Here is a 144,179-nt window from a genome sequence, read left to right as displayed (position 1 = left end):
AAAACATGGGGTCGCCTCGTGCACACGCCTCAGTCTCATTGTCCTCTGATAGACCACTTACCAAAGGCGCTAATGTTTTTCAGCCAGGGGCTGCCTCGACATCATTCAGCTTTTTCCCGGGTTCTGAGAGCCTATGGGAGCCGTAGGAAGTGTCACGTTACAGCAAAGATCCTAAGTTTTCAATAAAAAGAGTCAAGAAGCCCAAGGAATGGTCAGAGAGGGCACTTCCTGTACAGAATCTTCTCAGGTTTTTACCTGCCATATGAGTTCTGTTATACTCACAGACACCATTCAAACAGTTTTAGAAACTTTAGGGTGTTTTCTATCCAAAGCCAATAATTATATGCATATTCTAGTTTCTGGGCAGTAGTAATAACCAGATTAAATCGGGTACGTTTTTTACCCGGCCGTGTAAATACTGCCCTCTAGCCCTAACAGGTTAAAATCAATTTTTATGCTATTTTTCTCGTAAAATAGCGCTAATATTCCAACCGGGCGACATTATATTCATTCATAGACTGAAAGAAAAACATGGAGTCGTCTCGTGCACGCGCACTCCATTGTCATTGTTCCCTGCCTGACCACTCACAAAAACTCCTGCTTTTTTTCGCCCAGAGACTGCAGAGACGTCATTCCGCTTTCTGGCGCCTTCTGAGAGCCAATGGAAGCCTTAGAAAATGTCACGTTACAGCAGAGATGCTGTATTTTTGATAGAGATGCCCTAGAAGGAGAACAAATTGTCAGACAGGGCGCTTCCTGTATGGAATCTTCTCAGGTTTTGGCCTGCCATATGGGTTCTGTTATACTCACAGACACCATTCAAACAGTTTTAGAAACTTTAGAATGTTTTCTATCCAAATCTACTAATTATATGCATATTCTAGTTTCTGGGCAGCAGTAGTAACCAGATTAAATCGGTACGTTTTTTATCTGGCCGTAAAAATACTGCCCCCTATCCCAAACAGGTTAACACTTTTTTGGTTACTTAATGAATCCATGTGTTATTTGATGTCTTCACTATTGTTTGTCGATTAAGAAAATATTACTCAGTACCTTGTTGAAGCACCGTTGGCAGCGATTACAGCCTTGAGTCTCATTTGGTATGATGCTACAAGCTTGGCACACCAATATTTGGGGAGTTTCTCCCATTCTTCTCTGTCGATCCTCTCAAGCTCTGTCAGGTTAGATGGGGAGTGTTGCTGCACAGCTATTTTCAGGTCTCTCCAGAGATGTTCAATTGGGTTCAAGTCCGGGCAACTCAGGGATATTCAGAGACTTGTCCCGAAGCCACTACTGCATGTCTTGGCTGTGTGCTTATGGTCATTGTCCTGTTGGAAGGTGAACCTTCGCCCCAGTCTGAGGTCCTGACCGCTCTGGAGCAGATTTTAATCAAGGATCTCCTTGTACTTTGCTCCGTTCATCTTTCCCTCATTCCTGACTAGTCTCCCATCCCCACAGGATGATGCTGCCACCACCATGCTTCACCGTAGGGATGGTGACAGGTTTCCTCCAGACGTGACGCTTGGCATTCAGGCCAAAGAGTTCAATCTTGGTTTCATCAGACCAGAGAATCTTGTTTACTGAGGAGTGGCTTCCGTCTGGCCAATTTACCATAAAGGCCTGATTGGTGGTGTGCTGCAGAGATAGTTGTCCTTCTCCCATCTCCACAGAGGAACTCTGGAGCTCTGTCAGAGTGACCAGCAGGTTCTTGGTTATCTCCCTGACTATGTACCTTCTCCCCCGATTGTTCACTTTGGCCAGGTGGCCAGCTCTAGGAAGAGTCTTGGTTGTTCCAAACTTCTTCGATTTAAGAATGGAGGCCACAGTGTTCTTGGGGACCTTCAATGCTGCAGACATTTTTTGGTACCCTTCCCCCAATTTCTTAAAACCTGTTTTCGCTTTGTCATTATGGGGTATTGTGTGTAGATTGATGAGGAATTTGGCTGTAATGTAACAAAATATGGAAAAGGGGAAGGTGTCTGAATACCTTCCGAATGCACTGTTTGTATGTATGTATGTACAGTTGAAGTTGGAAGTTTACATACACCTTAGCCAAATACATTTAAACTCAGCATTTCACAATTCCTGACAGTTAATCCTAATAAGAATCCCCCGTCTTAGGTCAGTTAGGATCACCACTTTATTTTAAGAATGTGAAATGTCAGAATAATAGTAGAGTGATTTATTTCAGCTTTTATTTCTTTCATCTTATTCCCAGTGGGTCAGAAGTTTACATACACTCAATTAGTATTTGGTAGCATTGCCTTTAAATTGTTTAACTTGGGTAAAATGTTTCGGGTAGCCTTCCACAACCTTCCCACAATAAGTTGGGTGAATTTTGGCCAATTCCTCCTGACAGAGCTGGTGCAACTGAGCCAGGTTTGTAGGCCTCCTTGCTCGCACACGCTTTTTCAGTTCTGCCCACATATTTTCTATAGGATTAAGGTCAGGGCTTTGTGATGGCCACTCCAATACCTTGACTTTGTTGTCCTTAAGCCATTTTGCCACAACTTTGGAAGTATGCTTGGGGTCATTGTCCATTTGGAAGACCCATTTGCGACGAAGCTTTAACTTCCTGACTGATGTCTTGAGATGTTGCTTCAATATATCCACATAATTGTCCTCCCTCGTGATGCAATCTATTTTGTGAAGTGCACCAGTCCCTCCTGCAGCAAAGCACCCCCACAACATGATGCTGCCACCCCCGTGCTTCATGGTTGGGATGGTGTTTTTTAGCTTGCAAGCCTCCCCCTTTTCCCTCCAAAAATAACGTTGGTCATTATGGCCAAAGTTCTATTTTTGTTTCATTAGACCAGAGGACATTTCTCCAAAAAGTACAATCTTTGTCCTCATGTGCGGTTGCAAACCGTAGTCTGGCTTTTTTATGGCGGTTTTGGAGCAGTGGCTTCTTCCTTGCTTTCAGGTTATGCCGATATATCACTTGTTTTACTGTGGATATAGATACTTTTGTACCTGTTGCCTTCAGCATCTTCACAAGGTCCTTTGCTGTTGTTCTGGGATTGATTTGCAGTTTTCGCACCAAAGTACGTTCATCTCTAGGAGACAGAAAGTGTCTCCTTCCTGATCGGTATGATGGCTGCGTGGTGCCATGATGTTTATACTTGTGTACTATTGTTTGTACAGATGTACGTGGTACCTACAGGCGTTTGGAAATTGCTCCCAAGGATGAACTAGACTTGTTAAGGTCTACAATTGTTTTATTTTTTGGGCTGATTTCTTTTGATTTTCCCATTTTGTCAAGCAACGAGGCACTGAGTTTGAAGGTAGGCTTTGAAATATATCCACAGGTACACCTCCAATTGACTCAAATGATGTCAATTAGCCTATCAGAAGCTTCTAAAGCCATGACATAATTCTCTGGAATTTTCCAAGCTGTTTAAAAGCACAGTCAACTTATTGTACGTAAACTTCTGACCCACTGGAATTGTGATACAGTGAATTATAAGTGAAATAATCTGTCTGTAAACAATTGTTGAAAAAATGTCTTCTGTCATGAACAAAGTACATGTCCTACCCAACTTGCCAAAACTATAGTTTGTTAACATGAAATTTGTGGAGTGGTTGAAAAACGAGATTTCATGACTCCAACCTAAGTGTATGTAAACTTCCAAATTCGACTGTATGTATTGTGGCGTACAGCAGGTCAGCCACCAGAGGGAGACTTGTCGAGGCCTGGTAACAGATGGAGTATACATCACGAGGCGATGGCTTCATCTGCTGGATGTGCCAGGTCTCGACGGGCTCTCCGGACAGGACTAATTGGGACTGATTGGGAGCTGTTGATTGCTCAAGGGCGGATTGCTCACCAGCTGTGCAAGTCCCATAAAGCTGCCAGAAGGGCAGCACACAAGGGAGGACTGGGGGAAGTGAGGTGACTTCCATGTAGTTGGAGACAGTTACTCGAGCTAAGACAAGGAAGTTGAGTTTGTGTGCCCGACAGGATACAGCAAGACCCAGAAGACGGTATCCCGGAGAGGGTCTCATGGGAGAGACCTATCCTTTTCTTTTTGATTTAGTATTTAATAAACACCCTTGAAACCGAGCTAATCATACTCTGTCCGTGTCTGATCTGTGTAAACGTCTTGACCAAACCCCCTGGTCTGTCACTGTATGTATGTGAATGTGTAGTAGAACAGATATGATTGTTTGTCGGGTAGAATAGGGAATTGTGTTAGATTAGATAAGTACATCTCAATTTACATTACCAGGAATAAACAAATAAAAAACTTGGACATAACACTGCATGTTTCGTGAATAAGCATTTACAACATTTATAATTTATAAAGCGTTTTCAGGAGACTTCATAAACAAATCCTGTATAGCTTCAAATCATGTTATTTTTTTATAAATGTTGCAATACAGATATAGAAGTGCTATTAACATATCAAAATATTATGGGATGCATTTTCTCCATTGTTTCCATTTCATTTGGAGGCTCATTCTTTGATGATATCAATTCATTGTAGCCTTACAGCATTCCCAAATCAGCCGCACAGTTGCTAGCTAATTTGTCCTATTTAGCTAGCTTGCTGTTGCTAGCTATTTTGTCCTGGGATATAAACGTTGAGTTGTTTTTTACCTGAAATGCACAAGGTCCTCTACTCCGACAATTAATCCACACGTAAAATGGTGAACCGAATCGTTTCTAGTCATCTCTCCTCCTTCCAGGCTTTTTCTTCTTTGAACTTTATATGGCAATTGGCATTTCCACGACAACCGACCGAACTCAGTTCATCTTTCAATCACTCACATGGGTATAACCAATAAAGAGATGGCACGTGGGTATCTGCTTCTATAAACCAATGAGGAGATGGAAGAGGCAGGACTTGCACAGCATTCAGCATCACAAATAGAACTGACTTCTATTTTAGCGCTTGGCAACGCAGACGCTCTTTGGCGTGTGCGGGCAGTGTGGGTGCAATAATTGCTGACCACACAGCGTGGGCTGTGTGGTCAGCATGTTACAGCAACATTTCAAAACAATTTAACCTTTCAACATTTAGTCTATGAGACATGTGGAGCTGTGTACAAATAGCAATTCATAATTTTAACACCAGATGGCGATGTTGCTCTATTTCTGGGCAATAACATGTCAAGAATACTGAAACCAGCCTATTGTATGTATCAATCCCAGTATTTAAAATACATTTAAAAAGAATACTGTAACCAGCTGTTAACTTTATCCCAATACACATTGCTGTCAATCACCCATGTTTCAAGAAACTCCACTGCATGGCTGAATGTCCTGTTATACCCTATGTAAGTTGTCCATATTAGGACAGAGTCACTGTATTGGTGACCTCTGAACCACAAGCAGCAATAAACCACTTGCACAAACCTCTGGATCTTTGCTGGTGTTGTAATAATTTTCAGCTCTAAATAAAAAGTGTCCTCCATCACGATTCCTACTCACTGAGTTTGCTGGCAAACACGTGCAGCGCTCAACAGGTAGTGGACTACGCTTTTACTTCTCCCACCTGCCTTGTGCTACAAGTTATTTAGGCTTTACCACGGAAACACATATACACTGCTTTAATAAGCTGCGAGCCTCTTAAGTTTAATGCTGCATATTTCACCTTTTAATTGCATTCCGCATTTGAAGAAAGAAGCAGGGTTTGATACTGTAGCTGCATTATGCATATAGTTCCACAGAGCTGCTTGCACTCAAGCTGTGACCCTCAGTCTAAAACATCTTATCAATACAATCCAACTCATACTACAAAGATATCCCTTTCTGAAAAATATTTGTTAGATTCTTTTTAAAAGTCACATTATTATCCCCTTTTGAATTGTTGTGATATCATTGATTGAAGCATGCACACATATTGTACTGCAATTGTACTGTCTTCAATTGGTGAATTGGCCTGCAGCAGTGGAGGCTCCTCAGAGGACCATCCCCCTCAGTGAATTTCAAAAAATCTTTAATTGTAAAACATTTAAAAAGTTCTCCTTTTTAGATAAAACTATACTAAATATAATCACATGTCACCAAATAATTGATTAAAACTCATTATTTTGTGAAGGTCTACAGACAGCTAGCTTCCGTCCTCTTCTGGGTACACTGACTTCAATACAAAGCCTAGGATGCCAAATAATTGATTAAAACACATTGTTTTGCGAAGGTCTACAGACAGCTAGCTTCCGTACTCCTCTGGGTACATTGACTTCAATACAAAACCTAGGAGGCTTATGGTTCTCACCCATTTACATAGACTTACAGAGTAATTATGACAACTTCCACGTATCAGAGCTCATGCAGCATGAACTGACATGTTGTCCACCCAATCAAAGGATCAGATAATTCATCTACAGTAGAACTGCAGTGTGTACAATGTGGTGAGTAGTTGACTCAGAGAGAGAAAAAGACAATAGTTGAACAGTTCTGAACAAATTAATTTATTCTGAAATGAAGGAGAAGCAACAGAGAAATAGACAGTTCGTCATTTTGTTCACTTTCAGTTTCAATTACTTAGCTAGCAAATGAAGCTAGCTAGCTTAGCCTACATAAACACTCTGCTCAAACAGAAGGATGCTATGTTAGTGCATGATTGTAGTGGGTTTACTAACGCGTTCGTTTTATTAGCTAATCTGACTATGACGTTACTTTAACTAATATGATGACAACGATGTAGGCTGCGTGTAGCGGTTTGGCTTGGAAAGGTTTTTTCGCCTGGTCACATACAGCTGATTTGTTGTGCATTGAAGTCCACAAGCGAAGGGAAGAGGTGAGAGGAGGAGAGTGCATAGATGCAAGAAGGAATATAATGTGGCTGCTATGAAAGTGAACCATGTTTACGCGTGACCAGGAGAGTATTCATACCGCCGGTTCTGTTGAAAAACATTTCTTAAACAGAAGTAAACGGAACAAAACGAGGATAAACATACACTACCGGTCAAAAGTTTTAGAACACCTACTCATGTATTAACCAAAAAAATGTTAAACAAATAAAAATATATACTGCTCAAAAAAATAAAGGGAACACTTATACAACACAATGTAACTCCAAGTCAATCACACTTCTGTGAAATCAAACTGTCCACTTAGGAAGCAACACTGATTGACAATAAATTTCACATGCTGTTGTGCAAATGGAATAGACAACAGGTGGAAATTATAGGCAATAAGCAAGACACCCCCAATAAAGGAGTGGTTCTGCAGGTGGAGACCACTGACCACTTCTCAGTTCCTATGCTTCCTGGCTGATGTTTTGGTCACTTTTGAATGCTGGCGGTGCTTTCACTCTAGTGGTAGCATGAGACGGAGTCTACAACCCACACAAGTGGCTCAGGTAGTGCAGCTCATCCAGGATGGCACATCAATGCGAGCTGTGGCAAGAAGGTTTGCTGTGTCTGTCAGCGTAGTGTCCAGAGCATGGAGGCGCTACCAGGAGACAGGCCAGTACATCAGGAGACGTGGAGGAGGCCGTAGGAGGGCAACAACCCAGCAGCAGGACCACTACCTCCGCCTTTGTGCAAGGAGGAGCAGGAGAAGCACTGCCAGAGCCCTGCAAAATGACCTCCAGCAGGCCACAAATGTGCATGTGTCTGCTCAAATGGTCAGAAACAGACTCCATGAGGGTGGTATGAGGGCCCGACGTCCACAGGTGGGGGTTGTGTTTACAGCCCAACACCGTGCAGGATGTTTGGCATTTGCCAGAGAACACCAAGATTGGCAAATTCGCCACTGGCGCCCTGTGCTCTTCACAGATGAAAGCAGGTTCACACTGAGCACGTGGCAGACGTGACAGAGTCTGGAGATGCCGTGGAGAACGTTCTGCTGCCTGCAACATCCTCCAGCATGACCGGTTTGGCGGTGGGTCAGTCATGGTGTGGGTCTGGCATTTCTTTGGGGGGGCCGCACAGCCCTCCATGTGCTCACCACAGGTAGCCTGACTGCCATTAGGTACCGAGATGAGATCCTCAGACCCCTTGTGAGACCATATGCTGGTGCGGTTGGCCCTGGGTTCCTCCTAATGCAAGACAATGCTAGACCTCATGTGGCTGGAGTGTGTCAGCAGTTCCTGCAAGAGGAAGGCATTGATGCTATGGACTGGCCCGCCCATTCCCCAGACCTGAATCCAATTGAGTACATCTGGGACATCATGTCTCGCTCCATCCACCAACGCCACGTTGCACCACAGACTGTCCAGGAGTTGGCGGATGCTTTAGTCCAGGTCTGGGAGGAGATCCCTCAGGAGACCATCCGCCACCTCATCAGGAGCATGCCCAGGCATTGTAGGGAGGTCATACAGGCACATGGAGGCCACACACACTACTGAGCCTCATTTTGACTTGTTTTAAGGACATTACATCAAAGTTGGATCAGCCTGTAGTGTGGTTTTCCACTTACATTTTGAGTGTGACTCCAAATCCAGACCTCCATGGGTTGATAAATTGGATTTCCATTGATTATTTTTGTGTGATTTTGTTGTCAGCACATTCAACTATGTAAAGAAAAAAGTATTTCATAAGATTATTTCTTTCATTCAGATCTAGGATGTGTTATTTAAGTGTTCCCTTTATTTTTTGAGCAGTATATATAAGAATATTGGTAGTAGTAATAATTTGTCATACAATGAATACCTTGTCATTTGTCATAGAGTAAATAATTTGTCTGGATTTCCTGAATCAGAAATGCCCTAAACTAAACTGTTGTTCTGGTCTGACCTCTCTCAATGTTATGGAGAAGGTGACCACAAAGGGTGTCTAGATACATGGAAGGGATAATTTGACCAAGAACAGTGTGAACCTGTTCTTGGTTAAATTATCCCTTCCATGCATCTAGATGAATATACTGTATGTCAATGTAAATGTAAATGTACATTCTGCCAGTATTGGTGTGTGCTACGTTGAGGGTCTTAAATTAAAGTCATAGAACCAATGTGAGGCACTAAGGACTGTCATTCTAAATTTGGGTTGGATAATTTATGAACAGTGCTAAAAGATTTGGAAAGACGAGGCTTCCTAAAATATGAGGAGAGCCACTAGATTGTAGCTTGGGCTAACCTTGCCCCAGTCTCATTCATATCAAGGTTGGTGTGAAACTGTTGTAACATGTGTTCTCTCTCTTACCTATTAAAGTCAATATGCATCTAGACCAAATTCGGGAGATCTCAAAAGTCTGAAGATAATTGGAAATGCTAAAAGAATTGCGTAAATTGGCTCTGCAAAACGGAGAGGTTCTTGATTATCTTTTGGCAGGTCAAGGGGGCACTTGTGCAATCATTGGCGATGAATGTTGTACTCTTGTCCCAGATCACTCTTCTAATATAACTGGTCTCGCCAAATACATTACCAATGTTGCTAAGAATAATTCCCCACAACCAGAGTGGACTCCTGCAACTTGGTTGGAATCCCTGTTTGGAAGTTGGGGATCTCAAATTGCCACATGGGCTGCAGCATGTCTTTTTTTCTTAGTTTGTCTAAACTGTGTTATTTAACATGCTGTGTATTGTTGATAAATGTATTATAGTAGTACCATACTAATTTGATTGTATAACCCAGAATGAAGGTTTGAAAAGATGAAGTGTCTGGTTTTATATGTTGATTTCCCTTACTTTTGGAGAAATATGACATAGAAGCTAAAATCGAAATGCTTACATTAAAATGTAATGATTATTATGACACATTATGATAAGAGGATGGAATGTGATGGACATTTTTATGTTCGTACTTTTCTAAATAACCAATTTCTGTGTTCACGCAAGTGACTGACTGAACTCCTGTGAGAAATTCTCACTGTAGTATCTTCAATTTGGCAGTAGGCCCAGACCCTTGTTTTGCGAACGATATCTCAGTTTCAAGGTCTCAGCTTGGAAAGAAGAAGCCTTGTGAGGTATTGGTCTGCCACATGCATGAACCAGTATTAGTCGGTCACATGAATGAAGCAAACGTTAATTAATTATGAATGATGAATAAGCTAAATCATGCAAATATGACTTGACTGCAGTATATAAGAGTACAAACGGGACTGCCCCTGGAGAGCCCCTTGACAGACATTCACTATGGCGCATCAAGTTTTTTGGAACTTTTCCAGCGCCCTTATAATAAACAATGATTCATTTAAGATTGACTTTGAGAGTCCCGGTGTAAGAATTTCCGTGACGCAACTTAAGAAAATGCATTGTTCAGTAGCACTGGTCCAAGAGACACATTTGGCAGAGAATGATTCAAGGTGGGAAAAAAAGAGGGGTTGCTATCTTGTTTAAAAGATCAGTGTGCTTGCCAAGGATAAAGTGTTGAAGGATGATCAGGGTACATATGTGATGGTAGTGGGGTCAGTAGGTGGCACAGACATTAATATTCTGAACCTGTATGCACCAAATGAAGACAACCCAGAGTTCTTTACAGATATTGCAACTGTAATAGCAGACAATGCGAAAGGGATGGTTATTGTTGGCTGGGACTTTAAATGCATACAGAATTACAAGCTTGACCGACTTCCTGCATATTCAAAAAAATCGAATTAGGGCTTATTGATACTTGCCATTTTAAGAATCCCAGAATGAAGGACTTAGGTTTTTCCAAAGTTCATAACAGCTACTCCAGAATAGACTTATTTTGTATATCCAAGCAGTATTTACATAAAGTAGAGAAATATAGCATTTAACCTATAACTATATCGGACCACAGTCCAATGTGTCTCAAGATAAATCTAGGAATGGAGAAGGACTTTCAATATTGGAGGCTTAATGTCTCCATGTTGACAGACCATATTGTAAAGCAAGAGGTACAAGATTACTATAAGTGATAATGATGACGTATCATCATCTATTTCATGGGAAGGGGCAAAGGCAGTATTAAGAGGGAAGATAATGGCTTTGTGTGCCAAATTAAGAAACAGCGTATTGAAAAACAGCAGGGTTTGGGGATAGTTTAAAGAGAACATAAAAAAACAAGGGATGATGATATATTGCATAAGTTGAATGAATGTAGACACAAATGAGATGAGTTGTTGATTTACAAAGTAGAAGGGGCAGTTAGATTTACTAATCAAAGATATTATGAGGTGGGTAATAGAGCCAGCCGGTTGTTAGCCTTTCAGCTACGAAAATCCCAGGCTAGCAGAGTAGTCCCTAAGATAATTCATCCCTTCTCTAAAGCAGAACCAAGAGACATTGCAGAGGCATTTGGAGCATATTATAAAGACCTTTACGATTCATCAGAACAAGACCATAAACAAGAACAAATTAGAACCCTTTTGTCTAACTTAAATCTCACTAAATGATCAGAGGAAGAGGGGGACGGAATGACACGGACAGTTACAGAAAGCGAGATTGAGGAAGCTATTAAGGGATTGAAAATAGGGACATTGACAGATGGATACCGAAGTGAATTTTATAAGACCCAGTTCTGTGCAGAGTAAATACTGTGATTGTGAATAATCAAAGGGAGAGCAACCCAAAACGTGGCAATCATTACAGTAATCCATATGAAAGGTAAAGGTCTTTCCCAGTGAAGCTCATTTTGGCCTTTTAGTTTTCTCCCCACGGACCTGAAATTGTTATCCACAATAATTACTGAGAGAATTCAGAAACATATAGGTAAACTGATTAACCCAGATCAGACAGGTTTTATACCTGGCAGACACATTTCTAACAATATTAGGAGAGTATTAAACATTCAATCACTGGCGAAGGGTAGACAACAAACATTAATACATCTCAGCTTAAATGGATTTGGTGCATTATGGTTGATTGGTCATACCTAAAACAAACACTATTGAGTATGGGATTCAGCCCATTGAAAGGTTACAGCTCATAATTCTTCATCCTGAAAAGAGGAACTAGCATAAGTTTCTCTAAATATTGAGCCACTGTCAGAAATGATGATGAACCCACAAATTGAAGGTATAGTGGATGAAGGTGTGACACACAAGATATCACTCTTTGCATATGATATTTTGCTGTATTTAAAAAATCCCTTATCCTCAATCCCTAAACTCTTACATGGTTTGAGGTGCTTTGAAGAACTGTCTGGGTATAAAGTCAGAAGCTATGATGATTTCAGGAAATTTGCCCTCTCAGTTGAATAAAGACGTGTCCTTTCATTGGTCTAGACAAGGGTTTAGATATTTGGGTATTATTTTAACACCCTGCGCATCACAGCTTTACTCAGGAAACTATGCTAAACTGATCTCACAGATTAAGACATACTTATTGCGATGGGAAGATCTGCCACTTTCTTTAATTGGTAGGGTGGAAACGGTAAGAATGAATATGTTGCCCAGATTGCTCATTCCATTTCATGCATTACCCATTCTAGTCCCTGTGTCTACCTTCAAGCTGTTTCATAAGCTTATTTCCAAATACATATGGAAAAACAAGAGTCCTTTTTTTTTACTCAAAGACAAATGTGGCCTGGGCTTACCCAAATAAAAATATATATTTTGGGCCACTCAATTAAAAGCTTTGGTGGCCTGGATTAATATCTTATATTCTGAGAACAGTCATGGCAACCATGTTCTGTGTATGTTTGGTGGGACTTTGATGGAATATTCTCCTAACCCTCAGAAACCTGGACATGGGACAGTTCCAATGAAATGTGTCTAGAACATTAAAGGGCAATTCCACCACTTTCAACCTCATATTCATTATCTCCAGCACCATACCGGTGTCTACATAATATGAAAACTGCACATTTCTATGATCTGTGGTTAAAAAGAAAAGGATGTAAAAAAACGCTTCTCTGTGACATCACAGGGTAAGATTGAAAGTAAGAAAAACTGTGGTTTTCAAAACTTGCAACAAGTTTCTAGCCAGAGGAGGTTATTTTCTTGCTCCCCACGTCACTGCGAATTTCATAGTGTTTGAAAATCACTGTTTTGATGATATTATCGTGTAGAACTTGTTAACTTTATATTTCTTTCTACAAAATGTAGAAATGCTCCATTTTCACATATGTAGACGCTAGTATTGTGCTAGATAATTAAAATTAGGTTGATAAGTGGTGAAATTGCTCTTTAATATAGGATATTCTGAGAACATGGCATCACATTTAATCTGTAATGCCAAAACATGCTAAATAGGTTCTCAGGAATTTCTGCTAGCACACATAGAATGTTCCCCTAACTAACAGAAACCTGGATACAAACACCAGGAGAACATTACAGGTAACATTACAAAAATGTAGAATTGTTTGCTGGGTTTATTGATGGTGCTAAAAAAAACTAACACCACAGTGGAACAAAATAGAACAATTTCACTGTAAACGTCTCCTGTAACCCACTGTGAAGACATTTCCGGTTTATATAGGCCCTACAATTCAATGTCTTCTACAACAATGAACTGACATGAATTCATTAATGAATGTTTTAAATAAAAATATATATGATAAAATGTCCAAATCAAATAAATAAGAGTTTGGAGTGCTGCAACATAACCCTAATAATTTCTTAGAAAATGATTAATGACGTAGAAATTCAAGTATTGCTGAACATACTCAGAATAACTACTCACCCTGAATCGCCAATTGACCCCTAGTACCTCCTCCCTAGGGTACGTTGAAGCAATATGGCGAAAACACCACACAGTCTATAGGAAGGCAATTAAAGTTATTACCATATTGCTTAAACCTATCTCATTTTATTATATCTACCAGAGGGGCTAAGGGGTAGGGGTTTATTGTAGTTTATTTTTTTATTTAACCTTTATTTATCCAGGAAGTCCCATTGAGGTCAGAATACATATTTTATGAGGGAGACATGGGCAGTTCAATACTTCATACTTCATACTTAATCGGCCTTCTTCTCTGCCGGATTCTTCGCTTTCGTCTCAGTCTTCTTGTCTTCCCCAGGACCTTTGAGCTGCTTTGGCTCCACCCTCTCCCCAGTGATTGGTTCCTCGTCCTCTGTGTCGCTCATCGCCTCTGTGTTTCTCATTGAGCGCCAGGCCATGCATAGGCCGTAACAGATGGCACTTCCGCCGCCGCCGAAAACAACGACGAGGAAGGCGCCCAAAAGGGGCGCATTGGTAAATATATTCTGAGGAAGAGGAGAGAGAGAGAGAGGTGTAGATTGGTGGTGTTGATCTTGTGGTCAGGGCACAGAGGTAAGGCAAAGCCGCACTTTGCTATACAAAAAAAAATATCCATTATACAACAGCACTGATAAAATGTAATTACAGTTGAAGTCGGAAGTTTACATACACCTTAACCAAATACATTTCAACTCAGTTTTTCACAATTCCTGACATTTAATCCCAGTAAAAATTCCCTGTCTTAGGTCAGTTAGTTAGGATCACCACTTTATTTTAAGAATGTGAAATGTCAGAATAATAGTAGAGAGAATGATTTATTTCAGCTTCCCAGTGGGTCAGAAGTTTACATACACTCAATTAGTATTTGGTAGCATTGCCTTTAAATTGTTTAATTTTGGACAGTCCCTCCTGCAGCAAAGCACCCCCACAACATGGTGCTGCCACCCCCGTGCTTCACGGTTGGGATGGTGTTCTTCGACTTGCAAGCCTTCCCCTTTCTCCTCCAAACATAACGATGGTCATTATGGCCAAACAGTTCTATTTTTGTTTCATCAGACCAGAGGACATTTCTCCAAAAAGTACGATCTTTGTCCCCATGTGCAGTGGCAAACCGTAGTCTGGCTTTTTATGGCGGTTTTGGAGCAGAGGCTTCTTCCTTGATGAGCGGCCTTTCAGGTTATGTTGATATAGGACTCGTTTTACTGTTGATATAGACACTTTCGTACCTGTTTCCTCCAGCATCTTCACAAGGTCCTTTGCTGTTGTTCTGGGATTGATTTGCACTTTTCGCACCAAAGTAAGTTAATCTCTAGGAGACAGAACGCATTTCCTTCCTGAGCGGTATGACAGCTGCGTGGTCCCATGGCATTTATACTTGCATACTATTGTTTGTACAGATGAACGTGGTACCTTCAGGCGTTTGGAAATTACTCCCAAGGATGAACCAGACTTGTGGAGGTCTACAATTTTATTTCTGAGGTCTTGGCTGATTTCTTTAGATTTCCCCATGATGTCAAGCAAAGAGGCACTGAGTTTGAAAGTAGGCCTTGAAATACATCCACAGGTACACCTCCAATTGACTCAAATTATGTCAATCAGAAGCTTCTAAAGCCATGACATCAGTTTCTGTAATTTTCCAAGCTGTTTAAAGGCACAGTCAACTTAGTGTATATAAACTTCTGACCCACTGGAATTGTGATACAGTGAATTATAAGTGAAATAATCTGTCTGTAAACTATTGTTGGAAAAATGACTTGTGTCATGCACAAAGTAGATGTCCTAACTGACTTGCCAAAACTATAGTTTGTTAACCTCTTACATCTAGACGTTCCGCTAGCGGAACACCTGCTCCAATATCCAATGATGGGCGTGGCGCGAAATACAAACTCCTCTAAAATCCGAAAACTTCAATTTTTCAAACATATGACTATTTTACAGCATTTTAAAGACACGACTCTCGTTAATCTAACCACACTGTCCGATTTCAAAAAGGCTTTACAACGAAAGCAAAACATTAGATTATGTCAGCAGAGTACCCAGCCAGAAATAATCAGACACCCATTTTTCAAGCTAGCATATAATGTCACATAAACCCAAACCACAGCTAAATGCAGCACTAACCTTTGATGACCTTCATCAGATGACAACCCTAGGACATTATGTTATACAATACGTGCATGTTATGTTCAATCAAGTTCATATTTATATCAAAAACCAGCTTTTTTACATTAGCATGTGACGTTCAGAACTAGCATACCCCCGCAAACATCCGGTGAATTTACTAAATTACTCACGATAAACGTTCACAAAAAAACATAACAATTATTTTAAGAATTATAGATACAGAACTCCTCTATGCACTCGATATGTCCGATTTTAAAATAGCTTTTCGGTGAAAGCACATTTTGCAATATTCTCAGTAGATAGCCCAGCCATCACGGCTAGCCATTTAGACACCGACCAAGTTTAGCCCTGACCAAACTCTGATTTACTATTACAAAAGTTTGATTACCTTTGTTGTCTTCGTCATAATGCACTCCCAGGACTGCTACTTCAATAACAAATGTTGGTTTGGTTCAAAATAATCCATCGTTATATCCAAACAGCGGCGTTTTGTTCGTGCGTTCTAGACACTATCCGAAGTGTAAATAAGGGTCACGAGCATGGCGCAATTCGTGACAAAAGATTTCTAAATATTCCATTACCGTACTTCGAAGCATGTCAACCGCTGTTTAAAATCCATTTTTATGCCATTTTTCTCGTAAAAAAAGCGATAATATTCCGACCGGGAATCTGCGTTTAGGTAAACAGACAAAAGAAAACAAAGCATTTGGTCGACGCGGGCACGCGCCTGAGTCTCACAGTACTGTAACCAGCCACTACCCAAACGCGCTACTTTTTTTCAACCAGAGCCTGCAAAGCCACGATTCAGCTTTTTGCCGCCTTCTGAGAGCCTATGGAAGCCGTAGGAAGTGTCACGTTATAGCAGAGATCCCCAGTCTTCAATAAACAGAGGCAAGAAGAACGACACCTTGTCAGACAGGCCACTTCCTGCATGAAATCTTCTCAGGTTTTGGCCTGCCAAATGAGTTCTGTTATACTCACAGACACCATTCAAACAGTTTTAGAAACTTTGGAGTGTTTTCTATCCAAAGCTAATTATATGCATATTCTAGTTTCTGGGCAGGAGTAATAATCAGATTAAATCGGGTACGTTTTTTATCCGGCTGTGAAAATACTGCCCCCTAGCCATAACAGGTTAACAAGACATTTGTGGAGTGGTTGAAAAATGAGTTTTAATGACTCCAACCTAAGTGTATGTAAACTTCCGACTTCAACTGTATGTCAAAGTGAAAATGAAAGCCTCGTGCCAACATGTTCTGTGACTTACTGTAACAGTCGTTTTGGTGTTGAACGCAATCCTTATAAAGCATTGATAGTATCCATTCCCTCCCTGGGACTGATTGAAACAAGATTATTAATGTTGGATATTTTCAAGAAAGACATGGCATATACAAATGTTATTGGGTAATATACAATGTTTTGCTGGACACTACACATTGCATCAAATGTATCATAGTTGAACATGGTTCTCTGTATTTTACATTTTTTGTAAAAAAGTGTTTGTTTGAGCTTCAATGAAATTGACAGGGTTTGCACTTTGGAACTATTCTAATGTTTCTATTGTGCTGGGCAAGCTTAATCAAGCACAGGTAAATTATTTCAAAGATTTCAAATACAATTTAATCCCAGGTCAGATTTAGGCTTAGTTAGACTGACTTTAATCCGGCCCTTCGACACTCCATCGATGAACTTCACCAGCTGTTCCTTTGTCTCCACTTTGTTGGGCGGTAGGAAATATCCATCGTTGGACACGTTGAGCACGATAATAGAGGGCATGGCCAGTTCTCTGTCAACACATACACATAGGGTTTAGGGTTAGTTGTCAACACGCTGTGTCAGTGGCGATTTCAGTGAAGCCACTACACAACACAACAATAAACAATACATTAAATGCACTATAACAGTGACAAACGGTGCCCACAAATAGCTAGGGCCTACATAAAGCTGTCCCAACAACAGAGCTTTCTTTTTAGCACCATAGAGTGAATCGTTACCACCGCTACACATGGCTATCAGCGGAGCCTTGTCTGGCAGCAAAACAGTTTATCCAGACTTTTAAAAAACATAGCTGATATGGCTGTCTTGCTTAAATAAATACGGTCTCTACTGACTCCTTGTGGATTCGTGTAACTCGACAAGAACTGTGTTCTCCCTCAATAATAATGAATGCCGACATGAGTTTTGAACCATACACCAACATTATTACATTTATGTTCAGTAAATTCATCATGTCTGTTATTTTATCATTAACACAAGTAGCTCTAACTAAAAGCAAGTGCAAACAACTATTCATTCAGCCCCATGGAAATGGACACTAACAGAAATTCAGATAGATGTTAGTTCAGATCAAATAAAACAACTATTCATTCAGCCCCATGGAAATGGACACTAACAGAAATTCAGATAGATGTTAGTTCAGATAAAATCAGTAAGATGTTGAGGCATTAACTTCTCTTCTTTTAAGTCACCACAGAGAGAGAGAGAGTTGAGGGACAGTGTCTGACAGACCAATCAACCTGTACATGTACTCTACTGTATGCTTATTGTTATTGTTGAATGTATGGTTATTTTGACCCTTGGTTATTTTTGTTAATGTTGTCCCGTTGACAATTTTGATTCTCATTTTATTTATTTTTTTATATTGTAAATATCCAAAATAAGCTTTGGCAATATGTACATTGTTACTTCATGCCAATAAAGCTAATTGAATTGAGAGAGAGTGCGAGAGACATGGACTCAGCGGTTAGCCTACCATTTGAAGTATTTTATTATGTGGTCTAAAAGGGAAGGAAAATACAATTATGAGGATCCACTTTTATTGACAATATACTGACGCACAGACAGTGCATTGCACAAACAAAACAACCCTCACAATATGAACTGGAATTACATAGGTCCATTCCTTCACTTTTTGTGAACAAAACATTTTGAATGGGAAGAGACTCACTGGCAAACATGGTTACAGACCTAACAACATTATATAGTATCCCCTCCTCATGGAGAAAACCACATGAACTATTATAATACACAAAGTAAGCAAAACAATGAAATGCATCATTCTAACATTGCCTAAAATGATGAATAAGATACTAATGAGACCTATTTAAGCAACATAACAATGGAGATGTACAAACTATGGCATAATGGAATGATGAGAGGATAAGAATCAAGCCGTAATTTCGATTAAGACATGAGCAAGCTGAGACGGACGGTAGCCTACACTAAATTTGGAAAGTATTCAGACCCCTTGACTTTTTACACATTTTGTTACGTTACAGCCTTATTGTAAAAGGGATTAAATAAATACAAATTCTCATCAATCTACACACAGAACTCAATAATGACAAAGCAAAAACTGTTTTTTGGACATTTTTGCAAAAGTATTGAAAATCAAAAACAGAAATACGTTATTTACATAAGTATTCAGATCCATTGCTATTATACTTGAAATTGAGCTCAGATGCATCTTGTGTCCATTGATCATCCTTTAGATGTTTCTAGAACTTGATTGGAGTACACCTGTGGTAAATTAAATTGATTGGACATGATTTGGAAAGGCACACACCTGTCTATATAAGGCCCCACATTTGACAATGCATGTCAGAGCAAAAACCAAGCCATGAGGTGGAAGGAATTGTCTGTAGAGCGCCGAGACAGGATTGTGTTGAAGCACAGATCTGGGGAAGGGTACCAAAAAATATCTGCCCCAATTGAAGGTCCCCAAGAACACAGTGGCCTCCATCATTCTTAAATGAAATAAGTTTGGAACCACCAAGACTCTTCCTAGAGCTGGCAGCCCAGCCAAACTGAGCAATCGGGGGAGAAGAGCCTTGGTCTGGTCAGGGAGGTGAGCTCCAGACTTCCTCTGTGGAGATGCGAGAACCTTCCAGAAGGACAACCATCTCTGCAGCATTCAAAATAATCAGGCCTTTATGGTAGAATGGCCAGACGGAAGCCACTCCTCAGTAAAAGGCGCATGACAGCCCGCTTGGAGTTCTCCAAAAGGCACCTAAAGACTCTCAGACCAGGAGAAACAAGATTCTCTGGTCTGACGAAATCAAGATTGAACTCTTTGGCCTGAATGCCAAGCATCATGTCTGGAGGAAACCTGGCACCATCCCTACGGTGAAGCATGGTGGTGGCAGCATCATGCTGTGTGGATGTTTTTTAGCAGCAGGGACTGGTAGACTAATCACGATCGAGAGAAAGATGAACAGAGCAAAGTGCAGAGAGATCCTTGATGACAGCCTTTCCAGAACGCTCAGGACCTCAGACTGGGGCGAAGGTTCACCTTCCAACAGGACAACGACCGTAAGCACACAGCCAAGACAAAGCAGGAGTGGTTTTGGGACAAGTCTCTGAACGTCCTTGAGCGGCCCAGCCAGAGCCCGGACTTGAACACCATCAAACATCTCTGGAGAGACCTGAAAATAGCTGTGCAGCGACACTCCCCATCTAACCTGAAAGAGCTTGAGAGGATCTACAGAGAAGAATGGGAGAAACTCCCCAAATACAGGTGTGCCAAGCATTTAGCATCATATTCAATAAGACTCGAGGCTATAATCGCTGCCAAAGGTGCTTCAACAAAGTACTGAGTAAAGGGTCTGAATGCTTATGTAAAGGTGATATTTCAGTTTCTTATTTTTAATACATTAGCAACAAAAATACTAAAAACCTGTTATTGCTTTGTCATTATGGAGTATTGTGTGTATATTGATCATGGAAAAAAAATGACTTAATCAATTTTAGAATAAGGCTGGCAGCGAAACCGTCCAGCCTCAATTACTGCCTGGAACCTAACAAAGTGGGAAAAGTAAAGGGGTCTGAATACTTTCCGAATGCACTGCTATATCTTTATTTGTTTAGCCACACAATTTAATGCATGCTATAATTTTGGCAAGCACGTACCTATTCTCCTCCGTTTGTTGGTTGCGAAGGTTGATTGCTCATCTATATGTGGTGTCTAGCCACAATGTTTGGTTTCCCCAGCAGTCCTAGTTTAACAACGTTATCTAGATGTGATGCACAATTCTCATATTTTGAGTCCCTTTCAGACAGATGTTTTAAATCTTTAAACCCAGACATGGACCACCCACCCTCTCCACCAAATAGCAGGCAAGGGAAGCAAAATAGTGATTGCTTTGCGATGTTCACAGTTAGTCACTGCTTCCTTCCAAATCACTCATTGTTGAATTTGCGATTTCCGACTTGTGTAATATTTATGCCCAAAGGCCAATGAGCACTGAGAAGTTCTCTCTAATTTATTTTTATATGACAAGGAAAATAATTTTCCAGTAGATTATTGACGTGATTTATGATTCTAACTGCTTATCTAGCTATCAAGGATTTTAAAAGTATGATATTGACATTATCAGTCCAATCAAAGCTAACGTGATTTGACATAATTGTGTCTGTGGCCAATGATCTTTAACCTTCTTGGATGGGCATTTCTACTGTAAATCTATGGCTCTACCCCACCTGTCCTGAACGATGGGTCGCCACTGTGCTGTGTACGGAAGGCACTACTAGGCAGGCCTAGTCAATTGTGGATTTGTGCAAAAACTCTGGCTACTTCTGAATTTTAAATAAGGGCAGAAAAGAGAAATGACCACTCACTCCATGATGAGGCCATTGATGTACTCGTTTCCATCCATGTGACCAAACTGGAATTCTCTGAGAAGACATCAGGACCATATTCATTATGATACATCGTAGAAAAACTTATTGCAAAATAAAACGAAAACAGTAATTTCTTATTGGACAAGTTCAGATAGTACCTCCCCGTTTCGCTCTGTTTCAGACAAACTCACTTGCTATAGAGGTCCTTGTATTCAGTGGCCACTCTTTCCACCATGGTCTTGTAACTGGGTAGGGAGGAATATTTGATTAATAAGAATAGGCTGTTAATGTTTTGAGGGCAATATTTATCACATGAACAAAAGTTGATTTGTAAGAGTGATCTTGGCCTAATGGAAACTTGAGATCTACATGTGTAACTTGAATTGTAGCACATATGAGGTAAATGTGTAATTCAGGTGAACTACCCCTTACATTATATTGGGATAAGAGATATTCATACCGGATGCTCTCCTCAGTAGGGTTTCTCTCATCCACTATAGCCAGAGCCACCAGTTTGCCTATGGTGAGGAACACACATAAAACACCAAATATTTCCTATGGTGAGGAACACAAATAAAACACCAAAACAATTCTAAACACAGAAAAAAACACACATTTAACTTCACTTCATAACCATCATTCACATAGGATTTTATTCCTACCTGATTCATTAAAGCCACACTGTAAGAATTAATAGCAATGTAATGCACTAGTTCATACACTCACAGAATATTGGACACTGTTGCTTGCCCCCTTGTGGTAGACAAGTAGACACACAAAGACATCTATTCTCTTGAATACTTCTAATTCAAAGTTTTTTTTTTTACTGGTAAAGCACATCCTCTACCGTGTGTGTGTGTGTGTGTGTGTGTGTGTGTGTGTGTGTGTGTGTGTGTGTGTGTGTGTGTGTGTGTGTGTGTGCCTGCGTGCGTGTATCTGTGTGTGCATGAGAGAGTGTAACATACTTGTATCTCCCATTTCATACAAAGTGTAGCTGTCAATCTGGAGGTAATTAAGGAATCGTTCACTATTGATCCAGGATGCGAGGTCCCCATCATGTTGTTCTAAGAGACAAGAGAAATAATATATAATATACAAGTTTCTAGTCGAAGAATACTAATGTTAACGAGAGGCTGCTGAGAGTGATTAAACAACACAAAAATGCACTTGAAGACTTTCCCGATTGATCAACAACAGCCTAAGTAGGCTACAGTATAATGAACAACTTTTAGCAAATGATGATCCCCAAAAAATTGTAGCTGACTATGTTCTAGGGCTGCGGTGCGATTCTCTACCCTTCTCCCAAAGTGTGTAATCACACACTGCCCTTCATGGATTTATAAGGAATGGACAGAGGAAAGGAATATGGTGGAAACTCCCTCCGGACATGGTTGCACCAATCCAATGCTTTTAACTGTGTGAAGGGGAGTGAATGAGTGGACACCTCTTGGTGAAGGGAAAATAATTGGACTTCAACCATAGCCGTGGTTGATGATGTGATGAGTAGCTAAGCATAGCATACGATTCGGTAACAGTATCACTGCAGCCTAAGTTAATTTAATTCATGGCTGTTTGCAAAAAAGCCTGCTGTAAACAGCGCTCACATTTCTTTGTACTGCATAATTACAGGTGTGTCAGAGAGAGAAAACAAGTGTTGTAAATAAATTAGGTTGTTTTCACATATAGGCCTCTTTAAAATAACCAATCTCAGTCCTCTTTAATGTGAACTTTGGGGTAAAAAAAAAAGCTATATACGTAACTCTTTGTACTCACACTGCCCTTGCCTTTGAATGAGGACTTAACTCTTTTGCCAGTTCACTTCACCTATTTTGTGGTTCGAGTCTTTTTTGCATTCACAATGCTATGTTTAGAATGGAACTAAGATCTTTTTCCAACATTTACTCAATGCATTCTGGGTTTTTACAAAGTGCCAGATAAGCCATTCCATCATCAGATCATGTTATCGGACAGCTAGATATACCGACTTACATTTTGGGAGCTAATAGATTGCATTTAGTTAAAAGATGAGACATAATAATTATAATCAGAAGATATTAACATGTAAATATTATTGGTAACAGAGTAAATAGCATAAGAATACTGCGGATTAAATAATGCTGTAATTCAAAATTCTACACCCAATGCAGGGTACTGCTCCTTTAAGACCTAGCATTGATTTTGTGATTAGAGCTATCTAGAATCCTTGGGACATCCCTACCCTAAATCCTAACCTTAACCATAACCCTTACCTAACCTTAACCCTTACCTTAACCATTTTAAATGTCAACGTCAATAGGGTAACGTTAGGGTTGGGACGTCCCAGGGAGACCGGATAGCAATGACCTCACAAAATATTGTTGTCTTCTCACACCATTCAAACCCGACAATCAAATACACTGCTGATGAAGCGCTCTTAGCCTATTGCAAACAAATAATCTGAACATCGTGTCAGTACAAAACTCCACACATATTTTGGAATTTCTGTGTATCCTTGACAATCGCTAAACAATATCCAAAAACAGCACACCGGAACACAGAATTCAAGCGACCATCTCTTGAGATGGTTCGCTTCGGGGGCTCATGTGAGTGGTCAGAGTTCCTTTGGAGAGTTCAGACTGAACAAAAAATGAAGCGAACCGCACTGAGTTTAGAAAAATTTGCTGAAAGAGACAAAGTGTGAAAATACCCTTAATAATCACAAGATTGGGCCTAATAAAACTGAGCACAAAAATAAACGGTTTCAGGACCATTGACAGCTATGCAGCGCTCACGTCAATCCAGCACCGGCGGGGCCGCGCCCTGTGTTGATTGCTAGTGGGCTACTAAGCCTACGTGTTTGACATGGGCTGGAGCAGGCCTGAGCCGAGGCAGAGATAGTGCCATGTTCCTTATTTGATATTGCTCCCATTCCCTTTTTGCCAAGTTTAGAATTGTAAACTAATAGCAAATAGAAGACTATTGAGAGCACTGCTCCAGATCATTTGATATCAACCACAAGGGAAGAGGGATAAAGAGAGAGAGGGAGAGAAACTGTGAATCCTAAACCGCCCCCTAGCCCCTACTAACTCAATCGGAGGGCCCACCGTTGCCACGTGATGCTGACGAAATGCGAGGGTGACTTCCAGAGTGGCGATGGGATCAATAAACCCATCAACTTCGGTACACTTCTGACTTGAATGATGCAATTCATATTCAACTTATAAAAATAAAAACGACCATAGATTTACAAACAAACAAATCCCCCCCCGTCATTTTACAAGATATAAACCTCAGTAACAGTTAAACATTTAATTTGGGAGGTATTTCATCTGTAACATGTGTCAAGTCTCAAAATAAGACATAAACAAATGCTTTTGGTATATAATTAGGCATGCCTCTCCATTCTTTTGTATGAAATCGCATAAACTCCAAACATTTCGCATTGCGTGTCAGGATTGCACTTGCTCTGAAGCCTGCAGCCTTGCTGGCTCGGTCGAAGTGGCTGAGGGTCTAATTAGCCCTTACACTTTTAACTCACTCAGCTTTGGGACCCTTGTGCAAATGGTGGTACACTGTACTGACTATGGTACAGCAGAGACTCCAAACCCCATAAATCATGAGCGCACTGCATACAAAACAAAGCTGAGAGCTCTCCATGCAGAATCCGCCGGTGCCACCCAACTAAATCCAGCAAAGTGGACTCTTTTATCACCAGAACCTCCCAACAAAGCACACAATCCTTGGAAATAATTGCACAACAAACAGAACATAACAACTGCGATTAAATGTGTTTCAGACATAATTATGCACCATAGTGGTATTTTTTCATTTTCTCACCGGAATAGACAACCAATGATGTCATTGGTTGATTGAGCCTGCTGTCTGATATAAAAATGAATTGAGTCATGTTTTGTAGCAATTATTGTGGGCTTTGTGTTTTGTCAATTGCACGATCACGCTAGCATCGAGTAGATATGGTTGTCCTTGTTCAATAGAACGATTGGACTTTTCTCAACAATGTTCCTATTTGCCACGACATTGCAGGTTATCTAGGTCGAACTCATTTTCACTGGCTTTGTAACAGCTAATTCCTGACAGGAGCCTTACTTCCTTGTACCAATTTTGTTCCCACCCTCAAAGGCAGGCTTTTCAAAACAGGTGCTGTACTCGTTTCTACAGGTTCATGGGAGCTATGTTACTCTGCACTCTATCTGAGATTGCTAAATAATTACAATGGCTGCTTCTGATAATTCCTCTTTCCAAGAGCTGGTCGCTGAAAACGTTTTTGATGTTCTTTTACATAGGGACATACAGCCCTATTAATTTGAGCCAGAATACACTGAAGATGAGATGAGACAGTGAGAACAAGAATTGCCAGACCAGCAAGTAGTGATAAGGTGACACGACCAGACTCTGACTGGTGGTGCCTATGCGAATGCCGACAGAAGATATCTGTGCCGCAACGAATTTGATCATGGACAATCGAAGTTTCGACGCACATGTGGATAGAGGGGTGCTGGAGACGTTTTTATGAACCTCCAAGATCAACTAGTGGCAGCAGTCTAGACCATCTGGACCAGGAGGGCAACTGACAAATGAGTAAGGTGTTTTGCTCTCGGTAGCTAGCTAGCAATTTATGCTCTCTTTTTACACAAGGCAGTGTTGTTCAGTACAGTATAATTTTATAATCGATTCGGCCATAACGGGCTTGCTGGTACTACTACAAGCCAAGCTAGCCAGCTTTGTTTGCTATACCCAACATGTACTGTAGCCTAATGATATAGCTAGCTAAATAACGTTAGCTAGCCTCAGTGCATCTCATTAGGAGCAAAACTGGATAAATATTTTTGTTGATGATGACAAATAGAAAAGGAATTACTTTGGCTTTATGATGCATATTAACTATGCCTGTGCGTGGTAGCTAGCTATCTAGCTAACGAATAGTACCAGTCAAAAATCTGGACACACCTACTCATTCAAGGGTTTTTCTTTATTTTTACTATTTTCTACATTGTAGAATATGAAATAACGCATATGGAATCATAGAGTAACCAAAAAAGTGTTAAACAAATAGCCACCCTTTGCCTTGACCACAGCTTTGCACACTCTTGGCATTCTCTCAACCAGCTTCACCAGGAATGCTTTTCCAACAGTCCTGAAGGAGTTCCCACATATGCTGAGCACTTGTTGGCTGCTTTTCCTTCACTCTGCGGTCCAACTCATCCCAAACCATCTCAAATAGGTTGAGGTCAGGTAATTGTGGAGGCCAGGTCATCTGATGCAGCACTCCATCACTCTCCTTCTTGGTCAAATAGCCCTTACACAGCATGGAGATGTGTTGGGTCATTGTCCTGTTGAAAAACAAATGATAGGTCCACTAAGCCCAAACCAGATGGGATGGCATATTGCTGCAGAATGCTGTGGTAGCCATGCTGGTTAAGTGTGTCTTGAATTCTAAATAAATCACTGACAGTGTCACCTGCAAAGCACCCTCACACCTCCTTCTCCATGTTTCACGGTGAGAACTAGACATGCAGAGATCATCCATTCACCTACTCTGCGTCTCACAAAGACACAGCGGTTGGAAGCAAAAATCTCAAATTTGGACTCATCAGACCAAAGGACAGATTTCCACCGGTCTAATGTCAATTGCTCATGTTTCTTGGCCCAAGCAAGTCTCTTCTACTTAATGGTGTCCTTTAGTAGTGGTTTCTTTGCAGAAATTGGACCATGAAGGCCTGATTCATGCAGTCTCCTCTGAACAGTTGATGTTGAGATGTGTGTTACTTGAATTCTGTGAAGCATTTATTTGGGCTGCAATTTCTGAGGCTGGTAACTCTAATATACTTATCCTCTGCAGCAGAGGTAACTCTGGGTCTTCCTTTCCTGTTGCGGTCCTCATGAGAGCCAGGCATAGCGCTTGATGGTTTTTGCAACTGCACTTGAAATGTTCCGGATTGACTGACCTTGATGTCTTAAAGTAATGATGGACTGTTGTTTCTCTTTGCTTATTTGAGCTGTTCTTGCCATAATATGGATTTGGTCTTTTAACAAATAGCGCTATCTTCTGTATACCACCCCTACCTTGTCACAACACAACTGATTGGCTAAAACACATTAAGAAGGAAAGAAATTCCACAAATTAACTTTTAACAAGGCACACCAGTTAATTGAAATGTTATTCCAGGCAACTACCTCATGAAGCTGGTTGAGAGAATGCCGAGAGTGTACAAAGCTTTCATCAAGGCAAAGGGTGGCTACTTTGAAGAATGTGAAATATAAAATATATTTTGATATGTTAAACACCTTTTTGTTTACTACATGATTCCATATGTGTTATTTATAGTTTTGATGTCTTCACTATTATTCTACAATGCAGAAAATAGTAAAAATAAAGAAAGCCTAGTGGATAGAGCGTTGGTCCAGTAACTGAAAGGTTGCTTGATAGAATCCCCGAGCTGACAATTTAAAAATCTGTTGTTCTGCCCCTGAACAAGGCAGGTAACCCACTGTTCTTAGGCCGTCATTGTAAATAATAATTTGTTCTTTAACTGACTTGCCAAGTTAAATAAAGGTTAAAAAATGATTTATTTTTAAATGAGTAGGAGTGTCCAAACTTTTGACTGGTACTGTGTGTTTGTGAGATGTGTAATATTCTGCATTGTGCTTCTACTGTAGGAATACAGACAGTACCCAACAATTTCCCATGAAAGTCTAATAGGCTTTTTATCATTCTCTTACAGACAATACCGCATGGTGGCCTATAGATTATTTTGGGAGTTTGTTCTACGTGGGGAGAAGCTAAGCAGAGGACACCGAATCCCTTTGCCTGCGTTTGTTGTTGGGGCCATTCGAGCAATCTATCCCTCACACGATGGACAGTATGTTGGATACAAAGAAGTCAATGACTCAAGAGATGTGAAAGATCCCATAACAACAATCTCAACTTGTATCAAAGTGACTCCGAACACCTCACTGCACCCACCATATGTAAGTATTCCCTTTGTAGAACTGTAGTATTTATTATAGGTGTTAGTAGTATATTGTTCTGCTACTGTATTGGAAAGGCACACACCCGTCTATATAAGGTTCCACAGTTGACAGTGCATGTCAGATCCAAAACCAAGCCATGAGGTCGAAAGTATTGTCCATAGAGCTCCGAGACAGGATTGTGTTGAGGCACAGATCTGAGGAAGGGTACCAAAAATGTCTGCAGCATTGAAGGTCCCCAAGAAAACATTGTCCTCCATCATTCCTAAATGGAAGAAGTTTGGAACCACCAAGACTCTTCCTCTTCCTTGGTCAAGATGGTGACCAAGAACCCGATGGTCACTCTGACAGAGCTCTAGAGTTACTCTGTCGAGATAGGAGAACCTTCAAGAAGGAAAACCATCTCTGCAGCACTCCACCGATCAGGCCTTTATGGTAGAGTGGCCAGATGGAAGCCACTCCTCAGTAAAATGCACATGATAGCCCACTTGGAGTTTGCCAAAAGACACCTAAACGAATCTCAGACCATGAGAAACAAGATTGTCTGGTCTGATGAAACCAAGATTGAACTTTGGCCTGAATTCCAACCGTCACATCTGGAGCAAACCTGGCACCATGCCTACAGTGAAGCATAGTGGTGGCAGCAGCATCATGCTGTGGGAATGTTTTTCAGCGTCAGGGACTGGTAGTCTAGTCAGGATCGATGGAAAGATGAACGGAGCAAAGGACAGGGAGATCGTTGATGAAAACCAGCTCCAGAGTGCTCAGGATCTTAGACTGGGGCGAAGGTTCACCTTCCAACAGGACAACGACCCTAAGCACACAGCCAAGACAAAGCTGGAGTGGCTTCGGGACAAGTCTCAATGTCCTTGAGTGGCCCAGCCAGAGCCCGGACTTGAACCCGATTGAACATCTCTGGAGAGACCTGAAAATAGCTGTGCAGCAACCTTCCCCATCCAACCTGATGGAGAGGATCTGCAGAGAAGAATGGGAGAAACTCCCCAAATACAGGTGTGCCAAGCTTGTAGCGTCATACCCAAGAAGACTCGAGGCTGTAATCACTGCCAAAGGTGCTTCAACAAAGTACTGAGTAAAGGGTCTGAATACTTAAAGTGGCAAGAAAAACTATGTGAACCCTTTGGAAATACCTGGATTTCTACATAAATTGGTCATAAAATTTGATCTGTAAATGTGATATTTAAGTGTTTTTATTTGGAATTAATTTGCAAAAAATTCTAAACTTGTTTTTGTGTTGTCATGATGAGGTATTGTGTGTAGATTGATGAGAGAAAAAATCATTTCAATACATTTTAGAAGAAGGCTGTAATGTAACAAATTGTGGAAAATGTCAAGGGGTCTGAATACCTTCCGAATGCACTGTATATCCCTAGCCCTTCCTACTCAATCTTCTCTCCACTTCTGACTGCACAAGATCCACTACTTCAAAGAACTCGCGTCACCACCCGAGTTCTCCTGCTTCAGGTGCCAGCACTTCGGTCTCCATTGTGTGGCAATAGGAGGCATCAGTTTGGGCTACTGTGTTGGCAGGTTTTTGTTTTGATTGGCTCATTACAGGATTGAAGAAAGCAGAAAGTATTTTCTGAGACATGTAGATTTTGATTGTGCTTGATCTTGTAAATGCTAACTGCTTCCCTACAGGAAGGAATTAACCACAAACATTCAACCTTGCAGTCATGCATTCTTTATATCAATAATGCAATGGAAAAAATAGTTTAATCAATTTTTCTTGCAACAACACAAATTCTTCTGCAGGGGGTGCTGCCGTTTTGCCATTTTACCACCGGGGGTGCTGCCGCACACCTACTTCCAGCGGCTATGAATGCAACACTGGTCTCTTACCTTCATAAAGGAAGTAAGTGCCATCCTTGAACACTGCCACAGCCGGGTATTCCTTGAGAGTAACTGCCTGAGAATGACCAGAAAAGAGAGAGAGTACCTCAGTAAAAAAATATGATTGGAGCTCAATGTCAAGGCCCCTGGAGGCAGCGGTTCAATCCCCCATACCACCGATCACTTTCTGTGCTGTAACCTCCTGATATCTCCCTAATCTCCTCCTAAACCTGCCAATAAAATATCAAAATACCCTAGTATATTTTTTTATAGATATACACTACCGTTCAAAAGTTTGGGGTCACTTAGAAATTGTCTTGTTTTTGATAGAAAAGCTCATTTTTTGTCCATTAAAATAACATCAAATTGATCAGAAATACAGTGTAGATGTAAATGACTATTGTAGCTGGAAACTGCATATTTTTATGGAATATCTACACAGGTGTACAGAGGCCCATTATCAGCATCCACCACTCCTGTGTTCCAATGGCACGTTGTGTTAGCTAATCCAAGTTTATCATTTTAAAAGGCTAATTGATCATTAGAAAACCTTTTGCAATTATGTTAGCAGAGCTGAAAACTGTTGTCCTGATTAAAGAAGCAATAAAACTGGCCTTCTTTAGACTAGTTGAGTATCTGGAGCATCAGCATTTGTGGGTTCAATTACAGGCTCAAAATGGCCAGAAACAAAGACCTTCTGAAACTCGTCAGTCTATTCTTGTTCTGAGAAATTAAGGCTATTCCATGCGAGAAATTGCCAAGAAACTGAAGATCTCGTACAATGTTGTGTACTACTCCCTTCACGCAAACTGGCTCTAACCAGAGTAGAAAGAGGAGTGGGAGGCCCCGGTGCACAACTGAGCAAGAGGACAAGTATATTAGAGTGTCTAGTTTGAGAAACAAGACGCCTCGCAAGTCCTCAAGGCCAGCATCCCGGAGTTGCCTCTTCACTGTTGACGTTGAGACTGGTGTTTTGCGGGTACTATTTAATGAAGCTGCCAGTTGAGGACTTGTGAGGAGTCTGTTTATCAAACTAGACACTCGAATGTACTTGTCCTCTTGCTCAGTTGTGCACCGGGGCCTCCCACTCCTCTTTCTATTCTGGTTAGGGCCAGTTTGTGCTGTTCTGTGAAGGGAGTAGTACACAACATTGTACGAGTTTCAGAAGAAAGTTCTTTGTTTCTGGCCATTTTGAGCCTGTAATCGAAACCACAAATGCTGATGCTCCAGATACTCAACTAGTCTAAAGAAGGCCAGTTTTATTGTTTCTTTAATAAGCACAACAGTTTTCAGCTGTGCTAACATAATTGCAAAAGGGTTTTCTAATTATCAATTAGCTAATCCAAGTTCATCATTTTAAAAGGCGACACACAACGTGCCATTGGAACACAGGAGTGATGATTGCTGACAATGGGCCTCTGTACGCCTATGTAGATATTCCATAAAAAAATCTGCCGTTTCCAGCTATAATAGTAATTTACAACATTAACAATGTCTACACTGTATTCCTGATCATTTTGATGTTATTTTAATGGACAAAAAATGTGTTTTTCTATCAAAAACAAGGACATTTCTAAGTGACCCCAAGCTTTTGAACGGTATACCGAATTTCTAAAACGTACCTTGGGTAAAATGTTCCTTGCAGCAGAGAAGAAGTAAGTATGCACAATCAGTTCCTTGGCCACAGATATGTACTTCTCCTTGGGGGACAAAAGAGAAAAGGAGGAAACATCAGACACAGGCTATGGCACAGATACCGCAATAATCATTTGTTTATTGTGTCCCATGTGCATGTGTGCGTTCGTGCGTGTGCCTGTGTCTGTGTGCAATGCGCGGGTGTACTCATACCTTCAAGTCGGACGGTCCACCAACGTAGACAAAGAGAACGTCATGTCTACTCATAACATTCTGAAATAACTGCTGACTTGGCAGTGCTCTCACCACAGGTCTAAAACAAAGGAGGCATGGGGAGAGAGATGGAGAGAGCGTATAAGGGACTGATGGAGGGAGTGAGAGACAGATGGGCAGAGATGGAGAGAGTAAATCTTAAAGTAACTGTCCAATGAAAATCTTATTTTAAAGCTCATAATCTGTCAATTTATACCAAAATCATGTTTACACACTTTTTGCCAGATTTACAAACGATCAAGGGTAAGACCCCACTGTAAAAAGTGGGTCGGCGCTGTTGTTCATCTGAAGTGCTTTTACTGATTGGTATACGCTCTGGTTAGTTTAACCTATTCTATTAAATTTGTCTGAAATCAAACAATGAATTTGAAAGATCAATATTTTTTTTAATTGAATGAAAGTTTCTAAATTGCTTTCAACACCTCATGCACATTCGCATTGCATAGCAGTGAGGGCAGTGTAGCGGAGGCAGCCTATGAGGAGGTATTTGGGCCGTGGCTTTCATTTTTTTTTTTAAGCCACCCATCAAGTGAATTGGTTCTGTTGTATTCACCATGCAGAGTTTTGCTTGTACACTAACAGCCCGCCGTCTAATAATACTTGCATAAGGGCATGTGATACTTTGAATAAGTGTCTAAATGCTAATCCTGGATGTTGTGTATCGCATTCAACCAATCAGGTTGCAGCAGTCTGTTTTTTCACCCTTAATTAACCTAACGCAGCGCTGTATCACATTAGTGGAAACCAACACTGTTCTCAGGGGGGGTATGACGGTTTTGACTACCAGAAGTGACTTTTCGTAGCAGGTTAGGAGAATTTACACAGCAGGTTAGGAGAATTAACGTGGTTCAGATTAGGAAAAGGGTAAGGATTAGCTAAAATGCAAAAATGGTCTCCGACGCGACTCGAACATATCTAGCTACAACCAGATCTGCCCTTAGAACAGTCTTGGTTTCCACTAATACACTGCTGCTAATGTGGCAGGCATAAAATAAATGCAACCCCTGGTCTGATAGTTTTAACCTGATTGGCTGAACGTGATACATAACATCCGAGATGAGCGTTTAGCTACTCTAGCATGGTGGTGGAAAATTGTGTTTCATAAGTAAAGTATGTATACCTTCCCAGTTTTTTTTCCGCCTTCTCGTCAATAAATAAAGTTAAGGAGAATATTGAAGCCTATGCAGCCTGAATGGAGGATATTTTAGGTACAAACCGATCCACGAGGGATACTGATGTTTTGCTGGCTGCATACAATGCGTTTGGCCGGTAAGATTAAACAACTCAATATCGCCATCTGACGGCCTTTGGGCTAGTGAAAGTGTAAACAAAGACAATTTCATGGTGAAGCTACCTTTTGTTATTCTAATATTTATTTCACCCTCAAAATAATAAGGGCAACATTTGGACATGCTTAGTAAATCTGGCCCTTACTGTTCATGCATACTCTGTTAAAGCCCCAATCCTTGATTTGCAAAACAATAAAGCAGCCCGCCACTTGGTTTGCCATAAAGTTGAGGGATGGGGCTGGAGAAATGTACCCAAATATCACAAAGTGGGCCTTTAGACGTAAAATACCAGCTTTTTACAGACAATGAGCAACAACTAAACTGCCATCCTCAGTCTTACCCAGATACTCTGTCTGCAAACCCCATTATGCCATCCTTGGTTCTAGGACCTCTGTAGTTGTATTTCAAGTCATCCTTCAACCTATCCAACAGAGAATGGTAAGTTAGAATAACAAGAGCTGGGTTATGTGTTCAGTAGGGCACATCTCAGTTCCAAGTACCAACAATGAAAATAAAGCTAAAACGTTCACAACTCACAATTTTATAGCGGGATAGCCTCCAACTCGAAACTCTTTTGCAAAATCTGAAACATAAATGTAAATAAGTAAGTAAATAATATCAATAAATATTTCTGCTGTCAATTTCAGCACTGCTGAAGGAGTGAATGCAATCATGTTGATATCATCTACTATAATATCACATACACCCCGCTGTATGAATTTGGACAGTGAAGCTAAAATGTTTTATTTGTTTCTATACTCCAGCATTTTGGATTTGAGATTAAATGTTTTATATGATGCGACAGTACAGAATGTCACCTTTTATTTGAGGGTATTTTCATACATACAGTGCCTTCAGAAAGTATTCATACCCCTTAACTTATTCCACATTTTGTTGTGTTACAGCCTGAATTCAAAATGGATAAAACTGTTTTTTTTCTCTCTCACCCATCTACACACAATACCCAATAATGACAAAGTGAACACATATTTTTAGAAATTTTTGCAAATGTATTGAAATAAAATAAAGATATATCTAATTTACATAAGTAGTCAATATTTTTTAGAAGCACCTTTGGCAGCGATTACAGATGTAAGTCTTTCTGGGTAAGCATCTTAGAGCGTTCCACACCTGGATTGTGCAACATTTGCCCATTGTTCTTTTCAGAATTCTTCAAGCTCTGTCAAATTGGTTGTTGATAATTGTTAGACAACCATTTTCAGGTTTTGCCATAGATTTTAAAGTAAATTTAAGTCACAGCTGTAACTTGATTACTTGGCCATTTTGCCTGTGCTTAGCTCCATTCCGTTTCATTTCTATCCTGGAAAAACTCCCCAGTCCTTAACAATTACAAGCATACCCATAACATGATGCAGCCACCACTATGTCACGACTTCCGCCGAAGTCGGTCCCTCTCCTTGTTCGGGCGGTGTTCGGCGGTCGACGTCATCAACCTTCTAGCCATCGCTGATCCATTTTCCATTGGTTTTGTCTTGTCTTACATCACACCTGGTTCCAATCTCATCAATTACATGTTGTGTATTTAACCCTCTGTTTCCCCTCATGTCCTTGTCAGTAATTGTTTGTTTGTATGTGATATGCAAGTTATGTTCTAGTGCGCGACGGGTTTTGTACCCAGTTTAATTATTTTGTATATTTTGGTTTTCTGAGTTTTGTGAGCACTTATTAAACGACTCTGTTTATACCAAGTTCGTTCTCCTGCGCCTGACTTCCCTGCCACCAGCACGCACCCATTACACACTATGTTTGAAAATATGGAGAGTGGTACTCAGTAATGTGTTGCATTGGATTTGCCCTAAACAGAACACATTATATTCAGGACAAAAATGTAATTGCTTTGCCACATTTTTTGCAGTATTACTTTAGTGCTTTTATTCTGTATTGTAGTTGATCCATCCTCAGTTTTCTCCTATCACAGCCAATAAACTCTGTAACTGTTTTAAAGTCACCACTGGCCTCATGATGAAATCCCTGAGCGGTTTCTCCGGCAAATGAGTTAGGAAGGACGTCTGTATCTTTGTAGTGATTGGGTGTATTGCAACACCATCCAAAGTGTAATTAATAACTTCACCATGCTCAAATGGATATTCAACATATGCTTTTTATTTTTTTACAATCAACCAATAGGTGCCCATCTTTGCGAGGCATTGGAAAACCTCCTTGGTATTTGTGGTTGAATCTGTGTTTGAAATTCACTGCTCGACTAAGGGACTTTACAAATGTATGTATGAGGTATTAGAAAATAATATTAAACACCATTATTGCACACAGAGTTAGTCCATGCAATGTATTATGTGACTTGTTAAGCAAAGTTTTACTCCTGAATGTATTTAAGCTTGTCATAACAAAGGGGTTGAATACCTATTGACTCAAGACATTTCAGATTTTCATTTTTTATTGATTTGTAAAATGACAAACATTTACATTATGGTGTATTGTGTGTAGGGCAATGACTGAAAAAAAATGATCTCAATTTAATTCATTTTAAATTCAGGCTCGAACACAACAAAATGTGGAAAATATGTGAATACTTTCTGAAGGAACTGTATCTGTTTTACTGTTTAGAAATTAAAACTTGATGTATCTAGTCCCCCCCATTTGAATGTGTTATAAGTATTTGGACAAATTCACTTATTTTATTTATTTCACCTTTATTTAACCAGGTAGGCTAGTTGAGAACAAGTTCTCATTTACAACGGAGACCTGGCCAAGATAAAGCAAAGCAGTTCGACACAAACAACAACACAGAGTTACACATGGAATAAACAAACATACAGTCAATAACACAATAGAAAAAGTTTATATACAGTGTGTGCAAATGAGGTAAGGCAATAAATAGGCCATAGTGGCAAACTAATTACAATATAGCAATTAAACACTGGAGTGATAGATATGCAGAAGATGAATGTGCAAGTAGAGATTCTGGGGTGCAAAGGAGCAAAAAAATTAATTAATAAATAACAGTATGGGGATGAGGTAGTTGGATGGGCTATTTACAGCTGGGCTATGTACAGGTGCAGTGATCTGTGACCTGCTCTGACAGCTGGTGCTTAAAGTTAGTGAGGGAGATATGAGTCTCCAGCTTCAATGATTCTTGCAATTTGTTCCAGTCATTGGCAGCAGAGAACTGGAAGGAAAGGCGGCCAAAGGAGGAAATGACTTTGGGGGTGACCAGTGAAATATACCTGCTGGAGTGCGTGCTACAGGTGGGTGCTGCTATGGTGACCAGTGAGCTGAGATAAGGCGGAGCTTTACCTAGCAAAGACTTATAGATGACCTGGAGCCAGTGGGTTTGGCGACGAATATGAAGCGAGGGTCAGCTAACGAGAGCATACAGGTCGCAGTGGTGGGTAGTATATGGGTCTTTGGTGACAAAATGGATGGCACTGTGATAGACTGCATCCAATTTGCTGAGTAGAGTGTTGGAGGCTATTTTGTAAATGACATCGCCGAAGTCAAGTATCGGTAGGATGGTCAGTTTTACGAGGGTATGTTTGGCAGCATGAGTGAAGGATGCTTTGTTGTGAAATAGGAAGACGATTCTAGATTTAACTTTGGATTGGGGATGTTTGATGTGAGTCTGGAAGGAGAGTTTACAGTCTAACCAGACACCTAGGTATTTGAAGTTGTCCACATATTCTAAGTCAGAACCGTCCAGAGTAGTGATGCTGGACGGGCAGGCAGGTGCAGGCAGCGATCGGTTGAAGAGCATGCATTTAGTTTTACTTGTATTTAAGAGTAGTTGGAGGCCACGGAAGGAGAGTTGTATGGCACTGAAGCTTGTCTGGAGGGTTGTTAACACAGTGTCCAAAGAAGGGCCAGAAGTATACAGAATGGTGTCGTCTGCGTAGAGGTGGATCAGAGACTCACCAGCAGCAAGAGCGACATCATTGATGTATACAGAGAAAAGAGTCAGCCCAAGAATTGAACCCTGTGGCACCCCCATAGAGACTACCAGAGGCCCGGACAACAGGCCATCCGATTTGACACACTGAACTCTATCAGAGAAGTAGTTGGTGAACCAGGCGAGGCAATCATTTGAGAAACCAAGGCTATTGAGTCTGCCGATGAGGATGTGGTGATTGACAGAGTCGAAAGCCTTGGCCAGGTCAATGAATACGGCAGCACAGTATTGTTTCTTATCGATGGCGGTTACGATATCGTTTAGGACCTTGAGCGTGGCTGAGGTGCACCCATGACCAGCTCTGAAACCAGACTGCATAGCGGAGAAGGTGCGGTGGGATTTGAAATGGTCGGTAATCTGTTTGTTGACTTGGCTTTCAAAGACCTTAGAAAGGCAGGGTAGGATAGATATAGGTCTGTAGCAGTTTGGGTCAAGAGTGTCCCCTCCTTTTGAAGAGGGGGATGACAGCAGCTGCTTTCCAATCTTTTGGAATCTCAGATGACACGAAAGAGAGGTTGAACAGGCTAGTAATAAGGGTTGCAATAATTTCGGCAGATAATTTTTAGAAAGAAAGGGTCCAGATTGTCTAGCCCGGCTGATTTGTAGGGGTCCAGATTTTGCAGCTCTTTCAGAACATCAGCTGTCTGGATTTGGGAGAAGGAGAAATGGGGAACGTTTGGGCAAGTAGCTGTGGAGGGTGCAGTGCTGTTGACCGCGGTAGGGGTAGCCAGGTGGAAAGCATTTCAAGCCGTAGAAAAATGCTTATTGAAATTCTCAATTATAGTGGATTTATCAGAGGTTAGAGTTTCCTATCCTCAGTGCAGTGGGCAGCTGGGAGGACGTGTTCTTATTCTCCATGGACTTTACAGTGTCCCAGAACTTTTTTGAGTTTGTGTAGCAGGAAGCAAATTTCAGCTTGAAAAAGGTAGCCTTTTCTAACTGCCTGTGTATATTGGTTTTTATCTTCCCTGAAAAGTTGCATATCACGGGGGCTGTTCGATGCTAATGCAGAACGCCACAGGATGTTTTTGTGTTGGTTAAGGGCAGTCAGGTCTGGAGAGAACCAAGGGCTATATCTGTTCCTGGTTCTAAATTTTTTGAATGGGGCATGCTTATTTAAGATGGTGAGGAAGGCATTTAAAAAAAATAACCAGGCATCTTCTACTGACGGGATGAGGTCAATATCTTTCCAGGATACCCGGGCCAGGTCGACTAGAAAGGCTTGCTCACTGAAATGTTTCAGGGAGCGTTTGATAGTGATGAGTGGAGGTCGTTTGACTGCTGACCCATTACGGATGCAGGCAATGAGGCAGTGATCGCTGAGATCTTGGTTGAAAACAGCAGAGGTGTATTTAGAGGGCAAGTTGGTTAGGATGATATCTATGAGGGTGCCCGTGTTTACGGCTTTGGGGTGGTACCTGGTAGGTTCATTGATAATTTGTGTGAGATTGAAGGCATCAAGCTTAGATTGTAGGATGGCTGGGGTGTTAAGCATGTCCCAGTTTAGGTCACCTAGCAGCACGAGCTCTGAAGATAGATGGGGGGCAATCAGTTCACATATGGTGTCCAGAGCCCTGCTGGGGGCAGAGGGTGGTCTATAGCAGGCGGCAACGGTGAGAGACTTGTTTTTAGAGAGATGGATTTTTAAAAGTAGAAGTTCAAATTGTTTGGGTACAGACCTGGATAGTAGGACAGAACTCTGCAGGCTATCTCTGCAGTAGATTGCAACACCGCCCCCTTTGGCCGTTCTATCTTGTCTGAAAATGTTGTAGTTTGGGATGAAGATTTCAGAGTTTTTTGTGGACTTCCTAAACCAGGATTCAGACACGGCTAGGACATCCGGGTTGGCAGAGTGTGCTAAAGCAGTGAATAAAACAAACTTAGGGAGGAGGCTTCTAATGTTAACATGCATGAAACCAAGGCTATTACGGTTACAAAAGTCATCAAAAGAGAGCGCCTGGGGAATTGGAATGGAGCTAGGCACTGCAGGGCCTGGATTCACCTCTACATCACCAGAGGAACAGAGGAGGAGTAGGTTAAGGGTACGGCTAAAAGCTATGAGAATTGGTCGTTTATGACGTCCGGAATAGAGAGCTAAAGGAGCAGGTTTCTGGGGGCGATAAAATAGCTTCAAGGTATAATGTACAGACAAAGGTACGGTAGGATGTGAATACATTGGAGGTACACCTAGGCATTGAGTGATGATGAGAGAGATATTGTCTCTAGAAACATCATTGAAACCAGAAGATGTCATAGCATGTGTGGGTGGTGGAACTGAAAGGTTGGATAAGGTATAATGAGCAGGGCTAGAGGCTCTACATTGAAATAAGCCAATAAACACTAACCAGAACAGCAATGGACAAGGCATATTGACATTAAGGAGAGGCATGCTTAGCCGAGTGATCATAAATGTCCAAGTGAGATTCAGACAGCTAGCCGGGCCATAGGTAGCAAGCTGGCAGAAGATGGATGGAGGTCTGTTTAAGCCACCTCGTGCGTTTCCGTCTGTAGATTAGTGGGGTTCCGTGTGGTAGGGGGGACCAGTCCAATTGGCAAAATAGTAATAGTTATAGTGGCCCAAGAAAATTGTCCGATAGACCTATTAAGATAGCAGCCGATAAGACAGCTAACGATTAGCGGGCCGCAGATGGGCGTTCAGGTTACGTCGCGACGGAGGGGCCAGTTGGATAACTCCCTCGGGCAGATAACGTTGGTAGTCCAGTCGTGAAGGCCCGATGGGGCTCCGCATCAGCAGTAAAACGGGTCCGGATAGGTGATTGTAGCCCAGGAGTGGCTGATGAAACTCTTCAGCTGGCTAGCTCCAGAATAATTGATGTAAGCTCCGGGACCGACGTTAGCCAATAGTCACTCGGGTAGCAGCTAGCTAGCTGCAAGATCCAGGTGTAAATGTCCAGAGCCTGCGGTAGAAATCCGGGGATATGGAGAGAAAAATAGGTCCGGTATGCTCTGGTCTGAGTCGCGCTGTACAAAACTGGCGATAGCTTTTCGAGCTAAGGGATAGCTGATGACCGCCAACCGTGGCTAGCTGAACTCCAACGTTAGCCAGTGAACTGGCCAGCTTCTGGCTAACCTCTGGCTAGCTTCTGTTGTGGATTTCAGATTTGAGGTAAATAATACTTTTTTATTTTTTATTGGTGAGGCGGGTTGCAGGAGAGTGTTTTGAGGTTGAGTTTTTAGGAAAAAATATATAAAAAGATAGGCGAAGAAAATATGTAAATATATATATATACACGGGACACGACAAGAGGAGGACAAAGGACGTCTGACTGGTATGCCATCTTGGAAATCAAAATAGTAATGTAATGTAATGTAATCCTGCTATTTAAAAAAATCTTCACAATGAGAGAGAGAATAGCTAACCAGTTAACCTACTCCACTCTCTCATACAGGAGCAGATAATAGGGGATTTGAAGGTTTAATAAAGCCGAACAGCACTGAAAATGCTCACTACGCTGTTAGCCCATCTGGTTTGCATGGCTTACCATCTGTTGCACAAAACACACTTAGAAAACACGCACACAGTTGGAAGGGCTTTTAAAGCTTCACTAAGCCTATTAGTGTGAACAGACTGACCTAATCCTGTCCCTGTGGGCCTAAATATGACAGGGCACTGTGACTGGTTGCCTTATTGCACAATTTGGTAAACCCTTAATCTATGATGAACATAAGAAGAAAACTATTTCAGAGACCATTTATATAATGGTCTATTGTATGGATCAAGTGGTGATAAGTGACAACAATATAGGATAGTGGTTATGAAGAGAATATTCGGTCAATAGCAGTGGACAAGTCTGTATTTCAGCATAGTTTCGGTAGGTTACGCCTTCAGAATAACTACAAAATACATACAAAATGTATTATACAGATTATTATAGTATAACAAGATTTCTTTTAAATATGCAGATATTCTGTCACTATTGTATATTGACCAACCAGCAGATGTCAGTGCTGCCTGAGAGTGATTTAAAACTTTCCTTGGTTTGGTTTTGTTTTGGGATGCATTTTGCTCCAGTAACTTTTCAGCAACTAAGAAACTATTTGGATCAATTCACACTTTCTATCCCAGTCCTTATGATCTAAACAGTAAAAGCAGAAGTACTTGTTGTAGTATGATGAACTACAGTACCCATAATGCTCTGTATAAGATATCCAATTTTATCTTTAAAAAGATGTTCCTGAAGCTATGTCAATGGTGTCCTGTCTCCTTACCAATGCATGGTGTCAGAGTGGGATCCGAACCAAAATATCTGTATTTTCTTAAAGCAGGCTCTGAGAAGGCATTAATTGAAGAAAATTAAATACTAATGATTGATTAGGTGTTAGATATTCCTCTCTTTTTCAACACAGTTTTCCAGTATCTTTCTCATCAATACAATACTTATTCCACGAGGCAGTCAGTTTTGTATTCTGTTAGTCACCTTATATTGCTGTCATATTGTTTCTTTTTTTTAACTGTTATGTACTGTTGTTCTGCCATATGTCTTGTCATTTTGTTCTGTCTTAACTTAATGTGCAAATCAGATGATTCGACTTACTGGTGTGGGCTGTGGCGTCGACCTTGCCCACATTGACTGGAGACCCCATACTTTTCAGCTCGGCCCCGATTTCATACCACACTGGGTCCAGCTGCTTGCAATAGGTACACCAGGGAGCGTAGAACTGACACCAAACAAGTGGAGCACAATCACCATAATTTAAAATGCATTTATATTTCTGCTCTCAAATAAAACCTTTTTCAACAAAAAAACATGACACACACAACATACATGATAAAACAACGCATCAAAGTTATGTGTCCACGCGTATTTCAATGTCAATGTCATGCATGCGTATTTTAGTGTCCCCTCTTGCATTCTCTTGATGTTGCCCTAAAGTATACAATGCTTTTTCACACATTATTGGGGGTTTTCTTGTATATAAAATTGCATCCATACTTACTTGTATCAGCCATATCTCATCAGGCATTCTTGTGTCTTTAAACCTGCAAATTAGTAAGAGAAATCAACAACCATTGGTAAATCTATACAATGAAAATGCATTTAATGATAAACTTTTCAGAATCCTTTCCAGGTACTGGTATGTAGCCTTCACATTTTTAAGGACCATGGACAGAGGATGACCTGGGTGCCTTGTCCAGTGTGTAACAGCAATGTACTTTCATATTTCGTGGATTTTTTTGTTGTTATGGAATTCTTTCTATCTTCTTTCTAATTAATAGAAATAACTTACGTGTCATCGAGCTCTTCAACGAAGGCTGAAACCGTAGCTATACTCAACAAAAACGTCAAAGAAACTAGAGGCATACAGAGTAAATATTACAATAAGGACACAACTGACACAAACCAACTGGAACAAATTAAAACAGGCTATTATTGCTCGTTAAGAACATTAAACAATTAACCGTACCTTCATGAGAAATTCGAGTAACCTACAAAATACACGATCGCCTAATCAACATCGCAAGTTTGTATTGACATTAATTAGTAGCCTACCTGTACACAAGACGACGAACTTTTTATTTTCCATCATTTTCACGCAATGATTTATCCAATAAATGATCAATCAGCGATTTCACGAGTGAAACACTGACCCGGTTCGGTTAGTCTGCAGCGCTTAGATTGTTGAGAAACAAGGCCACAAGTCCTGGAACAGTCTGTCAAAGTAAAAGCCCACTTTAAAATGGAATGTTCTTGGATGGTCAACCTGGTCTCATAGCATTTCGTATTGTTCTGTACATAAATACGATGTACTTCATTTTACTACGATATTAATGGTATTCATTTGTGGATGTCTATCACCCATATTGTATGATCTGTTACAAATTTCAATTCATATTATATGTTACGAATTTTGTAAATGTACTATATGTTACAGATTTGCAAAACGTATAACATGTTACGAATTCTAGCTAAGTGGCAGCTAGCTAATGTTAGCTAGGCTAGGTGTTAGGGGTTAAGGTTAGGTTTAGGAGTTAGGTTAAATAATTAGGTTAGGGGAAGTGTTGGCTAAAAGGGTTAAGGTTAGGCGAAGGGTTAGCTAACATGCTAAGTAGTCGCAAAAGTAGTAAGTCGTAGAAAAGTTGCTAATAAGTTAAAATAGTCTGTGATGTGATTCAGCCTTGCAACTTTTGGGTTGCTAAACATTCGCATCACGCAACCATCTGTCTTATGTAACCATACCACCCTTAACATATCATACTAATTTGAGTGTACAGATGTACCTTTACTATGTTACGTCTAGTCTATGAGACAAGGCTGGAATGAGGGATCTCGGATGTAGGCCTATTTGAAAGACCGTGTATTGGATTTGACATTGCATAGGCTGCAATGTAATTTTTCGCTACACTTGTTAACATTTGTATTGGTGGGTCCGCAAATGTTAAAGCTTACAGAGTGGCGTTAAATTATTTATATTGTAGCTAGGACTTTTAATAATATGGCATAAGTGGCAGCAATAAGCTAAGTGTTACACAATCTTGCCACCCTTCATTTGGATATGGAGATGTGTTAAGTGGTTCATCAAAAACGTAATCTTACCTTGATTCAAACAGAATAATGAAAGAATACATATAACTTTATTCAAAATGTAAGTCTAGTAATTTATTTGAAATATCTATCAGCAAACTATCATCGAAATAAAAATAGGCCTATAAATACATTGAGAAACGAATTGCAAACAATCACAGAAATGTTAAAGAAATATCCATATAGAAAAACATGGTATAGCAATCTAATAAAGAGATTATGACAATTTTCACAATACAATTACAGGGAAAAATAGGAAACGTAGGCTTTTAGCGTTTTTATTTTTGTCGTTGCCTGTTTTGCATGTTATTTTGGCATGAATGTGTCACATATCAGTTTGCAAACAATGTAAAAAAATAAATAAAGCTGCATACGAACATGGTCTCTTTTTTGCTTTCTTGAGTAAGGCTGGCAGCTCCAAAATGCAGGTGTTCCAGCGTAGCTCAGTGTTTTCTGTTGTGGTGGGGCAGCCAGCAGAAAATACAGAGCGTAGGAGTTGGTAATGTTCTCTAGTTGCGCAGTGATTGGCTCAGTGTTCTCTCACTCATGGGGACACTACACGCAAAATCTACGGGGAGAGCTCGGAAAGTCAAGACATAGAGTTACATTAGAAGTGCCCATCCAAGAAGGCTCAAGGTTTTTGGCCACAGATAAAATTATGTCAAATCACATTATATCTACCGTAGCTTTAATTGGCCTGATCGTGTCAACTTCATACTTTCAAAATCTTAGCTAGAAAGCTAGACAAGCAGTCATCATCATGAATCAAGTTGACAATCTACTGGAAAATCGTTTTCTATCCTTGTCATATGAAGAGAAATTAGAGATAAAATGTATCGATGCTCATAGGCCATTGGACATTACACAACCAGTTGGAAATCGCAAATTCAACAATGAGTGGTTTGGAAGGAAGTGGCTAACTGCAAGCGTTCCAAAGCAATCACTAGCCTGCTATTCAGTGGAGAGGGAGTGTGGTCCAAGTCTGATTTTAAGGGTTTTCCAAGCTTAAAAGGATAAACACTCAAATGCTTGCACCATGGGTCAGAAAATGTTGAATACATTGGCCATGCTGTCAATCCAGCATGACTTCTGCCGTGTTCAAAACAATTGGATACTCGGAACTGGGAAATCTCAGACTTCAGTGAGTTCAAGACAACTGGGAACTTGGAACAAAACGAGCTCTGACTAGGAAAATACGTTTTGAACGGTAATCCAACTCGGAATTCCAAGTCAGGAACTCGGGTCTCTTTCTAGAGCTCCGACCTGAAGATCACTGACATCATGACTCGACGTTGTTTTTTTGTTGTCTTGAAAGCACCATACATCCAGAGAATGCCAGAATTTGATGACAAAGTTTGCTGACAAAATTTACCCACAAGAAGTACCGCTGCGCCAACAAGGTGAGTCCAAAAATGTATTGTATGCTGCTGCATAGATTATGTAATATACCAGGGAGACCCTTAAAATCATACTGTAGCTAAGAAAGTAATACTAAGTGTATGTTGTGTATTAAGCTCTTAGTAGCCCATGTGTCTCACCCTAATAATTTGGTCTATTTACCTCTCATAATTTAGCCTATGGTTCGGACTTGGTGGTGCACATGTAACCTATAGCCTGTTTTAGAGAAATGTCATCATTGAATATTGTAAGAGCTTTCATTGTCTTCTACATGCCCCCTTTATTTATCCTACGGTTCTGACTTGGTGTACAGGGAGAATACTGTCGCTGTACATTTTAAAATTGACTACGGCCATCTTATTTAGCTCATTAATGTCTTAATTGAAATTACGGATTGCCTCTTATCCTCTTATCGTTCCCGTATGCCATATTTTGTATATCTCAATTGTCAGTAGAAACTACATTTGTTTAAGCAAGTCAGCCATATCAGCTATGTTTTTTTTTACTTTTTGTAAATGAGGATGAATGAACTGTTTCCGTGCCAGACAATGCTCCTCTGATAGCCAGATGTAGCTGTTGTAAGGATTCAATCCATGGTGCTGAAAAGAAACCTCTGATGTTGGGACAGCTTTATGTAGGCCCTACACTTTGTGGACACCGTTTGTCAAAGTTATAATACAAGTAATGTATTGTTTAGTGTTGTGTTGTGTAGTGGCTTTACTGGCATGCAGCTTCTCAGTCAGTGAGCGAGCACTGCGATTCCTCTTCCCTCCGCAAACTACATACGGTCCCCGAACCCACATCAGATCTATATTGTACATTCTTATCAATGCATTTCTAGGCTGTTATTGATCATACCTCTGACTGCTCTATTTTCATACTCTGGTTGGCACTGGCTGTCTCTTGTGTTGTGTTGGTGGTGGCGACTCATCAATGAAAGATAAAAAATGTAATTGATATACCAAAGGGATAGTTCACCTACATTACAAAATGACAAAGTAATTTAATGCAGATGCTACCATGATTACGGATAATCCTGAATGAACTGCGAATTATGATAAGTGAGAAAGTTACAGACGCATAAATATCATACCCCCAAGGCATGCTAACTTCTCACCATTACAATAACAGGGGAGGTTAGCATTTCTTGGGGGGGGGGGGGGGTGATATTTGTGCAAGAACCCCGGAGTCGCCTCTTCACTTTTGACATTGAGACTGGTGTTTTGCGGGTACAACTTAATGAAGCTGCCAGTTGAGGACTTGTGAGACATCTGTTTCTCAAACTACACACTCTAATGTACTTGTCCTCTTGCTCAGTTGTGCACCGGGGCCTCCCACTCCTCTTTCTATTCTGGTTAGAGCCAGCAGTGCACAGCATTGTACGAGATCTTCAGTTTCTTGGCAATTTCTCACATGAAATAGCCTTCATTTCTCAGAACAAGACTAGACTGACGAGTTTCAGAAGAAAGTACTTTGTTTCTGGCCATTTTGAGCCTGTAATCGAACCCACAAATGCTGATGCTCCAGATACTCAAATAGTATAAAGGACAGTTTTATTGCTTCTTTAAATCAGAACAAGAGTTTTCAGTTGTGCTAACGTAATTGCAAAAGGGTTTTCTAATGATCAATTAGCCTTTTAAAATTATAAACTTGGATTAATTAACACAACGTGTGATTGGAACACAGGAGTGATGGTTTCTGATAATGGGCCTCTGTACGCCTATGTAGATATTGCATAAAAAAATCTGCCGTTTCCAGCTACAATAGTCATTTACAACATTAACAATGTATACACTGTATTTCTAGACCCACTCCCATTTGCATACAACCCCCACAGATCCACAGATGATGCAATCTCTATTGCACTCCACACTGCCCTTTCCCACCTGGACAAAAGGAACACCTATGTGAGAATGCTATTCATTGACTGCAGCTCAGCGTTCAACACCATAGTGCCCTCAAAACTCATCAATAAGCTAAGGACTCTGGGTCTAAACACCTCCCTCTGCAACTGGATCCTGGACTTCCTGACAGGCCGCCCCTAGGTGGTAAGGGTAGGTAACAACACATCCGCCACGCTGATCCTCAACACAGGGGCCCCTCAGGGGTGCGTACTCAGTCCCCTCCTGTACTCCCTGTTCACTCATGACTGCACGGCCAGGCACGACTCCAACACCATCATTACATTTGCCGATGACACAAAAGCAATAGGCCTGACCACCGACAATGACGAGACAGCCTATAGGGAGGAGGTCAGAGACCTGGCCGTGTGGTGCCAGGACAACAACCTCTCCCTCAATGTGATCAAGACAAAGGAGATGATTGCGGACTACAGGAAAAAGAGGACCGAGCACGCCCCCATTCTCATCGACGGGGCTGAATTGGAGCAGATTGAGAGCTTCAAGTTACTTGGAGTCCACATCACCAACAAACTAACATGGTCCAAGCACACCAAGACAGTCATGGAGAGGGCACGACAAAACCTAGTCCCCCTCAGGAGACTGAAAAGATTGTGTCCTCAGATCCTCAAAAGGTTCTACAGCTGCACCATCGAGAGCATCCTGACTGGTTGCATCACTGCCTGGTATGGCAACTGCTTGGCCTCTGACCGCAAGGCACTATAGAGGCTAGTGCAAACGGCCCAGTATATCACTGGGGCCAAGCTTCCTGCCATCCAAGACCTCTATACCAGGCGGTGTCAGAGGAAGGCCCTAAAAATTGTCAAAGACTACAGCCACCCTAGTCATAGACTGTTCTTTCTGCTACCACAAGGCAAACGGTACCGGAGTGCCAAGACTATGTCCAAGGGGCTTCTAAACAGCTTCTACCCCCAAGCCATAAGACTCCTGAACATCTAGTCAAATGGCTACCCCCCCCCCCCCCCCCCCCCTTTACACCACTGCTACTCTGTCGTCATCTATGCATAGTCACTTTAATAACTCTACCTACATGTACATACTACCTCAACTAACCGGTGCCCCGGTACATTGACTCTGTATCGGTAGCCCCATGTATATAGTCTCGCTATTGTTATTTTACTGCTGCTCTTTAATTACTTGTTACTTTTATCTCTTATTCTTTCCGTATTTTTTTGAAACTGCATTGTTGGTTAGGGCCTTGTAAGTAAGCATTTCACTAAGGTCTACACCTGTTGTATTCGGGGCTTGTGACTAATACAATTTGATTTGATCAATTTGATGTTATTTTAATGGCCAAAAATGTTTGCTTTTCTTTCAAAAACAAGGACATTTCTAAGTGTCCCCAAACTTTTGAACAGTAGTGTATATCCACCTGTCCAGTAAAAGACCAGGTTCATCGGTAGGTACGGGTACGCTGGTGGGCATACTGTGAGTTTTCAAACCCCTGCTCATTGACTCTGGGGCTGACGAGAGCTTCATGGACGCTGCCCTGGTATCTCCACACAACCCCTCTCTATTCCCAAGGACGCCAGAGCATTGGACGGACGCTCTATTGGCAGGGTCACTCACAGTACGGTTCCCATTAACCTGCGAGTGTCGGGCAATCACAGTGAGTCCATACAATTTCTACTAATTTAATCTCATGTTCCTGTGGTTTTGGGATTTTCATGGCTCCAGAGGCCCCTGATCGACTGGGCAACTGGTTCTGTCCTTGGTTGGAGCCCATTCTGCCACGCACATTGCCATAAGGCGGCATAGCCTGCCCTGGGACGTCCTCCTGTGGGCTTCTGAAAACGAGGTTTTCAACAAGGCTCGCGCCACATCCCTTCCGCCGCATCATTCCTATGATTGGGGGTTGGCTTTATTCCCTGTCTGGCCCAGAGACCAAGGGCATGGAGGAGTACATTGAGGACTCTCTGGCTACAGGGTATTGTCCTTTTTCCACAAAGAAGAACCCTGCACCAGCAGGGGAGGCAGAAGGACGAAAGGACAACAAAAAAAGGACAAAACCCTGCGCCCGTGTATCGACTACCGGGGCCTCAATGACATCACAGTAAAAAATCATTACCCTCTACCACTCTTCTCCTCTGCATTCGAGCCTCTCCTGGGACCGATCATCTTTTTCGAAGTTGGACCTTCGGAATGCCTACCAGCTAGTTCGGATACGGGAATGAGACGAGTGTAACCCTTCAACACGGCTAGCAGACACTACGAGTAGCTTGTTATGCCATTAGGACTGATCAACGCTCCTGCAGTGTTCCAGGCCCTGGTCAATGATGAGCTCCATGACATGTTAAACCGGTTTTTAGTTTGTCTACCTCGACGACATCCTTGTCTTTCCCATTCGGCTCAAGGGCATGTCCTCCACGTCAAACCAGCTGTTTGTAAAAGCGGAGAAATCTGAATTATATCGCTCCACTATCTCTTTTTTGGGATATGTCATCACTGCAGGGAACGTTCAGATCGATCCTGACAAGGTGAGAGCGGTGGTGGATTGGCCCCAACCCACATCCAGAGTGCAGCTGCAACGTTTACTGCAAATTTCTACCGCCGCTTCATTCATGGCTACAGCACCCTGGCTTCCCCCCTCTTTGCACTCACCTCTCCGAAGGTTCCGTTCACGTGGTCCCCAGCTGCTGACCAGGCATTTTTGGATCTCAAGCATCGTTTCACCACTGCCCCCATTCTAATCCATCCGGACCTGTCCCGTCAGTTCTTGGTGGAGGTCGATGCCTTGGATGTTGGAGTGGGGGCCATTCTGTCACAAAAGTTGCATCCCTGCGCTTTCCTGTCCCATCGCCTTAATCCCGCTGAGAGGAACTAACACTTCAGCGAGCAGGCCTTTCTAAACGACCTGGCCCGGGTATCCTGGAAAGATATTGACCTCATTCCGTCAGTAGAGGATGCCTGGTTATTCTTTAAAAGTGCTTTCCTCACCATCATAAATAAGCATGCCCCATTCAACTGCTCTTAAATGCAAGTAAAACTAAATGCATGCTCTTCAACCGATCGCTGCTCGCACCTGCCCGCCCGCCTAGCATCACTACTCTGGGCGATTCTGACTTAGAATATGTGGACAACTACAAATACCTAGGTGTCTGGTTAGACTGTAAACTCTCCTTCCGTGGCCTCCAACTACTCTTAAATACAAGTAAAACTAAATGCATGCTCTTCAACCGATCGCTGCCTGCACCTGCCTGCCCGTCCAGCATCACTACTCTGGACGGTTCTGACTTAGAATATGTGGACAACTACAAATACCTAGGTGTCTGGTTAGACTGTAAACTCTCCTTCCGTGGCCTCCAACTACTCTTAAATACAAGTAAAACTAAATGCATGCTCTTCAACCGATCGCTGCCTGCACCTGCCTGCCCGTCCAGCATCACTACTCTGGACGGTTCTGACTTAGAATATGTGGACAACTACAAATACCTAGGTGTCTGGTTAGACTGTAAACTCTCCTTCCAGACTCACATTAAGCATCTCCAATCCAAAATTAAATCTAGAATTGGCTTCCTATTTCGCAACAAAGCATCCTTCACTCGTGCTGCCAAACACCCTCGTAAAAGTGACTATCCTCCCGATCCTTGACTTCGGTGATGTCATTTACAAAATAACCAACACTCTACTCAGCAAATTGGATGCTGTCTATCACAGTGCCATCCGTTTTGTCACCAAAGCCCCATATACTACCCACCACTGCGACCTGTATGCTCTCGTTGGCTGGCCCTCGCTTCATACTGGTCGCCAAACCCACTGGCTCCAGGTCATCTATAAGTCCTTGCTAGGTAAAGCCCCACCTTATCTCAGCTCACTGGTTACCATAGCAGCACCCACCCATAGCATGCGCTACAGCAGGTATATTTCACTGGTCACCCCCAAAGCCAATTCCCCCTTTGGCCGCCTTTCCTTCCAGTTCTCTGTTGCCAATGACTGGAACGAATTGCAAAAATCACTGAAGCTGGAGACTCATATCTCCCTCACTATCTTTAAGCATCAGCTATCAGTGCAGCTTACAGATCATTGCATCTGTAAATAGCCCATCCAACTACCTCATCCCCATATTGTTATTTATTTATTTTATTTATTTTGCTCCTTTGCACCCCAGTATCTCTACTTGGACGTTTATCTTCTGCACATCTATCACTCCAGTGTTTATTTGCGAAATTGTCATTATTTCCCCACTACGGCCTATTTATTGCCTTACCTCCCTGATCTTACTTCATTTGCACACACTGTATATAGACTTTTCTATTGTGTTATTGACTGTACGTTTGTTTATTCCATGTGTAACTTTGTGTTGTTGTTTGTGTCACACTGCTTTGCTTTATCTTGGCCAGGTCGCAGTTGTAAATGAGAACTTGTTTTCAACTAGCCTACCTGGTTAAATAAAGGTGAAATAAAAAATACATTTAAAAATAAATACTATATGTGGGAATGTCTTTTGTCCGTCCTGCATGTAGTGTTGGTACATGGAATATTCCTCAACCGCATATATCATAAATTGCTATTGCAAATAGAGGTATTATGTTCAACAACTGACATTTTCTGATATTATTTTGACAAACACACGTTGGTGCTTACAATTCATTCTCTATTGTCATAAATTTGGTGGGCACAGTGATCTTTGTGATATGACTTTCTTTAAGCACGTACTGATGAAACTGTCACTTAATATTTTTCCCTTAAAGTCTACAAACGCTCTACATTTATTCACTCTGTGATAGGTTTGGATCCTATATGTTACTTTTATTATTGGCCTGTAAATGGTTCAGTGCATGTAATTTAGGCTGTGTGTAGAATGGGGCATAAAGGAAATTACCTCTACTACTAAATTAGTACTAGATTATAGTGATAAGGAAAACAGCATACAAATTTGGCCTGTGCATTCATTTGCCTATAACTAATCAGAATTCCATTATGTTTATATAAAAAAGAGAGTACTTCAAAATGAGAAGATCCTGCCATGGAAAAGACGACGGCGGACATAAAGTGGAAAGGAGGGGAAATAACTCACACCATGCAGCAGGACACCTTCAGCCGCGGGGTCTTTGTAATGCAGGTTTGATAGTTATATTTTCAGTAATGAATGGTTAGCTATTATGTGACAATTAGGTCAAAAACTCTATTTTATTTTTTGGTGTAGATGGCCTGTAAAGCTTACAGATTTAAGTCTAATAGCATGAGATGAAAGTAGACAAACATTAGAGTGTGCAATATGAAGGCATAGTCAGTGGACATTCTGAACCTTGTGTGGCAAAGAAGGGGGTCGAGTGATAAATGGCAGATATGTGAGGGCAGAACTAATAAACGGGCTCTGCCCGATCACTAAAATGGCCACCCCGATCAGAACTACAGATCACAAAATGGCCGACTGCCAAAACTACAATTCCCAGAAGCAAGGGGAACCCTCAGAAGGTGGAGCCGACCCACAGATAAAAGGTCAAGAAAAACCAGGAAGAGAGAGAGAGGGCGGGAAGGATCTATGAACCATAGAGAAAGAGACAATCTACATTGGCTGGATTTACCGTGTACGAGCTGGACTGTTTTGGACTTACCTGTTGGCGTTTAGACCTGGACCTACCGAGAACCAGATTTGTGTACCGAACCCTGCTATCCTTGACCTTACCTGCGGCCTGGGTGGACCAGGACAGCGAAACAAACACACAGGTACTGTCATGTTCGAAATAACTTTCATTCTGGGCTGACTTTGGTGACAGTTTCCCACTTAATTTGTGACAAACGCTCCTAACTTTGAAGAGGTTTGCCACACTTGTTTGAGGTCATTAGGTCACATGACCAAGGAGCTATTGAAATTTTAAATTTAGAAAAATTCATGTAAAATCATTTGAGATGGAAATGGACAAACTAAAGGGTGTGCAATGTGTAGATCCACTGAGTGGACATTCTGACCCTTGTTTGAAGTCACTATATCACATGACCAAGGAGCTATTGACATTTAAAATTTTGAAAAATTAATGTAAAAACGTGTGAGATGAAAATGGACAAACTAAAGGGTGTGCAATATAGAAGGGTAGTCAGTGGACATTCTGAACCTTGTTTGAGTCAAGTAGGTCACATGACCAAGGAGCTATTGAAATTCGAATGTAAAAAACGTTTGTACTTTGTTTACGCTCCCTAACTATTTCAACTAGGAATACCAAATGCTGCTCACATTTCCACATGTTTATTAGCTTTGGAAAGCAAATTAATGTCCAAATCGTAACAATAAGACCTGTGCAATGTTGTGCGCAATTTTCCCAACATCATGACACTCATTTGGAGCCTGTGGCTCAAGTGATTTGAAAGATATTGAGGTTTGAAAGCGAGAATATCCGTTGAATATCCAACTTCAAACTGTCTTTACCTCGGTGATTGCTATCCTCTCTCCTATCAATGCATGTGCCAAGCTGCTGCGATGACTTTGAAATAGAGGAGGAAGTGTCTGATGTGGAAGAGAATGTTGGATCATAATGAATGATCATAATGAATCATACTCTGATGAGGACGAAATTACTGAAGTGGTGATATTAATGTAAAAAAATTACAATATAGCAGGGTCTTCTAGCTAAGAGTCAAGGTAGAATGCAGTTAAGGTTTGTAATGTAATGATCAATATCAGTACAATCACAAACGACAGCATTCTTTTACATTCTCTTGCATAGCTTTATACTGTTTATAAACATCAGAAATATTTTTTTTTACTATAATTATCTGCATTTAGAATGTAAAACTGAAGTAAATATCCATAAAACAATGGTACATGTAGTGTTTATAATGTATATTACTGTATTTCTACAGATTATTGTTGTGAAAAAGGATGCATGTCTAAAAATACAGGAAGTTTATCCCTATAATTTCACAGTATTCTATCATTATTCATAAATACAGAAAAAAAGTATAAATTAACAGTTAAGTTATTTACAGTGTAGAGTTACATTAGAAGTGCCCATCCAAGAAGGCTCAAGGTCATTAGCCACCAATAAAATGACGTCAAATCACGTTATATCTACCGTAGCTTCGATTGGACTGATCATGTCATCATCCTACTTTCAAAATCTTAGCTAGCAGTGATCATCATGAATCAACTGACAATCTACTGGAAAATCCTTTTTAATCCTTGTCATATGAAGAGAAATAATGAAGGGAAATTAAAGAAAAAGTCTATCGGTGCTCATCGGCCTTTGGACATAAACATTACACAACAAGTTGGAAAAATCACAAATTCAACAATGAGTGGTTTGAAAGGAATCAGTGGCTAACTGCAAGCATTACAAAGCAGTCGCTGGAATGCTATTCAGTGGAGTTGGTGTGTGGTCCCAATTCTGGGTTTAAGGGTCTCTTTTCCAAGCTTAAAATTAAAAACATTCAACATTGGCCATGCTGTCAATCCCTGCATGATTTCTGCCGCTCTCAAAACAACTGTTAACTCGGAACTGGTAAATCGGACTTCAGTGAGTTAAAGACAACTGGGAACTCGCGAAAAAAACGAGCTCCAACTGGCAAAATATGTTTTCAGCTGTCATCCAACTCAGAAGTGTAAATTGGGAACTCGGGCCTCTTTCTATAGCTACGACCTGAAGATCCCTGACGTCATCATGATTTAACCTTGTTTGCTTCCGAGTTCCCAGTTGTCTTGAAAGCACCATAAATCCAGAGAATGCCAGACTTTGATGACAAAGTTTGATGACAAAATTTGCCCACGAAGGACCGCCGCGCCATTCCTGTTCAAGTGAGCACAGCACAACAAGGTGAATCCAAAAAGTTATTGTATGCTGCTGCATAAATTATGTAATATGCCAGGGAGAGCTAAGAAAGTAAAATTCTAAGTGTATCTTGTGTAGTAAGCTGTTTGTAGCCCATGTTCCTCACCCTAATCATTTTCGCCTACGGTTCGGACTTGGTAAACATGTAGCCTATAACCTGTTTTAGATAAATGTAATCGCTGAATATTGCAAGAGCTTTCATTGTCTGCTTATTTGCCCCCTTTATTTATCCTACGGTTCTGATTTGGTGTACAGGGAGAACACCGTAAGAACGGCCCATGTTCTGAATTCTGTCGCTGTGCATTTCAAAAGTGCTGAACAAATAGTTATATTGACTACGTCCGTCCTAGCTCGCTCATTAATGTCTTAATCGAAATTCCGGATTGCCTCTTATCCGCTTATCGTTCCCTTATGCCATAGTTAGTACATCTCAATTGTCAGTAGACACCACATTTGATTAAGCAAGTCAGCCATATCAGCCATATTACTAAATCAGGCTGAATGAACTGTTTCGCTGCCCGACAAGGCTCCGCTGATAGCCAGGTGTAGCAGTGGTAAGGTGTTGGGACTACTGTTGGGACTCTGCTGTTGGGACAGTTTTATGTAGGCCCTAACATTTTGTGGACACAGTTTTGTCACTGTTATAGTGCAGTTAATGTATTGTTTAATGTTGTATGGTGTTGTGGCTTTGCTGCTATGCATCCTCCCCCAAAATGGTTGTTTGCCCCACCAAGATTTACATTCTAAAATCGCCACTGGCTAATAGCCTATTGGAGGAGAGATGCACGCTTGCTCTTGCTTGCTGAATGTAAGGCTACAGCATTAACGGGCGGGGAGTTGGAAATGAGAAGCCCATACTTTCCTATAGTAGGCCTATCTTAACACCAGGCTACATCCTGACAAAATAGGCCTACACCATGAGTGCTCTGCTAATGTACCTTTCTGGACTTTCTAAACTGTGGAGAACAGACCTAAATTGATCCAATTGGTTGCATAAGCAGGCCCAGGCTGTTGGCCGATGCAGTTATTTCGGCATGAAACAAAACATGTGAGCGGTTATTCAAATTAGCCTTGTCTAAAAATGTAGGCCTAATCAATAGTGGAGCTTTGAGTGCCCTGGGACCACAGAGCGCAGTCTGGAGGAACGCACTACAGATCTGCAATTTCATAATCTGTTCATTTATTTTTCTTGCACTTTTGACAGATAAATATTCAGCCTATAGCCCTAATATTTAGCTAATGAATAGCCTAATATCTAGCTAATATTTAGCTTCTTACTTCGGCTACAAATCACTAACCTCTCTCTTCCAGCTGTTCCCCTTTACAACAGGCTATAGGCTACACAAGCCTCTCCATAATAAGCCATTCCTCTTCTCATGAAATTCCAGGAAAAGCTATAGGCTACAAAAGCTATAGGAAATGTACACTGGAAAAAATATAAAAAACGCATAATCCAACAATTTCAAAGATTTTACTGAGTTACAGTTGATATATCGACAGATCAGTAAGAAAAAGTGATGGGATACTTTCTACACATGCCACAGTCAGTGTGAACCGGAGTGACTTGACACAAAGCTGGCCAAACAAGATGTAGCTACAAACAAAACAGAGTTAAATGGTTCCAGTCTGCCATGAAGTGTTCATCCATGTATACGGATTAACCAGAAGCATTTACAGTTTAAGTCGGAAGTTTACATGCACCTTAACCAAAGACATTTAAACTCAGTTTTTCACAATTCCTGACATTTAATCCTAGTAAGAATTCCCTGTTTTAGGTCAGTTAGGATCACCACTTTATTCTAAGAATGTGAAATGTCAGAATAATAGTGGAGAGAATGATTTATTTCAGCTTTTATTTCTTTCATCACATTCCCGGTGGGTCAGAAGTTTACTTCTACAAGCTTCCCACAATAAGTTGGGTGAATTTTGGCCCATTTCTCCTGACAGAGCTGGTGTAACTTAGTCAGGTTTGTAGGCCTCCTTGCTCGCACACGCTTTTTCAGTTCTGCCCACATATTTTCTGTAGGATTGAGGTCAGGGCTTTGTGATGGCCACTCCAATACCTTGACTTTGTTGTCCTTAAGCCATTTTGCCACAACTTTGGAAGTATTCTTGAGTATTTCTGAGGTCTTGGCTGATTTCTTTTGATTTTCCTATGATGTCAAGCAAAGAGGCACTGAGTTTGAAGGTAGACCTTGAAATACATCCACAGGTACACCTCCAATTGACTCAAATTATGTAAATCAGCCTATCAGAAGCTTCTAAAGCCATGACATCATTTCCTGGAATTGTCCAAGCTGTTTAAAGGCACAGTCAACTTAGTGTACGTAAACTTCTGACCCACTGGAATTGTGATACAGTGAATTATAAGTGAAATAATCTGTCTGTAAGCAATTATGTATTGTGTCATGCAAAAAGTAGATGTCCTAACCGACTTGCCAAAACTATAGTTTGTTAACAAGAAATTTGTGGAGTGGTTGAAAAACGAGTTTTAACGACTCCAACCTAAGTGTATGTAAACTTTCGACTTCAACTGCATATACAAAACATCTTTGCACGTGAAAAAAAAAAAAGCGGTGCTATGTCTACTTGCTAGGTACTTTAGCAAGCTAACTGGGATTTTCTACAAGGAATCTGCCTCCCGAAAAAAACTTCTTCCAAGCTAGCCCCAAGTTGTTATATATTTTTTATTGTGCTTTATTCCATTTGCCTCATTACTCTGTGCTTTGTTGACTATGAACTTGCTTGTTTACCAAACCATGGGACAGACTGTTTGTTTCCACACTCGGGACTCTGACTCTTTATTGGTTACACAGACTCTTGGCCTCCCATCCTATTCTAACCACCTCTTGCCAGCTTTGTATTCATGTTACCTGATGAATTTGCTGTACAATATGATCTGATACACATTCAAATGTCATAAAAAATCAACACTGCAGAGCTCTCCCTGTCCTGATTTTATTACTACTGATGATATTTGGAAATGCGCATGTACATCCTGGCCCTAATTCTGATTTGGGCTCTGATATCCGTTTCACTAATTTCTGCTCTCGTAAAATCCTGTGTTTTCTGCATGTTAACACTAGAAGCTTATTACCTAAAATGTATCAATTGAAAGTGTGGGTTCACAGCTCCAATCCAGATGTGTTGGGTCATTACTGAGATGTGGTTAAGAAAGAGTGTTTTGAACACTGATGTTAACCTTTCTGGTTATGACCTTTTTCGGCAAGATAGATCTTTTAAAGGTGGTGGAGTGGCAATCTTTACCAAGGAACACCTTCAGTGCTCAGTTGTCTCCACCAAGTTTGTCCGCAAACAATTTGATTTGCTAGTTTTAAGCATTAAAACTTTCAAATATCACTTTGTTGACTGTTATTGTCCACCATCAGCACCGGCCTGTACCCTACCTGCCCTAAGCTCTCTCCTGGCCCCTTACACTAAGTCTGAATTTGTCCTGCTAGGTGACTTAAACAGGGACATGCTTAAACCACCTGACCAAGTCCTAAAGCAACGGGACTCCCTAAATCTTTCTCAGATTATTACCAATCGCACAAGGTATGACTCCAAACACCCACTCTGTTAGGTTCTAATTCTCAGAGTAAAAAAACTCAACGGACACTATGAAAACTTAACCATGTTTATTCTTCCCAGAGGGCCAATACAGCTGCATTCAGACAGACATTTTCACGCAAGCACTGATATTTAACCCTTTCTCCTAGGCTGAGTATCCTCTGACACATCTGTACAAACATTGTATATTTACTGCTCAGCAGGACACTAAATAATACGGGCCATAAACTTTTCTTTCTCCCTTGACCTGACCTCGACCCCCTTCATCACTAATCCATGGGTCTCTCCCCTTATCAATGCCTGCCACATGTGATCGCTTTCTGCACACATATATACCTTCCTCCTACAGATAACCATTAACTTCTGGTGTAGACCCTCTAACCCTAAGCACTCTATTTCAATAAGATCCCTGATATAATGTAAAAGTTATACATTACCCTCTCTCCCTCAGTGACATGAATAAGTATATTTCATATTCTCAGAACCCAACAACTCCAAACACCCAGAAAAGGCTACTCTCCTTGATGTTATCCTCAAAATAATCCTGATAGCTATCAGTCTGGTGTTTTCTGTAATGACCTTAGTGATCACTGTTTTACAGCCTGTATTCGTAATGGCTGCTAAGTGAAACGACCTGTCCTTATGTCATAGACGCTTGCTAAAATCTTTAATGAGCAAGACTTCCTTCTTGACCTGGCCTCTGTAAAATGGTATAGAATCAGCTGGATCCCCTCTGTCGAAGACACTTGGACCTTCTTTTTTTATATTTTCAGTGGTATTGTTAACAAACATGCCCCCATATAGAAAATTAGAATTAAAAACAGGTTCAGCCCCTGGTTCGACCATGATCTGGCAGAGTTACTCCACCTCAAGAATTCCATTTGGCGAAAGGCTTGGCACACTGTAACGTGTAAGCTGGGAGTCGGGAAGCAAGTTCAGGGAGTGACTTTTAATAATAAATAACACAAGAAACAAAAAAAGACAAGTAGCGTACAGACATTAAACAACAACGCCTCATTCTGTAACGTGTACACTGGGAGTCAGGAAGCAAGTACAGGGAGTGAATCATTTTATAAATAAACGAACATGGACAAAACAAACACAGGCAGCGTACAGACATGAAACAGAAACAATAACGCCTGGGGAAGGAACCAAAGTGAGTGACAGATATAGGGAAGGTAATCAGGAAGGTGATGAAGTCCAGGTGAGTCTGATGAGGTGCTGGTGTGTGTAACGATGGTGACAGGTGTGTGTAACGATGTTGACAGGTGTGCGTAACGATGTTGACAGGTGTGCGTAATGATGGTGACAGGTGTGCGTAATAATGAGCAGCCTGGTGACCTAGAGCGCCAGAGAGGGAGTATATGTGACACACACATATACCTCAGGCTGACAGGCTCTCGTTCAGGCAAATGAGAAATAAGTGCACTAAGGCTATTCGGAAGTCCAAAGTAAGTCATTTTAAAGAGCAGTTCTCTCTCTGTGGGTCTAACCCCTAGAAAACAGTTAAAGACCTGGAGAATAAACCCTCCTCCTCACAGCAGCCCATGTCTGTTAATGTTGATGATGTGGTTGGTACTTACAAGGAGCACATGGCTGAGCTCTTTAATCACCAATTCATTAAGTCAGGATTCCTATTTGACTCAGCCATTCTCCTTGCCCGTCCAACATTTCCTCATCTCCCATCCCTTCTAATGTGACTAGCCCCGATGCTTCTCCCTCTTTTTTACTCTGCCCCGCTACAAAGTTTCTCCCTGCAGGCAGTCTGAGGTGCTAAATGAGCTCCTTAAACTTGACCCCCAAAAAACATCTGGGTCAGATGGTTTGAATCCTTTCTTCTTTAAGGTTGCAGACCCTATCATCGCCAAGCCTATCTCTGACCTTTTTAACTGGTTTCTCCTCTCTGGGGAGGTTCCTATTGCTTGGAAGGCAGACACGGTTCGTCCTTTATTTAAAGGAGGAGATCAAGCTGATCTTAAATGTTAGGTTCATTTCTATTTTGCCCTGTTTATCAAAAGTGTTGGAAAAATGTGTCAATAATCAGCTGATTGGCTTTCTTGCTGTCTATAGTATTCTCTCTGGTATGCAATTTGGTTTACGCTCAGGTTATGGATGTGTCACTGCAACCTTAAAGATCCTAAATTATGTCACCATTGCCCTTGATTCTAAGCAATGTTGTGCTGATATTTTTATTGACTTGGTCAAAGCTTTTGATACGGTAGACCATTCCATCCTTGTGGGCCAGCTAAGGAGTATTGGTGTTTCTGAGGGATCTTTGGCATGGTTTTCTAACTACCCCTCAACGAGTGCAGTGTATAAAGTCAAAACATCTTCTGTCTCAGCCACTGAAGAGCACACCTCTCCAGTGGCCATCGAAGGTGAGCATTTGGCCACTGAAGTCGGTTACGACGCCTGAACTGCAGTCAGGTCAAGACCCTGGTAAGGACGACGAGCACGCAGACAGTTTTTGACAGTTTGTGCAGAAATTCTTCTGTTGTGCAAACCCACATTTTCATCAGCTGTCCGGTCTCAGAAGAAGCCGGATGTGGAGGTCCTGGGCTGGTGTGGTTACATGTGGTCTGCGGTTGTGAGGCCGGTTGGACGTATTGCCAAATTCTCTAAAACAAAGTTGGAGGCAGCTTATGGTAGAGAAATGAACATTAAATTATCTGGCAACAGCTCTGGTGGACATTCCTGCAGTCAGCATGCCAAATGCATGCTCCATCAAAACTTGACACAGCTGTGACAATGTGTTTTGTGACAAAGCTGCACATTTTAGACTGGCCTTTTATTTTCCCCAGCACAAGGTGCACCTGTGTAATGATCATGCTGTTTAATCAACTTGTTGATATGCCTCATCTGTCAGGTGGATGGATTATCTTGGCAAAGAAGAAATGCTCACTAACAGGGGAGTAATCAAATTTATGCACAACATTTGAGAGAAATAATACTTTTGTGTGTATGGAAAATTCCTGGGATCTTTTATTTCAGCTCATGAAACATGGTACCAACGTTATTTTTGTTCAGTACATTTAGATATTTTTTAAAAACTAGGCCTAATAGCCTATTTGGGGAAAGAAGCATGCTTGCTCTTGCTAATTGCTGAATGTAAAACAGGCCTTGTAAAAACATCTAGCTGGACCATGTAAAAACAGCTAGCTGTTTTTAGCAAGTTTCACACAACCCCATGTGCTTCACTCATCTGAGGGGTCAGCTGTGAATGCACTCACACGCTATTAACTTATGCTAATTGCTTAGGTTCTGCTCACTACAGTGTTGTCCGGTTAGAACATAATGTTGATGCCCATTACGCTCTTAATTGTCACCACCACACACACAAAGGTGCTTCAATTGAAGGTAGTGCTTTATGTGTGGCAATTTGAATGACTTGACATTTTATTGTTGTGGTTATTTCGATGCATTCAGATATTCGTGTTGTTGTCGACAATAAAAAGTCTTCTGAAAACCTGCGTCTTCTCTCTTTGGATGACAATAACTCTGACCTGAGTGGGCGGGTGTACAGTCCTGGCAAAAAGTTATGAGAATGACACAAATATAAATTTTCACAAAGTTTGCTGCTTCAGTGTCTTTAGATATTTGTCAGATGTTACTACGGAATACTGAAGTATAATTACAAGGATTTCATAAGCGTCAAAGGCTTTTATTGACAATTACATGAAGTTGATGCAAAGAGTCATTATTTGCAGTGTTGACACTTATTTTTCAAAACCTCTGCAATCCGCCCTGGCATGCTGTCAATTAACTTCTGGGCCACATCCTGACCGATGGCAGCCCATTCTTGCATAATCAATGCTTGGAGTTTGTCAGAATCTAATGTTTTGTTCCCCAAGCCACTTAGTTATCACTTTTGCCATATGGCAAGGTGCTCCATCATGCATGCAAAAGGCATTGTTCGTCACCAAACTGTTCCTGGATGGTTGGGAGAAGTTGCTCTCGGAGGATGTGTTGGTACCATTCCTTATTCATGACTGTGTTCTTAGGCAAAATTGTGAGTGAGCCCACTCCCTTGGCTGAGAAGCAACCCCACACATGAATGGTCTCAGGATGCTTTACTGTTGGCATGACACAGGACTGATGGTAGCACTCACCTTGTCTTCTCCGGACAAGCTTTTTTCTGGATGCCCCAAACAATTGGAAAGGGGATTCATCAGAGAAAATGACTTTACCCCAGTCCTGATCAGTCCAATCCCTGTACCTTTTACAGAATATCAGTCTGTCCCTGATGTTTTTCCTGGAGAGAAGTGGCTTCTTTGCTGCCCTTCTTGACAGCAGGCCATCCTCCAAAGGTCTTCGCCTCACTGTGCATGCAGATGCACTCACACCTGCCTGCTGCCATTCCTGAGCAAGCTCTGTACTGGTGGTGCCCCGATCCCGCAGCTGAATCAACTTTAGGAGACGGTCCTGGCGCTTGCTGGACTTTCTTGGGCACCCTGAAGCCTTCTTCACAACAATTGAACCGCTCTCCTTGAAGTTCTTGATGTTCTGATAAATGGTTGATTAAGGTGCAATCTTATTGGCAGCAATATCCTTGCCTGTGAAGCCTTTTTTTGTGCAAAGCAATGATGACGGTACGTGTTTCCTTGCAGGTAACCATGGTTGACAGAGGAAGAACAATGATTCCAAGCACCACTCTCCTTTTGAAGCTTCCAGTCTGTTATTCAAACTCAATCAGCATGACAGAGTGATCTCCAGCCTTGTCCTCGTCAACACTCACACCTGTATTAACGAGAGAATCACTGACATGATGTCAGCTGGTCCTTTTGTGGTAGGGCTGAAATGCAGTGGGAATGTTTTTTGGGGGATTCAGTTCATTTGCATGGCAAAGAGGGACTTTGCAATTATTTGCAATTCATCTGATCACTGTTCATAACATTCTGGAGTAGATGCAAATTGCCATCATACAAACTGAGGCAGCAGACTTTGTGAAAATTAATATTTGAGTCATTCTCAAAACTTTTGGCCACGACTGTAGTGTCCAAATACGCATTTGGGCGGGTGTAGTGTCCAAATACGCATTTCCAAGCGCTCAGATTGGTTGGGAATAGCAGCGTTATGATGGGTGAGGGATAACTAAGGTAGGCTGAACAGCCAAACTAATGGGACTTAAGGGACTGTGAGGGAAAGTCAGGTAGAGAGGAGGAGCAGGACGGACTTTTTTACAGGCCTACTGCATAGAAAATGCATGTTTTGGAAAGTTGAGGAGAGAAGGTGCATTGGTGTGATCACTTTTGGCCGGTTATGATAACATTGTTGCATTGCAAATGGTGGCACAGGACATACAGAGATGAACACAGTGAAAAAGCAGACCCAAAGGAATTGACAACCATTTGTCACTATGACAATGAACACACACTGTAAGCACTGAATGGTCTGAACCAGTATCTGTGCATTAGAGACCTCATGAATGGTCTTGTGTTAGCACCTTATTAATAGGCAGCTTGCAGTAGGTTACGTTGATCAGTTGATTGAAAGGGTAGGACTGTGGAACGATAAATGATAAACTTTCCTCTAGTGTGGATGCTCACCAACGTTTTAGTTACTGTATGTTGATCATTAGTTGTCGTTATAGTTATTGGCTTGCTGGATGGCCATGGCCTTAATTAACTATACAACACTAACGTTATTATCATCACAACAGAACTAGCCTACTATAAAGTCTACTTACACTAATTCTTGTTTACTTGACTTTTATTCTCCTAAAAGTGACTCTTTCAAATAATTTACTCTGGCAAGTTTGGCACCGGCGCGCTGCAGTAGAGAAGTAAAGCGGAAGTCGAATCCATCACTTCTGTCATTTGGTTGTGCTGATAAGCAACGTTCGAAAATGGGGTGGATTTGAGCTTAAAAATTACATTTACATGTATGCCCAGAAATGCCATTGTCTGGAGCAAAGCTCCCAATTTCAAACTCTCCAAAAAAGTGTTTCAAATTCAAAAAATAATGAATATTAAATTAAAAAGGATTGTATGTAGTTTCTTGCAATAGTCCTCTCTGACTTTAAATAATATCTCTCTCAAAACTGTGATTCCTAAAAAATGTGTCCGGGGATTTGGTCAACTCCCGTCAGATTTGTCTAAAATCCTACATTTATCAGGAATGAGCAGGGTCAGCCAAACCATAAGGACCCATTCTCCAGCCACCCTGTTCGCTCTGTTCCTGCACGGCAAGCGGTATCGATTCAACTTCATAAACTTCACAGAAAATTCTTAGGTTAGTACTATGTAATTACCAAATACCATTTCATTTCCAAAGAAATATCAAGTATTGTGAGGTGTAGTAAAATAAATGTGCTTGTTTAATAAGATTAAAGATACATTTCCATTCAAGACCAGGGTCCTGTTCCATTAGGCTACGCAATGGAAAAGGAAGTCCAGGTAGTCCCTCTCAATCAGTCAGTTTTCTTTCATTTGGTGCCTACTGAACATGACCCAGAGAAAGTTATTTGTCAGGATTACTGGACCCTTCCAGCAGAGATAGAGGATTTGGGACGTTTGGGTGTCCTTGTTCCCAATACGTGGGATGGATCAGAAGAGTGGTGCTTGCGCACATGGCGCAGCAGCAGTTGGCGGTCCGGGGTAGCGTACGGACAGAGGTGGCAGGGGAAAGACTCGCCTGTGTGGTGGCGTCGTGCGTGGAGATCTAAGCTCTTTTTCTGGATGCTACAGAAAGATTGAAAGAGAAAGATAGTGAGAGCGAGGCAGACAGTGAGGGAGAGAGAGAGCTAACTTACAGTGTGGGAGACTGGCGAGGCACACAGAGGCTGCCATTGAGGAGTAGAGATAGACTTAGCAAACAATTAACATGAACTCTAAACATCCATTTGTGTGTGTGTGTGTGTGTGTGTGTGTGTGTGTGTGTGTGTGTGTGTGTGTGTGTGTGTGTGTGTGTGTGTGTGTGTGTGTGGTTACCTGCTGTAGGGACAGTACTGGCAGCAGTAGGGCCTCTCCTGTGTGTGCGTGCGGGAGTGTCGGCGCAGGGAGCTGCTGTCGATGGAGGCGTAGGGACACTGAAGGCATTTGAAGGGCTTCTCACCTACAGGTAGATAGTTGACAGCTCAGAGGTCACGGAGACAATAAGGCTTCGACCTGAACCTTTTATCACATATTATTATCAAACTAAAAACTCTGTACAACATTATTGGTGAGCTCAGAACATTGTTTTTCAGTTTGAAAAGCTGGCTTTTCACTAGTCACTACAGTGGGTTTTTAAAGGCAAGTACAACAATCTATGTGACTGTGGCCCTCAAGGACAGGTTGGGAACTCTTGTATAGTAGAAAGACATTTTTAAACCCAAAGCTGCTGTAGATAACTGTTTATTGGGCCAGAGTAGGTAGCTACTAAAGGGCAATTCCACCACTTTTCAACCTCATTTTCACCATCTTCAGCACAATAACAGTTGCTATTATGGTGTTCAGTAGCTTTCCAACTATTGACAAAAAAAAATGTTTTGTTCAGAATCAAACTGCAAATTATTACTCTGTTGCCCAGTGCACCCCAATTCCTAAGAAAATGGCTGCATTATATTGTAAATATTGGTGTCGTCTTTACGGCATGTTTCTCGGGGGCCCTATGTTTATCTGGGAGGAACACTGAATTCCCCTAAACATTGTGTTTGTTATGTATATACATCATGTCAGTGGAATGGAAAATTGACCTATATGGGATGAACATTCCTGTCTTCAACCTGATGGCATATTATGCAACCTCACTACTGTTACCATGGCCACACAGCTCTCAAAGTCATTACTGGGAGAGAAGGTGTGGGAAAAGTTCTCTAATAAATTTGGGCCACAGCAACATCCCCCCGCCTCTTGGTAAGAACCATCGCACAATGGGCAAATAATTTAGGGTACAGTTACTCCTCCAACAGTGTTCCCGACACTGGATTTTGCATGTCCAGCTATTCTGGACTTGTCTTTTTACAATACAAATGTAACACTCCAAAACGTACACATTTCCCATATGTACACGTCACACACACGGTAATGTGTCTTACTACACAGGTAGAACATTGAGGTACAACAATAATGAATAACACTAGTGTGTGTGTGTCCTTGTGCTGACTACAGTACCAGCTAGGATGATTGAATATGGTCTAAAACGTTACCTGTATGAACACGGAGGTGCTGTACCAGTGAGGCCTTGAGCCGGGTGCTGTAGTGGCAATGGGGACACTCAAAGGGCTTGTCCCCCTGGTGGATGCCCATGTGGCGACGCATGGTCAGCTTGGTGGAGAACTTCCTGTCATGGCAGGAAACAGGGCTCATTGAGATGCATTTATAACTACACGTTATGAAGGCTTTATATGGCATTCAGAAAGTCTTTATAAGCACTACATCAATGCTTCAGAAATTGTGTATAAATTAGGCCTTAATGGTTGTAGTTTGTTTAAAGTGGGCTTTCTCTATGTATGTCTCTCACACACTAGCATTTACTTGATATGTGCTGTAACTATACCACCATAAAGTGGCAATGATTCTATGAAAGTTTTACACATAGAATTAGAACACTAGAATGAACATGAACCTTCTTATAAACCACGTTTCCATCCACAGCTTTTATGTGCATAAAGTCATACCATATATATAAAAAGAAATCCTGACAGCTGTGATTGAAACAGGAAGTTTCTGTACAATTTTGTAAATGCCGACAGATCATTTGTTCGTTTGACATGGTGGGACCTTTTTGTGTTGGTAAAATTAATTATGCAAGAAATGTCAGAAACGCTTTTTTGCGCAAATATTGATATAATAACCATCATATCAAAGTAAACTTGGTGTCACGCGATGACATGTCCTCCCACTACAACTCGTCGGGAAAGCATGCAGTTTACTAGGCTACAGATGTAATAAGTTATGATGAACTGATGAGCTTGATGCTCCTTTACAAAAAATATCGAGGGTCTTATTCTGGTGACATGATGATCGATGCTTGGCAAATTAAAATATGATCGATCTTATCATAATAATCTCATAATTTAGACTAGCCTACTTGCACTGTATCCGTTATTGGCTAGAGCACACGTGCCAAGACCAGAGGAGGCACATTTGCTATTTTACCCAAAGTTTTTTGTGACAAAACTCAGTAGAGTGAATGGAGTGGAAAATGTGATGGAAACACATTGAACTTTAGAACTTTATTCTGAACATGAAAACTTAAGTGAGAAATGACTTTGTGTGCACTACGTCATCACGCACTGATTTTTATCCGCACCAAGTCCGTTTGGTGGAGACGCCACTGGTGAATTATTATTTTTTTAATTTTTTAGAATATTCGCATTACAATCTGTCGCCAATTGGATGGAAACCTAGCTACTGATGCGGTAAGGTCAATGGAACTCGATCCAAACAATGGAAACGCACGGGGGAAAGATTTAACGAATATCCACTTTGTTAAAATCAGATTTGTTGAACGTGCACCAGTCTGGCATCCTTCTTCTATCCGCCATGGTCTCCGTTCCATTGACCTCTTTACCGCATCTATGATGGTATGAAAGGTCAGCCATTTTGGCAAGGGAGTTGTCCAACCATGGTTTTCCAGTGCTGTGCTAAGAATCTTAAAATTCATAGTTTTACACTATCTGCACTGTATGTTTGTTAGCTAGCTAGCTATCCAGTTTTAGAGGAACAATTCCACAAATGTTTCTAAATAACTGCCAATATGCCAACATTTTATTTGTATAAAACCTGTATAAACAGTATTTTTAATTATGACACATCACATGCAGGGCCATATACCGGTATTGATGCACGGACCGGTTTGGGTTTTTACTCTACCTTCTATAACAGTATTTGAATGTTTGGTTTGTTAAATGTGATACGCCGTGTGTAACATCCATTTGTATAGTTTACTCCGCTACTTGAGTCGTCATCTCTCTCGCACTCACTCGATCAGTCAGTCAGTCACTCCACACAGACCTACTCCCACCCCGTCACTCAAGGAGCGCATTTGTTGTCACTTGACCACGAGACACTTTCGTTCAGTCTGCATGGTCAATGCAGCGCATGCAACAATGTTGATGACAACGATGTTGTTTCCACAAGCGTTCTATAATTACAATATTCATTTGTGTTTCTTACATCTGCAAACAGGTAGTTTGTATTTTCTTAGCAAGTTAAGCTAAATCGTGTTAGCCACTAGTACTAATCGCTAGTTAGCTGGCTAGCTAAAAGTACTGAGTCAGAGCAAACATGGCTAGCTAATACAGCCTGATACCAGTGCTGGTGGAGGCCTAAATCAGCATGTTTTTTGTGCAACAGTATCTTCTAAATCAAAGAGGAATAGGTGAAGCATGAATATGAATAAAGATTTAATGTAACCAAAGATTATAGGGTCCCCTAAGAAACACTGAACATCACTTTGGATCCTACCCTGTCACAATAACTCGTCCATGGCATTTTAATTTGTTGTCATGTCAAACAACACTGTATTCAAAGTGCCCACTATTATTTATATTCTAACTATAGAATTATAATAAAACATTCTATTTCCATGATTCCAAAAGTTCATCCAAGTGTTTTGGTCTAAATCGCAATTGCAACATTTGGTTAAAAATAAGGCTTAGTTTTTTTTGCCCATATCGTGGCAGTGTGGAAATGATCTCAAATGAGTGCAGGTAATGCAGAAATTGATGGAAATGCAGGAAATTATTTTAGGTTGAAGTTGAATTGAACAGTGTAAAACAATCAGAATGGAGAAAGACCCATTGAAATAATTTTGAATATATGTGTTACCACCCTAAGGTCACGTACTAGTCATAAAGCAAATGTAGAACTTTTATTAATCAAAAACATAAAATACCGTCAAATACAGTCATACCGTAAAGAAATTGAAAAATACCATGATATATGATATTTTGGCCATATCGCCCAGCCCTAATCACATGCCTTACTTTTATTTTCCTGCACAAGTAAAAGCAGGAAATGCATCACCTATGCCTCTACTGCCATTCATTCATATTAGACTGGTTTGGATTTCTCCCTGACCACAATGGCTGCCACTTTCAGACCATTCTGAAACTTTGAGGGGTTTAGATTAATAGGATCTCTATGGTTTTACGGCCCAGTTTTAGTGACAATTTTATTTTGAAAGTGTATATGGTACTGAAAACACACAGAAAAGTAAATAAACAAACAAAGCATCTGTAATACTCATATCTTCCACAACAAACTGTACTCTGACCCCTTGTGGTAAAATGTGTTAGACACTTCTGAGGGACTGTACCTGTTGCAGAGGGCACAGCAGAACTCTTTCCTCCCTTTCCTCCTCACCGATTCCTCCGCTTTCTGCCCTTGCTCCTCTCTCCCCTCCTCTCTGTCCTTTCTTCCCCTCTGCTTCGGCCTCCACTTATTCCACTTTTCTGGCTCCACTCCTTGCATGTCCTGTGGGTAATTGCTTTCGTGGGGGAACTTCCTCAAAGCACACCTGTGAGTTGGAGAGGGCAACGTTAAATGGACAATCTGCACTTGAAAACAACAACAAATCGGTCACGACGCCATTGTTGTTTTGGTAAACAGCTGAGGGATGTATGGGTTGGAGAAATATAACCAGTCTCAAATTCATAGAGAGAGCCATTAATGCAAGGGCTGACCATCCATGAGATAAAACTTATAGTTTTAACCATTTGAGGCTATAAAGTGTTTGTTTACAATTACATTGTTTACCAACAAGGGAATAAAAAAGCTTACAGTGCATTCGGGAAGTATTCAGACCCCTTTACTTTTTCCACATTGTTACTTTACAGCCTTATTCTAAAATGGATTAAAATATTTTTTTCCTAAATCAATCTACACACAATACCCCATAATGACGAAGCAAAGTTTGGACACACCTGATTCCAGGGTTTTTCTTAATTATTACAATTTTCTACATTGTAGAATAATAGTGAAGACATCAGAACTATGAAATAACACATATGGAATCATGTAGTATGCATAAGTGTTAAATCAAAAAATGTTTTATATTTGAGATTCTTCAAAGTAGCCACCTTTTGCATTGATGACAGCTTTGCACACTCTTAGCATTCAACCAGCTTCATGAGGTAGTCACCTGGAATGCATTTCAATTAACCACAGATAACACTGCTACTCCTACTGCTCTCTCCTCGTCTGCCCACGTGTTCTCGCATACCCCTAGAGCATCGAGCCAGCGGGGTGGTGGCACTGGAATCCTCATCTCTCCCAAGTGGACATTCTCTCTTTCTCCCCTGACCCATCTGTCTATCTCCTCATTTGAATTCCATGCTGTCACAGTTACCAGCCCTTTCAAGCTTAACATCCTTATCATTTATCGCCCTCCAGGTTCCCTTGGAGAGTTCATCAATGAGCTTGACGCCTTGATAAGTTCCTTTCCTGAGGATGGCTCACCTCTCACAGTTCTGGGTGACTTTAACCTCCCCACGTGTACCTTTGACTCATTCCTCTCTGCCTCCTTCTTTCCACTCCTCTCCTCTTTTGACCTCACCCTCTCACCTTCCCCCCTACTCACAAGGCAGGCAATACGCTTGACCTCATCTTTACTCGATGCTGTTCTTCCACTAATCTCATTGCAACTCCCCTCCAAGTCTCTGACCACTACCTTGTATCCTTTTCCCTCTCGCTCTCATCCAACACTTCTCACTCTGCCCCTACTCGGATGGTATTGTGCCGTCCCAACCTTCGCTCTCTCTCTCTCCCGCTACTCTCTCCTCTTCCATCCTATCATCTCTTCCCTCTGCTCAAACCTTCTCCAACCTATCTCCTGATTCTGCCCCCTCAACCCTCCTCTCCTCCCTCTCTGCATCCTTTGATTTTCTCTGTCCCCTATCCTCCAGGCCGGCTCGGTCCTCCCCTCCTGCTCCGTGGCTCGACGACTCACTGCGAGCTCACAGAACAGGGCTCCGGGCAGCTGAGCGGAAATGGAGGAAAACTCGCCTCCCTGCGGACCTGGCATCCTTTCACTCCCTCCTCTCTACATTCTCCTCTTCTGTCTCTGCTGCTAAAGCCACTTTCTACCACTCTAAATTCCAAGCATCTGCCTCTAACCCTAGGAAGCTCTTTGCTACCTTCTCCTCCCTCCTGAATCCTCCCCCCCCCTCCCCCCCCCCTCCCTGCGGATGACTTCGTCAACCATTTTGAAAAGAAGGTTAACGACATCCGATCCTCGTTTGCTAAGTCAAACGACACCGCTGGTCCTGCTCACATTGCCCTACCCTGTGCTTTGACCTCTTTCTCCCCTCTCTCTCCAGATGAAATCTCGCGTCTTGTGACGGCCTCGGCAAGACGGAGCTGCTCTTCCTCCCGGGGAAGGACTGCCCGTTCCATGATCTCGCCATCACGGTTGACAACTCCCTTGTGTCCTCCTCCCAGAGTGCTAAGAACCTTGGAATGACCCTGGACAACACCCTGTCGTTCTCCACTAACATCAAGGCGGTGACCCGATCCTGTAGGTTCATGCTCTACAACATTCGCAGAGTACGACCCTGCCTCACACAGGAAGCGGCGCAGGTCCTAATCCAGGCACTTGTCATCTCCCGCCTGGATTACTGCAACTCGCTGTTGGCTGGGCTCCCTGCCTGTGCCATTAAACCCCTACAACTCATCCAGAACGCCGCAGCCCGTCTGGTGTTCAACCTTCCCAAGTTCTCTCACGTCACCCCGCTCCTCCGCTCTCTCCACTGGCTTCCAGTTGAAGCTCACATCCGCTACAAGACCATGGTGCTTGCCTACGGAGCTGTGAGGGGAACGGCACCTCCGTACCTTCAGGCTCTGATCAGTCCCTACACCCAAACAAGGGCACTGCGTTCATCCACCTCTGGCCTGCTCGCCTCCCTACCTCTGAGGAAGCACAGTTCCCGCTCAGCCCAGTCAAAACTGTTCGCTGCTCTGGCACCCCAATGGTGGAACAAGCTCCCTCACGACGCCAGGACAGCGGAGTCAATCACCACCTTCCGGAGACACCTGAAACCCCACCTCTTCAAGGAATACCTGGGATAGGATAAAGTTATCCTTCTACCCTCCCCCCCCCTTAAAAGATTTAGATGCACTATTGTAAGTGGTTGTTCCACTGGATATTATAAGGTGAATGCACCAATTTGTAAGTCGCTCTGGATAAGAGCGTCTGCTAAATGACTTAAATGTAAATGTAAAACAGGTGTGCCTTGTTAAAAGTGAATTTTGGGATTTTTTTTCCTTCTTAATGCGTATGAGCCAATCATTTGTGTTGTGACATGGTAGGGGTGGTATACAGAAATAGCCCTATTTGGTAAAAGACAAAGTCCATATTATGGCAAGAAAAGCTCAAATAAGCAAAGAGAAACAACAGTCCATCACTACTTTAAGACAAAGGTCAGTCAATACGGAAAATTTGCATTTGCAAAAACCATCAAGCGCTATGATGAAACTGGCTCTCATGAGGATCACCAGAGGAAAGGAAGACCCAGAGTTGCAGAGGATAAGTTCATTAGAGTTACCAGCCTCAGAAATTGCAGCCCAAATAAATGCTTCAGAGTTCAAGTAACAGACACATCTCAACATCAACTGTTCAGAGGAGACATTGTGAATCAGGCCTTCATGGTTTAATTGCTGCAAAGAAACCACTACTAAAGGGACTCCCGAGTGGCGCAGCAGTCTAAGGCACTGCATCCTCAGTGCTAGAGGCTTCACTACAGACCCTGGTTCGATTCCAGGCTGTATACAGGCTGTATCACAAACGGCCGTGATTGGGAGTCCCATAGGGCGGTGTACAATTGGCCCAGCGGTTACGGTTTGGCCGAGGTAGGCCGTCATTGTAAATAAGAATTTGTTCTTAACTGACTTGCCTGGCTAAATATAGGTAAAACAAATAAGGAGTAGAAGAGACTTGTTTGAAACAAGAGCAATGGACATTAGACCGGTGGAAATCTGTCCTTTGGTTTTTGATGAGTCCAAATTTGAGATTTCTGGTTCCAACCACTGTCTTTGTGAGATGCAGAGTAGGTGAACAGATGATCTCCACATGTGTGGTTCCCACCGTGAAGCATGGAGGATGAGGTATGATGGCGCTTTGCTGGTGACACTGTCAGTGATTCTGTAGCGATACGCCATCCCATCTGGTTAGCGCTTAGCGGGACTATCATTTGTTTTTCAACAGGACAATGACCCAACACCTCCAGACTGTGTAAGGGCTATTTGACAAAGAAGGAGAGTGATGGAGTGCTGCATCACATGACCTGGCCTCCACAATCACCCGACCTCAATCCAATTGAGATGGTTTGGGATGAGTTGGACCGCAGAGTGAAGGAAAAGCAGCCAACAAGTGCTCAGCATATGTGGGAACTCCTTCAAGACTGTTGGAAATGCATTCCAGGTGAAGCTGGTTGAGAGAATGCCAATAGTGTGCAATGCTGTCATCAGCTACTATGAAGAATCTAAAATATATTTAGATTTGTTTAAAAAAAACTTGGTTACTATATGATTTGATGTCTTCACTAGTATTCTACAATGTAGAAAACAGTAAAAATAAAGAAAAACCCTTGACTGAGTAGGTGTGTCCAAACTTTTGATTACTACTGTAGGTATTCAGACGCTTTATTCAGTACTTTGTTGAAGGACCTTTGGTAGCGATAACAGCTTCGAGTCTTCTTGGGAATGACACTACAAGCTTGGCACACTTGTATTTGGGGGGGTTTCTCCCATTCTTCTCTGCAGGTCATCCATCTCAAGCTCTGTCAGGTTGGATGGGGAGCATCACTGCAGAGCTATTTTCAGGTATCTTCAGAGATGTTCGATCGTGTTCAAGTCCGGGTTCTGGCTGGGCCACTCAAGGCATTCAGGTTTCGTCATACCAGAGAATCTTGTTTCTCATGGTCTGAGAGTCATTTAGGGGCCTTTTGGCAAACTCCAAGCGAGCTGTCGTGCCTTTTACTGAGGAGTGGCTGGCCACTCTACCATAAAGGCCTGATTGGTGGAGTGCTGCAGAGATGGTTGTCCTTCTGGAAGGTTCTCCCATCTCCACAGAGGAACTCTAGAGCTCTGTTATTAGTGACCATCGGGTTCTTGGTCACCTCCCTGACCAAGGCCCTTCTCTCCCAATTGCTCAGTTTGGCCAGGCGGCCAGCTCTAGGAAGAGTCTTGGTGGTTCTAAACTTCTTGGGGAACTTCAATGCTGCAGACATTTTTTGGTACCCTTCCCCAGATCTGTGCCTCGACACAATCCTTTCTCAGAGCTCTATGGAAAATTCCTTTTGTCGTCATGGCTTGGTTTTTGCTCTGACATGCACTGTCAACTGTGGGACCTTATACAGACAGGTGTGTGCCTTTCCAAATCATGTAGAATCAATTGAATTTACCACAGGTGGACTCCAAGTTGTAGAAACATCAAGGATGATCAATGGAAACAGGATGCGCCTGAGCTCAACTTGAGTCACAAGGGTCTGAATCGTTATGGAAATAAGGTATTTATGAAATTTCATTTATAAACATTTTAAAAAACTGTTTTCAGAGACAAAAGTTATATTCTTCACTAATCAATGGGTATACAGTATATCATTACCAAGTTTATTATCAAGTCCAAAATGGTTGTACCAATAGCAGATTGCCCCTTTAATGGTCAAAGACGTATGGTTGAGATAATCAACTCTCAACTGTGTTCAAAGACCAACTTGTGAAAATTCATCCAAATAGATTTTATGCAGTATTCCCATTCAAATTCTTTAAAAAGTCAATTTTTCCTGAAAGCTGTTTGATTGTGCCATGTCTAATCATTGATTACTTCACGGAAAAGAGGGAAGGATGCATTTTTATGAAATTCAAATATGGCATATGTCCAGACCAAATGCTTTTAAATATTTTGGGTGCACACAATGAGTAGGTTGGTTTGTTGCTCTGAGACTATGGCGCAGGAAGGGAACAGGCACACTACTTACACAACATGGGTGCTCAGTCCATCCGGGTTTGTCAGTCTGTCCCCGAAGGCTTTGTGGTCTGAGAGAATGTGTTTGTGCAGCTTGTCCCACGACTTATCTGGAAGATAGACAGAGATGGGACAGCTGGTTAAAATTTGTATCATCTATATTAATGTAAATGTGTTCATCCCTGAATAGGGTTGCAAAGCTGCTGGTAATTTACCAAAGTTAACAGAATCTTTGGTAATTTGGGGAATTAAAGACACACTCCTGAAATTTTCCTTCTGAAAAACAATATCCCAAGAATAAATACAGTACTGTACACACACATAGGGTAAGAAAAATACATTGAGCAAATAGTGGGTTTTTTTTAGATTCAATGTCCTTCTTGAAGCTTGCAGTTCTAGGAGTTGTTCTGATCGTGGTATCGTCGGTCCCCACCCTTTCTTGCAGGAACAATTCGCTTGAGTCGTCAAGGCTATGGTTTGGAGGGCTACTCCGATCCAGACTCATTGCAGAGAAGAAACTAACGTACGTGAGCGTGGCTTTTAGCCGGAGCAAGGAGTGTGGGTAGCCAGTCAACCCAAACCAAGCCCAACCCAATGGCCAGTATGCAGTATCAGTTCTCTATGTTTGACAAGTTGTATGAAGCTACGACTCAGAGCATTGTTTATTCATACTATGTAATGTATTCTCAGTGTATTTTGTGATGTTTTAGTTTTTCCCCCCTGATCAGAGAAATTAGCAATTGAAGTCGCTTGCATTTCCCCCCAAAATTAAGTGAAAGTACCAGTTATCTGGCTGTTCCTGCTTTTATTCATTTTGCTCGTCTCTTGTGTTTATCAAATGTATCACAACATTTTCTTTGCAGCTTTGGGTAGAAAACCAATCGCTTTTTTATGGTTATCCTCACAAGTTAAGCCAGTCCCCCATGAAAGCATTTCAGTTTGTCCTTCTCTTAGCAACCCAACTCTCCTTGAATAGTCCAACATGTGGCAGCTCTCTGAGAGGGCTACGCCTATGGTGCAATTATCATATGAAGCCCAAAAATGTGATGGAGAAATGGGTTATTGACTAAACACAACCCAATACCATTACAAAACACTATACAGTGTATGTTTGGGACTTTTACCATTGATAACCCTTAGAGACCATAACATAACTGCTGTAGCCTAACGGTTTGCTTGTTCAACAGGAATGGTCTAACAACTAATCCAGGCCTTTTTTGAAGGGAATAAACCACACACAGGGGCAGTTTCCTGGACATAGATTAAGCCTAAGAGAAGGACAAACTGAATTGCTTTCATTGAGGACTGGCTTGAATTGTGAGGATGATCACAATTTATTTTCATCATGCACAAAAGCTATTGGTTTTCTACCCAAAGTTGGAAAGAAAATGTTGTGATACATTTAATAAACACAAGAGACCAGCAAAATTGAAAAAAGGGTGTGGCAATAGCAGGAACAGCAGCATCTGATGGCAAAACGTGGTACTTTGACACTTATTTGTGGGGGAAAATGCAAGTGACTTCAATTAATACTCTCTCTGAATGGGCAAAAACCATCACCAAAAATACTCCAAGCCGCAGCTTCATACCACTTGTCAAACATAGAGAACTGATACTGTATACTGGCCGTTGGGGTGGGCGGCTTTAATTTTTTTTTTAAATACATTTAAAAAAAAGTCTTACTCATTGTTAGGATGAAGTTTTTCCAAATCAGATGTTATGTACTATATTTATTGAACGTTATCTGAATCCTATGAATTAAAATTGCCAATTTGGGTGCAATCAATTAGATTAAATTCTTCAGAGATCAAATTATATTTTAACAAAACAATATTGCAGAAATGCTTATCTTATTTGTTTCTAACCACAGAAACAACTTCAGAACAATCTTAGATGTTGGGTGTCAAAATCCTCTCGTGTTTTTTGAGGTGGAACGACCCCAGAGATAATTACAGACACCTGTGATAATATGTACCCAAAAAGTACCCAAAAAGGCAACCAGATGTCACCTGATAAAATAAAAAAACTTGACAGATACCAAAATTTGAGTAGTTTACTGGTAAAGATTCCAGTAATAAACCCTCCCTTTGCAACTCTATCCCGAAACAATTTCAATGTTAGGTGGAATAGTAGGGTAAAATTGGAATAAACACTGGAACAGGTCCTCACCACTGTAGTCACAGTGCTGGCACGTGAAGCATTCTTGAGGACTCCGCCGTTGACTGTGGTGCCGCCGCTCATGTGCATCCCGGGACTTAACACTCCGGAACTTCCGGAGACAAACCTGGCAGCCATGGGGCCTGGTGCCCCTCTCTTTCTCTTTTTTCCCCCGCCGCATCCTCTTCCCGTGGGCCCTCCAGTGGCGCTCCATCTCCCCCCACCCGGCCGACGTCCAGCCGCACTGAAGGCACTTGAAGCCTCTGTCCCCGTTGTGGCATTTAAGGTGGACCTCAAGCAAGTGTCTAGAGGTCAGGGTGGCGCGGCAGAGGACACAGAACAGTGACCTCCGCTGCTTGGGGCCATGAGGAGGAGGGGACTGCTTTCCCTGGGACTGGGGCATTTTGTCATCCATCTTGTCATCCAGGGAGGTGTCTGACTCCAAACCCTCTTGCCCGATGGGAGTTGAGGGAAGCTGGGTACCCGCTCGGCCTGAGAGGCCCTTGTTGGCTGTGGAAATGCGACAGAGCCCCAGGGTCATGAGGTGAGCGGACTGGGCCATTTCATCATCCTTGGCCTCGTTTATCACCACCGAGCCCATTGGACACGACAGGTTGACGGAGTCGGCAGCATCCAATCGGAACACGCTCTCCTCTTCCTCCTCCTCACCATGTCTCTCGTCCTCCTCAAACAAAGTGCTCACCTGTATAGGACCAGAGCAGGATAAACAAAACTGATTCGCAGCTACAAATCTGTGAATATATTGCCTACATAGAATTGGAAATTACTAGTCCACCTTTCTATCCTATAGTGATCCTATAGTAATCCACTCAACTGGAATTTTCACTGCATTTGAAACACAATTTGTTTTCCCCTAGTTAAACTTCTCTCTTACCTCACATGTCTGTGCAACGTGGAGGCTCCCGTCCGAGTTGGAACTCAGGGCCATGTCACATGACCGGGGACTGATATTGGGCAGCATGCCGTACATGGGCAGCAGGAAGGACATGCGCTCCAAGCCCATATGATCCATCTGGTCATCATCAGCATCCTTTGAGACAGAATGGAGGTCATCCTCCAGGTTGTAGCCTGGGGAGACATTTTGGTCCAGTTCATCATCTTCTCTGTCAACTCCCACCCTTACCTCAAGGCCATTGTCCTTCTCAAGACAGGGAAGACCAGGGCTGGAGGATGCTCCTAAATTGTGCCTCTCCAGTACGTGTGTTTGGATACTGCCTTTTAGGCCACTGGTGAACTGGCACACTCTGCAGCGGTACACTTCAACCAGGAAGGCTTCGACTAAGGAGGCCACTTGGGCCTCCAGCCCCTTAGCAGTGACACAGTACAAGGACGTGACCGTCTCTTCTGGAAGGTGTAGTGTGACTGGCCTGATGTCCTGGAAATCATAATTGACTGGACTCATCATCTGGGTTGAGCTAACATGGGGAGACAGAGGGATTGCATGAGATTAGCATAACTAAAATGTTGGGCATGCAACATTAGCTTCGTTTGAACTACACTTGTCCTAACCACATACTCCGATTAAGCAAGATATTCTGTATTCAAGAGACATAATAAATAAAGAAAGTCTTGCTTAGTGTCTAACCTTACACTTGTTGACCATGCATAAAAGGAAGAACTTAGTCATAGCACTACAAGTCAAACTGGCTAGCTGTGGAAAATGCATGCATGCGAAACTGAAATCTACAATAAATACTAACACATGCACGTAGGTAGATACTGAAGAACACACACTGAATTTGCTGAAATATGCAACGTTTCTACTTACCACGATAGCTAGTTTGCGTTCATTACTTTTGATAAACATGGAATCGCGCTGAATTAAACTCGCTCGTCACCACAGAGCCAAATTCCAGGTAGCTAGCTAACGTTACCTAGATCTACAGTACATAGCAAGACATATACGACAATAATGTCACATTTATATCAGCGATGAGTTCATGCTGTATGAAATGTAAACACGTCCGAAACGAACTGGATCCCAGCATGCCAATGAGCCAACCTGCTGACTTTTTTAGGGACCACTGACTGTCAATGGAATAGTTCGTTTCAGTGCAGTAAATTACATATTGTCTTATTGACTTATAATTATATAATATTGTGTAACATCAAAATATAGGCCCAAATAAGATTCGTTATTTCGAAATCTCTTATATAGGGGATACAGACAAAACGCAAAATGGTCATTACTTCACAGACAGTGCCTTGCCTTGTCCTCCTATCCATTGCGCATGTCCACAGTAAACAATGAAAATGGCTGCCATGGGTTTCATAGCTGGTGACGGCGAGAGGAGACAAGCGTAAGATATTTTTAAAATTGTGTTTTAGGCAAGATGTATAGTTGTCGCGATAGGTTATTCTGCGTGTGGTTGTAACTAAAGTTAATCAGAAAAAATTATATTGTATATAACGGAGAGCCTGTTTCGGTACTGTAGCTAACTAACGCGACTAACTACAGTAGCTAACGTTACAATACATTTGCCGTTTGTAATAGAAACTAGCTAACTTAGTTATATAACTAGATGTTTAACGTTATTTAGGTAGCTAGCTAACGTTATGTAGCTATCTTACAAGCCAATGTCAGTTATGAAACTCGGAGAAATACTGGACAAGGTTAGACTTATTGAATCAGGTGTGCTTGTTCAAGACTAGAACACAATTGTGAAACGACTGGGGGTCCCCAAGGAAATGTCTGAGAAACACTCAAGTTGCACCACTAACGTTAGTAGTTGTGGAATAAACCAGCAATAGTTGTCAAAGAACCAATTACAATAGACCTTCCCAGTTGACTAATCATTACCCTTTCCTATATATTTTTCGTTCACAGGGGAGAGGATGCAGAGAGCTCAGAGAGGAGTGGCAATGAAGAGGAAAATGAGGGCCTGTCAGGTGAAGAGGAGGAAGAAGGAAGTGCCGGAAAGGTCGAAGCCGGTTCGTTGAAGCTCTGCGTCGCCGTGAGCTCGGCTAAGACCAAGAAGAAGAAACACAAGCACCGCAGCAAACACAAGCGACAGAAGCACTCCTGCCCAGAGGACAAGGAGCGGCGCCATGGGCACCGGCACAAGCACAAGAGGCACAAGCGTAAAGACAACCCCTCGACTGATGGCTTCCCAAACTGTGGCGATGACGACCCTTCCCTGTACTCCTTCTCTGCCAAGCAGCCAAGACTGGAAGATGATGAGATGGCACTTCTGGAGGAGCTGGAGAAACAGAGGGCCCTGATCCAAGCCGAACTAGACGCTGAACTGACTGAGGGGGGCAGGGGGGTACAGTCGGACATGGGGCTCATACTCCAGGGCTACCACTCTGAAGAGGAGGAGGATGGGGAGATTCAGGTGGAGAGGGAGCGCAATGGGCAGCACTGGTGTATAGGAGCAACAGGTCCCGGCTCAGGCTCACAGACTGCTAAGGACACCTGGAGAGGACGGCGAGAGTCGACAGATGCTGGAAAAGCTAAGCAGAGCAATCCCAATAAAAATGCCAGGAAGAGCAGGACAGACGGGAAGACCAAGGATCGGATAAGAGGACGGAGCACGTCCAGGGATAGAGACAGCAGAAGACATTCCAGCAGTTCAGAGTGCTTCTGGTCTCCTGGCACTAGCAAACAGCCTTCCCCACCGGCTCAGAGCAGAGGAGCCCAAAACCAGGAGCCCAGCGGCAGCAACCACAAGTCACCCGAGCACTACAAGGCCAGGTGGCCAGATAAGGAAGGGGACAAGGACAAGAAGGCGACCAAGTCCCCCGCCAAGGACGCTTCCTCTGGGAAGGAGAACCGCTCTCCAGGCCTGCGAGGGAGGCCACCAGGCCCCGCCCTCAAGCTGCAGCGCAGCTCGTCCCCATCACAATGTCAGAACTCCCTGGACTCATCCTCAGGTCCCCAGGAAGCTGAGCGAAGGGCCATGTCACCGTCACCACCCAGAGGGGGCCACCCACGCTCCCCGGAGAGTCGAAGGAGAGTGACGGACCGACTGAGACTTCCACCTGGCAGGTCAGAATTCTTTTTGGCCAAATGTCAATTCCAAAACACACACAGGTGTGCCATAAACATACACACATCTGTCATAAACACACACATCCATTTGTGTTCAATACAGATAAACAGGTGCTATTGTTTTCGAGGAGGAGATGTGTCCTCTCACAACCAGTACATAATCCACAAATGAATTTACCGGTAACATATTGTGACAAAACCATCAGCTCCTGGGTTGTCACTCTCCTCCCGGGATAGACCAAAGCATTGGAATGGGAAGCCCTGGGGTGTATTAATTAGTGTACAATGTAACGCCATTTTTTTGCAACAGAAAACGTTTTGAAACGAAAAGTAGCGTTTCTTATCAGGCAAGTTCAGGTGAGACCTCCCCATTTTGTCCGGTTGCTTCCATTTGGTTTCTAGTGAATACACCCCTAGTAATGTAATGTGAGGGGAGGAGGATACTTGCATTATTGCAGGTAGACCCTTGACAGCTATCAGCAGAAATGGTGCCAATAAGAAAAAACAAGTGCAGATGTTAGTGCAAGAAAGACAAGTACTTAATTGCTATATGGGAGATAGCACTTTACATGTCGTCATGCCACGATATTCCCAAACAAACATAGTCCAGTGTACATCATCCCCACATTGAATCCTGTCCAAATAAAATCAGACCCACTTTAGGTAATGCATGGAGAATATTGAATGTGTGACACCTTATCCTTTTGTCACGTGATCTTCAGGATGTGGAGCCAGGAAGAGGCAGGGGTCCGTAGGGACGCCAGCCCGGCTCTAGGCGCCCGGCGAAGGTTCAGCCGCTCACCTTTCAGGCGGAGATCACGCTCTCCCAGGAGATGCAGCAGGTCACCATTCAGGAGGAGGTGGGTGGAGGACAGGTTCAAAAGTGTTTTTTAGCATCCATATTGGTGCATGTCTCATTATCTGTATAACCACTACCTGTGTTATGTATTTGAGTCTAAAACTACAGATACAGTGCCTTTGGAAAGTATTCAGACCCCTTGAATTGTTCTACATTTGTTACGTTACAGCCTTATTCTAAAATGGATTAAATAAAGAAAAATCCTCAGCAATCTACATACAATACCCCATAATGACAAAGAGAAAACAGCTTCTTAGAAATGTTTGCAGATGTATTAACAATAAACAACAAATGCCTTATTTACACAAGTATTCAGACCCTTTGCTATGAGAGTTTGAAATTGAGCTTAGGTGCATCCTGTTTCCATTGATCATCCTTGATGTTTCTACAACTTGATTAGAGTCCATCTGTGGTAAATTCAATTGACTGGACATGATTTGGAAAGGCACACACCTGTCTATAAGGTCCCACAGTTGACTGCATGTCAGAGCAAAACCAAAGCCATGAGGTCGAAGGAATTGTCCTAGACTCTTCCTAAAGCTGACCGCCTGGCCAAACGGGGGAGAAGGGCCTTGGTCCGGGAGGTTACCAAGAACCCGATGGTCACTCTGACAGAGTTCCTTTGTGGGCATTGGAGAACCTTCCAGAAGGACAACCATCTGTGCAGCACTACACCAATCAGCCCTGAATAGTAGAGTGGCTAGACAGAAGCCACTCATCAATTAAAGGCACATGACAGCCAACTTGCAGTTTTCCAAAAAGCACCTAATGGACTCTCAGACCATGAGAAACAAGATTCTCAGGTTTGATGAAACAAAGATTGAACTCTTTGGCCTGAATGACAAGCGTCACGTCTGGAAGAAACCTGGCACCATCCCTGCGGTGAAGCATGGTGGTAGCAGTTTCATGCTGTGGGTATGTTTTCCTGGTGCAGGGACTGGGAGACAAGTCAGGATCAAGGGAAAGATGAACGGAGCAAAGTACAGAGAGATCCTTGATGCAAACGTTCACCTTCAAACAGGACAACATCCCTAAGCACACAGCCAAGATCGAACACCTCTGGAGAGACCTGAAAATAGCTGTACAGCAACGCTCCACATCCAACCTGACAGAGCTTGAGAGGATCTGCAGAGAAGAATGGGAGAAACTCCCCAAATACAGGTGTGCGAAGCTTGTAGCGTCATACCCAAGAAGACTTGAGGCTGTAATCACTGCCAAAGGTGTTTAAAAGTACTGAGTAAAGCATCTGAATACTTAGTGGCAAGAAAAAGTATGTGAACCCTTTGGAAATACCTGGATTTCTGCATAAATCGGTCATATCAGTTGGAAATGAACTGATATTCATCTAGGTCACAACAATAGACAGTCTGCTTTAACTAATTACATACAAACAATTATATGTTTTCATGTCTTTATTGAACTCGCTGTGTAAACATTCACAGTGCAGGGTGGAAAAAGTATGTGTAACTGGTTGACCCTCCTTTGGCAGCAATATCCTCAACCAAACGTCTTCTGTAGTTGCGGATCAGACCTGCACAACGGTCACGAGGAATTTTGGACCATTCCACTTTACAAAACTGTTTCAGTTCAGCAATATTCTTGGGATGTCTGATGTGAACTGCTCTCTTGAGGTCATGCCACAGCACCTCAATTGGGTTGAGGTCAGGACTCTGACTGGGCCACTCCAGAAGGTGTATTTTCTTCTGTTGAAGCCATTCTGTTGTTGATTTACTTCATTGTTTGGGTCGTTGTCCTGTTGCATCACCCAACTTCTGTTGAGTTTCAATTGGCGGACAGATAGCCTTACATTCTCCTGCAAAATGTCTTGAGAAACTTGGAAATTCATTTTTCCGTCTGATAGCAAGCTGTCCAGGCTCTGAGGCAGCAAAGCAGCTCCAAACCACGATGCTCCCTCCACCATACTTTACAGTTGGGATGAGGTTTTGATGTTGGTGTGCTGTGCATTTTTTTTCTCTCCACAAAGTGTTGTGGGTTCCCTCGAAACAACTCAAGTTTAGTTTAATCTGTCCACATATTTTGCTAGTAGCGCTGTCCAGGTGCACTTTTGCGAACTTCAGACGTGCAGCAATGTTTTTTTTTTTTGGATAGCAGTGGCATCTTCCGTGGTGTCCTCCCATGAACACCATTCTTGTTTAGTGTTTCACGTATCGTAGACTCATCAACAGAGATGTTAGCATGTTCCAGAGATTTCTGTAAGTCTTAGCTGACACGCTCTAGGATTCTTCTTCACCTCATTGAGCATTATGCGCTGTGCTCTTGCTGTCATCTTTGCAGGATGGCCACTCCTAGGGAGAGTAGCAACAGTGCTGAACTTTCTCCATTTATAGACAAATTTGTCTTACCATGGACTGATGAACATCAAGGCTTTTAGAGATACATTTGTAACCCTTTCCAGCTTTATGCAAGTCAACAATTCTTAATCTTAGGTCTTCTGAGATCTCTTTTGTTCAAGGCGTGGTTTACATCAGAAAATGGTTCTTGTGAATAGCAGTCACATTTTGTGATTTTTAAAAATATATATATTTAAAAAAAATTAAAAAAAAATTTAGGGCAAGGCAGCTCTAACCAACATCTCCAATCTCGTCTCATTGATTAGACTGCAGGTTAGCTGACTTCTGACTCCAATTAGCTTTTGGAGAAGTAATTAGCCTAGGGGTTCACATACTTTTTCTTTCCACAGTGGTTCGTCCTTTAAAAGTTGCAGCACAGCTTGCGTGATGCCGCAGAATTCTATGGCACGTTATTTAAGTGCCAACCACTGGTAACATTAATGCTAGTTAGTGCTAGTTTGACCAGCAGAGGGCATCTTTGAGAAGCATTTGATAGCCTTCAGTAGTGGCTGTACTAGAAAATGTAAAACCTTTTTTTGTAAGAACACAGTATATGGGACTGATTTTAAGACATTTTGCTTAATTAATTTGCTTAATATTATGGTGTTTCTATTCCAAGAAAAACTAATATCCCTCTGGGTTTCCGTTAGGATGGAACGGAAAATATGTCACTGTACAACGTGACGGTCGGGAGTAGGCTACAGTACTTGGCTATTTTGCTAAAGAATCCCCGTGTCGTGCGGGAGACGGGTTCAATTCTCTGACGGGGAGGAAGGAGTAGGCTGTCCTTGTAAATAAGAATTTGTTCTTAACTGACTTTCCTACCCAAACGGAGATTCAGTGGAAATAAAAAGAGCAGCGCAAAACGGTGCTAAAATAGTTGAAGGCTATTGCTTCAAATCCTATTGCTTCTAACTTCAATATGCTCTTCAAATAAATAAGACCATTTTTTAACAGCACATTACTCAACACTAGTGGCGGACAGCACCGGGAGACCCATGAGGCGGCTTTTGGTTTTAATTCTGAATCCTCTATATGTAATTATTGGCAAAGTCACGTCATATTTTTCGATATACTGTAGGCCTACCATAGCGACATGAGTCTCAGTGTTGAGTAATGTGCTGTTAAAAGTGGTGTAGGTCTTATTTGAAGAGCATATTGAAGTTAGAATAGGATTTGAAGCACAAAGTATCAAAATACAGAGAGGTGTTGGTAAAGGTATATTGTCCTGCTAATAGCCCATAATGGGCTATAATAATACTGTACATGGTGTCCAGGTCAGGATAACCAAAACATTTCTTAATTAAAGACTATCAGAAAGAATGTTGTGACTTATTTTGATCCAAAGCCATGAATGAGTTAGTCACTCAGCTTTATGTAGGTGCCGGGCTATATGACTGTGCCATCAACTTGATAATATATAACAATATTTTGGAGGTTATTTCGTTTACAATCGCTCACTTTCGTTAAAAAAAAATAAAATCTGAATAAAGGCCAAAACATTTATTTCTGTTTTTAGAGGGAGAGAAACGCTGGGCCAATTATGCGCTGCCCTATGGGACTCCCAATAAGGGGTCGGGTGTAATACATCATATTTTTTGTTGTATTATTTGTATTTTCTGGTGGATTAAACTGAAATTGCAACCAATCACAGCCAACCTAACAACTAGCTACCTGCTAGTAGCCATAATGGTGCTGTACAACGTGACCGTGTGTGTTTTGAAAGAGTATTTTCCAGTAAGCAACGATTTCTTAACCTTAATTAGACAACTTTGTTCCAATATTTCTGTAATTCAGTGATATTTATTCCCATAGTAATTCGTTATGGATCCATAACTAAATAAACATCTGCATTTTGAAAGAGTATTTTTATCATTATTTATTAACGAAAGCATAAAGATGCTGATGAAGAAATACAGTACTGTACAGTATATGCTTTTACATTTGGATAATAAAGCATTTTGCATATATAAGCCACCTGCATTTGTTTATTAGGCTATAGCAGAACAGCACAACGGTCCGGACGGCCCTTGCTGTGCCTGGTGAGCAGTTGATCAAGTTCTGTTGTCAGAAGAGGAATGGAAATGTCAGGATGAACCGACGACCTGATGAAACTGCCAGGTATGTTGACTCTGAATGTCGGAGGTGGAGTTCCAGAGCTCACTGGTGTGCCTGGCATTGTGACTCCATCTCGTTCCTCGCCCTCTTCAACGCGTCATTCTCCGCCTGACTCTCCGCCAATGCCGCCTGGCTCTGGACCAATGCATCAGCTGTCGCCCGTATCTCTGCCTTCAGATAATGTTCATCTTTCTGCTGGTCTGCCTTCAATGACTCGATCTCGGTCTTCAAAGTTTGAATCTCACCCATGAGCACCTTCATCAGATGAGCAGAATGGTACTGCCCTGAGCCCCCATCGATTACAGTGGTCTATGAACAGGTACAGTAGGCGACAATACTGTAAAGTAGGCCTAATAATGCAAAAAATAATGCTTAAATCGACTGCTGGTCTTTACTGTGTGCTGCACATTTTTACATTGTATTCCATTTCCAGCGAGACTATTCAAGCCATCGACTCACTGATGAATGAAGGTGATGAGCGATCGTCTAAGGCCATCTGTAATCTGCTGGCATCACGGCCCAACATCAACATTGCTCTAATCACAGTTAGAAGACAGTTGAAGAAATTGGTGTGAATTTATGGAAAGGCTTGGTAAGACATGTTTTTTTATATGTAAAAATATATTTATATATCACATTATTTTTTCCCCCCCAGAACATTAACCATGTTTGTTCGCTTGTTTTGTACTGTTCTGTAGGTTCCACCTGATAATTCCTCAGACAAACAAAGAACTTTGCATCCTGTAGGCCCAGGCATGGATCAAAGCTGGCAAGACATTCAATGATGTCATCTTCACAGACGAATCAACCGTGGCCCTTGAGCAATTTGCTCAAATTTGCTACAGAAAAAAGAAAGGTTAAGCAATCCGAGTCCCAAGCATCCGCTCAAACTCGACGAGTGGGGGGCAATTTCTCGCCACGGATCAGGCCCAAATTAGATTTTTTAATGGTTAGCTTGGCTATTTACAAATCAAAAGGTACATAAAATATTGTAGCCCACAACGCACGGACTGCTATGTGTTCCACAATTCACTGTTGCCTCCTTTTTCAGGTATCATGACTCGAGATTTCTTTGAGGAAGAAATCAAGAGATATGCTGGACCCTATGTCAGAGAGGTGTTTTTGGGACCACATCGTTTCTTTCAAGTTAGGATTATAGCAATATTTTGTTATGTTTAGGCCTATGTATATTTCTAGTGTTGTACCTAATGTTGGCTGTTAGGCTAAATGTCTTTTTTTCTTTCTCCAAATGCAGTCAATGACCCAAAACACACTGCCGCCCGGGTTTGCATTGCAAATGAGGGCATAAACTGGGTCAAGATGCCAGCAGAGTAAGTAGACCTTTATGTAGTAAAATAAAGGTTAAATCAAAATAAATAAGTAAAAGACCTACAACACCTACGGTAGGCCTACAGTATATCAAAAAATTATTTTTTTAATCTCTACATGTAGGTCTACTGATTTTTAAACCCGAGCGAACTTGTTTGGCATCAACTGAAAATATTAATCCATATCTCTGCCAAGCCTACAAGCAAAGATGAACTGGTCAAGGCCATCAAGACGTTTTGGCAAGAGAAATTGACGATACTACAATGCAACAAATACATTGATCATCTCGACGTGGTCGTGGAGCTGGGTGGAAGTGCAACAAAAATGTAGTTTAAATAACCATCTGCATTTTGAATGTCTTTTTTTCTAGTTATTTTATTAACGAAAGCATGAAGATGTTGATGAAGAAATACTGTACCGCTGTTTTGAGTTAGAAATGTAACACTTCATAGTACTAAAGCGTTGAATACATTGCAGGTAGGGGGGATGTTCACACCTACAGTGGTCGGGCTAGAAAGTCTATTGTCCTGCTAATCGGGCTACAAGTGTTTGAAAACCTGTTTTCAAAATGCTACCATCTGTCCATCACTACTGTAAATAAAAACACCGTATCTTGTTTACATTCTTTATTGTAACCACAATGTTACAAATAATTTGTATTTACCTTTCCAATTACTTTTAGAGTTTGGGATTAATTTGAATAGTAATATGGTGTTTCTACTCCAAGAAAAACAAAAAACCCTCTGGGTTTCCATTAGGATGGAATGGAAAATATGGTGCTGTACAATGTGACAGTCGGGAGTAGGCTACAGTACTGGGCTATTTAGCTAAAGAATCCCGGAGACCGGGTTTCAATTTTCCGGATGGGGACGATGGAGTAGGCTGTCCTTGTAAATAAGAATTTGTTCTTAACTGACTTGTCTAGTTAAATAAAGGTTAGACTGAGAGTATAACATTTCTACACCCTAATTGTATAATTGTAGTCTAACCAATACCCAAACGGAGATTCAGCGAAAATAAAAATATCATTGGTTTATCAAGACCAGTCCCCATTCTTGGCTCAGAGCAGCGTGAAACAGTGCTAAAATAGTTGTAGGCTATTGCTTCATATCCTATTGCTTCTAACTTCAATATGCTCTTTAAATAAGACCTACACCACTTTAACAGAACATTACTCAACACTAGTGAGACTCATGTCGCCTAGAGTAGGCCTACAGTATATCAGAAAATATGAAGTGGCTCTCTGCCAATAATCACATATAGAGGATTGGAGGATATTTCTGTAATTCAGTGATATTTATTCCCATAGTAATTTGTTATGGATCCATAACTAAATAAACATTGGCATTTTGAAATAGTATTTTAATTTTATTACCGAAAGCATAAAGATGCCATTATTAGTTACATTGTTTTAGGTTGAACGTGCAGACTGGCACTAGGAACAACGGGAACGTTTCCCTAGTCAGCGCCGTTAGTGCAATGCCCCTTAAAGTGTTGTTCTGTACTACCCAGGGTGGGGGTCCACACCCCCCACTCCCTTCTTCTTCCCTTCCCCATGGGCTAGGTCCGTCTTCTGTGCGCGGGTCTGCAGCCCATCCCGTGCCACCTACTCTCGTGCCTTGAACCTCACACACTTTCAGTGGTTACAGCTGGAGAACTGCAAGGCAATCCCATTGTGCGCCATATGATCAATATATTGTCCTGCTAATAACAGGGTTAATAATATATCTATGAGAATAACCAAGGGGCTTTTATATAATTCAAAATTAATAATAATAATAGTCGTTTTGTGTAAAAATAATAATTTGGAGATTTCGATTTCAAATCATGTAAAACGAGCCAGAAAAAGCCCATTCTTGAACATGGGGTGAGACATTGTTACCAATTTGTAAATAAAGCTAGTTTCTAATTTCTAATTATTTATTTCTGTTTTTAGAGGGAGAGAAACCAAAAACCTACAGTCATCTCATGGGTCTCCCAGTCGAGGTCAGCACGGGCATTGAACCAGCATCTGTAGCAGTGTCTTAGACTGTTGCGCCACTCAGGCGCTACACATTGTGACCGGTCGGGAGTGGGCTACACTACTACAATAAGAGCAAAATAATCCTAACAAAATAAAATAATAAAAACCTTACTGTAACAACAGTTTTAGTAAGTAATACTGAAGTTGTGCACAATTATCAGTTTCTATTTAGGTTTATGTCGCCCATTCATTGTCAGTTAGTGACACAGTAGGACCCAAAAGCATAATCAATGCTCTAACTCCCCCTTGCGCTGGTCTGGAGCAATAAAGTGGTGACGCAGGGTACCGTACTAAACCAGAAATTACCGCAGCATAATCACAACTTTTATTACACAAATTACCTCTAAGTACCGCAGCATAATCAATGCTCTAACTCCCTCTTGCACTGGTCTGGAGCAATGAAGTGGTGACGTAGGGTACTGTACTGAACCACAAATTAACTCTAAGTACCGCAGCATAATCACAAAACTTTTAGTGGAGCAACCACTGTATGTAAATGTGATATTTCCGTTTAAAAAAAATTATAAATTAGCAAACATTTCTAAAAACCTGTTTTTGCATTGTCATTTTGGGTTATTGTGTGTAGATCGATGAGGAAAAAATCTAATTGAATCTATTTTAGAATAAGGCTGTAACGTAACAATGTGGAAATGTCAAGGGGTCTGAATACTTTCCGAAGGCACTGTAGGTCACTAGTCCTATTCTCTGTGCAATGAAGGTCTGCTTAGACTGAAACTTCGTTCTTTATATTAATATTTAAATACAATAACAATTTTTATAATGGAGAAAATTGCAACTCACACGTTTTGGGTTATGAAATTTCGATTATAAGGTGTTTTGTTATTCTTCATTCAATGGTAATAGCTATGTCATTAATATAAATGACAATTGAACAGCAGGATGTCTTCCATATTGCACCTGTAAGATGCTCAGGCTTTTTCTTGGCTCTTCTCCATAGGTCGTTGGATCGGTTGGGACGGAGGCTGCGGTGGCGTTCCAGATCCCAGGAGAGGAGATGGAGCCGGGACAGAGAGGACAAGTTCAAGGGCAGCCTCTCGGAGGGAATGAGGGCCGACAAGGAGGACTCTGAAGATGAAGTGTAGGCAGTGCACTAAGGAATTTTAGTTGCTTATACCATATGAAAGTCATACTTCTGCATCATGTCCCCTAATCTTTTGAATGGGCTTGACGATTATATCATAACATTTGTGGAAACGTAGTCATTTAAGGTGTGTATATATACAATTATATTTGTGTTTGTGGATACATTTACTTCTGCCAGATGCCTTTTATAAGTTTTGTCTTGAAAACCCTTCAAAAAGCCTACAAATGTTCAAGAACTGGAAAATGACAGATCACTTTAATAGGGTATTGCTTACCTCAGATTTTGTCTTAAGTGTTGACTGTATGGTTCATACACATGATTCAACATTAATCAATTTCAGTCTCATTAAACCAAACCATTTTTGTTTTAGGGCAGGCTTTTTGTAATATAAGCTTTTGTTCACGTGTGTGGGGAGGATGACCACATTGTATGTATTCGTCGAGAGTTGACGTGGTGTTTCCTGTCCAGGCTGGAAGATTACGATGTGGATGAGGAGGACGAGGAGGCTCTCATTGAACAGAGGAGGCTACAGCGCCTGGCCATCGTCCAGGTGGGTGATAAGACCTCAATAATATCATCCTCGATGCACTGATATTACTTTAAACAGAGCCACAAACAGCCATTTAATGTCATGATATGCCATTTACCCTGTATTATTGGTTGTCATCCACTGCATGCACACATGGCACACACAGGTGTTTGATTGTTAGTTCATCATGTGTGTACATGTTGGCGTGCCTGTGCCTGGTATCCATGCTTACATTGTGTGTCTATCTGTGTTCCCGTGAACAGAAGTACAAGGGAGGGAACGAGGGTAGTAACATGTCGGCACCATCGGAGCCCGGCAGCCCCCAGAGCAGCCCGCGCAGCCGCTCGCCGTCGCCAGACGACATCTTGGAGCGCGTAGCGGCCGACGTCAAAGAGTATGAGCGGGAAAACGTGGACACCTTCGAAGAAAACATCAAGGCCAAGCACAACCTCATCGAACAGGAGAAAGACGGTACACTGGTGTGTGTGTGTGTTCACCAAACCTGTGGCAAACTAAGACATATGAAATACTTTCAGATACTTGAGGCAAATTTGATTTAGTTTGCTCAGTACAAACACCATGAAGTATGTATTGAAAGTATTTGACATATGCATTTGACCCAGGTGTGTGTGCGTGTTTTTGTGTCATGCTGATAGAAGCTCATGCTGGTACATGAATCAGTAGTGGGGATAGAAACTAGAGGTCGACCGATTAATCGGAATGGCCGATTAATTAGGGCCGATTTCAAGTTTTCATAGCAATCGGTAATCAGCATTTTTGGACACCGATCATGGCCGATTACATTGCACTCCATGAGGAGACTGCGTGGCAGGCTGACTACCTGTTATGCGAGTGCAGCAAGGAGCCAAGGTAAGGTGCTAGCTAGCATTAAACGTATCTTATAAAAAACAATCAATTTTAACATAATCACTAGTTAACTACACATGGTTGATGATATTACTAGTTTATCTAGCTTGTCCTGCGTTGCATATAATCGATGCGGTGCCTGTTAATTTATCATTGAATCATAGCCTACTTCGCTAAACGGGTGATTTAACAAGCGTATTCGCGAAAAAAGCAGTGTCATTGCACCAATGTGTACCTAGCCATAAACATCAGTATATTTTTTTAAACCTGCATATTTAGTTAAAAGAAATTAATGTTAGCAGGCAATATTAAACTAGGGAAATTGTGTCACTTCTCTTGCGTTCATTGCACGCAGAGTCAGGGTATATGCAACATTTTGGGCCGCCTGGCTCGTTGCGAACTAATTTGCCAGAATTTGTACGGAATTATGACATAACATTGAAGGTTGTGCAATGTAACAGCAATATTTAGACTTATGGATGCCACCCGTTAGATAAAATACAAATGGTATAGAGAGAAATAGTCCTATAATAACTACAACCTAAAACTTCTTACCTGGGAATATTGAAGACTCATGTTAAAAGGAACCACCAGCTTTCATATGTTCTCATGTTCTGAGCAAGGAACTTAAACGTTAGCTTTTTTACATGGCACAAAATGCACTTTTACTTTCTTCTCCAACACTTTGTTTTTGCATTATTTAAACCAAATTGAACATGTTTCATTATTTATTTGAGACTAAATAGATTTTATTGATGTATTATATTAAGTTAAAATAAAAGTGTTCATTATTCATTCAGTATTGTTGTAGTTGTCATTATTATTATTTTTGGTCCTCCAATAATCGGTATCGGCGTTGAAAAATCATAATCGGTCGACCTCTAATAGAAACATCATTTGTTTTATTTTGCATGGCTTCAAACTAATACTATTGATGGTGATCGAGTTACAAATGTAGTTCCAAAGTCCATTATTCATTATGTCATATCCTAATTCTTATTTATAAATCAAATGTATACCCTTTTGACATCAGCAGTATTCACAAAATGCTTTTACAGTTTAACAGTGCTTATAACTTTACTCCCTTTCTTTCTTAGAAGGAACCAACCCTAAAAAAACATCCGCCCCTGATATGTTCACCGAATCGGATGACATGTTCGCCGCCTACGATGTGAGTACTCCTCCTGTTGCTATGATTCCATTCCGATTCTGACCACCATGACGTGTTCGAGCCTTCAACTTTTAAATGAAGTTGTCTATGGAATAGGATTACGGCAGATAGTTGCACAGTGTGGTGTCCGGGTCACCTTTGTATTACTGTCCAAACAAGCTTCTGTCAGTGTTAACTGATGGCTTTCACGTAAATCATTAACTGAGGTCAGTGGGGAACTTGCACGTTGATCTCAAGTCAGAATACCACCTCAACTGTGGCTGAATAGGTTTTGTATTGCAGCCTGACAGTCAGACCCGGGTTCAACTAGTATTACACTGATCAAAAATATAAACACAAGTGTTGATCCCATGTTTCATGTGCTGAAATAAAAATCCCTGAAATTTTCCATACGCACAAAAAGTTTATTGCGCTCAATTTCTGTGCACAAATTAGTTTACATCCCTGTTAGTGAGCATTTCTCCTTTGCCAAGATAATCCATCCACCTGACAGGTGAGGCATATCAAGAAGCTGATTAAACAGCATGATCATTACAGAGGTGCACCTTGTGCTGGGGACAATAAAAGGCCACTCTAAAATAAGATGTCTCAAGTTTTGAGTGAACATGCAATTGGCATGCTGACTGCAGGAATGTCCACCAGAGCTGTTGCCAGAGAATTGAATGTTAATTTCTCTAATATAAGCTGCCTCCAACGCCGTTTTAGAGAATTTGGCAGTACGTCCAACCGGCTTCACAACCACAGACCGCGTGTAACCACGCCAGCCCAGGACCTCCACATCCGGTTTCTTCACCTGCGGGATCGTCTGAGGCGGCGTGGGGGGTGGCGCTGAGGACTGTTTGTGTCTGTAATAAAGCCCTTTTGTGGGTAAAAACTAATTCTGATTGGCTGGACCTGGCTCTCCAGTGGGTGGGCCTGACTGCCAAGTGGGTGGGCCTATTGAACTCCAAGGCCCACCCATGGCTGCACTCCCTGCCCAGGAATGTGAAATCCATAGATTTCCATTAATTCATTAATTTCAATTGACTGATTTCCTTTTATGAACTGTAACTCAATAAAAATGTTGAAATTGTTGCATGTTGCGTTTATATTTTTGTTCAGTATAAATTATTATTATATATTTATTTTATTCTATGAGTGTTTGATTGAGCCTGCTTGTGGCGCCAGATGGATGTGATTTATGCTTTTGGGACTATTCATTTGGTTCCATTGCGCCAGGCAAGCTCAATCAAGCACACTTAATAACTTATTACTTGAAAGGATATATATATATATTTTTTTTGTGATTTGTGGTCACTGCAGAGTGCAAGGCTTCGAGCAGCAGGCATCGGGAAGGACTTTAAGGAGAACCCCAACCTCCGAGACAACTGGACAGACGCAGAGGGATACTACCGTAAGTCCATGGGGCACAAAGTTCCTTCCTTCCTTTGTTCCTTCCTTCATTTGTTTGTTAGATTGTTAGTTCATTAATCACTCAGAATGAAGTGTTTTGGTTAGATCTATTCTGTTGTATGGCGATACGTTTGTGCACATTTGTGCATTTTTAATCTACATTATCCGTCAAAATTGTTAGAAGAGAAAGTTCCCTATTCATAACCCGCTAATATATTCTGTCTTTTGATGTTTGACAGGACTCAATATCGGGGAGATACTGGACAAGCGGTACAGCGTGTACGGCTACACGGGCCAGGGGGTGTTCAGCAACGTCATCCGCGCCCGAGACGTGGCCCGCGCCAGCCACGAGGTGGCCATCAAGATCATTCGAAACAACGAGCTCATGTGAGTGTCATTCTACCAATAGTTAGTCCTGGGCCCTGTTCAGCAGCTAAATGGAGGGAAACAGGGGAGATATTACCTGAACTTGCCTGTTGCAAAAAGTTTTGCTCGGTGTGCGCCACTGAACACAACTCATCAAACTCATAATGTGAACTTTCCCTCATCATTATGCCTTTGTTACATGGAAGAGGCTTGTATTTAATATTTTGACAAGGGTAGCCACCTTCCTCCTGGAGGGATGGGTGTGTAGGCTTTTGTTCTATCCAGGCTCTAACACACCGGATTCCACTAACCTCTACTTCTTTAGCTGAATCGGTGTGTCAGAGCAGGGCTGGAACAAAAGACTGTGTATTCATTAGTCTGATTCCGTTGCAAAACGTTTAATATGTTGCAAAATGTTTTGCAACGGAAACCATTTACTCCAAATGGAAAACGAGAGTTTCTATTGGACAAATTAATCTATGTCCCTCCCAGTTTGGTTCCGTTTGCTTCTGTTTGGTTCCTAGAGTAAATGGTAAACGGTTTCAGGTAAACGGTTTCCGTTGCTATATGTTTTGCAACAGACTAATGAATACTCCCCAGTACACCCAGTAGCACTCCAGGTGGACCTGTCTTACTGGGACACCAGTGTGTCCATAACTTGAGACTCATCCCAGTGATCTCTCTCTCCCAACAGGCAAAAGACTGGGCTGAAGGAGCTGGAGTTCCTTAAGAAGCTCAACAATGCTGACCTGGATGACAAGTTCCACTGTCTGCGCCTCTTCCGACACTTCTACCACAAGCAGCACCTCTGCCTGGTCTTCGAGCCTCTCAGGTACACACACCAACAAGGCCACTGGCTCCCCTAGATTGAGTACAGTGTTTCCCCTTTCACTGTATAGGCAGTAGGGCTTACCCCATTTAGCTGACTGGTCGATTGTTTGGTCGATTGGCTGTTGGTCGACCGAGATTTCTTTAGTCAAGCAGTAGCATGGTGTACAAAGCTCTATCTGATTCGCGCCTGTCTGAGTGGATTAATCCATTGTAGGGGCCGTGGGGATGGCACAGTACACTCTAAGACATTTGCTACTCAAATTGTATATGGTTATGTAAGAACAATGGTGCAACACTAATACAAATTATATTGTTTTATAACAAGTGCGCTTTTCTCCCCGTTGGATAGCGGTCGCTGTCCGCGGTCCTGAAACGCATCAGTGCGCTGTTTAATTGGCGCCTTTTCCTAGACCATGTTGCTATGTGCATAATAGCAAAGTTAACCAGCATATTGGGTGTTGAGAACAATGCGGTAGAGGCAGCAGCAGAGTTAGGAGATGAGAAAACAGCCCCTGCCTTAATTGTCTAAGAAAAGTGAGGAGAGAGGAATCCCCAACTTGAGAGAGGAATCCCCAACTTAATCAATAGCCTAATTGTTAAATGTGCCTGGCTTTATAAATCATCCATATATACTGTATCTACAGAAATAAGACAGATCCTGCTTCTGTTGCCTGTTTGAGTGTTTAATAGCCTACTGAATCCGTTAGCACCAAGCCTCACGCAACCACAACATGTCGGATAAACAATTTCACAAATTCGTCTGTTTTTTATCTTTGCAATGCTGTAATAAAGGCTTTATACTTTTTGTTGTTGTTGTTGTTAGAACAGCCTCTCTGGTATTATTTATAAGTTATTCACACTGTTCCAAATTGTCCGAAAAATAATATGATAGCCTTCGTTTTTCTAGATCCTTATTGTTATTATTGCTATTATTGTAATGTCATTAGCATTAGTAGGCATAGTATAGCGGCCTTGTATAACCACCATCGAGCTGTAGGCCTAAAGGCGTCAGCATGCTTCAGTTCGGCTGGCGGCTAATCGAAGTCATCTTGGCGAACTGAACGTGTGTGCTCGCAAAAAAAGCGGAAATATTACTGTTTGTCCATTTTGAGACAGATTAAGAAATTTGTCATAAATTGGTGTTTTTGCCGAGGAGATCTTAGTCGCACAATTTTATATATAACTAAGATGTTTAGTGCAGTATTTCTAAATGAAAAAATATGCATGAAAATGAATCTTCTCTCGTTGAATGACAACAGACTTTACTGAAGAATCCCTACTGTTGACCAATCAGACAAAGGGGCGTAGACTTCGGCTATCGACTTCGGCCACCGACTTCGGCTACTGACTTCGGCTTGCCTGAGAAAATGTTTTGTGTGTCCGAACAACCGAAAAAAACCTTACCAAAGTCCAAAACGAACAAAACACCACAAAAAGAAAGGATGACCAAGGCACTCTTCATATAATTAGTTAAAATGCCTTTATTTGTATGACATGTTCAATAGAAACAAAGTTTTAAAAATCTGACGCGTTTCGGTTGCATGGCCTTCGTCAGGGAGTACAAGGAAATAATACAATGTCCTCTTTTTAACAGCTTTTCCAATTAGCCCTAATTTGAAGAGGGAATGGTTGCAAAATTGATTGGACACACCTAGTAAACAATACTATACACATTAAAAAGTGAAATCCTGTAGCTATGTTATCAAAAAATTAAACTCCAAGCTAGAAGTATCAGAACACCTAGAAAGGTAGTTCTAACCTTAAATATGACTGGGAGAAGTGCCAAGAATAAGAAAGCAATATATTCCATAGTACACTAGAACACAGCAAACATGAACAACAACAGTCTAAACTTAGCTGAGGGCAATTGAGCAAAATGTCCACTAGATGACAGCAAATGGACCTATCACGACCCTACAGGAAGGGTGAGAAATCCATATCTTCATTTAAACCAGGGTACTTAGTGGCCTGTAGTTTGTAAATCCCCAAACTTTCCCTTTGGTTTAACTGTTTAAGACGGTCCTCTTTTCTAATTGAGGTCCGGAACATGGTCAATACCCATAGCTTGTAGGGAGGCAGGGTTGCCATGGTGTAAGGACTTGTAGTGCCTTGCCATGGGGTAGTCTTCCTTTCCTACCCGTATGGCGTACTTGTGTTCCGCTAAGCGGTCTTGAAGGCGTCTCTTTGTCCGTCCAATGTAGAACACCTTGCACTGTGGACATTCCAATCTATATATGACATGAGTGGCTTTGCTGTTAACCTGTTAGGGCTAGGGGGCAGTATTGACACGGCTGGATAAAAAACGTACCCGATTTAATCTGGTTACTACTCCTGCCCAGTAACTAGAATATGCATAGAATTATTGGCTTTGGATAGAAAACACCCTAAAGTTTCTAAAACTGTTTGAATGGTGTCTGTGAGTATAACAGAACTCATATGGCAGGCCAAAACCTGAGAAGATTCCATGCAGGAAGTGGCCTGTCTGACAAGTTGTGTTTCATCTGGGCTCTTTTTATTGAAGATTTAGGATCTTTGCAATAACGTGACACTTCCTACGGCTCCCATAGGCTCTTAGAGCCCGTGAAAAAGCTGAAGGATATCGAGGCAGGCTCTGGCTGAAACACATTATCGCGTTTGGCAAGTGGCCGCTCAGAGTACTGTGGGCATAGGCGCGTGCCCGAGTCGACCGAATGCTTTATTTTCTTTCCTCTGTTTACCTAAATGCAGATTCCCGGTCGGAATATTATCGCTTTTTTACGAGAAAAATTGCATAAAAATGGATTTTAAACAGCGGTTGACATGCTTCGAAGTACGGTAATGGAATATTTAGAATTTTTTTGTCACGAATTGCGCCATGCTCGTCACCCTTATTTACCCTTTCGGATAGTGTCTTGAACGCACGAACAAAACGCCGCTGTTTGGATATAACTATGGATTATTTTGAACCAAACCAACATTTGTTATTGAAGTAGAAGTCCTGGGAGTGCATTCTGACGAAGACAGCAAAGGTAATAACATTTTTCTTATAGTAAATCTGACTTTGATGAGTGCTAAACTTGCTGGGTGTCTAAATAGCTAGCCCTGTGATGCCGGGCTATCTACTGAGAATATTGCAAAATGTGCTTTCACCGAAAAGCTATTTTAAAATCGGACATATCGAGTGCATAGAGGAGTTCTGTATCTATAATTCTTAAAATAATTGTTATGCTTTTTGTGAACGTTTATCGTGAGTAATTTAGTAAATTCACCGACAGTGTTCGGTGGGAATGCTAGTCAAATGCTAGTCACATGCTAATGTAAAAAGCTGGTTTTTGATATAAATATGAACTTGATTGAACAAAACATGCATGTATTGTATAACATAATGTCCTAGGGTTGTCATCTGATGTAGATCATCAAAGGTTAGTGCTGCATTTAGCTGTGGTTTGGGTTTATGTGACATTATAGGCTAGCTTGAAAAATGGGTGTCTGATTATTTCTGGCTGGGTACTCTGCTGACATAATCTAATGTTTTGCTTTCGTTGTAAAGCCTTTTTGAAATCGGACAGTTTGGTTAGATTAACGAGAGTCTTATCTTTAAAATGGTGTAAAATAGTCATATTTTTTAAAAATTGAAGTAATAGCATTTCTAAGGTTTTTGAATAACGCGCCACGGGATTACACTGGCTGTTACGTAGGTGGGACGATTTGGTGCCACCTATCCTAGAGAGGTTAACCTCTATGGGCTAGGTGGCGTCCCACCTACTCAACAGCCAGTTGAATCCTGTGGCGCGTTATTCAAATCCTTAGATATGCTATTACTTCAATTTTTCAAAAATATGACTATTTTACACCATTTTAAAGATAAGACTCTCGTTAATCTAACCACACTGTCCGATTTCAAAAAGGCTTTACAACGAAAGCAAAACATTAGATTATGTCAGCAGAATACCCAGCCAGAAATAATCAGGTACCCATTTTTCAAGCTAGCATATAATGTCACATAAACCCAAACCACAGCTAAATGTAGCACTAACCTTTGATGATCTTCATCAGATGACAACCCTAGGACATTATGTTATACAATACATGCATGTTTTGTTCAATCAAGTTCATATTTATATAAAAAACCAGCTTTTTTACATTAGCATGTCACTAGCATTCCCACCGAACACTGCCGGTGAATTTACTAAATTACTCACGATAAACGTTCACAAAAAGCATAACAATTATTTTAAGAATTATAGATACAGAACTCCTCTATGCACTCGATATGTCCGATTTTAAAATAGCTTTTCGGTGAAAGCACATTTTGCAATATTCTCAGTAGATAGCCCGGCATCACAGGGCTAGCTATTTAGACACCCAGCAGGTTTAGCACTCATCAAAGTCAGATTTACTATAAGAAAAATGTTATTACCTTTGTTGTCTTCGTCAGAATGCACTCCCAGGACTTCTACTTCAATAACAAATGTTGGTTTGGTCCAAAATAATCCATCGTTATATCCATACAGCGGCGTTTTGTTCGTGCGTTCTAGACACTATCCTAAAGGCTAAATAAGGGTGACGAGCATGGCGCAATTCGTGACAAAAGAATTCTAAATATTCCATTACCGTACTTCGAAGCATGTCAACCGCTGTTTAAAATCAATTTTTATGCCATTTTTCTCATAAAAAAGCGATAATGTTCCGACCGGGAATCTGCGTTTAGATAAACAGACAAAGGAAAAGAGAGCATTCGGTCGAAGCAGGCACGCGCCTAAGCCCATAGTACTCTGAGTGGCCACTTGCCAAAAGCGATAAAGTGTTTCAGCCAGAGCCTGCCTCGATATCGTTCAACTTTTTCCCGGGCTCTGAGACCCTATGGAAGACGTAGGAAGTGTCACGTTATTGCACAGATCCTGAGTCTTCAATAAAAAGAGCCAAGATGAAACACTACTTCTCAGACAGGCAACTTCCTGCTTGAAATCTTCTCAGGTTTTGGCCTGCCATAGGAGTTCTGTTATACTCACAGACACCATTCAAACAGTTTTAGAAACTTTAGGGTGTTTTCTATCCAAAGCCAATAATTATATGCATATTCTAGTTACTGGGCAGGAGTAGTAACCAGATTAAATCGGGTATGTTTTTTATCCAGCCGTGTCAATACTGCCCCCTAGCCCTAACAGGTTAATGAAATGCTCGACGTAATACTCCATTTTAGAAGCTGTGTCAACAAAATACTTTTTCTGTGCAATATTTTTGTAACAAAATACACTCTCTGATGTATCACGAGGCACTCCCCTTCGCAACAAGTTCTCTCTGTTAAGTAATCCAGCTCTTATACCTGCATCTTTGAGGACTTGAATGCTGTAGCCGCGATTCTCCAATTCAGCAGATTTGACACTGTAGTCTATTTCCTGATTGCAAATTCTGCGGACTCTTTGGAATTGGCCAAATGGAATGTTTTGTTTTAGCCTTTTGGGGTTAAAGCTGTCTGCTCTCAGAATGGTATTCCCATCTGTAGGCTTCCTAAAGATTGATGTGTGCAAACAACCTTTGTCATTTTTACTGATGTCGAGGTCCAAAAAATGGTTTGTAGTTATAGTTAGTTTGATGTTAGGGTTAATGCTGTTAAGGTATTGGTGGAAGGAAATAAGTTCATCTTCTGAGCCGGACCAAAACAGGCAAACATCATCAATATAGCGTCCCCACCATATAATCCGGTCAAAGAAATGGTTATTAGAAGGATCCAAAATGAAGTCATTTTCACATTTACCCAAGTACAAACCAGCATAGGAAGGGCTGTAGCAAGCTCCCATGGCACATACTTTGCCCTGTTTTAAAAATACAGTCCTGAAAGATAAAGATGTTATGATTAAGAGTAAATTCAGTCAGTGAGACAAAGAATTCTGTAGGAGGCATCTCAGTTTCAGGCTGGGTACTCAAGAAATGGTGCATAGCTGCCAATCCTTGTTCATGTTCAATGGTGGTGTATAGAGACTCCACATCCATGGTGACTAAAAAGGAAGCTGTATCTATTAGAGGTCGACCGATTATGATTTTTCAACGCCGATACCGATTATTGGAGGGCCCAGAAAGCCGATGCCGATCAATCGGCCAATTTTTCTTTTTTTTGTACGTTTTTTTTAAATTTATTTGTAATAATGACAATTACAACAATACTGAATGAACAATTATTTTAACTTAATATAATACATCAATAAAATCAATTTAGCCTCAAATAAATAAGGAAACATGTTCAATTTGATTGAAATAATGCAAAAACAAAGTGTTGGAGAAGAAAGTAAAAGTGCAATATGTGCCATGTAAAAAAGCTAACGTTTAAGTTCCTTGCTCAGAACATGAGAACATATGAAAGCTGGTGGTTCCTTTTAACATGAGTCTTCAATATTCACAGGTAAGATGTTTTAGGTTGTAGTTATTATAGGAATTATAGGACTATTTCTCTCTATACGATTTGTATTTCATATACCTATGACTATTGGATGTTCTTATAGGCACTTTAGTATTGCCAGTGTAACAGTATAGCTTCCGTCCCTCTCCTCGCTCCTACCTGGGCTCGAACCAGGAACACATCGACAACAGCCACCCTCGAAGCAGCGTTACCCATGCAGAGCAAGGAGAAAAACTACTCCAAGTCTCAGAGCGAGTGACATTTGAAATGCTATTAGCGTGCACCCGGCTAACTAGCTAGCCATTTCATATCGGTTACACCAGCCTCATCTTGGGAGTTGATAGGCTTGAAGTCATAAACAGCGCAATGCATTGCGAAGGGCTTCTGGCAAAACGCACGAAAGTGCTATTTTGAATGAATGCTTACGAGCCTGCTGGTGCCTACCACCGCTCAGTCAGACTGCTCTATCAAATCATAGACTTAATTATAACATAATAACACACAGAAACACGAGCCTTAGGTCATTAATATGGTCGAATCCGGAAACTATCATCTCGAAAACAAAACGTTATTCCTGTTACATTGCGCAACCTTCAGTGTTATGTCATAATTACGTAAAATTCTGACAAATTACCCAAAGTGTTGCATATACCCTGACTGCGTGCAATGAACGCAAAATGACACAATTTCACCTGGTTAATATCACCTGCTAACCTGGATTTCATTTAGCTAAATATGCAGGTTTAAAAATATATACTTCTGTGTATTGATTTTAAGAAAGGCATTGATGTTTATGGTTAGGTACAGTCGTGCAACGATTGTGCTTTTTTCGCAAATGCGCTTTTGTTAAATCATCCCCGTTTGGCGAAGTCGGCTGTCTTTGTTAGGAAGAAATAGTCTTCACAGTTCGCAATGATTTTAAGAAAGGCATTGATGTTTATGGTTGGAGCAACGTGTACCTAAGCGATTATATGCAACGCAGGACAGGCTAGATAAACTAGTAATATCATCAACCATGTGTAGTTAACTAGTGATAATGATTGACTGATTGTTTTTTATAAGATAAGTTTAATGCTTGCTAGCAACTTACCTTAGCTTCTTACTGCATTCGCGAACCTCGTGGAGTGCAATGTAAAGCAGGTGGTTAGAGCGTTGGACTAGTTAACCGTAAGGTTGCAAGATTGAATCCCTGAGCTGACAAGGTAAAAATCTGTAGTTCTGCCCCTGAACAAGGCAGTTAACCCACCGTTCCTAGGCCGTCATTGAAAATGAGAATGTGTTCTTAACTGACTTGCCTAGTTAAATAAATGTCTAAAAAAGAAAAAAAAAGAAAAATCGGCATCCAAAAATACCGATTTCCGATTGTTATGAAAACTTGAAATCGGCCCTAATTAATCGGCCATTCCGATTAATCGGTCGACCTCTACTTTGCAGCCTTGCCTAAAAATAATCTTTGGGAAAGTGAACATAGAGTCTGTAAAGACATGGTCTTATTGATGCAAAGATGCTGTTTGACGTCTGAGAAAGTCTGCTGGTTCATCCTTGGGAGCAATTTCCAAAAGCCTGAAGGTACCACGTTCAGCTGTACAAACAATAGTATGCAAGTATAAATGCCATGGGAACACGCAGCCGTCATACCGCTCAGGAAGGAAATGCGTTCTGTCTCCTAGAGATGAACTTACTTTGGTGCGAAAAGTGCAAATCAATCCCAGAACAACAGCAAAGGACCTTGTGAAGATGCTGGAGGAAACAGGTACAAAAGTATCTACATCCACAGTAAAACGAGTCCTATATCAACATAACCTGAAAGGCCGCTCAGCAAGGAAGAAGCCACTGCTCCAAAACCGCCATAAAAAAGCCAGACTACGGTTTACAACAGCACATGGGGACAAAGATCGTTCTTTTTGGAGAAATGTCCTCTGGTCTGATGAAACAAAAATAGAACTGTTTGGCCATAATGACCATCATTATGTTTGGAGGACAAAGGAGGACGCTTGCAAGCCGAAGAACACCATCCCAACCGTGAAGCATGGGGGTGGCAACATCATGTAGTAGGGGGGTGCTTTGCTGCAGGAGGGACTGGTGCACTTCACAAAATAGATGTCATCATGAGGCAGGAAAATGTTGTGGATATATTGAAGCAACATCTCAAGACATCAGTCAGGAAGATGAATCTTGGTCACAAATGGGTCTTCCAAATGGACAATGACCCCAAGCATACTTCCAAAGTTGTGGCAAAATGGCTTAAGGACAACAAAGTCAAGGTATTGGAGTGGCCATCACAAAGCCCTGACCTCAATCCTATAGACAATTTGTGGGCAGAACTGAAAAGGTGTGTGCGAGCAAGGAGGCCTACAAACCTGACTCAGTTTCACCAGATCTGTCAGGAGCAATGGGCCAAAATTCACCCAACTTATTGTGGGAAGCTTGTGGAAGGCTACCCGAAACGTTTGACCCAAGTTAAACAATTTAAAGGCAATGCTACCAAATACTAATTGAGTGTATGTAAACTTCTGACCCACTGGGAATGTGATGAAAGAAATAAAAGCTGAAATAAATCATTCTCTCCACTATTATTCTGACATTTCACATTCTTAAAATAAAGTGGTGATCCTAACTGACCTAAGACAGGGAATTTTTAGTAGGATTAAATGTCAGGAATTGTGAAAACTGAGTTTAAATGTATTTGGCTAAGGTGTATGTATACTTCCGACTTCAACTGTATACACACACACTACCGTTCAAAAGTTTGGGGTCACCTAGAAAAGTCCTTGTTTTGGAAAGAAAAGCACCTTTTTTGGTCATTAACATAACATGCAATTGATCAGAAATACAGTGTAGACATTGTTAATGTTGTAAATAACTATTATAGCTGGATTTTTAATGGAATATCTGCATAGGCTTAGAATGACTTAGAATATGTGGACAACTACAAATACCTAGGTGTCTGGTTAGACTGTAAACTCTCCTTCCAGACTCACATTAAGCAGAGGGCACTGGACAGTTACTTTAAAACTTTATGCAAACAGGAAATTAAGTGGGGTGACAGGCAAGTGGTAAAAACAATGGGAAGGGTGGTCACAGGGATTGAACCCTGGTCTCCAGTGGGGAGTTGGATATGTGATATGCCAGGGAGTGTTACCACTTCGCCATAGCTCTGCACAATGCACCCCTAGATTGTAAGTGTCATCTCTCTCTACTCCTCAGTATGAACCTGCGCGAGGTACTGAAGAAGTATGGCAAAGACGTGGGTCTCCACATCAAGGCGGTGCGCTCTTACAGCCAGCAGCTCTTCCTGGCCCTGAAGCTGCTGAAACGCTGCAACATCCTGCACGCCGATATCAAGCCTGACAACATCCTGGTGCGTCTCCTCTAACCAACCAAAGCACCCAGAGAGAGTCAATAACACTATTTCACTAAACACAGTCAAAAATACATGTATAAAGCAGGTTTTAGTTTAGAAAAATGTATTTAAGTGTCACTCCACAATGATACAATAATACAGATTTTTTTGTTTTAAACACATTGTGAACCACTCAAATGTAGTTTTGAGACTCTAACAATCATTATCAAACATGGTACAGGCGTCATCTATAATTCATTACATCATCTATACACATGTATCCATAAACAAAAAAACTGAGTACAGAAGATAAAAGGACAATTAAGCACTTATAAAGAAACGTCCCCGTTGTGGGATAAAGTGGCAGGCTTTGGCGCAGGCATTTAAATTATTATTACTTGATGATAAAATGTCACCCAATTTATTGTTTTAATCTAGACTGTTAATTATAATTTTGTCTGGACAGCTGACTAAAAACATCATCCCTAATGTTGCTTTATAACCCACAGTAAAGCAAGACATGAGCTTCTGTTTCAATAGAACCCTTGTTCCAAGAAGTACATACACGTTTATCTAAGGGAATGTTTGTGTATCGACCAGTTTTAATGGCGAGAGGGGCCACTCCACATCTAAATTTAGCAAAAGAGCTTTGATATTACTTGGATAAAACTGTACGTACATAGGCAGTAGGTGCACAGTTTGTTACTTTCAGGTTTGTTTATCAGTTGGTAGCACTTTAGTTCATTGTGTTCCTAAAATAACTGATTCAAAAGCATTTTGGCCATTTCTAGAATACACTCTGGCTTTGAATTTTTCTTTGCAACATCACAAGCCCATACAAATACACTTTAACATGGACGTTCATTTGGTATACTGCAAAATCTCTGCAAATGTTTTTAAATGCATAGCCACTAGTGATGCCATAGAGATTTCCAGCCCATATCACCTTGAATAGCAGCACAAAGGTAACATCTGCAGGCACGGTTAAAAACAGCATTAACACAAGTATAATTTGTCTGCCCACATACTGCTGCAGCATAGGTAATAATAGGTAGCACCAGTGATTCAAACAGTTTAGTGAAACATTTAAAAGGTAGGCCACCCACCCAACAGACACATCTCAACATCAACTGTTCAGAGGAGACATCGTGAATCAGGCCTTCATGGTCCAATTGCTGCAAAGAAACCACTACTAAAGGGACTCCCGAGAGGTGTCACTACAGCTCCTGGTTCGAATCCAGGCTGTATCACATCTGGCCGTGATTGGTAGTACCATAGGGTGACGCACAATTGGCCCAGCGTCGTCCGGGTTTGGCTGGGGTAGGCCGTCATTGTAAATAAGAATTTGTTCTTAACTGACTTGCCTAGTTAAATAAAACTATTTACACTTTATAATGACGGCACCAAAGGCACGATTTGCATGGTTAGCCATGTACTGAATTAATAATCAACCCCAGATACTTGTACTCACTGACAACATCTGTGGCAGGACCACAGGAGAAAATAAGGTGTTCTAGGCATTGATGAATTCCTATAGTGCACTACCTTAGTTTTGTCTACATTGATTTTCCGTTTGCATTGTTCACACCAGTTAAAAGCAATATAAAAAATATTCTTAAAACTCATCTTCAGTTTCAGAGATCAATACGATGTCATCTGTATATAAAAGAGTAGACACTCGTTCATTGTTAAGACCTTTTCCTAGAGCTTTGATGGCCAGAGCGAGATCATTAATGTACATTGAAAACAGAATAGGTGATCAAATTCAGCCCTGTTTCACTCCAATGTCAACAGGTAACCAGTCAATTAGGTAGCCAGTTAAACAGTTCACACTATCATACATCATAAGGCATTTCAGGATGTTACCATTTAGTACAATTTGACTCCAGCTTGTCCCATAGTATACATATGTCAATGTGGTCAAAGGCTTTAGAGAAATCTATTAAAGAACAGTAAGTGGACTTGTTAATTTTTTTATTTGAATCTGATTGTGGTAAATCGGGTGGCGTATTCCAGGCAACTTCTTTCTGAAACCATTTTGCTCATCTGCTATATTGTTGTATGTTTCTGAATGATCCATTATGCTGTCTTGTTGGCATTATGACCCGGTTCCGCTGATAACTGATGAGCAAGGCACTCTGCCCTTACCCGTTTTGCCCGGTCTTGTGACCAGCCGTGGCCCAGTGCACCTCAGTTTAGTCTAATTGTGTGAACAATGTGATCTTTTGGGGGGGTTAACACTGTTAACTGGCATAGAGATGACCGTTGTACAATGTCAATGCTCTGACTATAAATTAGATACAGTACATTTAAAATTGTATCACTTACCTAAGAGTTTAGTTTACAGCAGGGTTGTCTCACTTGCTAACAAGCCAGTAAATAACTAGATGCTAACTAGTATTTACTGACCTGTTGACTGTGGCACGCAGCACTCCTTTTCCACAGTGACGTAATAGTGAAATAGGGTTATTCACTTCTGCATATCAGTTCTTTTGATAGCATGTGATTTGTCATTGTGCTTGAACTCTACAATAAATGCATTTGGTGGAAGGGGAATGCTAGGAGATTTGCCATCACCATTGACCTTTTAAAACATGTTGGCTGGAGTTTTACATAGGTCGAGTGGCATATTTTTGATTGGTTTGTTTTCAACAGGTCAACGAGTCGAAAACCATCCTCAAGCTCTGTGACTTTGGTTCAGCGTCGCACGTGGCAGAGAATGACATCACGCCCTACTTGGTCAGCCGGTTCTACAGGGCGCCGGAGATTAGTGAGTCTTCGCTTTTCTTAGTCACTTTTGTGTTCTTCTCTGTTCTTCTTTCCTTTCTTCTCTTCTCTGGATTGGTTTGGAATGAATCTTCTCACTCAACTTTTTATCACCAACCCTTGACCTGAAGTGCTACTATACTTAGTGTGCAGGCTTTTGCTCCATCCCAGCACAAACTACATTCAACTAATCACCTCTCATAAAGTCCTTGATTAGTTGAATTAGTGCATCCAGTAGCTCTCCACAACCAGTTGGTGACCACTGCTGTAGGTCTTAACTTGTAGGGAAAATGTACAACTGTTTTGTTTAGTAGGCACCAAACTGAAGAAAACAGATTATTTTGAATATTTTTGAAAAGGTGTGCCCTTATGAGCACATCACTGATCAAACATACTCATTTGCCATGGTTTGTCATTGTCCCCTAAAGCCTAAATTTTTCCTTACAGTCATCGGGAAGCCTTACGACTATGGGATCGACATGTGGTCCGTTGGCTGCACTCTGTATGAGCTGTACACGGGCAAGATACTTTTCCCAGGGAAAACCAACAACCACATGATTAAGCTCGCCATGGACATCAAGGGCAAGATGCCCAACAAGGTGAGACCAACTGTACTGTAGGGTCCATCCAGAAACACACCCTTCCCCCTACTACTGGTAATGTACAGAAAGAAAAACGATTTATTCAGAAGTGAAATAAGAATTCTGAAATATCAATGAGGAAACTTGAAATCTGAGTTTCTGGTTACTTCCTGGACAGATCAATTTGAAATGGAATTGACCCCAACTGACATCTTTCTACCCCTTCACAGATGATCAGGAAAGGCGTGTTCAAGGACCAGCACTTTGACCAGAACCTCAACTTCCTGTACACAGAAGTAGACAAAGTCACTGAAAGGGTAGGTTGTTGTCTCATATTGTCTCAGAGTGGGAATGTTTGCATGAAAACCCCTCTGGTATCAGTATCAGTCAACTGATCTTACACTGAACAAAAATATAAATGCAACATGCAATGATTTCAAAGAATTTATTGAGTTACAGTTTATATAAGGATATCAGTCAATTGAAATAAATTGATTAGGCCCTAATGACTGGGAAAGGGCGCAGCCCTGGGTAGGCCCATGGTCTGCGGTTGTGAGGCCAGTTGGACATAATGCCAAGTTATCTAAAACAACGTTGGAAGCGGCTTATGGTGGAGAAATGAACATTCAATTTTCTGGCAACAGCTCTGGTGGACATTCTTGCAGTCAGCTTGCCAATCGCACGCTCCCTCAACTTGAGACATCTATGGCATTGTGTTGTGTGACAAAACGGCACGTTTTAGTGGCCTTTTGTCTGTCCCCAGCAAAAGGTGCACCTGTGTAATGATCATAATGTTTAATCAGCTTCTTGATATGCCACAACTGTCAGGTGAATGGATTATCTTGGCAAAGGAGAAATGCTCACTAACAGGGATATGAAAAATAATGGTGTATGGAACATTTCTGGGATCTTTTATTTCATCTCATGAAACATGGGACCAACACTGTACATGATGACTTTATATTTTTGTTCAGTATATTTCCATTTTGTGCAAAGTTAGCTAAGCCCATTGTTCATTCTCCTTTTCCTGCTATTCCAATCACCGCCTCTACATCTCTATGCCAATTAAATTTTTCCCCACTCCTTTCTTTTCTCTCGCCATCTTATGAAATGGTTTGTTTTCCTCCCTGGTTCTTTCTCGACACTGATCCCTTTCGCCACACCCCACCCAACCCGCACACTCATATCTGTTCCGCTTCTCATCCTGACTCCTTCTCTTCTATCTTTCTCTCTCTATCGCATGCTCTCCATTTCTTTTCTGACTCCCCTATCTCCATCCCCCCTGTACCACCTCTGTCCTTCTTCTGTCCCACCTATCCACAGGAGAAGGTGACAGTGATGAGCACCATCAACCCCACCAAGGAGCTGCTGGCTGACATGGTGGGCTGCCAGCGTCTCCCTGAGGACCAGCGCAAGAAGGTTGCCCAGCTCAAGGACCTGCTGGACCAGACCCTTATGCTGGACCCGGCCAAGAGGATCAGCATCAACCAGGCCCTGCAGCACCCCTACATCCAGGAGAAGATCTTCTGACCATCTCTTACTGTACCACTCACAGTCATGCATTGATTGATTGACACATGCAGAAGCTAGTACTGAGTCCCTAGTTTGACTATGGTTGGACCCCACCCCAGCCCAAGAAATTGATTTATTTGAGCTGGCAGACTCTGCTGATGGAGAGGAAGTAGTATTATCTTTCTTCCCCTGTTTGAACAACACACACATGCTCTCCCGTTTTACATTGATCTAATGGCTTGTATTATATAACCATAGTAGGGGTGTGAACGTTTAATCGAAATTGAATCCTTAACGTTAAGGAAAAAACTGAAAGTGTTTTTTTTTCTCTACAAAATGTAAATCCCAGTGCAGTTATCACAAAACTACCACTAACGGGTCCTGATCATCATAAAGGGAATATGCCTACCTAACACAACAATGCTGTAACGTTAGTATCCATCCGCACATCATCGTCGTTAACAGTTTGGAAAAAAGTGCTGATTATAGTTATATGCATCTGTTTTCAATGGACTATTTGAGTTGTGAGTTAATTTGTTAAATGAAGAACTGCAAACGCCATTTGAGCCTCGACTCACGCTACTGAAACGGGTGCGTCTTTCTCATAAATTTCACCATTACTCCCATTTCAACAGGGTGTTATTCCTTTTATAATGGGAGTTGAGACATATAGTTAACAGCATTAGAAAGCTACAATTCTTCCCTTTTTAACCAGTAAATTCCTGTATTTAGCAGGATTTCTTTTGCCCTGTGTTGGATTTGTGAGCTTAAACTTGGTGGGCAGGCTTTTGTTAATCATGAAATAAAGTAGGCCCCTAGACTATTGAATACACAATTTGCCTTCATCAAAATAATGTTTTTGTTTCATATTTTATTATGGTACCTGCCTAGATTTAGGGGGGGTTGAAACTTATTCTAAATGGCACACTATAGCAGTTCACAAAAAAAGCCTAAAATAGCACTGCAGTTATTCCAAATCTGCAGCGCGTGGTTGGAACACATTTCCCTACGTTAATCAACCAGTCCATTTTGAATTTGTGATAAAGCTGTCGTGATTCGGCAAGGAATGTAGCTTGTCTACAGTTTTGTTTGTGTATCCCATCAGTTCGATATGTTTTAATACATTAATACTATGAAATTGTGAAAATGATGATAATGCCCTTTTAGTGTAAGAGCTGTTTGAGAAGACAGACTGAAATTTCAGCCTGTTTTGGTGGGATGAAGTTTTGGCCTGCCTGGTGACATCACTGGGCGGGAAATTAGTTACGACCAATAAGAAAGAGTTCCAAACCTCTCTTTCAATAACGGCTAGTTTTCAGTTTTCCCCTCCCAACTAAGACCACTCCCAGACAGTCCTAGCAAAAGTCTTGCTTGTGAAATTGCTCTTGGCTAAGAAGCTATTTTTGTTTCTTTTTGACCATTTTAATTGAAAACAATCACGGTAAGGTACTTAATTGTTACCCAGAAATTATTTGATATTGAGATAAAAATGGCTGCATTAGACCTTTAAGGCCTAATGGGAGCTTGGGTGCGCAGCATGCATGTGTGTAGAGGGAGCGATCGGATCGAAATTTCACCTGCAGATGCAGATTCCAGATGCCACCTACGGAAGAACTTAATTGCCCCCTTGCGGTCATACCATGCAATATGATTTGACTTGGAATTTTGTTAAATGTTCTTATCGTTTTAACAGGGGATTTTTTTTTTACTATCTCATGGACAGTAAACCACTCAAAAGGAGTTTGAGTTTCATCCACTTGGAGGTGGATGATATTGTAGCTGTAAAAATGTAATTCTGATTGTTGTGGGTTTACTGTCATTCATGAGTTGCCAAGGCTGTGACGAGCAGGGAGGGGGTCCAGATAATGATCACAGTTATTTAACTTGGGCTTTGTTTGATTGGTCGCAACCCAATTGTTCGTAACCCAATGCCCTAAACCTTTTGAATGGGATGTTTGTACAGTCTGTAGATTGTGAAGTCTTGCAGACTTGGCAGCTCATTTGACTTACTATTATTCTGTGCTGTTATTACCTGTCATGCCCTGTGCTGTGTGTTGTGTTGTGTTGTGGTGCAGGGCCAGCGTAAATGCTATTTATATCCACGTCTCCCCCAGGTATTGAAAACCCAGTGCGCTCCCCCACCCACCCCGTCCCCCACCCTGGTGTCTGTGCAGGCCCTGGTCCGCATGCCCGTTCTGCCGCTGCCTGTAGGTCTGTCAGTGCCGGAAACCCAAACGGTTGGGGGTCCTTGGGTCCTACTTGAGCCCACCTGCAGGGATGGCCCCTCATGTTTAAAGCAGATTGTATACCACTTTCAGTACATTGAAGGTAAGCTTTCCCCCCTCCTCCAAAAAACAAAACCCATCAACTTCACCTGGTTATTACCTCGTATGTTTATTCATTTTTTAAATATATTGTACACATTGTTTTAGCCAGATGCCCCCATAGACATGGTTTACATGTTGTTTAAAAAATATGTCAAAGACAAACTGGATAAAACTAAACTTAATCAAGCAAATCAGTCACGCACCCAAATTGTGGAGAGGAAGTTGGGTCAGGTATGGGGGGCTGTATTCAACAAGCTATGATGGACAAGAGCACCTTCAGTGTACTTATCTTAATGGAATAGCTCAGAATGTTTTGCTCTCCTGTAACGAATACTTTTTTTGTTTTTCATGTGTTCCCTTGATACAATGTTAGAAACTGCATGTGAGGATAGCAGTCTTGCTACGTATTCAAAATCATGTGTTGCAATTATTTTAGGCACGTTCCTCTAAAAAAGAAGGGTATTTAAGTGTTTTGTTTCCCTCTATCATTGGTTTTCATGTTTTGTATGACCATGTTGTCTTTTGATACAGGGATATTTCTGCTCTGAGCTTTGAGTCTGCTTGTTATGAGCGGTAATTGCCTCTACTTTATTTTGTGTTATATATTTTAATGTTCTTATAGGAGCAAAACAGAAATAAAAGAGCCCACATGTGTATTTATACCTTTTCCACAAATGTCTTTCCTACATACACATGCCAATGTTCAGGCCCCTTTAAGTGGCTAACAATTAACCAAAATTCTGTATTTTTAAAACTAATCCACAAACCTTAACTAGAATACTTTAGTTTTCATCAGCTTTTTGTGCAGCTTTTAGGCTGGAATCCCAACTTGATTTGTGTGCATAACTTGATGAACACAGATCTCAAGTTAGGATTTGGCCCTCGTATGCTAAATTTAGTTCAAACCAAATAAGCAAAAGACAACACAAAAAATATATATTTTTGTGTGCTTTTTTTTACTGACACTAACTGATGTTTGTGATGTTTTTCCCCACAATGATGTTTCCTGTGGTGGCTGAGAGCGAGACAGAGTCCAGCACCTTCTCCAGCCTGGGCTCCACTTTCAGAGAGACAAGACCTCCACAAAGCCACTTATCAAGGTCATTTTTGATGGCATGGGTAGATACAAAAAGCAAACAACACTGAGGTGATAGAAAATACAAGATGGGGAATTACTTTCACTTACTATTTTATTGAAGGCATTTATAATAGACACTCATAATAACATACCTTAAAAGTTTGTTTCCATAAGTTCTCTCTCACAATACTTTTAAGGCCTCCTTCCTTTTCTATACTTTTAACCAGAAAGAGTATATGTCATGTATCATTCCAAGCTGCTCATATACCTGACTGTGGATATTTGGTTAATCATATGGCTCTAAACTAGTTCCAGATTGCTACAAGCAAGGCTTCAGGTAGCTTGTCTTGTAACTGTGTTAAAGTTGAACCAAGATACTTGTTCATTTGTTCTCTATATATTCTAGGTGCTGCCACTTTAGAGAAGAAACTCACAAGGAACCTCATCTGGACAAAGGTTTCTGTTCTGGAGATAGTTACTGTATTTGTAAAGGTGGACTCATCAATATGACAATCATACAAAGCGGGGCAAATTACTACATACAGAAATCAACAACAGTATTCAAATCTTCTGAGATTGCTACTTGAGGCTTCTCCCAATCTGGGCTAGGCTCAAGGGAGGGTGCAGATTGGGACGAGCCAATCAGTTTTGGCAGATTTTTTATTCTGTTTTCTGGAAGCAGAAAGAAGCCCTGCTGTGTATGATGTAATTTTAGTAAGTCAGCCTTTAATAGTCATGATGTCAAGATCTGATTTGCTGTTCTTTTTCAAACATGTTAGCAGAAACTACTGTAGTTACCATAATGAGCCAGTATTGGACACATTGGGTGATATTTTGGACCCATTATAGACGTTTGAGATTTGTTCATGAACTCAATGCTTTGCTTATGGATTCTGAGCAAAGCCAAATAGATGGCAATCGTATTAGGTAATTTAGATTGAACATGTGTTACAATTTGGCTAAATCTATGCCAAAGTGACCATCAACAATAAGGTAATACTTTTTTCTTGTTATTGATAAATATAGTCAGATTCATATCACTGTGTTAACGTTGCAATTTTGTGTTTATTTTTCAGGGTAAGTCAGAACTTATTTTCCCTGTCTTGGTTTCATCAGTCTCCTTTTTCTGCTTTGGTGCCCATGTAAGACTAAAGGCCAGAGAGCTGTTCATCAATGGGCCCTGTGGATATTTCTCAGAACATTTTAAAACAGAAATGTATTAAAACATATGTAACACTTTTGTCCATGTACTTAACTTTATTTGTGTAATCCAACCCTAATAATTGGACACCACTTTTTCCAATATATGAAAAAACATCTATGTATATTTTGTCTGCTGTTGAGAACATAACTTGTATTCATTTTCACGTGTGTTTTAATATAATAAACATGTCTGTGAAAAATATTTGGTATAGTCCGTGCCTATCTGATGATCAGTAAAAGATCTTTGGTAATAGCTTACTTGGACACTGTCAAAGCCTACATACTGTCTGCTTAGGTGTAAGCCCTTAGATTGCAATATCTACTAAGCTAACATATGGAATTGTTTTAAGATGTTCATAAAATTTATAATTTTGCCATTTGATTTAGAATTTTCAGACCCTTGTAGGTATAATGAAATAAAATGTGTCTTTACTGCTAGAGCCAATAGAAATGCATTGAATAACACAGTTGTACATGGCAAAACATTAAAAAAATCTATTGTAAGGAATAAGACACGGCAAGAGCATGGCGAACGGATATATGTGGTTATGGACGGAGAAGAAGAGTTGAGTGCAGTGGGAAGGTGTGTGTTGAGGAAGAATGGCACCAAGTATAAACCGTATTTTGCTGTCACTGATAGCCCAGAAATTGAACCTGAGGAGAGAGGATGAATTACCTGTGGTGGCAGGTGTTGTGATGACCTCCGACCCTTGCCCCGGGCACAGTGGGAGTGACATTTTTGGAGAAAGTGGAACCTTGCCTTTTGGCTGATCCATATGTAGTTAACGGCTGGGTAGAAAAGACGTGTACTGTTAAATCGGTGAAGATAGTTCGAAGTGGACTTGATTTTCTGTGTTTGTTCTGTCCAGAGGGAAGGGGTGCATTGCGTCACGCAACTAGGGACAAGACCTGTGACTTGCTTTGCTCTCCGTAGCAGGCCTTTGAAATGAGTGGTGTTAAATTCCCTGTGTCTGTGACACCCACTCTTTGGTGCGACGCAGAACTGGTGGCGAGCGTTGTGAAATAGAAGATGTCTGTCCTTTTGAGTTTTGAAGCAGTCTTTACCTAATAAATCCATGTTAGGATATGTTGGTTATCCAGTGAGAGCTTTTGTGCCGATCCCACTAATTTCTTTCAGATGCCAAGCTTATGGTCATGTTGCAATAGAGTGAAGGAGGGAGATTCCGAGGTGTGAGAAGTGAGCAAAAGGGCAAGGAATGTGTACAGTCGTGGCCAAAAGTTTTGAGAATGACACAAATATTCATTTTCACAAAGTTTGCTGCTTCAGTGTCTTTAGATATTTTTGTCAGATGTTACTATGGAATACTGAGGTATAATTACAAGCATTTCATAAGTGTCAAAGGCTTTTATTGACAATTACATGAAGTTGATGCAAAGAGTCATTATTTGCAGTGTTGACCCTTCTTTTTCAAGACCTCTGCAATCCGCTCTGGCATGCTGTCAATTAACTTCTGGGCCACATCCTGACTGATGGCAGCCCATTCTTGCATAATCAATGCTTGGAGTTTGTCAGAATTTGTGGATTTTTGTTTGTCCACACGCCTCTTGAGGATTGACCACAAGTTCTCAATGGGATTAAGGTCTGGGGAGTTTCCTGGCTATGGACCCAAAATATCGATGTTTTGTTCCCCGAGCCACTTAGTTATCACTTTTGCCTTATGGCAAGGTGCTCCATCATGCATGCAAAAGGCATTGTTCATCACCAAACTGTTCCTGGATGGTTGGGAGAAGTTGCTCTCGGAGGATGTGTTGGTACCATTCTTTATTCATGGCTGTGTTCTTAGGCAAAATTGTGAGTGAGCCCACTCCCTTGGCTGAGAAGCAACCCCACACATGAATGGTCTCAGGAGGCTTTACTGTTGGCATGACACAGGACTGATGGTAGCGCTCACCTTGTCTTCTCTGGACAAGCTTTTTTCCGGATGCCCCAAACAATCGGAAAGGGGATTCATCAGAGAAAATGCCTTTGCCCCAGTCCTCAGCAGTCCAATCCCTGTTCATTTTGCAGAATATCAGTCTGTCACTGATGTTTTTCCTGGAGAGAAGTGGCTTCTTTGCTGCTCTTTTTGACACCAGGCCATCCTCCAAAAGTCTTCGCCTCACTGTGCGTGCAGATGCACTCACACCTGCCTGCTGCCATTCCTGAGCAAGCTCTGTACTGGTGGTGCCCCGTTCCCACAGCTGAATCAACTTCAGGAGACGGTCCTGGCGCTTGCTGGACTTTCTTGGGCACCCTGAAGCCTTCTTCACAACAATTGAACTGCTCTCCTTGAAGTTCTTGATGATCCGATAGATGGTTGATTTAGGTGCAATCTTACTAGCAGCAATATCCTTGCCTGTGAAGCCCTGTTTGTGCAAAGCAATGATGACGGCACGTGTTTCCTTGCAGGTAACCATGGTTTACAGAGGAAGAACAATGATTCCAAGCACCACACTCCTTTTGAAGCTTCCAGTCTGTTATTCGAACTCAATCAGCATGACAGAGTGATCTCCAGCCTTGTCCTCATCAGCACTCACACCTGTGTTAACGAGAGAATCACTGACATGATGTCAGCTGGTCCTTTTGTGGCAGGGCTGAAATGCAGTGGAAATGTTTTTGGGGGATTCAGTTCATTTGCATGGCAAAGAGGGAGTTTGCAATTAATTGCAATTCATCTGATCACTCTTCATAACATTCTGGAGTATATGCATATTGCCATCATACGAACTGAGGCAGCAGACTTTGTGAAAATTAATATTTGTGTCATTCTCAAAACTTTTGGCCACGACTGTAGTATCGGTGGAAAAACTAAATTGTGGGGGTGCCCATGTTGCTGGGGATCAGAAGTGCCCGGTGCGAGAGAGACCGGTTGAGGTTACCAGGGTTAGAGTAGATGTCGTAGTAGTACATCTACATAAGGTGTTGTATGCTAAGGCAGTGAAGAGAGTAGAAGGATGATGGGTCAAGAGTGTATGCCAATACAGAGTGATATACACATTTGTGCTTCAATAAGGTTGCCTTCTTACCATTCATTGACATGGTTATCAACTCTAATGCAGAAATGGAACGTAAATCACAGAAAATAGCTGTTGAAGTGGAAGCTGCAGAGAAGTACATGGGTGTATGAGGTTTTACTGCAGAAGAGTTACAAGGTGTGTTGAATGAAAGCGTCCTGTCCTCCCAGGCCGTCGGCAGGGTGTAGGATCAGTTAGGGCCAAGTAGTGGAATGGGGTGGTGATTTTTATTTTGCATGAAATAGTGGTATATACAGTGGGGAGAACAAGTATTTGATACACTGCCGATTTTGCAGGTTTTCCTACTTACACAGCATGTAGAGGTCTGTAATTGTCATCATACGTACACTTCAACTGTGAGAGACGGAATCTAAAACAAAAATCCAGAAAATCACATTGTATGATTTTTAAGTAATTAATTTGCATTTTATTGCATGACATAAGTATTTGATACATCAGAAAAGCAGAACTTAATATTTGGTACAGAAACCTTTGTTTGCAATTACAGAGATCATACGTTCCCTGTAGTTCTTGACCAGGTTTGCACACACTGCAGCAAGGATTTTGGCCCACTCCTCCATACAGACCTTCTCCAGATCCTTCAGGTTGCGGGGCTGTCGCTGGGCAATACGGACTTTCAGCTCCCTCCAAAGATTTTCTATTGGGTTCAGATCTGGAGACTGGCTAGGCCACTCCAGGACCTTGAGATGCTTCTTACGGAGCCACTCCTTAGTTGCCCTGGCTGTGTGTTTTGGGTCGTTGTCATGCTGGAAGACCCAGCCACGACCCATCTTCAATGCTCTTACTGAGGGAAGGAGGTTGTTGGCCAAGATCTCGCGATACATGGCCCCATCCATCCTCCCCTCAATACGGTGTAGTCGTCCTGTCCCCTTTGCAGAAAAGCATCCCCAAAGAATGATGTTTCCACCTCCATGCTTCACGGTTGGGATGGTGTTCTTGGGGTTGTACTCGTCCTTCTTCTTCCTCCAAACACGGCGAGTGGAGTTTAGACCAAAAAGCTCTATTCTTGTCTCATCAGACGACATGACCTTCTCCCATTCCACCTCTGGATCATCCAGATGGTCATTGGGAAACTTCAGATGGGCCTGGACATGCGCTGGCTTGAGCAGGGGGACCTTGCGTGCGCTGCAGGATTTTAATCCATGACGGCGTAGTGTGTTACTAATGGTTTTCTTTGAGACTGTGGTCCCAGCTCTCTTCAGGTCATTGACCAGGTCCTGCCGTGTAGTTCTGGGCTGATCCCTCACCTTCCTCATGATCATTGATGCCCCACGAGGTGAGATCTTGCATGGAGCCCCAGACCAAGGGTGATTGACCGTCATCTTGAACTTCTTCCATTTTCTAATAATTGCACCAACAGTTGTTGCCTTCTCACCAAGCTGCTTGCCTATTGTCCTGTAGCCCATCCCAGCCTTGTGCAGGTCTACAATTTTATCCCTGATGTCTTTACACAGCTCTCTGGTCTTGGCCATTGTGGAGAGGTTGGAGTCTGTTTGTTTGATTGAGTGAGTGTGTGGTCAGGTGTCTTTTATACAGGTAATGAGTTCAAACAGGTGCAGTTAATACAGGTAATGAGTGGAGAACAGGAGGACTTCATAAAGAAAAACGAACAGGTCTGTGAGAGACGGAATTCTTACTGGTTGGTAGGTGATCAAATACTTATGTCATGCAATGAAATGCAAATTAATTACTTAAAAATCATACAATGTGATTTTCTGGATTTTTGTTTTAGATCCCGTCTCTCACAGTTGAAGTGTACCTATGATAAAAATTACAGACCTCTACATGCTTTGTAAGTAGGAAAACCTGCAAAATCGGCAGTGTATCAAATACTTGTTCTCCCCACTGTAGGTCATTGGTCTACCGGACACACCCGCAAGGAGGGGGGAGCCCATGAGCTCTGGGGGCCCATGCGCCTGTCATCGATGTCTATTTTCTCCATTAATAAGTCATTTTGACAGTAATCCTCAAAGTCATTCAATAAAACGTTTTAATTACCATATGTACTAGGAAGCTAAGTGTTTGTTTCTTCTTGGGGAGGGGTGTGGGAGGGGTCTCGAATGGTTGAGGGACAGCTATTGGGGAAGTGTGGGGGGGATATTGGAGGGTTCGGGTTCACGTTTTTTGGCCTGGTGGTAGATTTGTCAACGTGTCCTTGAGCAGGGCATTGACCCTGGATGCTTCTGTGTCGCTCTGAATCTGCTGGATGACTGATATGATGTAGTTGTTGAGCAGCTTCACTGCAAGTACAGTGGGGCAAAAAAGTATTTAGTCAGCCACCAATTGTGCAAGTTCTCCCACTTAAAAAGATGAGAGAGGCCTGTAATTTTCATCATAGGTACACTTCAACTATGACAGACAAAATGAGAAGAAAAAAATCCAGAAAATCACATTGTAGGATTTTTTATGAATTTATTTGCAAATTATGGTGGAAAATAAGTATTTGGTCAATAACAAAAGTTTCTCAATACTTTGTTATATACCCTTTGTTGGCAATGACACACAGTCTTCACAAGGTTTTCACACACTGTTGCTGGTATTTTGGCCCATTCCTCCATGCAGATCTCCTCTAGAGCAGTGATGTTTGGGGGCTGTCGCAAATCTTTGGAGGGACTTTCAACTCCCTCCAAAGATTTTCTATGGGGTTGAGATCTGGAGACTGGCTAGGCCAGTCCAGGGCCTTGAAATGCTTCTCCTTCGTTGCCCGGGCGGTGTGTTTGGGATCATTGTCATGCTGAAAGACCCAGCCACGTTTCATCTTCAATGCCCTTGCTGAAGGAAGGAGGTTTTCACTCAAAATCTCACGATACATGGCCCCATTCATTCTTTCCTTTACACGGATCAGTCGTCCTGGTCCCTTTGCAGAAAAACAGCCCCAAAGCATGATGTTTCCACCCCCATGCTTCACAGTAGGTATGGTGTTCTTTGGATGCAACTCAGCATTCTTTGTCCTCCAAACACGACGAGTTGAGTTTTTACCAAAAAGTTATATTTTGGTTTCATCTGACCATATGACATTCTCCCAATCCTCTTCTGGATCATCCAAATGCTCTCTAGCAAACTTCAGACGGGCCTGGACATGTACTGGCTTAAGCAGGGGGACACGTCTGGCACTGCAGGATTTGAGTCCCTTGTGGCGTAGTGTGTTACTGATGGTAGGCTCTGTTACTTTGGTCCCAGCTCTCTGCAGGTCATTCACTAGGTCCCCCCGTGTGGTTCTGGGATTTTTGCTCACCGTTCTTGTGATCATTTTGACCCCACGGGGTGAGATCTTGCGTGGAGCCCCAGATCGAGGGAGATTATCAGTGGTCTTATATGTCTTCCATTTCCTAATAATTGCTCCCACAGTTGATTTCTTCAAACCAAACTGCTTACCTATTGCAGATTCAGTCTTCCCAGCCTGGTGCAGGTCTACAATTTTGTTTCTGGTGTCCTTTGACAGCTCTTTGGTCTTGGCCATAGTGGAGTTTGGAGTGTGACTGTTTGAGGTTGTGGACAGATGTATTTTATACTAATAACAAGTTCAAACAGGTGCCAGTAATACAGGTAACGAGTGGAGGACAGAGGAGCCTCTTAAAGAAGAAGTTACAGGTCTGTGAGAGCCAGAAATCTTGCTTGTTTGTAGGTGACCAAATACTTATTTTCCACCATAATTTGCTAATAAATTCATTCATTCAATTCCTACAATGTGATTTTCTGGATTTTTTTTCTAATTTTGTCTGTCATAGTTGACGTGTACCTATGATTACAGGCCTCTCTCATCTTTTTAAGTGGGAGAACTTGCACAATTGGTGGCTGACTAAATACTTTTTTGCCCCACTATGTTTTGGATATTCAATAAATAAATAAATAAATTATAATTAAAATGTGTTTTTTTCTTGGGCTTCAGGAATGTGACCAAAAAAATGAAACATTTAAAATAAACTGATTGAAAGTATAAGGGGATGTCAACAAACAAACGTCATGGTCAAAGCTACAATGGTTACTGAAAAAGTGCCTCAGGCCTTGAAAAAGAAACGTTTAAACTATAAAGGGGATATTGGTGAACAAAAGCCATGGTTAAAGCTACAACAGTGCCAGTGCAATTAGTGGAGCTTACTCAGGTGTTCAAAAGTCCATATCAGACCGAGAGCCTAATGCTTCATAAGTAGTTCTTTATGAGTTTTAGTTTTAAAAATTATCTCTCCGCAGAAGCGACAGTTACAGGGATGGTAAAAACAGATTAATTGCCGTAGTAACATCAGGGAAACTGGGAAAAAGATAGTTGTGCTTTAAATACAGCAGTCCTGTAACATCTTTAATTGAGCCTCTCATTCTCCTGAATTGCCAGACTCAACACGTTAGTAATTGCCAGCCTCAACACGTTACGGAAAGATATTATCTGTATAGGAAACTCTGGGGACAGGTCGTCTGGATACTGGACATCCAATACATTGGCAGATGCAAACAGATTATCATCTTTAGCAGACAACAGTTATTGAGGGCTTGAACAAAAAAAGCTTTTTGCAATTTCGTTCATACTGGTGAACCAGCGTGCATCATTCGGCTAAGTTTAAATTGTGTGCAGCACAATGGTCAAATAAGGCACAATGTCTCAGGAAAGACTGTCTGGGTTCGCAATACTCAGTACAGAAAACAGTTGAGCCCGCAACCTGGACCTAGAGGCCGTGGTGAAAACATTTGCACACAAAAAAGGACCTCAGGACACTAGAGGAAGAAGGTAGTTGTGCTTTAAATAGATTTAATTTGATTTAATTTACCTTGAATATTGCAGTCCATTTGTGTACGCTATTGCCCAGACAAAATAGTGGCTGAATTTATCCTCAAGCCAACTACTTTTTTGCTCATTGTTTGGGTATTTGATGTGTAATTTTTATAAAAAGTTTATAAATAGCAGCTAAATACAGTATATAGTTATAGATAGCACACTGCATAATGAAACAATCCCTAGTAAGCTAAGTGTTTTGAGGGTGGACTGACTGTATTATTAGGCATTAATAGACTGGTTTTACACACAACTTTCTATCTAAGCTGGAGAGTGTGAGGACGGCTCACATTAGTCTTCCCTGTGGCTCAGTTGGTAGAGCATGGTGTTTGCAACGCCAGCATGGTGTGTGCAACGCCAGGGTTGTGGTTTCGATTCCCATGGGGGGCCAGTATAAAAAAAATGCATGAAATGAAAGGTATGCATCCACTACTGTAAGTCGCTTTGGATAAGAGCGTCTGCTAAATAACGTAAATGTATGTCATGCAGGTTCAGGTAGCCTATACAGGACAGTTGTATATTCTCTGGACTTTGGGGGGTCCAGAGAAACTGTGTTATGCCAGTGATATAGGTGTATGGTTAGTTGTGTGTTTGTAGGGTTAGTTGGTGGTGGAATACTTTCCTTTTCCCATTTCGGTTTTTATTTTTGTATCACAAAATGTAACGTGAGTGACCATACACTACCGCACAGTAGATGACTGCATGCACAAATAAAGTCCCAACCAAAAGATTCAGCCCACAAAGAGTAAAGAAAAACAAAGCTCTTATTGAAATGCATTAATTTTAGTGCTGCTTTAAAGGTGCAATATGCAGAAATCGCTCCGCCATTTCTTGATTGCAAAAATTAGAATAGTTCGCCTAATTTCAGTTTATGTTACAAAACAAGCAATGTTTACCTTCAGATGACTAGTGTAGAAAATCAATGTACCATCTAAACCGCTGTGAAATATCAATAACACTTACTTTTATAACAAGACACATAATAAGTTGCATGGACTCACTGTGTGTGCAATAATAGTGTTTAACATGATTTTTGAATGACTACCTCATCTCTGTACCCCACACAATTACATTTAAGGTCCCTCAGTTGAGCAGTGAATTTCAAACACAGATTCAACCACAAAAACCAATAGGTGCCTCTCAAAAAGGGCACCTATTGGTAGATAAGTAAAAATAAGAAAAGCAGATATTGAATATCCCAAGTTATTAATTACACTTTGGATGGTGTATCAATACACCCAGTCACTACAAAGACACAGTCATCCTTCCTAACTCAGTTGCCGGAGAGGAAGGAAACTGCTCAGGGATTTCACCATTAGACCAATGGTAACTTCAAAACAGTTACTGAGTTTAATGGCTGTGATAGGAGACAACTGAGGATGGATCAACAACATTTTAGTTACTCCACAATATTAACCTAATTGACAGAGGGAAACCTGGTTCAGTCTGCTTTCCACTAGACAATGGGAGTTGCATTCACCTTTTAGCAGGACAATAACATAAAACACGCCACATCTACACTGGGGTTGCTTACCAAGAAGAAAGTGAATGTTCCTGAGTGGCCGAGTTACAGTTTTGACTTAAATATGCTTGAAAATCTATGGCATGACCTGAAAAGGGTTGTCTAGCAATGAGCGACTAACAATTTGACAAAGCTTGAAGAATTTTGAAAAGTATAATGGGCAAATGTTGCATAATCCAGGTGTGGAAAGCTCTTCGAGACTTACCCAGAAAGACTCACAGCTGTAATCATTGCAAAAGGTATTTCTAACATGTATTGACCCAGAGGGTTGAATACTTATCTCATCAAGATATTCGTTTTATTTTTCATACATTTTTTACAAATGTTAGAATTGTTCTTACACTTAACCTCTCTAGGGTAGGTGGCACCAAATCGTCCCACCTACGTAACAGCCAGTGTAATCCCGTGGCACGTTATTCAAAAACCTCAAAAATGCAAAAACTTAAATTTTTCAAACATATGACTATTTTACACCATTTCAAAGACAAGACTCTCGTTAATCTAACCACACTGTCCGATTTCAAAAAGGCTTTACAACGAAAGCAAAACATTAGATTATGTCAGCAGAGTACCCAGCCAGAAATAATCAGACACCCATTTTTCAAGCTAGCATAAAATGTCACATAAACCCAAACCACAGCTAAATGCAGCACTAACCTTTGATGATCTTCATCAGATGACAACCCTAGGACATTATGTTATACAATACATGCATGTTTTGTTCAATCAAGTTCATATTTATATCAAAAATCAGCTTTTTACATTAGCATGTGACTAGCATGTGACTAGCATTCCCACCGAACACTGCCGGTGAATTTACTAAATTACTCACGATAAACGTTCACAAAAAGCATAACAATTATTTTAAGAATTATAGATACAGAACTCCTCTATGCACTCGATATGTCCGATTTTAAAATAGCTTTTCGGTGAAAGCACATTTTGCAATATTCTCAGTAGATAGCCCGGCATCACAGGGCTAGCTATTTAGACACCCAGCAAGTTTAACACTCACCAAAGTCAGATTTACTATAAGAAAAATGTTATTACCTTTGCTGTCTTCGTCAGAATGCACTCCCAGGACTTCTACTTCAATAACAAATGTTGGTTTGGTTCAAAATAATCCATAGTTATATCCAAACAGCGGCGTTTTGTTCGTGCGTTCAAGACACTATCCGAAAGGCTAAATAAGGGTGACGAGCATGGCGCAATTCGTGACCAAAAAATTCTAAATATTCCATTACCGTACTTCGAAGCATGTCAACCGCTGTTTAAAATCAATTTTTATGCCATTTTTCTCATAAAAAAGCGATAATATTCCGACCGGGAATCTGCGTTTAGGTAAACAGACGAAAGAAAATAAAGCATTCGGCCGACTCGGGCACGCGCCTAAGCCCATAGTACTCTGATCGGCCACTTGCCAAAAGCGATAATGTGTTTCAGCCAGAGGCTGCCTCGATATCGTTCAGCTTTTTCCCGGGCTCTGAGAGCCTATGGGAGCCGTAGGAAGTGTCACGTTAGAGCAAAGATCCTCAGTCTTCAATAAAAAGAGCCAAGATGAAACACAACTTGTCAGACAGGCCACTTCCTGCATGGAATCTTCTCAGGTTTTGGCCTGCCATTTGAGTTCTGTTATACTCACAGACACCATTCAAACAATTTTAGAAACTTTAGGGTGTTTTCTATCCAAAGCCAATAATTATATGCATATTCTAGTTACTGGGCAGGAGTAGTAACCAGATTAAATCGGGTACGTTTTTTATCCGGCCGTGTCAATACTGCCCCCTAGCCCTAACAGGTTAAAATAAAGAAAAATACTTGAATGAGTAGGTGTGTCCAAACTTTTGTGTATATACACTGCTCAAAAAATAAAGGGAACAATAAAATAACACATCCTAGATCTGAATGAATTAAATAATCTTATTAAATACTTTTTTCTTTACATAGTTGAATGTGCTGACAACAAAATCACACAAAATTAATCAATGGAAATCCAATTTATCAACCCATGGAGGTCTGGATTTGGAGTCACACTCAAAATTAAAGTGGAAAACCACACTACAGGCTGATCCAACTTTGATGTAATGTCCTTAAAACAAGTCAAAATGAGGCTCAGTAGTGTGTGTGGCCTCCACGTGCCTGTATGACCTCCCTACAACGCCTGGGCATGCTCCTGATGAGGTGGCGGATGGTCTCCTGAGGGATCTTCTCCCAGACCTGGACTAAAGCATCCGCCAACTCCTGGACAGTCTGTGGTGCAACGTGGCGTTGGTGGATGGAGCGAGACATGATGTCCCAGATGTGCTCAATTGGATTCAGGTCTGGGGAACGGGCGGGCCAGTCCATAGCATCAATGCCTTCCTCTTGCAGGAACTGCTGACACACTCCAGCCACATGAGGTCTAGCATTGTCTTGCATTAGGAGGAACCCAGGGCCAACCGCACCAGCATATGGTCTCACAAGGGGTTTGAGGATCTCATCTCGGTACCTAATGGCAGTCAGGCTACCTCTGGCGATCACATGGAGGGCTGTGCGGCCCCCCAAAGAAATGCCACCACACACCATGACTGACCCACCGCCAAACCGGTCATGCTGGAGGATGTTGCAGCCAGCAGAACGTTCTCCACGGCGTCTCCAGACTCTGTCACGTCTGTCACATGTGCTCAGTGTGAACCTGCTTTCATCTGTGAAGAGCACAGGGCGCCAGTGGCGAATTTGCCAATCTTGGTGTTCTCTGGCAAATGCCAAACGTCCTGCACGGTGTTGAGCTGTAAGCACAACCTCCACCTGTGGACGTCGGGCCCTCATACCACCCTCATGGAGTCTGTTTCTGACCGTTTGAGCAGACACATGCACATTTGTGGCCTGCTGGAGGTCATTTTGCAGGGCTCTGGCAGTGCTTCTCCTACTCCTCCTTGCACAAAGGCGGAGGTAGCGGTCCTGCTGCTGGCTTGTTACCCTCCTACGGCCTCCTCCACGTCTCCTGATGTACTGCCCTGTCTCCTGGTAGCGCCTCCATGCTCTGGACACTACGCTGACAGACACAGCAAACCTTCTTGCCACAGCTCGCATTGATGTGCCATCCTGGATGAGCTGCTCTACCTGAGCCACTTGTGTGGGTTGTAGACTCCGTCTCATGCTACCACTAGAGTGAAAGCACCGCCAGCATTCAAAAGTGACCAAAACATCAGCCAGGAAGCATAGGAACTGAGAAGTGGTCTGTGGTCACCACCTGCAGAACCATTCCTTTATTGGGGGTATCTTGCTAATTGCCTATAATTTCCACCTGTTGTCTATTCCATTTGCACAACAGCATGTGAAATTTATTGTCAATCAGTGTTGCTTCCTAAGTGGACAGTTTGATTTCACAGAAGTGTGATTGACTTGGAGTTACATTGTGTTGTTTAAGTGTTCCTTTTATTTTTTGGAGCACTGTATATATAACTTCAAAACACTCCAGTCTGGTTTTAGACCTCATCATAGTATTAAGACTGCACTCGTGAAGGTGGTAAATTACCTTTTAATGGCGTCAAACCAAGGCTTTGCATCTGTCCTCGTGCTCCTAGACCTTATTTCCACTTTGGTAATTGGTCTACACAGACAAGTTCTTGTCTGGTTTAGATCTTATGATCGGAAAGATATCAGTTTGTCTCTGTAGTTGGATTGTCCTCTGACAAATTAATGGTAAATGTTAGTGTTCCTAAAGGTTCCATTTTAGGACCACTATTGTTTTCAATATATATTCTACCTCTTGGTGATGTCTTTCGGAAACACAATGTCAACTTTCACTGCTATGCGGAGGACACACGGCTGTACATTTTGATTAAATATAGTGAAGCCCCAAAATTGCCTACCCTGGAAGCCTGTGTTTCAGACATAAGGAAGAGGATGGCAGCAAATGTTTAACTTTTATACTCGGACACAACAGAGATATCAAGAAACAAAGAGATCTGCTGTTTGATCTGAAAATTAATCTTGATGGTTGTATAGTCATCTCAAATAAAACTGTGAAGTACTTCTGTGTTACTCTGGACCCTGATCTCCAAAAATGATGCAGAAAAGCTAATCCATGATTTTATAACTTCTAGATTAGACTACCTCAATGCTGTACTTTCCGGCTACCTGGATAAAGCACTAAATAAACTTCAATTAGTGCTAAAAATGGCTGCTAGAATCTTGACCAGAACCCTAAAATGTGATCATATTACTACAATGCTAGCCTCTCTACACTGGCTTCCTGTTTAGGCTAGGGCTGATTTCAAGGTTTTACTGCTAACCTACAAAGTATTACATGGACTTGCTCCCACCTACTTCTCCGATTTGGTCCTGATGCACACAATACAGTTGAATATAGTTGAAGTCGGAAGTTTACATACACTTAGGTTGGAGTCATTAAAACTCGTTTTTCAACCACACAAATTTCTTGTTAACAAACTATAGTTTGGGCAAGTCGGTTAGGACATCTACTTTGTGCACGACACAAGTCATTTTTCCAAAAATTGTTTACAGACAGATTATTTCACTTATAATTCACTGTATCACAATTCCAGAGGGCCAGAAGTTTACATACATTAAGTTGACTGTGCCTTTAAACAGCTTGGAAAATTTCAGAAAATGATGTCATGGCTCTAGAAGCTTCTGATAGGCTAATTGACATAATTTGAGTCAATTGGAGGTGTACCTGTGGATGTATTTCAAGGCCTACCTTCAATCTCAGTGCCTCTTTGCTTGACATCATGGGAAAATCAAAAGAAATCAGCCAAGACCGCCACAAGTCTGGTTCACCCTTTGGAGCATTTTCCAAACGCCTGAAGGTACCACGTTCATCTGTACAAACAATAGTACGCAAGTATAAACACCATGGGACCATGCAGCCGTCATACCGCTCAGGAAGGAGATGTGTTCTGTCTCCTAGAGATTAACGTACTTTGGTGTGAAAAGTGCAAATCAATCCCAGAACAACAGCAAAGGACCTTGTGAAGATGCTGGAGGAAACAGGTACAAAAGTATCTACATCCGCAGTAAAACGAGTCCTATATCGACATAACCTGAAAGGCCGCTCAGCAAGGAAGAAGCCACTGCTCCAAAACTGCCATTAAAAAATCCAGACTACGGTTTGCAACTGCACATGGGGACAAAGATCGTACTTTTTGGAGAAATGTCCTCTGGTCTGATGAAACAAAAATAGAACTGTTTGGCCATAATGACCATCGCTATATTTGGAGGAAAATGGGGTAGACTTGCAAGCCAAAGAACACCATCCCAACCATGAAGCACAAGGGTGGCAGCATCATGTTGTGGGGGTGCTTTGCTGCAGGAGGGACAGGTGCACTTCACAGACTGGAATATGTTCCAGGCTTCCTCCGATGGCATTGAGGAGTACACCACATCAGTCATTGGCTTCATCAATAAGTGCATTGATGATGTAGTCCCCACAGTGACCATACGCACATACCCCAACCAGAAGCCATGGATTACAGGCATCATCCGCACTCAGCTAAAGGCTAGAGCTGCCACTTTCAAGGAGTGGGACTCCAACCCAGAAGCTTATAAGAAATCCTGCTATGCCCTCAGACGAACCATCAAACAGGCAAAGCGTCAATACAGGACTAAGATCAAATCGTCACAAGTGTGGACTTGAGTCACATGACTTGGATTCGAGTCAGACTCAAGTCACAAATATGATGACTTGCAACTCGACTTTGACTTTAACACCAATGACTCGTGGCTTAACTTGGACTTGAGCCTTTTGACTCGACCTGACTTGATACCCTCCCCAAGCCCAAATATAAAAAATGATGCTATTTTAAAAAGTGTACAGCGCATCAACTCTTCATTTAATGGATAACAGTTTGAATCGGACAGCAGCCAATCAAATTGTGCCAGCTGAGAAAACGTTGTGCAGTGCAGAGGAACGTCGGCGGGTGAATTCAGATGGAGCCCTTGGAAAGATGATACCCCAAATTATTATTTTCGGATACAAAGACTAAGCTGTATCCAAAAAAAACGGATTGCAACTTGCAAAACATGCGGGAAGAAAATTACAGACGGAGGTTCAACAATTTCCAACTTTGTTTGACATTTGAAGCTACACAAAGAATGGTAAGTCATGGCTAATATAACCGACAGCTATACAAATTATAACTTTACTAGTGTAGCATGTAGGCTAACGTAACGTTAAATCAATGAGCCTCCACAGAGTCAGTCAGTGCAGGAACGTAATCATTTCAACCAGGTTTGAGCTACAACTGGCTAGGCAGTTGGTAGCCTAAATCCTGCCTGATGTTACTGCTGTTCCTAAAACCATTGACATACGTTAGCCTACTGTAACCACACAGAGTGTGTGTGTGTGTGTGTGTGTTAAGGTTGGGCGACTGTTCATAAGCCTACTTTGCCCGATTGTGCCCCATAGTGATAGTCGATCACTATCGGGGGGGTGGGGGGGGTCTTTCTCATGGCTACCCATGTATTTCCATGGAAATAATGTTTATTTGGAAAGTAAGAAATATATAGATATTTTTAAAAGCATTCATGATTTGCGTAAATGTAATATACTAACTATTACTCTTGTTAAAAATATGAAATGGTATTACATTTGGTGAAGAGCACATTATGACTTGTTTAGGACTCGAAACTCAAAGTTTAGGACTTGAGACTTGACTTGATACTTGACCTTCTTGACTTGAGAGTTGACTCGGACTTGCCTGTCTTGACTTGGGACTTGTAAAACAATGACTTGGTCCCACCTCTGCGAATCATACTACACCGGCTCTGGCGCTCGTCGGATGTGGCAGGGCTTGCAAACCATTACAGACTACAAAGGGAAGCACAGCCGAGAGCTGCCCAGTGACACGAGCCTACCAGACGAGCTAAACTACTTATATGCTCACTTAGAGAAAAATAACACTGAAAGCACCACTGCATGAAAGCACCAGCTGTTCCGGATGACTGTGTGATCACGCTCTACGCAGCCGATGTGAGACCTTTAAACAGGTCAACATTCACGGCAGCAGGGCCAAACGGATTACCAGGACGTGTACTGCGAGCATGCGCTGACCAACTGGCATGTGTCTTCACTGACATTTTCAACCTCTCCTTGTCCAAGTCTGTAATACCAACATGTTTTAATCAGACGACCATAGTGCCTGTGCCCAAGAACACTAAGGTAACCTGCCTAAATGACTACCGACCCGTAGCACTCACGTCTGTAGCCATGAAGTGCTTTGAAAGGCTGATCATGGCTCACAACACCATTATCCCAAAAACCCTAGACCCACTCCAACTTGCATACCACCCCAACAGACCCACAGACGATGCAATCTCTGTTGCACTCCACACTGCCCTTTCCCACCTGGACAAAAGGAACACCTATGTGAGAATGCTATTTATTGACTACAGCTCAACGATAGTACCCTCAAAGCTCATCAAAAAGCTATGGACCCTGGGACTAAACACCTCCCTCTGCAACTGGATCCTGGACTTCCTGACGGGCCGCCCCCAGGTGGTAAGGGTAGGCAACAACACATCCGCTACGCTGATCCTCAACACAGGGGCCCCTCAGGGGTGCGTGCTCAGTCCCCTCCTGTACTCCTTGTTCACTCATGACTGCGCGGCCAGGCACGACTCCAACACCATCATTAAATTTGCCGATGACACAACAATGGTAGGTCTGATCACCGACAACGACGAGACAGCCTATAGGGAGGAGGTCAGAGACCTGGCCATGTGGTGCCAGGACAACAACCTCTCCCTCAACGTGATCAAGACAAAGGAGATGATTGTGGACTACAGGAAAAAGAGGACAGAGCATGCCCCCATTCTCATCGAAGGGGCTGCAGTGGAGCAGGTTTAGAGCTTCAAGTTCCTTGGTGTCCACATTACCAACAAACTAACATGGTCCAAGCACACCAAGACAGTGGTGAAGAGGGCATGACAAAACCTATTCCCCCTCAGGAGACTGTAAAAATTTAGCATGGGTCCTCAGATCCTCAAAAGGTTCTACAGCTGCACCATCGAGAGCATCCTGACTGGTTGCATCACTGCCTGGTATGGCAACTGCTCGGCCTCCAACCGCAAGGCACTACAGGGAGTAGAGCGAACAGCCCAGTACATCACTGGGGCAAGCTTCCTGCCATCCAGGACCTCTATACCAGGCAGTTTCAGAGGAAGGCCCTATAAATTGTCAAAGACTCAATCCACCCCAGTCATAGACTGTTCTCTCTCTCCTACCGCAATGCAAGCGGTACCGGAGCGCCAAGTCTAGGTCCAAGAGGCTTCTAAACAGCTTCTACCACACAGTGAGCCACCACCACGAGTGAAGAGTCGATTGAACCGTTTGGTTTAATGGAACAACCAAGCACATCTGCATGTACTCGAAACACCAGAAAAATTGAGTAGTACCTCATCCCCCCTTATCTTCCATCGCTCTGATATTTTGGAATACATACAGTAACACATACACTATATATACAAAAGTATGTGGACACCACTTCAAATTAGTGGATTCGGCTATTTCAGCCACACCCGTTTCTTACAGGTGTATAAAATTGTGCACACAGCCATGCAATCTCTATAGACAACCATTGGCAGTAGAATGGCCTTACTAAAGAGCTCAGTGACTTTCACGTGGCACCGTCATAGGATGCCACCTTTCCAACAAGTCAGTTCTTCAAATTTCTGCCCAGCTAGAGCTGCCCCGGTCAAATGTAAGTGCTTTTATTGTGAAGTGGAAACGTCAAGGAGCAACAATGGCTCAGCCATGAAGTGGTTGGTCACACAAGCTCACAAAACGGGTCCACCGAGTGCTGAAGTATGTATCGTCTGTCCTCAATTGCAACACTCACTAGAGTTCCAAACTGCCTCTGGAAGCAATGTCAGCACAAGAACTGTTCATCAGGAGCTTCATGAAATGTGTTTCCATGGCCAGGCAGCCGCACACAAGCCTAAGTTAACAATGCCAGGCTTCGACTGGAGTGGTGTAAAGCTCGCCGCCATTGGACTCTGGAGCAGTGGAAACACTTTCTCTGGACTGATGAATCACTCTTCACCATCTGGCAGTCCCCGACGGACGTCCACATACTTTTGGTCATGTAGTGTAACTAACACTGAGCAGAGTTGCTGCTGAGTACCTACATGTCCCAACATCCTCCGTGGCTTTTCAGCATTGGAGGCCGTATCTCTCTATACCAGGTGGTGTCAGAGGAAGGCCCTAAAAGTTGTTAAAGACTCGATCCACTCAAGTCATAGACTGTTCTCTCTGCTACCGCACGGCAAGCAGTACTGATGCACCAAGTCTGGAACCAACAGGACCCTGAACAGCTTCTACCCCCCAAGCCATAAGACTGCTAAATCGTTAAAGGTGCAATATGCAGAAATCGCTACACCCTTTCCTGGTTGCGAAAATTCTAATAGTTAGCCTAATTTCACTTTGACAAAACAAGCAGTCATTGTGAAAAGAATCATTGTACCATCTAAACCTGTGAAATATATATTCCATAACCAAAAATATTCTATTTAACTGTTTGAAGCTTGTGTACAAAACCGAAAGTAAAAGATGCAAAAATGGAACTTAAGAACAGGAAACATAGAAATAGCTCTCTTAGACCAATTCTACCGCTTCTTAGGCTTGCTTTCAATGAGAATGACAGATCTATAACTTGCATTTCTATGTGAATTTAGTCAGTCTGCCAAAAAGTTATATTTTGCAGCTTTACATAGTCCGGGTAGCTATTTGGTCTGCATTGACCCGTTTTGCACAAACTTTTTTTTACTCATCACGTACGCTGCTGCTACTATTTACTAGTTGTCAATTTATTCCTAATTATACAGTATGTACATATCTACATCAATTACCTCGTACCCCTGCACAACGACTCGGTACTGGTACCCCTTGTATATGGCCGAGTTATCTTTCTCATTTTGTATCTATTATTACTTGTTTGACTTTTCAATTATATCTCTATTTTCTTTCTCTCTGCATTGTTGGGAAGGACCTGTGAGCATTTCACTGTTAGTCCAAATAAATCAAATCAAATGTTATTTGTCACATGCGCCGAATACAACAGGTGTAGACCTTACAGTGAAATGCTTACTTGCAAGCCCTTAACCAACAATGCAGTTTTAAGAAAAATACCCCCCAAAAAAGAAAGTAACAAATAACTAAAGATTAGCAGTAAAATAACAATAGCGAGGCTATATACAGGGGGTACCGGTACAGAGTCAATGTGGAGGCTATATACAGGGGGTACCGGTACAGAGTCAATGTGCGGTGGCACCGGTTAGTCGAGGTAATTGAGGTAATATATACATGTGGGTAGAGTGGGGAGCAATGCAAGTAGTCTGGGTATTCATTTGATTAGATGTTCAGCAGTCTTATGGCTTGGGGGTAGAAGCTGTTTAGAAGCCTCTTGGACCTAGACATGGCGCTCCGGTACCACTTGCCGTGCCTGTTGCTTACGAATTATGTGACAAATACAATTTTATTTGATCAGACTACATCACTGCTCAATGTCTGACAAGCTTTTTAAATGGAAAATGGCTTCTTGTTCTCTTTCATGAGACACCAATGTAAGGTATAAGCTATATTTTTTTATTAAAAAGTGAAATGAAGCCTTTACATGTTAAGTAGTTTGTTATTTCAAATGAAACTACTTAAGTACATTCACAACTATTTTCAAATACATCCAAATAATTCTAATATTTATTTGAAAATACTATCTTTCAAATATTTCCAACAATATGTATTTGAAGTAATTGTAAATACATGCCAATATTTTCTAAATGGCATTAAGAAATAGATTCCAATAGAGCCCCACAGTGGAGGTGTCATAATACCCATAAAACTTAGCGTTCAAACAGGGAAATGGTTCCAATCGTTTTTCCTCCATTCATTTTTCCCACAGTGAATTTTAGAAACACTTTAAAATAAGGGCTGTGTTTCGTGTAGGCTTACCCTGGCTTGATGTTTTGATAACCATGTAAATCTCTCTCGGACAAGGTGACTAGAAGTCTAGTCATGCAACGCAACCCTCAAGGCCACGCCACACCGACAAGTCCATTCATAGAATGTACTTTGTTGCCACCATAATTAAGTGAGAATATGCAAGAGGTCGACAATGAAAAGTATAAAGTTAAAGAGCACAATAAAAGTTGGAAAACAAAAGTTAAAACATTCAGTGAGTCAAAAAGATCAAAGGTCTTAATAATTCTGTATATCCCGATGATTTAAAAAATGTCTCCCCTTTTACAGTAACTATTAACAGTTGAACAGGGGGTTGTTATTACAAGATTAAGGCGTTCCCAAAATACGTGGTAATTGTTGCTCCATCACTCCGTTCTATAACACTGATGTCTTTTCTGCAGAGGAGTGATAAAGAACCGCATAATGTTTTCCTTCCAAATTCCCCCAAAGTCAATGAGCTTGTTGATTTCCATTGTGATTGGCACAAGGTTTCCCACTCCACAGAAATGACCATGTTACCCTCCCATTCCCATTTGTCCTTTATGTATAGTGTATTTTTAGATTTGGACTTTAAGAAGCCGTTGTATAGACTGGAGAATTTTGCTGCATGTTTCTAATTTACACGCAGATATTAATATTGTACTATAGTCTCCGAATCATCCTCCTTTATGACTTAATTAAAGCAGTGACATATTTGGTGATACTGTATCTATGGAAATCTTGACCTTCTAATCTTTGTCTGTTTTAGTACTTGGAAGCTTTGGAGTGCCCCCTTGTGTACAAAAGTACAGCAGGCTGAGAGAATGTTTTAGTTTTTAAGGGATTGATTGTTAATAGGTCACTCCTTTTAGATGGAAAACCAAGCACAGTATTGGGTATGAAATAATGTTGATAATTTGATCAATTAGCCAAAAGACATTTGGCTCAATCAAGCTTTGACTTATTGACTCATTTGAGCAACGTGTTTTTCTTCATCTCATAGGAAATAAATCGTGGGGAGGGAAAAGATTGTGCATACATGTATTAGGCAAGTCTGTTGGGAAACCAGGCTGCTGCTTCCCTATTTGGCCACTAGATAGAGTCAATGAGCAACCACATATGAGTAGGCCTCCAGCACCAGCCCCTTCTGCTATGTAGCCCTGTATGGGCCGTTAAGCTTTGCAAACAGATGGGAGATACAGATATAAAGTGATATACTATATTTGCAGGTTTGGTTCTTGTAAACTGACTGATGATGACAACATAAAAAATAACATTCAAAGTTGTGTAATACTTTTTGACAGCAACAAAACAATCTGTTGGTGAGAAGTGTGTCTGTGCATGAGTCTGTGCATTTGTGAATGACTATAGATGTTTATTAAGATAGATGCACATTTATGAGACACAATAACAGTGACCTGAATTTTTTTAAAGACATGGGTATATTTACATATATTATGTTGAGAATTGTCATTGTGAACAGGGCAGTCTCAATCATAGGCATTTTATACAACTTTTTGTTTATGACACATTCACTCTCACTGTGAATGCTAAACTTACTCATCACAAATAGTCTTTCCTACTTAGAAAGTATTTCAAAGAATTGAACAGTTCATTGATATGCTCCTGACAAAGAAATTGATACAAATAATATCCATAACAAAGAGATGGATAGAGGGTACACTTGCCAAAAAGCAGCAGCGCTTTACACGTTTTCAGACTATGCACAATCCAGCACAGTAGGTGATGGTATGCACCTTTCCCGTTTGTTTACAAACTGCTAATAAACTTTAAAATGGAGATAGTCCACAATGGCGCTTCCCATGCTGTCACAAAATCCATCATTGCAAAGAAAAGAGGTGTCTTCTCTTTCCCATCTCTCAGCTTTCCGAACAAATGCAAAAAAAGACACGAAAACAACATGGCTGAATTGGCAGATGATTATAGACAACTGCAAATGCATTAGACCAGTGCAGGACCAATGTTGTCATGGTTAGCTCTTTTCCAATCCCTGGCATCGTCAAACACAAACCCCCAACCAGACTGTGAATGTCCATCCAGCAAAATTGAGAAGTCACTAGGAAAAATGAGGTCTTTGGACCAGCCAAAGAAGAGTCTCATCATAACCAACGCTTCTAACAATGCACCCAAGAGCCAAGAGGTCTTTGTCGACATTCCCCCAGCTCTCAGAAAGGGACCTCTTCCTTCCCCATGTCACTGCCTCAGCCTCAGCAATGGTTCGATAACCAAAGAAGTCAAAGTCTAATGCAAGAGTGGGCAACCGGGGGGAAAAAACACTACAATCTCTGCATCATGGAATAGAGCGCATGTACGCAAACAAGTTTGTACAGACCTCAATTATTATGAGGGACTTCTGGTCACAAGTGAAAGGTTCTACTATGACCGTGCGTTCAAAGCGAGAGTGCTTGTGTGGTGTCCGTGTCGGACATGACTGAGGAGCGCCCGGGGCCTCCCTGGATCTTGCTGAGTTTCCCCTTGGCCGGCCAGCAGTGGTAGATGCGGAGAAGCTTAAGGATGTCCCTGCGGAAGCGTACGCCCACAAACACATACAGGAAGGGATTGAGGCAGGCGTGTGTGTAAGCCAGGCTCTTCAGCATCTGGCCGACCACGTCGAACCGCTTTGCCGCACTGCAGTCTGTCTCAGTGCTGTTGGCCGCCTGTGTGGCCTCCATTACCAGCACGGTGTTGTATGGCAACTGGGAGAGGACAAACACAGCCACCACCACCAGGATCACGCGCAACGCCTTGTGTTTCTGGAAGCTGCGGGTTTTGAGAAGGGTGCGGATGATGCCGGCATAGCAGAACACCATGACCAGCAGGGGCAGGCAGAAGCCCATGCAGATCTGAAGCGCCAGGACCAGGATCTTGGTGGAGTTGTCCTGGTTGCTCCAGTAGACCATGGTGCAGTAGTCCCGGCCCTCCAGCTCCTTGACGTTGGCAAACATGAACTCGGGCAGGGCCAACGCCACGGCCAGTAGCCAGACGCAGGCGCACACCAACTTGCTGCAGCTCAGGCGCTGTCTCTTGGAGTTCTGGGCCATGGTGGTCTGGACGATGACCACGTAGCGATCAACGCTGATGCAGGTGAGCAGCAGCATGCTGCTGAAGAAGTTGATCTTGTAGAGGGCCGAGGTGACCTTGCAGAGGCCCGAGCTGAAGCTCCATCCCTGGGTGGCCTCCACAGCCCAGAGGGGCAGAGTGCCCAGGAAGAAGAGGTCGGCCACAGCTAGGTTCAACAGGTAGACATCGGTCATGGTCTTGAGACGCTGGCGGAAGTGCAGGTAGATCCAAACCACGGTCAGGTTGCCCAGGCCGCCCAGGATGATGATGGTCCAGTAGAGAGGCGGTTCGTACTGGCCTCGGAATGCCCTGACGGGAGATTTGTCGCACATAAAGTCTTCCAGATCGTCCTCACCAGCCGTGGGGGTGAAGCTGGAGTCATAGTCATACACCTGGGAATGAGACAGGACAGCATATTGTAGCTTGTTGGACATGTGGACCAATTGTGCGAGTAAATGATACGAGCAGAAAACACAGTATATAGACCAGGGGTCTCCAATATTTTATTTAATAAGAGCAACAAAAAAAACAATATGTATGTAATTGATCACTTGAAACAGGTATGAATTAAAATAATAGAAATTTGATATGAAAATAATTTGCTATTTCATACAAATATAACACAATCTTTTATACAAATTAAAAATAAAAAAAAAAGTAGTAAAAAAATGTATAAGTTGTTTACCTCTGAAACCATTGGTGAAGTCACCAAGTCACCTATAATTGGCATCTGAAAAGAGAAGGAAGAGGAAAACAACATAGTCAGGAAAATAATACACAGCTATTCAACATATGTCATTGTGTAATATTGGCAGGCCTATATAGTAATGTATGCTCTGTTTCTCACAGTCTCCTGCTTGTAGATAGTCAATGCTTCACAAATTCTATATTTTCTCTAGACTTGCATATCATTGCACATTGTTAGGCAAGAACACATCCTCCTTGTTTTACCATTTCTTATCACTTGCAGTCAATCTGACAGAAATACCACAAAACAATGTGTCATGACATTTAGAAATGTCCTCTCTTAGCATTTTAATCATTTTGATTGAACATCATTCAGAAATAAGGGAATGACAGTGAAGTATCTAAATATCAAACACACATCCTGTCTGTGGCTAATCTATTTCTGAGCATGATGTAAAGAAACAAAGTCAGACAGAAATATTACAATACCATAAAGTGCTTACTTTATAGTAATACATGGCGTTATTGATACATTTTAGAACACTGCATGAGACCAGCTTTTCAGACAATTTGACTTACTGTCGTTCTCTGCTATTATGAGTGATGTCAATCAGGCGCTTGAATTCAAAATGCTTGTTGGTCGCTTCCTTATCGCTAAGTTGCTTTAGGGAACTGTCTGGCAACAGTCTGTTCTGCAGAAGCTTTTGAAGAATTCAGTTGAACCACAAGTGACGTGCGTGAAATCAGTTTGCAAAGCAGAATGATATTCTATAGTATTAATTTGGGTGTTTTGCCCCTCTTGCCAGTGCAAACCTGCAGCATGCATAAAGACTGATTTAAACTTCTCAGGGATATTAGTCATTTATGAAATTGTGAATGTACCTGCCCTGTATACAATGGATGAGTCATAGGAAATTACTTTTTCTATTCTCAGCAGAATTCTCTTCTGCCCTATGAAAGCTTTCAAGACACCTTTGTTCACATACTGATTTACAGTAAATTGCTCAGTGGTGTACTTACATTTCGATTTTGGTTCAGAGATTTCGCTTTGAAATCTCCAATGTGACAATCAAAAATGCTATTACAATGTGTTTTAGACTTCTTGGCTGTAGATTAAGCATATGCATTATGCATTATGATTTTTGCTGAGGGCCCACACACATATACGCACACTCACCACACACATAATTATCCTCTGCCCTCCTCTTAGGAGTGAAGGCCTATACTGCACAAATTTACTTAGGTTTATTTCAGGCACCATGGCATAATGTTGTGGTTACCATTTCCTAATATTACTGTAATTGATTGAGGAGATGGTCCCCTCACCTTGGCTAGCGAGTCCACTGCCCTGGTGTCGCGGGCTGAATCAGTCCCTGATTAGAGGGAAGGATGAAAACCAACACTGTAACATAAGGCTGCAACATGGGTGGAGGTAGAAACCTATTGTTCTATCGCTTAAATCCTAATTATATACGGTATGTTATTATATATTATATTCATGTAGATTTTAGTCTGTCTCTGCTTGTCAAACATTAGCTTGGTAAGTAGAGGCGCCAGGTTGACACTGGAGCAGATAAGTAAGGTGATACACTCAAAACAAATGCCGCCAAGTTAAAAATAGCTCAAAGTGTTACTGTACCTTTGTTTGACAAGCTACTTATTTCCCTCATTAAAATGCAAATCAATTTATAACATTTTTGACATGCGTTATTCTCAATATTTTTGTTGTTATTCTGTCTCTCACTGTTCAAATAAACCTACCATTAAAATTATAGACTGATCATTTCTTTGTCAGTGGACAAACGTATAAAATCAGCAGGGGATCAAATACTTTTTTCCCCCACTGTAGGTGTTCCTTTTGTCCAGGTGGGAAAGGGCAGGGTGGATTGCGATTGTGTCATCTGTGGATCTGTTGGGGTGGTATGCAAATTGGAGTGGGTCTAGGGTTTCCGGGATGATGGGGTTGATGTGAGTCATGACTAGCCTTTCAAAGCACTTCATAGCTATGGATGTGAGTGCTACGGGTCGGCAGTCATTTAGCCAGGTTACCTTTGCTTTCTTTGGCACAGGGACTATGGTGGTCTGCTTGAAACATGTAGGTATTACAGACTTGGAGAGGTTCAAAATGTCAGTGCTGACACTTGCCAGTTGGTCCACGCATGCTTTGGGTACACGTCTTGGTAATCCGTCTGGCCCCACGGCCTTGTGAATGTTGACCTGTTTAAAGGTCTTGCTCACATTGGCTACAGAGAGCGTGATCACACAGTCATCCGGAACAGCTGGTACTCTCATGCATGCTTCAGTGTTGCTTGCCTCGAAGTGAGCATAGAAGGAATTTAGCTTGTCTGGTAGGCTCACATCACATCGTTCACATCACATCGCTTATGGCTGGGTTTCCCTTTGTAGTCCGTATAGTTTACAAACCCTACCACATCCGACGAGCATCAGAGCCGGTGACTGAGGTGGTATACTCCTCAATGCCATTGGATGAATCCCGGAACATATTACAGTTTGTGCTAGCAAAACAGTCCTTTAGTGTAGCATCATCTGACGCAGACACCAGTGAGAGAGTCACTGGTACTTCCTGCTGTAGTTTTTGCTTGGAAGCAGGAATCAGGAGGATAGAATTATGGTCAGATTTGCCAAATGGAGGGTGAGGAAGAGCTTGGTACGCATCTCTGTGTGGAGTAAAGGTGGACTAGAGTTTTTTTCCCCTCTGGTTGCACATGTGACAAAGCCTATGACATGATGGTAGAAATGAGGTCAAACGGATTTTAGTTTGCCTGCATTAAAGTCCCAGGCCACTAGGAGCGCTGCTTCTGGACGAGCATTTTCTTGTTTGCTTATGACCTTATACAGCCTGTTGAGTGCGGCCTTAGTGTCAGCGTCGGTTTGTGGTGGTAAATAGACGGCTACGAAAAATATAGATGGAAACTCTCTTGGTAGATAGTGTGGTCTACAGCTTATCATGAGGTACTCAGGCAAGCAATACCTCAAGACTACCTTAATATTAGACATTGAGCACCAGCTGTTATTGACAGATAGACACACTCCCCCACCCCTCTACTTACCAGACGTAGCTGTTCTGTCCTGCCGATGCACGGAAAACCCAGCCAACTGTATATTATCCGTGTTGTCGTTCAGCCACAACTCGGTGACGCATAAGATATTACAGTTTTTAATGTCCCGTTGGTAGGATAGTCTCGAACGGAGCTCATCCAGTTTATTCTCCAGCGATTGCGCGTTGGCCAGAACGGATGGTAGAGACGGGTTACCCACTCGCCGACTAATTCTCACAAGGCAACCTGATCTGCGCCCTCTGTATCTCCTTCTTTTCTTCAAGCGAATTATGGGGATTTGGGCCTTGTCCGGGAGCAACATTATATCCTTTGCGTCAGACTCATTAAAGAAAAAAATCTTCATCCAGTTCAAGGTGAGTAATCGCTGTTCTGTTATCCAGAAGTTATTTTTGGTCATAAGAGACATTAGCATCAACATTATGTACAAAATAAGTTACAAACAATGCGAAAAAACACACAAAATAGCACAATTGGTTAGGAGCCAGTAAAACAGCAGCCATCCCCTCCAGTGCCATTCTACATGGAACCCAAAATGGTTCTTCAAAGGGTTCTCCTATGGCGACAGCCGAATAACCTATTTAGGTTGTAGATAGGAGGTTCTAAGAGTAGAGTTTATTTTAGGTTCTAAAAGTGTATGAACAGTAATTTCAAAATGTCTAGTCTCGTAATAACATCCCATCCCTGGATGCCCCCGGCAGAATATGGAGAGTCGACACTTTCATGCTTGCCTTGACTCGCCTTTTAGGCCGCTGTACTGTGTTAATTAACAACTAGTGATATTTCACCTGTCATATCAAGTGCATCTGCACATAATTTGAGAGAAGACATATTGAGAAACACAGACGTGGGCGGGAAAAGCAGTATAACTTAATGGAAATTAAACAGAAGTGTGTGTGTGTGCCCTACACTGTAATAAGATATATTTTAAAACTTTACTTGAACTCTTCATCATAAGGGACTGCTTATAATGATAATAAAGCCTATAACCACTGTAATGACACAAATCAGAGTTTACACCAGCAAACTGACGAGGCATATCGCTAACCAATAGCTTAGCTAGACAACAGCTTTTGCCCCGACACTGTAAAGCCAGGTGCCATAAGCTGACACAAACATGACTGTTTAAAACATCTGGCATGCAATTTTTTTAGTGTTATGTAGAACTTATGGCGAAGGGTGAAGATAAAGTGAATAAGACTGTGTGTGTGTGAGAAGCCAGACTGAGGCAGACTGTCTTACCCTCTGTCCTCTCTGAAGGGGTTAGTGTGTGAGGGTTCTAACCTGCCCCCTTTTAGGAAGAAGATCCTTTGACCAGGACACACACATCTCAACCTCCACAAATGTTAGTGTGTCTGTGTGTGGTTGCATGTGTATGTCAGTTGTTTAAGTCTATGCTGTGTGGTTTATGGGCGGTCTATCTGTAGTTAGAAGGAGCTGGGGTGCAGACAGCAGACGGTGGGAGTGAAGGTGTTTAGGGTGAAGAGGACGGTGGACTCAGTAGAGG

The 144,179-nt window shown here is 41.7% G+C and overlaps 4 protein-coding genes across 11 annotated transcripts; 1 reads left to right on the top strand and 3 right to left on the bottom strand.

The window, feature by feature from the left end:
- Positions 1–13,149: 13,149 nt before the first annotated feature.
- Positions 13,150–42,864, bottom strand: LOC106568678 (protein disulfide-isomerase tmx3a). Its single transcript, XM_014139200.3, has 16 exons — positions 42,695–42,864; positions 42,432–42,495; positions 42,141–42,183; positions 41,738–41,861; positions 33,794–33,839; positions 33,597–33,677; positions 31,908–32,007; positions 31,682–31,759; positions 30,069–30,135; positions 22,205–22,303; positions 21,700–21,757; positions 21,431–21,484; positions 21,237–21,293; positions 17,277–17,406; positions 16,888–16,956; positions 13,150–14,002 (listed from the first exon to the last, which is right to left on the bottom strand). Exons 1-16 carry the CDS (start codon positions 42,729–42,731, stop codon positions 13,754–13,756), a joined length of 1,356 nt encoding a protein of 451 aa, XP_013994675.1. The 5' UTR covers positions 42,732–42,864; the 3' UTR covers positions 13,150–13,753.
- A 19,155-nt stretch (positions 42,865–62,019) lies between these two features.
- Positions 62,020–79,482, bottom strand: si:dkey-154p10.3 (uncharacterized). Its single transcript, XM_014139197.3, has 8 exons — positions 79,216–79,482; positions 78,322–78,862; positions 77,439–78,129; positions 75,283–75,379; positions 69,624–69,824; positions 66,508–66,641; positions 65,309–65,432; positions 62,020–65,059 (listed from the first exon to the last, which is right to left on the bottom strand). The coding sequence occupies exons 2-8, from the start codon at positions 78,850–78,852 to the stop codon at positions 64,852–64,854; spliced, it is 1,986 nt and encodes a 661-aa protein (XP_013994672.1). The 5' UTR covers positions 78,853–78,862; positions 79,216–79,482; the 3' UTR covers positions 62,020–64,851.
- A 191-nt stretch (positions 79,483–79,673) lies between these two features.
- On the top strand, positions 79,674–115,767 carry LOC106568675 (serine/threonine-protein kinase PRP4 homolog). Of its 7 annotated transcripts, none has more exons than XR_006758728.2 (17): positions 79,674–79,747; positions 80,275–81,435; positions 82,161–82,298; positions 91,077–91,217; positions 91,692–91,773; positions 92,016–92,223; positions 93,717–93,790; positions 95,093–95,183; positions 95,422–95,569; positions 96,243–96,380; positions 105,963–106,116; positions 108,754–108,868; positions 109,312–109,463; positions 109,676–109,762; positions 110,769–114,384; positions 114,769–114,818; positions 115,439–115,767. XR_006758728.2 is itself a non-coding variant. In XM_014139196.3 (15 exons), exons 1-15 carry the CDS (start codon positions 79,695–79,697, stop codon positions 110,973–110,975), a joined length of 2,949 nt encoding a protein of 982 aa, XP_013994671.1. In that variant the 5' UTR covers positions 79,674–79,694; the 3' UTR covers positions 110,976–115,767. The 7 variants fall into 7 exon arrangements, 1 of the variants encoding a protein (XP_013994671.1); XR_006758727.2 differs by having other exon boundaries at positions 110,769–114,403; XR_006758723.2 differs by having other exon boundaries at positions 110,769–113,285; positions 113,816–115,767.
- Positions 115,768–137,181: 21,414 nt separating this feature from the next.
- Positions 137,182–140,259, bottom strand: LOC100195489 (chemokine (C-C motif) receptor 9a). 2 transcript variants are annotated; one of them, NM_001140518.1, is given in 3 exon segments: positions 137,182–139,300; positions 139,594–139,638; positions 140,175–140,259. In NM_001140518.1, coding segments are annotated over 2 exon segments (1,107 nt in total). In that variant the 5' UTR covers positions 140,175–140,259; the 3' UTR covers positions 137,182–138,238.
- Between the last annotated feature and the right edge of the window lie 3,920 nt (positions 140,260–144,179).

Source organism: Salmo salar, chromosome 14, assembly GCF_965601325.2.
Source record: "Salmo salar chromosome 14, fSalSal1, whole genome shotgun sequence".
Taxonomy (NCBI): Eukaryota; Metazoa; Chordata; class Actinopteri; order Salmoniformes; family Salmonidae; genus Salmo; species Salmo salar.
The sequence above is the reverse complement of the archived record's forward strand: the minus strand, read 5'-3'. Positions and strand labels throughout refer to the sequence as shown.

Excerpts from the sequence above, each read along its gene's own strand:
- LOC106568678 (XM_014139200.3), bottom strand. The coding sequence starts at position 42,731 with ATGATGGAAAATAAAAAGTTCGTCGTCTTGTGTACAG. Across the intron at positions 21,758-22,204 it reads GTATGAAATGGGAGATACAA|GCAAACTGGTGGCTCTGGCT; the intron begins GTATGTTACACT and ends TCCTCACCATAG. Across the intron at positions 17,407-21,236 it reads ATCAATGGCCTCATCATGGA|AGAACTGGCCATGCCCTCTA; the intron begins GTGAGTGGTCAT and ends ATGTGTTGACAG.
- si:dkey-154p10.3 (XM_014139197.3), bottom strand. The coding sequence starts at position 78,852 with ATGATGAGTCCAGTCAATTATGATTTCCAGGACATCAGGCCAGTCACA. Across the intron at positions 78,130-78,321 it reads ACGTTGCACAGACATGTGAG|GTGAGCACTTTGTTTGAGGA; the intron begins GTAAGAGAGAAG and ends GGTCCTATACAG. Across the intron at positions 69,825-75,282 it reads GGACTGAGCACCCATGTTGT|GTGTGCTTTGAGGAAGTTCC; the intron begins GTAAGTAGTGTG and ends TCCAACTCACAG.
- LOC106568675 (XM_014139196.3), top strand. The coding sequence starts at position 79,695 with ATGAAAATGGCTGCCATGGGTTTCATAGCTGGTGACGGCGAGAGGAGA. Across the intron at positions 91,218-91,691 it reads GAGGACTCTGAAGATGAAGT|GCTGGAAGATTACGATGTGG; the intron begins GTAGGCAGTGCA and ends TTTCCTGTCCAG. Across the intron at positions 92,224-93,716 it reads CATCGAACAGGAGAAAGACG|AAGGAACCAACCCTAAAAAA; the intron begins GTACACTGGTGT and ends TTTCTTTCTTAG.
- LOC100195489 (XM_045693616.2), bottom strand. Across the intron at positions 139,301-139,593 it reads CTTCACCAATGGTTTCAGAG|GTGTATGACTATGACTCCAG; the intron begins GTAAACAACTTA and ends TCTCATTCCCAG.